The sequence below is a fragment of the Saccopteryx leptura genome, chromosome 3 (assembly GCF_036850995.1).
Source record: "Saccopteryx leptura isolate mSacLep1 chromosome 3, mSacLep1_pri_phased_curated, whole genome shotgun sequence".
NCBI lineage: Eukaryota > Metazoa > Chordata > Mammalia > Chiroptera > Emballonuridae > Saccopteryx > Saccopteryx leptura.
In genome coordinates, this window is record NC_089505.1 from 212,595,996 (window position 1) to 212,740,174 (window position 144,179).

Here is a 144,179-nt window from a genome sequence, read left to right on the forward strand (position 1 = left end):
GCTCTAGAACTTTAGAGGGCCATAAGATATTTTTCAAGACTCAGGTTTATGTGTGTGCCATTTAACCCACTAAAATGGAATTAAATAGTGAAATTTTCTTATATCCATTTAATCCCTGAAATTTAGCACAGTTCTTAGTACAGAGTAAGCACTTAATAGAAGTTGGTGGAAGGAATGAACAAATAAGTGAATTAAGATCAGTTGTTTACGTGGTCTCTCCAAACAAACTATGAGCACAGCAAAAAAAACCCAAAAAAACAAACACACCAAAAAAACCCACGAAACTATGAGCACATCAAATATAAGGAATATGTTTTATTCACGTTTTTGTCTCCAACACCTAGCATAGTATCCAACACAAAATGAATGGTTTCTAAGTAGCTATTTAGTCAGCTATACACAAGAGATAAATACTTGGTTTACTTTAAAAATTCAAAGAAGTAAAAAACCCACTATTTTTATGTTAACTTGTACCAAAAATTGTTGAATAGATTTAGGAATTGGAGTGTAAAACATAGATATTACTACCTTGGGATTGACAAGTCAGATCACCTTAGTCCCCTAGAGTGTTCAAAGCTAACTCGACCCAGTGAATGAGAATCTAGCCTACCTGAAGATCTATACCTTCTAACAATTTGTACCCCCAGGACAACACAGTCGTGGCAGGCTGTAGTCACATCTGCAAGCCTGTTTGGGAAATTCTCATGTGGCCACCGTGGAACATAAAGTCCTTGGGTGGAGACTTCACTTGAAGCACAAATGGGGATGCTGAATGACCAATCTCTGTATCACTACATCTGCTTCAAGAAAGTCACACCAGACTCCCTTCCAAAGTACATCACTTCATTGCACCATCATGGAAGGAATGGAAGAGCAGGATGGGGTGTGCTGGCTGAAGTCACATCTTGGGGAAGCTGGCCAGGTTGGCAATGCCACAAGCGTTGTTCTTATTGCGAGCCATGAGGATATAGCCTTTGTTTCCCCATTTTTCTCCCCAGCTGTGGGATCAACCAAGAAAAATACTCAGTACACTCAGTCTTTATCCATTAAAGCACTAAGTATTATGCTAAGAACTAATGGTATACAAAATGAATAAGACAGTTTTTACCTTTAAAGAGTTTAAAGTCAAGAAATGGATAGAGTAATACTACAGATCTCAAAGGTAGGAGAGATTGTTTCTGATCAAGAGGGTCACAAAAGACATAATGTAAGAGATGGCATTTGAGCTGAGCCTAAAAGCTGGCTAGAGCTGGGACCTGTGGAAATGGGATGCCAGTGGAGGAGTGTGAAATAAGTCACAGGGTCAGGGGGGCATGGAACATGTGTTAATTTCTTATAACTGAGCCTGATCAGGAGGTGGCACAGTGGATAGAGTGTCAGACTGGGAAGCGGAGGACCCAGGTTCGAGACCCCGAGGTCGCCAGCTTGAGCACGAACTCATCTGGTTTGAGCAAAGCTCACCAGCTTGGACCCAAGGTCGCTGGCTCGAGCAAGGGGTCACTTGGTCTGCTGAAGGCCTGAGGTCAAGGCACATATGAGAAAGCAGTCAATGAACAACTAAGGTGTTGCAATGAAAAACTGATGATTGATGCTTCTCATCTCTCTCCATTTCTGTCTGTCCCTATCTATCCCTTTCTCTGACTGTCGCTGTAAAAAAAAAAAAAAGATCTTTTAACTGAAAAATAGGGTGCCTGACGGTGTAATGAGATGTATGTCTGGTAAGATAGATAGAGATCAGGCTAAGTTACTTTTACTGCCAGGCTAAAGACTGGACTCTGTGGCCCATCACTGTGGGGGAGACCTAAAAGTTTCTCACTGGGAGAGTCATATGATCTGAATTCTTTTTTTTTTTCTTTTTTACAGGGACAGAGAGAGAGTCAGAGAGGGATAGATAGGGAAAGACAGACAGGAACAGAGAGAGATGAGAAGCATCAATCATCAGTTTTTTGTTGTGACACCTTAGTTGTTCATTAATTGCTTTCTCATATGTGCCTTGACTGTGGGCCTTCAGCAGACTGAGTAACTAACCCCTTACTCAAGCCAGCAACCTTGGGTCTAAGCTGGTGAGCTTTTTTTGCTCAAGCCAGATGAGCCCGCACTCAAGCTGGCGACCTCGGGGTCTCAAACCCGGATCCTTCCGCATCCCAGTCCGACATTATCCACTGCACCACCGCCTGGTCAGTGATCTGAATATTTTTTAAGAGTAACCTTGAAAACATCAGTCTAGAGCAGGGGTCTCAAACTCAACTCAGCATGTGGGCCGCAAAGCAAGATCACAGCCATTCGGCTGGCCGCACTAGGTCTACAAAAGGCAACTGTTACGCAACATTTTTCTCACTGCAGTTGAAAACAAAAAAAAATCAGTACAACAAGCACAATTGTACATGCAGTTTACTCAGTGTCACAAAACGACCAGAAACTGTAGTTCGCATCACAACTGCTGTTAACTAAGCTAATCTCTAGCTAGGATGCTAGAGAAATGAAAAATACAAGTAGGCCCCTAGGCTTACTTAATTTTATCCAAAATATTTTGAACTTCGTGGATTAGTCTGCGGGCTGCACAAAATTGTTCGGCGGGCCGCATGGGGCCCGTGGGCCGCGAGTTTGAGACCCCTGGTCTAGAGCATAAGAAAGAGGCAAGAGAGGATGAAATTTGTGATGTGGGTTTGGAAATAAAACCTCTAGAAGAGAGGAATGAAGCTATGAGAATGGATAAGATTGCTAAGAAAACAAGTGGAGAAAAACAAGACTAGAGAGAAAGAGAGAAAGAATTGGTCTATATACCTTTCTAAATTGTGTTGAGTTTTTTGTCCTTTCTCCCAAACCGCAAATACTGTTAAATTTTACTTAAGACATGTACCCTCTCCCTGTTCCCTTCTCCATGGCTCCCCAGTGATCCTGGTCATGCCTGAGTATGTCCCTTATTCCTCCTAGCTCTCTTGGATGCACCTGATCAAGAAAGGATATAGTAAGTACTTGGGGCTGGGAGTTGTGGAAGGGAGAACACAGGATGGAAGCTTTGGGAAAGGGTACACCTTCCTAGGAAAGTGCTCAGCTGGACTGTGATATAAAAAGTTGCTTCAAGTTTGAAGCAACTCCCAATCTCACATTCTATCTAGGAGCTCTCCAGGAAGCAGCCCAATTTGGTTCCACCACTGCCCTGGCCTGTGAACTCCACAGAGTTTAGGACTCTTGTTCCTTGGAGCGCACCAAGGACAGAAAATATAACTAGTGTTGTTGCCAGGCTGGTGTTGACCAAAGAGGAAGGGAAAAGTATAATTCTTTAAACCTGTCCCCTCTCAAATGCCACAAGGAAGCCAAGATACCCTGTAGTTTTTATTTGTTCCCAATAATAGAGAAGGAAACACTAATTTTGTTGTTATGCATATCTACTTTCTGAAAAGCATTTTTCTTCACATACTTCAAAATCTTTGGCCAGTTCTTCTGTATGTCTATCCTACATGGATCTAGAAGGGCAAAAAGCTGCACAGGGGGTCTTAAACCTTTACATTTTCCCTACTGCTTACAGACAGACCGATGAGGGGAAACTTCATATGAAATTGTTCACAATGGAGGAAAAATACCTGTCATTCCAAAAGGTCCTGCTGATCTTGGTGCTACTTTCTATTCTGTTGCTCTGTCTTTCTTAGGGGACTGTGAAGTCACTGAAGGCAGACAACCTGCTCACTTGTGACTAAGCACTTTACACATGAGCAGCTGCCCAAACACACACTGAGTACTAGTGTCTGGCCATGAAATGTTCGAATAGCCTCTGATTAGGAAGGTAGAGCTGAAAAGTCCAAGACAACTTTCTCTTGATTTGAGAGAAAGGAGTATTAGGAAGCAGGAGTGTTAAGAGGGTGACTGGCCCTGGCCGGTTGGCTCAGCGGTAGAGCGTCGGCCTAGCGTGCGGAGGACCCGGGTTCGATTCCCGGCCAGGGCACACAGGAGAAGCGCCCATTTGCTTCTCCACCCCTCCGCCGCGCTTTCCTCTCTGTCTCTCTCTTCCCCTCCCGCAGCCAAGGCTCCATTGGAGCAAAGATGGCCCGGGCGCTGGGGATGGCTCCTCGGCCTCTGCCCCAGGCGCTAGAGTGGCTCTGGTCGCAATATGGCGACGCCCAGGATGGGCAGAGCATCGCCCCCTGGTGGGCAGAGCGCCGCCCCATGGTGGGCATGCCGGGTGGATCCCGGTTGGGCGCATGCGGGAGTCTGTCTGACTGTCTCTCCCTGTTTCCAGCTTCAGAAAAAATGAAAAAAAAAAAAAATAAAAAAAATATAAAAAAAAAAAAAAAAAAAAAAAAAAAAAAGAGGGTGACTGACTGACACACATAGTGCTCCCATCATTACCTGTTTTTAATTATCCAGTGCTTCTTTCCCTTCTGGATCCCATATCCCACTGCCAGAACTGCGTGGTTCAGGTTATCACTATTACAATTTTCATCATAATACACACCTAGGAAACAATCAAGCAATGTGAAACTTTCTGCAATCCCAGGAGCATCCTGTGGCCTCTCCAACCCTAGACGACCCTCTGTAGAATCCTGTCCCAGATAGCAGGGCTTACATCAGAAATGCTCTAAGCTGTGGCCAGTTAGTTTCTCTCTGGCAGACTCAGTCTGAATATGGAACCTGAATACTGAAAATGCTAAGTGCTCTCTGAGAAGCTGCTACACCCACATAGAAGAGACAGCTATGCTCTACAGAAACAGCTCCTTACCTTTGCTGTAAAACTGAAAGGAGGTCAGGCTGGCATCAATGGCCACAGCGATGGGTCCCACTCGGGCCACTGCCCTCTTCAGGGCTTTCTCGTTCCCCTCAGGGATCTCTTTGTACCCTCTGCACTTAGCTGCCTTGCCTGTTGGGTTGTACATACAACTTTCATCCTGGAAAAAGACAAGGCTGAACTAGGACTAAGACAAAACAATAGGCAATGAATTGATGGGTGAGAAACTCTACCGGTGTTTATAATGATGTGCCATCAGTGAAGTGACGAGCAGTAACCGTCCCTACCCTAGAGAGGGTCTGTTCTATCCTCACCATTATAGACCACTGTAAAAAAAGAGTATGAACCTGAATACCTTGTACTGTACACAAAAATCAGTTTAGGGTGGTTTTGAAACTGTGAAAACAAACACTGTAAAACTTAAAAAGGAGAGAGAGAAAATATTTTTATTACCTCAGTGTAGAGAAAGATTTCTAAAATAAGATTTTGTTAAAAGCACAAATCATCTTCTGGCCCTACAGTGTATGTGAGCCTGGGAGGGCGGCCATTATTGTTAATATTTAGATAATGTATTCCTATAGATATAGCTTTACAGTTTTGAAGGAGTCATCTGTAGAATAATGAATTGCCAAAAAAGAATACACCACCTTGACTTGGGTAGCCATTATATTCTATAATTGTGGCACTTGACATGATATTCTAAGATTACATGATATGCTGTCTTACTGACTTCTTAAGAATCCTTTGTTCCCCGTCGTATGATCCAAGCCTTTGAGGCCTTCTAGTACCAAAACTGGACAGATCTATAAGTACAATAAAATATCTTGGGAATGGATTTAAAAGGATGTCATGCGATGATATTTTAAAGTCGGAATAACCAGCATTATGGCAGGAATGAACTCCTGTACAATCTGGTGGCTGTCTTATGAGATCTCTTCATTTCCATTCATCCACATGTTCATATGAAAAGATAAGTTCTTTCAGTTTTGGACAATAATTGCTTTTAAAAAGTGTAAATTAGATACAGAGAACAGTTGCCCAAGATTCAGAATGTTAAAAATAGAACGTGTCTTACATGGCTAATTCTCATTTTAATTGATTTATGAAACCAAAATCATTCTACATTCCTCTAAAATGCTGAAGAGGTCATTTGAGAGGGGCAGAAGAACAGAAATTAGAAGTCAGATGCTCCTTCTAGTCCAAAATAGGGTTTCAAATACTATGTAATTTTCATTTAAATTACTCAGTCTCTGAGCTAATAGTTCAACTATCAAAAAACTGGTTAATATTAGTACTGAATAAATGATTCAAGCTTTTCAATGATGAGTGGTCAATTATTCTGATAGTATTTAATTTATTTTTCTGTAATATAGTTAAGTTATATAAGCATTTAAATTGGCTTCCTGGATTAATCAAAATGGAAAGATTATAAGCATAAATCTCTTTTTCTTTTGTCTATGCTGCTGGGGTTTAATTTTTTTTATATTAACTGATGACAAAAAGTTGTCAAAAGGTTACTTGACAGTTTAAAAAAGAGTATTTTGCCAAATTAAAGTTATCTCACTAACTGATCAGATGTATTGAGAATTATAAAACTAATCTGTTAAGCAGCTCTTACTATAATGGGCACAGGATGGTAGCAGCCCTGCAATTCAAACATGGACATAGGACCCAGCAGCTCTGAAAACTGTATGTGGATTAAAGAAAATTTTTTCCAAGTACAACCTCTAATTTCTCTGCCTTACATACTTGGCAGCTAAGAACCTACCACATGGAATAATAATGGGGTGGCATTTATAAAGTAAAGTGCTGTTTTAATGTGGCCAATGTCATGAGGATGTGTTGAAATGACTTTACTTTGTAGGCTGCTGAGTATCCAGTAAAATGGATTTGTTTGGTCATTTACACTAGTGAGCATGTTACTGCAGCAAATATCATTTTAGATGACTAAACATGAATAAATAAAACTCATTGCTATTGGATTTTTTTTTTTTTTTTACAGAGACAGGAGAGAGTCAGAGAGAGGGACAGATAGGGACAGACAGAAACGGAGAGAGATGAGAAGCATCAATCATTAGTTTTTCGTTGCAACACCTTAGTTGTTCACTGATTGCTTTCTCATATGTGCCTTGACCGCGGGCCTTCAGCAGACCAAGTAACCCCATGCTGGAGCCAGTGACCTTGGGTCCAAGCTGGTGAGTTTTTGCTCAAACCAGATGAGCCCGCACTCAAGCTGGTGGTGACCTCGGGGTCTCGAACCTGGGTCTTCCGCATCCCAGTCTGATGCTCTATCCACTGCGCCACCGCCTGGTCAGATGCTATTGGATTTTTTTAAAGGAAGAAACTGCAAAGGAAAAAAACCTAATCATTTAACTACACTAAAATGAAGAACTTTATCTGGATGGAACAATATCAAGGGAGTGAAAAGACAAACATGACCCTACAAAACACAAAGTGTTAGTACCCAGATATCTTTTTTAAATCCTTAAAAATCAGTAAGAAAGAGGAAAATAACCTAATTAAAGTGGGCAAAAAAGATATAAAAATCAATTCACTTAAGAAATGCAAATGGCCACATAAACACATTGATGAAGATGTGAGACTTCCAGTCAAGATGGTGGGATAGGTAAACACTGTGCTCGCCTCCTCTCATGACCACATCAAATTATAACTAAATTACGGAACAATTACCCTTGACAACTACCTGAAGACTAGATGGACAGAACTCCTATAACTAAGGGTATAAAAAAGCCACATCAAGATTGAATGTCAACTGTAACTGAAAAATCATTTTTTAAAAAAGATGTGAATCAGCCTGACCAGGCAGTGACTCAGTGGAGATAGTGCATCAGACTGGGATGCGGTGGACCCAGGTTCAAAAACCCCAAGGTCGCCGACTTGAGTGTGGGCTCATATGGTTTGAGCAAGGGGTCACTCACTCTGTTGTACCCACCCCCCCACCCCCAGTCATGGCACATATGAGAAAGCAATCAATGAACTAAGGTGCTGCAATGAAGACTTGATGCTTCTCATCTCTCTCCCTCCCTGTCTGTCCCTATCTGTCCCTCTCTCTGTCTCTGTCACAATCAATCAATAAATAAAAATAAAAAAGATGTGAATCAATGGGATTTCTTATACACTGAATGTGAGAATATAAGTTTTTCCAAGTACTTTGGTAAAACATTTGACATTACCTATCTAGTAAAGTTGAAGATGCACTTAACCTAAGACTTAAGACAATTCTGTTCCAAGCTATTATATTCTAGTAAAGAATTCTTGCACATGTTTGTAGAAGACATGCCTGGCAATGTCTGCAACAGAAACAGATCTAGTAGATAAATGTTGGCTCTGCTACATAACTAGTAGTATGAATAAGAATTTGAGTAAGCTGTTCTACCTTAGTGCCAATTTCCTCACTTACAAAGTGAGGATACATCTACCTCAGGGCTGTTAAGAGGATTAAACAAGAAAACGCACTAAGCACATGGCTTAGCACACAATAGCTACTATTTTCATTACTAAAACTTGCTCTCCCTTCTTCAAAGGCTTCTGTTGGGAAGGCCCTATATACAGTACTATCTCTCCACCCGTGTATATACAGTGTGTCCGTAAAGTCATGGTGTACTTTTGACCAGTCACAGGAAAGCAAAAAAGACGACAGAAATGTGAAATCTGCACCAAATAAAAGGAAAACCCTCGCAGTTTCTGTAGGATGATGTGGCAGCATGTGCGCATGCGCAGATGACATAACACTGTGTATACAGCGTAGCAGCCCATGGCCATGCCAGTCAAGATGTGGACGGTACAGAGGAAAGTTCAGTGTGTTCTGTGGCTCGCTCGCTAAATTAGAATCCGTGACCAAAGTGCAACATGAATATCAGCGCATTTATAACGAAGCGCCACCGCACAGGAATAACATTACTCGGTGGGATAAGCAGTTGAAGGAAACCAGCAGTTTGGTGGAGAAACCCCGTTCTGGTAGGCCATCAGTCAGTGACGAGTCTGTAGAGGCTATATGGGATTGCTATCTAAGGAGCCCTAAAAAATCTGTGCGTGAGCCAACATCGAACTGCACTGAATAGGTATGAAACTGGGAGAGTTTTCCTTTTATTTGGTGCAGATTTCACATTTCTATCATCTTTTGTTGCTTTCCTGTGACGGGTCAAAAGTGCACCATGACTTTACAGACACACTGTAGAAAGCCCTTCAATCTTCCTTTTAGATAAGGTCTCCTTCATACTGCTAAAAGATCTTATAGGTGGAAGTGACTTGACCTCTAAAATTACAATAAATATATAGCAACTTGTTTCTTTTCTCATTTTATACAAGTTAGCATGTTGCTTAAATCTTTCAAAACCTATACTGAGATCATACAAAACAAAGCCAGATGATTCATGAAATTCAATTTGTAATGGGAATAGAGAAGTTGAAGAGGCTTAAAGAGAACTCAGAGATCTTTGGAGATCTTTGGAATAACTCATCTATTATTTTTCTTCAGGGCAGAGAGGCAGATATCATCTATGGTAGCCTAAATTGTGGGAATTTTCTTGGCCTTCTGTGGATAATTACCCCATCCAGAAAACAAGAAAAGGCAAAAGAAAACATTTCTGGAACTGTTTCTAGCACAAAATATCATGCTGGGACAGGAGGAGCCATGACAGAGTCTCACCTGTCCCACGTACGGGTAGGCATCCTCAGAGTCAATGCCCTGGTTCTTCTGCACGTACTGGAAGGCATTGGTCATGTAGCCCCCTCCACAGCCATCATTCTCAGACACACAATCAACCAGGTTCTGAGGACTCAGATTTAAGAGTTTACCAGTTTTCTTCTTGAGTTGGCCCTCCAGGGCACCCACAGAGCTAAAAGCCCAACAGGAACCACATTGACCCTGAGAGGCATAACAGAAAAACTGTCAGTCATGCTGTTCACACTTTTTGTTTCTTCCCTCTCCCTGCCTGATGAGATTCCATAGATTTTATAATTTTCAGCACACATGTCCCCTTTGCTGTGAAGTCTTCCTATTTCTCTTCATTTAACATTTGTTGCGTCGGCCTAGCGTGCGGAGGACCCGGGTTCGATTCCCGGCCAGGGCACACAGGAGAAGCGCCCATTTGCTTCTCCACCCCTCCGCCGCGCTTTCCTCTCTGTCTCTCTCTTCCCCTCCCGCAGCCGAGGCTCCACTGGAGCAAAGATGGCCCGGGCGCTGGGCATGGCTCTGTGGCCTCTGCCTCAGGCGCTGGAGTGGCTCTGGTCACAACATGGCGACGCCCAGGATGGGCAGAGCATCGCCCCCTGGTGGGCAGAGCGTTGCCCCTGGTGGGCGTGCCGGGTGGATCCCGGTCGGGCACATGCGGGAGTCTGTCTGACTGTCTCTCCCTGTTTCCAGCTTCAGAAAAATGAAAAAAAAAAACAAACAAACATTTGTTGCATAGTCCTGTTGTTCTGTTGCTATTAATAACTTTTGTTACTATTGTTCCATTAGCTGTAGGATAGCAGAGCAGAGTACTGGCTTTGCAACCACTTAAATTTGTGACCTAGAATAAGTTATAATAGATAAATGGCTACTCAGCCACCATCTTTCTTGAGAACAATGCAGGCCTGAAGGAGGAAGGACTTGCCTACTCTGTAATCCAGGTCACATCTCCCCTGTAGCTGGACACTGATAAGAGACAATTGTATTAGGGTGCAGACAATTTTGAAGAATGTGATGCCACTCCCAAATACAAACAGAAGAAGTTATCTTTCAGCAACCTTCACCCAAGGCCCTTGGATGAATCCATATAATACCTATCCCATCCCTCCCTCCGGGAGGGATCCTTTGCTGGTCTCAGCTTCCTGCACCCAGGCATTTTTTAAAAAATTCCTATTGTCTTGTGATGGTAGCTGTTTATTTTTTATTTTTTATTTTTTTTATTTTATTTATTCATTTTTTTTTAGAGAGGAGAGGGAGAGACAGAGAGAGAGAGAGAGAGGAGAGACAGAGAGAGAGAAGGGGGGGAGGAGCTGGAAGCATCAACTCCCATATGTGCCTTGACCAGGCAAGCCCAGGGTTTCAAACTGGCAACCTCAGCATTTCCAGGTCGACGCTTTATCCACTGCGCCACCGCAGGTCAGGCGGTAGCTGTTTATTTTCTTAAGATTTTTATTTATTCATTTTAGAGAGGAGAGACAGACAGAGAAGGGAAAGAGAAGGGGGAGGAGCATGAAACATCAACTCCCATATGTGCCTTGACCAGGTAAGCCCAGAGTTTCGAACCAGAGACCTCAGTGTTCCATGATGATGCCTTATCCATTGCGCCACTACAGGTCAGGCCCACCCAGGTGTTTTTAAAATAAACTTTCTTTTTGGAACACACCGGCCTCATGTTTTTGGTTTGGCCCACGGTTTTTGCCTTTCAAGTTACTAAACCTCTCTGTGCCTCAGTTTCTTTGTGAATTATAGATAATAATAAGTGCTAGTTATTAATAGTGTTTGTTAAGATTGATTGTAGATTTTTCTTTCTTTTTCTTTTCACTTTTTAAGATTGAGGATTTCTTGGAGACACAGGTTATATCTTAATCATGTTGAAGCTCTATTGCCTAGCACATACCTGGTAGGTTCTAGGGAAAAAAAAGTTTGTTGAATGAATATTAAATCAATTGTTCACTTGATCAATACAATCAACACTGTTAAGGTTGCTGATATTCTCATGTTGATAAGAATGTAAGGGCCTGACCTGTGGTGGCGCAGTAGATCAAGCACCGACCTGGAATGCTGAGGTAGGCGGTTCAAAAACCCTGGGCTTGCCTGGTCAAGGCACATATGGGAGTTGATGCTTCCTGCTCCTCCCCCCTTCTCTCTCTCTCCCCTCTAAAATGAATAAAAATAATTTAAAAAAAAGAATGTAAGATAATAAAAACTTTTTTGGAAAGGGCCTAGCAATTTTAATTTTAGGATTTATTTTGCATAAGTATTTGTATGTGGGTACAAAAATATATGCACAGGGTGCTTACAGCATTACTATTTGAAAAAAGGGAAACTCAGAAACAACCTAAATATACAAAAACAGGAGATGAGTTAAATGATAGAATGGGGAGAAGTAACCTTAATTAATCATCCTGCTTCCTATTGCCCTCCTATCTGAAGAACAAAGAGCAAAAGGAAGAAAGAGGTCATGCCAGCTTACACACCCAATCGCAGGAGACAGGAAGGTACCTGATTTTTGACAGAAGTAACATATCCCTTCTTTCGATAATCGATGGAGTCTGGAGCTCTGCCTTCCCAGTCTGGGATATAAAGGGTGTCATTACTGCGGGAATGAGATAGGGGCACTCTGAGTCCAGTCATTTTCTGAACCACCTCTTCACTGGTCTGGGACAAAGAAGAAAGAGATCAGACATAAGCAGAGACTAAGGCAAACAGGGAAGGTAGGTCAGGAGCTGAGGCTTAACTCACCATGTCCCCCAAGTGGTTCATGGCCAGTTCATATGTATGGACACCAAGAGAGGCCTCAAGATTGTGGATGGAAATATGCTTCAGGTTTTTTTCCCAAATTAAACGCCGAGATATTTCATCCACCTAAACAAGAGCATAGTCAGTGCTGGCATAGACTGTGTCCTGTGGGCAGTTACATATGTCATCTTGTGGAGGATTTTAGGAGAAATGATAAAACTTACAATAATAAGGGAGTATACAATCTAATTGGGAAATGACTATGGGATTATTAAGAGCATGCAAAAAATATATAAACATATTCAAATAATAGAATGCAAAAATCTGGAGAAATGTACAGAGAAGTTGCTTGGATTAACAGCATTAATCTGAGTTTTCCCAAAAGAAAAATATTAAGACAGCTATAAGGAAAAGTAAGGACAGGATTTGATGGAGGGTGACTTGAGGAGTAGGAATAAAAATTGTATGTAAACAGTTAGGGAAGCAGGTAGGTTTGCATGGTTGGAGTGGTTAAATTATTTGGATAGAAGGGAGTCTGGAAGCTAGGACTGGAGGTCTCAGGTTTCAGCCCTCCCACAAACTCCTTTCCCTGTCCCCAGGCACCTTGCTGTTATACTGCTTCTTGAAGGTCTTCTTCCACAGCTCCCACTGGGTGTCCAGTATCTCCTCAGGGTACAGAGCAAAGATCACCATGGGCAGCAAAAGCAGAACCTTGAGCCCCCACATCCTGGGCAAGGGGATAATTAGGGAGGAGTAAATTCCTGGAGTCATATTCCCAGACAGGTGGTTCTTAACCTACGGAGTCATATAGACTCCTTTGAAAAGCAAAAAAAAAAAAAAAAAAGCCCTGGCCGGTTGGCTCAGCGGTAGAGCGTCGGCCTGGCATGCGGAGGACCCGGGTCCGATTACCGGCCAGGGCACATAGGAGAAGCGCCCATTTGCTTCTCCACCCCCACCCCCTCCTTCCTTTCTGTCTCTCTTCCCCTCCCACAGCCAAGGCTCCACTGAAGCAAAGATGGCCCGGGCGCTGGGGATGGCTCCTTAGCCTCTGCCCCAGGCGCTAGAGTGGCTCTGGGCACAGCACAGCGATGCCCCCGAGGGGCGGAGCATCGCCCCCTGGTGGGCAGAGCATCGCCCCTGGTGGGCGTGCCAGGTGGATCCGGTCAGGCGCATGCGGGAGTCTGTCTCTCCCCGTTTCCAGCTTCAGAAAAATACAAAAAAAAAAAAAAAAAAAAAAAAAATTGTGACCCTTTATATAACCGCTCTTGCCAGAAAAATGCAGGCATACACAATAATTCTAGGGAGTTAATGAACCTGAACTTAAGAACTTCTTCCTCTGGACTATGAGGCAAAACAAACAAACAAACAACCCCCCCCCCAAAAAAAAACAAAACAAAACAAAACTAGGCTTTATGAAGAAGATAGACAAAGAACTGAATGTGAAGTCTGTATGATAAACCAGTGATAGGAAGCCTTTTGGATAGGGTGCAGGTACATCTGTATTTTGACCTAGGGAGATTCAAACACACACACACACACACACACACACACACACACACACACACACACACACACACACACACACACTTGCATTGACAACCTGAAACAGGATAGAAAAGGCATAATCAATCAGCATGGGTTCAGCAGCTGTCTCCTCCACCACCCCCAGCAGATTTGGAAGAGATAGACAAAGTAAGTAAACCACTCACAAAAATTAGGGAATATTTCATGGCTTCATATTCATTTTTGAAATATCCCCTAATTTTTGTGAGCAGTATAGTTAAGTGCAGGGTGGGATGATGGTGGTTGGAGACTATACAAAGGAGAGATTTTCAACTAACTTTTGCGTCCTGATCCTTTTCCAGGCCTAAATTCTGATATTTTCCCAGACCTTGCCAGGAAAGGACAAGGGAAAAGTTAACTACTTCCTGTTCTCTAACTATGAGAGAATATTTTACTGTCTCCTTGGTCTTATGTACTTCTTCCTCCTTTCTCTTCCTGCTCCCTCCTCAAGCAGGAAACTGTCCTAATCTCAACCAGCTGCTGTGGGCAGGACCATTTTCTTTTTCTAACAACAAAAACCTCTGTGACTGCCTCACAGGACAAAAAACCTCAGACCGAAGTCTGTGAAAAGGTTAGACAGAAAATTAATGTTCTACGATCCTTAAATCCACAACTTTTCAGAAGTTTGCTTTACCTTTAACCCTTGCAGCGGCTTAATTACATGTCCTCCATTTTAAGAACAGTTTAGTTGGTAGCAAGTCATACGGCTTGCATGATTTTTGAATTTAAGTCCATTCCTGTGTAATCTGAGCACACTGATGAATACAGCAGGACATTGAATGTGCTGGGTGCTAAGGGCTGTGAGATGTCTAAGTAGGATGTACTGAGCCACCACCTTCCTGCACCGCTCCATCTCCCACTAGAAGTTAATCCTTTGACTCTTTAAAGTGAGGGGTAGGTAAAGGATTCTTATTCATTGTTTCCACTCACAACCATGTATACATACAAATCACAGAAGGAATCCTAAAGATTTCCTGGCAGATTTTATTCAGCTAGGGAATATGCTAAGAAGCGCCTCCTTGTTTTCATATGCAGCCTACAAAGTTTAGTTTAATCCCCAAGTCACTACATTCCGAAAACTGTAGAATTGGCAGGAATGAAATGCTGAAAGATCTAGGAAATTGAAAATGTTACCTGATGGCGGGCATCTGTTCTCTGGGCTCGTTTCCGCAGGGAAGTGTGGATAATGTGGGCAGATGACTAGGAGTGCTGGATTTATTCCATCAGAGTTGCGGAAGTCAGCTCCAGCTTTTGGCTGGAAAATTTGAATAGGGGAGGGAAGTGGGCATAGAAAGGCTGAAGAGAGGAATTAGGGAGGAGGGAAGGAGGCAGCGAATTTGCAGTTTCTGTATGCATGTGGAGTATGTGAGCCAGAGTGGAAAGTTGCTTTTTATATTTTTGAGAGATGGGAAGGGAGAGATAAGCATCAACTCATAGTTGTGGCACTATAGTTGTTTTTCATTAACTGCTTCTCATACGGCAGTGGGGGGGGGCGGGGGTAGGTGAGCCATGACCCCTTGCTCAAGCCAGAGACCTTTGGGCTCAAGCAAGCAACCATGGAATCACATTGATGATACCATGCTCAAGCCGGTGACCCCACACTCAAGCTGGCAAGCCTGTTCTCAAGCCCCCCAACCTTGGGGTTTAGAACCTGGGACCTCAGCATCCCAGGTCCACACTCTATCCATTGTGCCACCACCAGTCAGGCAGTTGCTTTTATATACATTGTCTTTGAGGGCAAACAAAAATAGACCTCAATACACAATACTCAGGTTAGGGCTTACCTTCTCTTTCGTGGATAGAAGGACAAGTCCTGGTCTCTTCTATTATTATTATTTATAATATTGGGAGTATTATATGTTTTCCTGTTACTTAGCGCTCCAACTTTTAAACTTGTTTTTGAATTTGTCTGACACATCAGAGATAAGGGAATCAACACTAGAGGCTAGAAGAGTATATAAAGAAAGCCACAGGCTTCAAAATTATTTGTTTTATAAGCTTGTTTGCTAACTGTTGTCATTTCTTCCATACAGCGGAATAGCTCTCCCAGCCTAACATAGTTTTGCTGAGGAAGGATATGCCCAGAAAGTCCAGATGAAACTGTTCTAAAAGTAACCTAAAACAGTATTCTTGGTAGTTTATGACAGCACATTAACCAATGCCATAGCACTGACAAACTCACATGAGACTTCTTGGTTGCTGAAACTCTGACGGTAGCATGCCTGATGCACAGTATGTCTCAGTTACTAAAATCCCCAACCCAGGTCCAGTCACATGAGCTTCTCCACACACTTCTCCCACTACCCAGGCATGTGATAGATCATGAGTCTAGTTCAGTCCTTACACCACACTCCCAAACTCCACATTCTTCTAGAAACAGATGTGGGGGGAGAGGAAAAGAGGTTTCTTGGAACAAAAAGGATAAAACAGCCCTAGATTCAGTTTCTGGCTGGCTTATGTAGAGACTCTCAAAAACACAGGTTTATGCCTATATGTTTTAAGACTTGCTAATGAACCTAGAGGGAAACCAGGCCCAGACCTGAATAGTTTAAATGTCCCCATCCCTCACTCCCTTTCTCTCAGAAGAGGGGGATGTAGTGGGGAAAGGAATCCAGATGTGTCCAACTGGTCTTAAGTCCCAATTCTCCCCTGCTCCCAAGGACATGGGCAATCCCCCAACCCCATCCCACCGTCAGATGTCCCTGCTGATTTCACTCAGAATGAGTCAGGATCAGGAGGACAACAAGGAATGCTCAGTGACCAAAGCACTATGATTTCTCGTTTCTGAAATTATAGACACATTATGCTTTATGTTTGTATACTTGGAGCTAAGTCTATAGATTCAACTAGTACGGGTGTTTGTTGTTCCTGAGCTACAAAGGAATAATAAAGCCGCAATCAAGATGACACAACACAAAGTTTACAAAAGGAAAAATACTTTGTTTTAAAATACTTGCTACATGTCATTATTTTTGCCACTGTAAGACTCAGCAGATGCCAGCAGTACAGAAATAGCCAACAAGAAAAAAACAATTAAAAATAAAACCCTGAAGGAAAAGCAGAAAAAAAACCCCAGAGCATCTTCTCCCTTCCCTCCTCTCCCCTCCCCCCTCCCCAAAAGCCCTATAACTATACAATATTATAGTCCTGATCACATTTAAAACAGGCGATTATTAAAAAACAAGGATTTCACTGGAAACTCAACTTTTTGGTTTCTTAAATTGTGATAAATATATATGTGTGTCTGTGTATATATATGTATATGTGTGTGTGTGTGCGTGCATACACACACTCACACACACACACACACACTGTATGTGTGCACATAGAATAAAAAAATAAACTGTCTCCTTTTCCACTCCACTACCTGGCACCAGACTGGAGACAAGAGGGAGGGAAACCCCATAATGACATTCTCTCAGCCTCTCCACGGCATCTGTGTTCCTCAGTCCCCTATGGCTACATTTAAAATTTCGTCTTATTAATTCAGTCTTGCACTTAAGAGACTGGCCTGAGCCAATTAAAAAAAAAAAAGGGCTGCTACACATGACTGTTACCTGAGGAAGGCAGAGAGTGATAGTAGTAACCTATCCCCACATTTATATGGCTATAGTTAATTACTAAGTGACCCTGTCGGGGTGGGAGTCCAGGCCCATCTATCACATGGATTGATTACACTTGCACTATAAAGCAAAACCCAATCTGAAGACTGGAGTGAGAGCAAATTGGAAAAAACTATAGGCCCAGAAGAAACTGAAAACTCACTTTCTTGCCAGATTGGATACTGTAAGAATGAGATGAAAGAGGCTACTTTGTAAGAAGGATTGGCATTTGGTTTAAACTCCACCAGTGAGAGTTATTACTGGGACTGCTAACCCAAGAAGTTGAGTTTCCGTGCAGAAATAACCTCCACAGAGCACACATAGGGAGTTCTGACAGAAAAATGCAGCATTGCCCTTATGGCCAAGTATGGGGTTTCGAAGAGTGTGTGTCCTGCCAGCCCATTTTTGTCACGCTGCAGATTTTCCTTATAAGGCGAGAGCACCAAAAGCAGGAATGACCCAGCTTTTATCACTAAGTGTGTCTGATGAGAGACCAACCATACCAACAGAAGACTTATGTATTTGCTTCCAGTTGCATATTGGCTGGGCAACAATATAAGCGCAGCAAAGACATTTATTTAAATACCCTTTGGCTGCAATACTAAGTGGAAAATACCTGGAAGATTTAACTCCTTAGGACTCTTTGAAAAACACAGAGAAGACAAAGATAAAATCTGTGACACATTTTGCATAACTCCCTAATAGGGAGAAAGAAACAAATACAGAAAACTTGTACACACACACACTCTCTCTCTCTCTCTCTCTCTCTCTCTCTCTCTCTCTCACTTCCTCACTCACATTTTTTCCAAAGGAACTGCTCACAGGCAGTAGGAAGAACATATTCTCATTCCAAAAGCCCATATAAACCTACCATGTTTCATGGTCCTCAAATATGAAGACATTTCTCCTCTCCCCACTTACTCAGAATTTCTTTCCAAAAACAAGCCAAAGTACAAGGCAAATTAGTGGACATCAGGTTCTCTGACTGGCTCTTTGACCCTAGCACAAATCATCTCTGTATAAATTTCTGGTCAGGAAACATAAGGAAAGGCATTTTAAACCTCACCCAGCCTCAATTTTTCAAAGGGTCCCCAAAGCCTTGAGGATTCGCTCCAGCTCGTCTATAAATTATGTCAGAGGCAAGAGGGCAGGGGAGCCAGAAGGGAAAGGAGATACACTGGGGTGAGGGAAGGGAATGGAGAGGAACTTTTTTCTGTTTATAAAAAAGATTTGTTTTCTAAAAACAAATGGTGATTCTTTTCCCCTACCCCTTTATCCTCACCCCAATAGTCCTATTCTGAAAAGGAGGGAAACATAGTTAGATCAGGAAACTCTTCATTGTTGTAGTTGTTGCTCTGGTCTCCCAGCATGGACAGCATCTCCTAATAAGAGAAAAGTAAGTTTGGGTCACACACCTTGATCCCTTACATTTATCAAGCTCCCTTCTCAACATTCCCCTGAACCATCAACCCTGGTCCCTAAGAGTCTAGAGACTCTGCTGTCCTGAGTTCTCTGAATTTTCCTTAGTCCCAGCAACTGACTCCTTTAGATGACAACCATTTTTACTTCTCTATCTATCTTCCCCCTACAGTTCCTATTTCCCTCTTTCCTAGTCCTCAGTATTTTCAAAAGGGGAAAAATTTGCATGCCACATTTCATACAACCTTCTATTGGTATATAATGGAATAGCTCTATCTCTTATCTTCTTTGTTTTCTACCAAAATCTGTTTTGCTTTCTTTCAAACCTTTTTTTCTTGACAGAGACAGAGAGAGTCAGAGAGAGGGACAGACAGACAGGAACAGAGAGAGATGAGAAGCATAAATTCTTCGTTGAAGCTCTTTTCTCTTATGTGCCTTGACTGGGGGGCTACAGCAGAGAAAGGGACCCTTTGCTCAAGCCAACGACCTTGGGCTTCAAGCCAGCAACCCTCGCTCAAACTGGTGAGCCCACACTCAAGTTGGATGAGCCCGTGCTCTAGCCAGCGACATTGAGGTTTCAAACCTGGGTCCTCTGTCCCAGTCCGATGCTGTATCCAATGTGCCATCACCTGGTCAGGCTTTTTGTTTTGTTTTGGTTTTTTTTATTTATTTTTTTACAGAGACAGAGAGAGAGTCAGAGAGAGGGAAAGATAGAGACAGACAGGAACAAAGAGAGATGAGAAGCATCAATCATCAGTTTTTCGTTGCGACACCTTAGTTGTTCATTGATTGCTCTCATATGTGCCTTGACTGTGGGCCTTCAGCAGACCAAGTAACCCCTTGCTCGAGCCAGCGACATTGGGTTCAAGCTGGTGAGCTTTTGCTCAAACCAGATGAGCCGCACTCAAGCTGGTGACCTCAGGGTCTCGAACCTGGGTCCTCCGCATCCTAGTCCAACGCTCTATCCCCTGCGCCACCGCCTGGTCAGACCAGGCTTTTTTTTTTTTTATGTGAGAGGAGGGGAGATAGTGAGTCAGACTTCCCGCATGTGCCCCAACCAGGATCCACCCAGCAACCCCCATTTAGAGTTAATGCTCATGTACCAAGCTATTTTTAGCACATGAGGCTAATGCACTCCAATGGAGCTATCCTCAGTGCCCAGGCCCAACCAGTCAAGCCACTGGCTGAAGGAGAGGAAGAGGGAGATAAGGGGAGAGGAAGGGGAAGAGAAGCAGATGGTCACTTCTCATGTGTGCCCTGACTGGGGATCAAACCCAGGATGTCTGCATGCTAGGCTGATGCTCTATCTACTGAGAAAACTGGCCAGGGCTCAACCTGTTCTTTAAATTAGCTTTTCCCCATTTAGATTTGCAGTACCCTCAGGATGTACGTAAATAGACCTTTATAACTATAATCAGTATGTTTATACCCGAGCTTCTGTGAAATGCAGATGTATTCTCTTTGAATGGGCTAAAATTACTTTCTTTGACAACTTTATATAATGCTACCATCACTATGGTCTGGTTAAAGGCTGTGCATCACACTAACTTCACAATCTTTCCAATTAATGACATGTAATCCCTACTTCTCCCCACTGTGTTCTCCCACACTCTGAATCTACACCTGCTTCCTTCTCTGGCTCTTCTCCCTAACTCTTTCCAGTCTCTGATTTGCTGAAGGCTTTTTGACCCTCTCACCTGGAAGACCTCAGGCTGGCCAGGTTGCTGTGCTGATGGCTGTTGAACATGTTGCTCATTAGAACTTGAACGGTGATGAGGCTGCTGGCCCTGCCACTGTGGCCAGACTCCCACACCCTCTGCTGTCCGTGTCTGGAATTGTCCTGCAGTCTGTCCAGTCTCAGAAGCTAGTGAGGAAAAATAAACTTCAATCTACTAATTTCACTGGAGAGGAAAACCTAGCAAATCTATGTGCAGATCATTAATTTTACCTAGAAACCGTCTGCCCTTCTCTCTGCCAATCAATGTTTCTTCTATTTCAAAACCCAACCCAAATTAAATTTTCTTATCTAGGAAGCTGTTCTAAGAAGCCTTTGCTTATTTTTTATTAAATTGGATTATTATTAAATTCATAGTACTTTACATGCTTTTTGTTATATGTGAAAATGTTTTTCATGTGCATAGATTTTAAATGTCAAATACCTTGCACTTCTCCATCATTTGCTCAGTACACAGCAAACCATTTTAACTACCAAATCCTTATCTTCAGTGCTGTGACTTTTCTTTTACCCATCTTCTGATATGAACTTACCAAAGTTGGATCCACGACTAGAGAGAGCTGAGTAAGCAGCAGTGCCGGATGATGCAGTGGAAGCACCAGGGAGGGGCATGGGGCTAAAGGAGGATGGAGTCTGAAAGTTGCCCACACCAAATTGGGAAGAACGAGTCTTGGCGGTAGCCTGGGTGGCCACCTGCTGAAAGACAGAAGGAACAGAGAACAATAAATGGGCCCTGGCTGGTTGGCTCAATGGTAGAGCATAAGCCCGGTGTGTAGATGTCCTGGGTTCAATTCCCGGTCAGGACACACAGGAGAAGCGTCCATCTGCTTCTCCACCCCTCCCCTCTCACTTCTCTCTCTCTTCCTGTCTTGCAGCCATGGCTAGATTGCAGCAAGTTGGCCCCTGGAGCTGAGGTTATCTCCAAGGCCTCCGCCTCAGGCGCTATGAAGAGCTCAGTTGCTAACCAACAGAGCAACACCCAAGAAGGGCAGAGCATCACCCACTAGTGCACTTGCCAGGTAGATCCTGCTCGGGGCGCATGCGGGAATCTATCTCTCTGACTCCCCTCCTCTCACTGAACAACAAAATAAAGAACAATAAATAGAACATTAATATTATTACACATACCACTCCTATGAGAGCCTCTATCAATCACTGGATTCTTTTGATCTAGCTCAGCACTTATTTCCTACTGTATATTTCTTCCATTAACTCCCAGTCTCACTTGACACTATTTTAGGCAGTTGTGAAAAACTGCAAAAAGTAAAAAATTATAGGATTCATAAAAGTATAGAGTTGTGAGAATAAAATGAAAATGATTTAAATAAAAGTGTTTTATAAATTGCAAGGTTATATAAAAACAGAGGCATTAATAACAATATAGTATATATAGAAAAAACACTGCATCATTTTATTTTTCAATCTGTATCACGTTCATTTGTTCCTAATGTTGTCTTTTTTTTTTCTTTTTAGTAACATTTCCCTCACCATAATAGTAATGTATATGCACTGTGGAATATTTGCAAAGTAAATAAAAAGTTTTTTAAACTATTTGTAATTCTACCAACAAAAATCTATGGTGGAGCCCTGGCTGGGTCAGTGGATAGAGCATCATCCCGCACTCTGAGGTCACAGGTACGATCCCAGTCAGGGCATGTATGAGAAGCAATCAATGAGTGCACAACTAAATGGAACAATTAAGTGGGACAATAACTTGATGCTTCTTTCTCTTTCTCCCTTTCTCCATTCTACCCCCTCTCAAAACAATGTAAAAAATTTTTAAAAAGACCCAGGGTTGATCATTTCTTCCAATTTTTATTTTCCTATGCATTTTTTTATACAATTGAGATCATATTGCATATGACAATTCTGGAGCCAACTTTTGGTTTTGGCTTTTTAAGTTTAAAATATTACTGTTTATATTATTAATATGTAATAATACATAATGTATATTACATATTATGTGTTATATGTAATACATTAATATAAGTATATATTAATATATGAAAGAATATTAGCTTTAGGCTTAACATGTTATATATATATATATACACAAATTAGTATATAAGGTCTTTCCAATACCTGTTTTTGTAAATAGGCATCACTGTGTATAAATTCATAATTAATTTTCTCCTTTGTTCCTGCATTTTGTGGTCCTAACCAAAGTGGAAACCTCTTAGAACTTACTCCAAAACAAATTTGAGCCTGACCAGGCAGTGGCGCAGTGGATAGAGCGTCAGACGGGGACGCAGAGGACCCAGGTTCGAAACCCTAAGGTCGCCAGCTTGAGCGTGGGCTCGTCTAGTTTGCGCAAGGCTCATCAGCTTGGACCCAAGGTCACTGGCTCGAGCAAGGGGTTACTTCGTCTGCTGTAGCCCCCTGGTCAAGGCACATATGAGAAAGCAATCAATGAACAACTAAGGAGCCACAATGAAGAATTGATGCTTTTCATCTCTCTCCCTTCCTATCTATCTCTCCCTCTCTCTAACTTTGTCACACACACAAAAAAAATCTGAAAATCAAATCTATTCAAGATCTTCTATGTAATTCTGATTTAAACTGAGTATGTAAAAATCATAGACTCTGAGATTTTTGGATTATCCATGGTTTTCAATTATCTAGCTGCTCCCAACAAAGATAAAAATTGGACGCTAGGTAGTAGGGGTTGAGGAAAATATGCAATAACTCTACATATGGGAAATAGCCCAATAAAACAAACATAAAATGATCCACAGGGGTCAGATGTGAAACTTTACCTGGGCAGAAAAGCCTGGCCGGGTACTAGTGGTCCACGTTGGGGTTCCTCCCTGGCTGGGGTTAGAGTGGCGGGAAATCTGGGCCAACATCTGCCCTGCAGAAGCTGATGGCTGGATGATAGTCACAGGAGGGGCCAGACCACTATTTCTAGGAGTGAACAAAGAGTTAAAGTGAAGGATTAAAAGGATGGCTTTATCACAGAATCCAGAACTTGCAGGACAATCTAGTGCTATCCTGATTCCCTTGACTTCCTTACAGTTAAGGAAAACTTGGTAACCGAATTTGGAAAACACCACCAGAAAGACTGACAGTCATATACTAATCAGGACACACAGAGATGGAACCTAGAACATGGCAATAAGACAGGTGCAAAGAAACAAGGAAGAAAAGCAGCTTGCCACACCCCAGGCCTTTTAAGGTTCCACTGCTTTGTCTGAAATAACCAGAGAAAGCTAGGGAAGAATAAAACTTGGACTTAGCAACTGAATCCCTCAGTTGCCCTGAAAGCAGCACACACATATGGGGCTCACCTGAAATTCTCTGTTGCCGGCCGGGGGGTAGGAGGGAATGTGTTGCCCTGGGAGAATAGCTGTTGGGTGGCAGGGACAGTGCTGGAGATGCCTTTACTCTGATCTGTGGACCAAAAGGAGTGGGGGGAGGGCCAGTCAAGGGGCTGTAGTTCAGCAAGTTCCTCCTTACTCATGAGGTATTATGATTAAGTGGAATTATGTTGGAAGACTACTGATGGGCAGCAGCAAGCCCATGAGTAAATGATCAAAATGAAAATTTAAATGGATAACGAGGAAGAAACGTACCTGTACTGATGTTGGAATAGATCTCTGAAAACCGTGGATCCCTATCCTGGGCAAAAAGACCATCAGACTTCTCAAGGGGCTTGCTGTGTTCTGGCCCTGTGTTTGTCACAGACTGAACAGAAACCTAGGAATACAATGATAAAAATAACCACGAAAGGTTTAACACGACAATTCAATAACTCTAAAATTCATGTAAAGATACATATACACTCTAACTGGCACTGACATAGACTTCTTAAGGAAATGCTTACCATCCTCCTCAAAGAAGAAACACTGACCTGGGAATGATTGTAGCTCGCCAGTCCATCTCTTCCTGGTACTACATCCAATTCTGTTTGCTGTTGCTGCTGCCTATATGTTAAGGCCAGTGAGGAGAGAAATAAAAAACATATTTTTTAAAAGAATCTGGGAAAAGGCTTTAGAAAACAAACAAACAATAGAAGTGATAGTGACTAGTCCTGGGCTAGTCACTGCTCAGTAAATGATTCTTCTATCATTCTCACCTGGGTGCCAACTGCCCTGAGCCCATCTCCAGGGGTAAATTAGTTGTGGGACCTAGTTGTGGCCTCTGGATTATGTTGGACAGTGAAGGCCGTGGTTCCTGGCTAGAGTTCCTAGGAAAATGGAGAGAGTAGGTAAAACAAAAAAAAGTATCTCCATTTGTACATAAAGCCGTATATATTCACCTGTAGGTGAGGTGATCACTAATAAATTCTTTCAAGTCCAATCCTAAAGGTAATCTATGATCTCAGATTCAACAATTCACACGATAGACAACATGGTACAAAGAGAAACTATGTCTTATGGCACAAGGGTTCATCCTGTTTGGGTTCTATCTCTTCTTAGGTATTCAGTACCTAGTTGTATATGTGCGTGTATATACATATATTGTGTTTTTAAAAGTGTAAGTAGGCCCTGGCCAAGTGGTTCAGTGGATTAAGCATCATCCTGGCACACTGACGTTGCAGGCTAAATCCCCAGTCAGGGCAACACATACAAGAAGCAATCAATAAGTGCACAACTAAACAGAACAGCTAAGTGGAATGAGTTGATGCTTCTCTTTCTTTTTTTTTTTTTTTTTTTTTTTTTCATTTTTCTGAAGCTGGAAACAGGGAGAGACAGTCAGACAGACTCCCGCATGCGCCCGACCGGGATCCACCCGGCATGCCCACCAGGGGCGACGCTCTGCCCACCAGGGGGCGATGCTCTGCCCATCCTGGGCGTCGCCATGTTGCGACCAGAGCCACTCTAGCGCCTGAGGCAGAGGCCACAGAGCCAACCCCAGCGCCTGGGCCATCTTTGCTCCAATGGAGCCTTGGCTGCGGGAGGGGAAGAGAGAGACAGAGAGGAAAGCGCGGCGGAGGGGTGGAGAAGCAAATGGGCGCTTCTCCTGTGTGCCCTGGCCGGGAATCGAACCCGGGTCCTCCGCACGCTAGGCCGACGCTCTACCGCTGAGCCAACCGGCCAGGGCGATGCTTCTCTTTCTTTGTTTCTCCCTCTCCCCTCTCCTTTGGAGCAAAGTTGGCCCAGGCACTGAGGATGGCTCCATGGCCTCCACCTCAAGCACTAGAATGGATCTGGTTGCGACGAACCAACGCCCCAGATGGGCAAAACATCGCCCCCTAGTGGGCTTTCCGGGGTATCCCAGTCGGGTGCATGCAGTAGTCTGTCTCTCTGTCTATCTGCTTCTCACTTCAGAAAAATAAACACACACACACACACAACACATACACACACACACACACACACACATACAAATCCCCAAAAAACAATAGTTGTTCTATTATATAAAGATGTAAAAACAAAAATCTACAATAACCATGACCATATATACCTGAATCTTAAGTTAATAAAAATTTCTAACTCAACCGACTCTTTATATTAATTAGCAGAGAATTAAATTTTACAAGTCCTAAAATTTGAATTGGGACAATACAGACTCATGTTATCACAAGGAACTATTTATTCATACTACTAATTATTTATAAAATCAGATTAAGAGGTAGATTTGCCCCTGGCCAGTTGGCTCAGTGGATAGAGTGTGGGCCCAGCATATAGACATCCTGGGTTTGATCCCTGGTCAGAGCACACATGAGAAGCGACCATCTGCTTCTCTTCCCTTCCCTCTCTCCCTTCTCTCTCTCTTCCCTTCTCACAGTCAATGGCTCAACTGGTCCAAGTGCTGACCTCAGGTCTGAGAATAGCTCAGTTAATTCAAGCATCAGCCCCAGATAGGGGTTGCCAGATAGATCCCAGTTGGAGTGTTTGCAGGAGTCTGTCTCACTATTTCCCGTTCTCTCACTTAAAAAAAAAAAGTGTGTGTCTGACCAGGCGGTGGCACAGTGTATAGAGCGTCAGACTGGGATGCAGAAGGACCCAGGTTCGAGACCCCGGGGTTGCCAGCTTGAGCGTGGGCTCATCTGGTTTGAGCAAAAAGCTCACTAGAATGGACCCAAGGTCACTGGCTTGAGCGGGGGGGTTGGTTACTCAGTCTGCTGAAGGCCTGCGGTCATGGCACATGAGAAAGCAATCAATGAATAACTATGGTGTCGCAACGAAAAACGGATTGATGCTTCTCATCTCTCTCCATTCCTGTCTGTCTGTCCCTATCTATTCCTGTTTCTGACTCTCTCTCTGTCCCTGTAAAAATATAATAAATTTTTTTTTTTTAAAGTGTAGATTCAAAGCCAATTCTACAGACCCATTAAATGGAAAAGAAGTAACTTGATACCCACTAGGATAAGTACAATAAAAATGACAGCTAAAACTGTAATCCTCATACATTGCAGAAATGTAAAATAGTATAGCAGCTTTAGAAAATAGCTGGGCAGTTCCTTAAAAGGTTATTCACAAAAAAACTAGTATACAAATGTTTGTAGCACCATTCTTAATAGCCAAAAAATGGAAACAACTCAATGTCTGTCAACTGATGAATGAATAAAACAAAATATGGTATACCCATACAAAAGAATATTATTTGGCAATAAAAAAATGAAGTACAGATACATGCTATAACATGGATGACCCCTAGAATTTTATACTAAGTGAAAAAAGCTAGTCACAAAGGAACCATATATTGTATGATTCTGTTTATATGAAATGTCTAGCTAAAATAGGCAAATTTACAGAGGCAGAGTAGATTAGTTGTTGTAGAGGGTTTGCGGGGGGGGGGGTGGGGGGTGGGTGACAATGAATATAGGATTTCTTTTTGAGGGAATGAAATTAGGTTGTTTTACAACCCTGTGACATACTTTTAAAAAATGTACACTTTAACTGGTGAACTGTATGGTATGAGAAATCTATCTCAATAAAACTTTTTTTTTTATTAGTGAGAGAGACAGAGACAAACAGATAGGGACAGAAAGACAGGAAGGAGAGAGGAGATGAGAAACATGAATTCTTTGTTGCAGCACCTTAGTGTTCATTGATTGCTTTCTCATATGTGCCTTGACCCGGGGGTTACAGCAGAACGAGTAACCCCTTGCTCAAATCACTGACCTTGGGCTTCAAGCCAGCAAACATGGGGTCATGTCTATGATCCCATGCTCAAGCCAGCGACCCTGTGCTCAAACTGGTGAGTCCTTGCTCAAGCCAGATGAGCCCTCGCTAATGCTGGATGAGCCCACGCTCAATCTGGTGACTGGGTCCTCTGCGTCCCAGTCCGATGCTCTATCCACTGCATCACCACCTTGTTAGGTTCAACAAAACCTCTTTTACAAAGCAGAGAAAGAAAGCTCAAACAGAAAGAAATCACAGAATATAGAGAGGACCAGAAAAAAGAGTAAATGGAACTATGTTCCAACTATGGTCCATTAGCCAATCCAGTCCTTTGCCTGTTTTCGTAAATAAAAGTTTGTTGGAATATAGATATCTTTGTTCACTTTATTTGTCTAAGACTATTTGTATACTATATAATGGCAGAGCTTATTGTTGCAGTAAAAACCATATGCCCCACAAAGCCTTTAAAATATTTACTATCTGGCCTTTTATACAAAAGAGTCTACAGACATCACTAGAGAAAAATCCTGCCAGACTAGAGCAATAAACTGGTGTATAAAACAAAATCTATACTAGAAAGCGTTGAACATAAAATTGAAATACAAACCCTTCACATCTTAGAACCTAGTTTCTAACCTATTGTTGTTAAAATCCTATTTTAGCTGGCTGAACTACCCAAATTGTAAAAAGTTGAGGATACATACTTCACATTGGTGTTGGTACAGATGATATACTCAATTTCATCTGAGTAAGGATTCTGGAAAGTAAAGGAGCTGGTTCTCATCCAGAGCCATTCTCGGTTCTTAGACCGGAACCGGAACATGACAGACAGCACCTGGCCTTTTAATTTCACCACCTGAAAAAGTTTTCATGCTATCAGTGAGACCCACAAAAAAATTATCTTTAGAAAAATTAAAAAAGAAAATGCCCTCTACAACCCTAAGATTCTTGTGTAATTGTCCATAAAGTGTAAGTCTCTTTCAATGTTACTAACAAAACATGAAGTGACCAAGTTATCTGACCTCCCTAGCCAAAGTAAAAAAGAAATAGCAATTATTTCCATGAGAGAAAAGACCATGCTTCCCCACGTCTCTTGAAAAGACTCTTAAAGATAATGCTGATTTAGCTTTACAAGTCTATACTAGGAATTTATGTTTAATGACACTGAATATAGGTTACACGTTGCTCCTTAATGCTAGCTCATCTCCAGACCTGAGAATTTCTGTTCTCACAGCACCCATGGATTGAGGGTTCTATAAATAAAACTAAATTGGCTTTAGTCTTATTTTGCTTTAGTTTTCTAAAGAAACTAATTTTAGATTAGCTTAGTTTCTAGTCTTCTGATACAATAGAAAATAATCTTTTGACTTCCCTCTCTAATGATAAAAAAATAATTAGCAGCTAACATTTATTTTGTAGTTTCTATATGTCAACCACTGAGCTTTGTGCTTTTACTTTTAAGAATATCAACATTTATTTAACATGGTAAGAAAAAGAAATGTGATGTGAACTTTTGCATTTACACAATAGTAAGTATCCTTTAAAAGTTAATGTATTCACTGAATAATATATCTATGTATATATTAAACAATGGACAAAATTACATTTATACACAAACTAAGTACTGGGTATGAAAACCTGCTTAATGCCATACATCTCTATTCCAATGAAGTATAAACCCAGTACTGCAAAATAACTACACTTCAAACTGTTTTTTGTTGTTTTTTTTTAAATAAGTGATAACATTTATGCTTAGGCTGACGAGTGTGGCAGTAATTACTGATATTACAAACACAGAAATAATAATACCAGAAAATAAGACATACTTCACTTAGCAATAATAAAATGGTATGTTTTACATACATGTCTAAAACTTACAAATCAGGTGTAAAACAAAGCACTAAAGTAACCAAAATGGGAGAAAAAAACAACAAGCTTTATTGGAATATTAATTAAATTATTGTACTGAAAAGAAATATAAATCTATCTAGACTTAAGAAACATGAAAATCTGCCTGACCAGGCAGTGGCACAGTGGATAGAGCATCAGACTGGGAAGCGGAGGACCCAGGCTCGAGACCCCGAGATCACCAGTTTGAGTGCGGGCTCATCTGGTTTGAGCAAAAGCTCACCAGCTTGGACCCAAGGTCGCTGGCTCAAGCAAGGGGGTTACTTGGTCTGCTGAAGGCCCGCAGTCAAGGCACATATGCAAAAGCAATCAATGAACAACTAAGGTGTCACAACGAAAAACTAATGATTGATGCTTCTCATCTCTCTCTGTTCCTGTCAGTCCCTATCTATCCCTCTCATTGACTCACTGTCTCTGTAAACAAACAAACAAACAAAAAACCCATGAAAATCTGGAAAGCAACAACTAACTAAGCAGCTGTAGATCACACATTAAAAAGCATCTTTACTGCCTGACCAGGCGGTGGTGCAGTGGATGAGCTTTAAACTGGGACCTGGAGGACCCAGGTTCAAGACGCCGGGGTCACCAGCTTGAGCACAGTCTCATCTGGTTTGAGCAAGCTCACCAGCTTGAGTCCAAGGTTGTGGGCTTTAGCAAGGGGTTACTCGGTCTGCTGGAGCCCCCCACCCTGGTCAAGGCACATATGAGAAAGCAATCAATGAACAACTAAGGTGCCGCAACGAAGAATTAATGCTTCTCTCTCTCTCTTCCAGTCTGTCTGCCTCTATCTGTCCCTTCTTTGTCTCTGTCACAAAAAAAAAAAAAAAAAAAAAAGCATCTTTACTTATGTACTCTAAATTCATAGCAACTGAGGTCAGAATAATAACCTTGAGATTACGGATTGTACATATGGGCCATTAAAGCTGTTTTAAAATAAACATTTTCCGTAAGTGATAAAATGACACTCAATAGCCAAAAGCATTAGAATTTTAAATGTCATGGATTTAAAATATACTATATAGTATCTTCCCACACTGTTGAAGGCTCATGGCCTTAGTGCTGAATGGTTTCCACAGAAGTCAGAACAGTTTCTCTGAGACTACACATACATGAAACATGCTCCTCCTGTGAGCTGCACCTGAGCAGGTGGGACTGGAGACGCTGAGGACTCAGGAGACAGATTTTTACTGCCATTGTCTTATTTACTCTAGAAATTGGGCTATGTGCTTTATTGCATTATCTTATTTAATCTTCCCAAAAACTCTCTGAATTTAAGTACCATTATTTTACCCATTGTATCAGTGAAAATACTATTGAGGCATAAAGAGGAAACTTAGTCTAACAGAAAGTAAGAGCTGCTACCTAATTTACCAAATATTTTCAGGACATAGGCCCTAAAAATTATAATTAAAGAGTCAGCTTAGCCTGACCAGGCGGCTGCGCAGTGGATTGAGCGTTGGACTGGGATGTGGACGACCAAGGTTCGAGACCCTGAGGTTGCCAGCTTGAGCGTGGGCTCATCTGGTTTGAGCAAAAGCTCACCAGCTTGGACCCAAGGTTGCTGGCTTGAACAAGGGGTCACTCGGTCTGCTGAAGGCCCGCGGTCAAGGCACATATGAGAAAGCAATCAATGAACAACTAAGGTGTTGCAATGAAAAACTAATAATTGATGCTTCTCAACTCTCTCCGTTCCTGTCTGTCTGTCCCTTTCTGTCCCCCCTCTCTCTGCTCTCTCTGTCTTTGTAAAAAAAAAAAAAAGATAGAGAGAGAGTCAGCTTAGCTTGGCCTGTGGTGGCGCAGTGAATAGAGCGTCAACCTGGAACCTGAGGTCGGTGGTTTGAAACTCTGGATTTTCCCAGTCAAGGCACATACCATATGCAAATAATGAACAACTGAAGTGAAGCAACAATGAGTTTATACTTCTCACTCCCCTCTGCCATAAAATCAATAAGTAAAATCTTTAAAAAAAAAAAAGGTCAGCTAACAATTAAGATAAACTCTCATTTATCTATATTAAGAACTATAAAAATAAATTTTTCTACTACTATCCCCAGTTCAGTAAAGCCTAGAATATTTTAAATACTTTAAAGGCAGTCCCTTGCATGCAGTTACTTAGATTCAAGACAGTGGGTAACCAAAGCCAAACAAAAATATCTTGGACATTATTCAGTTTCAAAGTACTGGTCCTTTTCTGTTCCATAAAAATGCAGAGTAAGTACTAAAGAACGTAAAACTGTAGTGCCTGCCAGAGTACTCGATTAATTAGTAGTCAATAAGTATATATTTTGGCCCTGTCTGGTTGGCTGAGTGATACAGCATTGGCCCGGTGTGTGGATGTCCCAGGTGTGATTCCCGGTCAGGGCACACAGGAGAAGCAACCATCTGCTTCTCCACCCTTTCCCCTCTCCCCTATCTCTCTCTCCCTTCTCCTCCTGCTGCCATGGTTTGGTTGGAGCAAGATGGCCCCGGGTGCTAAGGATGGCTCCATGGCCTCGCCTCAAGTGTTAAAATAGCTCAGCTGCCGAGCAATGGTGCCAAATGGGCAGAGCATCACCCCATAGGGGGCTTGTCCAGTAGATCCTGGTCATGACACATATGGGGGTCTGTCTCACTCCCTCCCCACTTCTCACTTAAGGAAAAAAAGTAAGTATTTGTGGAATAAATTTGATAATAGTAGATAAAAATATTATTTAGACACAAACCAGGAAAAAAAGTTACCTGTTGGAAGCTGTCTCTTAGAAGCTGCTGGTCTTCAGGATGACAGAATTCTACAATATTCTTGCCTAAGAGTTCCTAAAAGGGAAAAGGAAGAATAAGATCAACACTTTTATGAGCATCTAACTTTCCTGGCCCATTTGCAGGAGACTTGGATTTTATTTCTCTTGTATTTATCCTAGCATTATAGGTAAGTGTGGAGAAAAAAAAAAAGAAACAAAAGATGGAATCTGCTAAGCAACTAGCCTTTAAAGCATTTTTTTAGAACACTGTGTGTTTATTTTAACTGCATTTTTTATAGATTTGAGGTTATAATTTATATATATAATTCAATCATTCTAAGTGTACAATGACCTACAGTAAATTTGCACAGCTGTGCAACATTAGCACAATCCAGTTTTAGAATATGTCTATTGCCCCCAACACTTCCTTGTGGGAGTATATCACTGCTCCCAATGTTCTAGCCAAGCACTAATCTGCCTTCTGCTTCTTTAGTTTTGCCTCTTTTAAAAATTTCATATAAATGAAATCGTACAATATGATGTCTTTTATATCTGGCTTCTTTCATTAACATGCTTTTGAAGTTCATCTATGCCACTGCATGCATCAATAGTATATATTCCTTTTTATTGCTCAGCAGTATTCTAACATGGATATACTACACTTTGAATATCCGTTCACTAGTTAATGGATACTTAAACTGTTTCACTTTTTGGCTATTATGAATAATACAACTATGAATATGAGTGTATAAATCTTTGAGTGAACCAATGTTCCCATTTCTCTTAGGTAACTACCTAGGAGTGGAATTGCTAGGTTGTGGGGTAAGTGTATACGTAACTTTTTAAGAAACTGCCAGAATATTTTCCCAAAATGGCTATACCCTGTTATCTGTCTGCTAACATTGTATTATGGTTCCAGTTTCTCCACATTCTTGCCAATATTTTAAAATTCTTTTTAATTAAATTTAAATTTTTAAATTGAGGTAAGATTGAGAATACTTCCTGATTATAGCTATTCTAGTGGGCATATACTGTATCTCATTGTGGTTTTTATTTGTATTTTCCTAATGATTAATGATGATGAATATCTTTTTATGTGCCATTCATATTTCTTCTTTAATGAGATGTCTATTCAAATCTTGCTTTTACCCTTCCTTTACTGGCTGTCTTAATGAATTGTAACACTTCTTTTCTCAGACATACGATTTGCAAATACTTTCTCCTAGTTTGTGGCTGGTCTTCTTACTTTCTTAATTATGTCCTTTCAAGAAGGAAAATTTTAATTTTTATGAGATCAAATTTATGTTTCTTTTGTGAATCATTATTTTAGTGTCATATAAGAAATCTTAACTCAAGATCCAAAGATTTTCTCCTACTTCTAAAAGTTTTGTAAGTCTATTTTTCTTTCTGCATACATATATCCAATTGTTCCATCACTATTTGCTTCAAAAACTTCCTTTCCCCCACTGAATTCTCCTAGCATTTTTTGTTGAAAATTAGTTGACCATGTGAGAATGGACTCTATTCTGGTCTATTGATCTATGTACCTATCCTTATACTAATACCACACTGAATCAGGAAGCATAAATCCTCCAACTTTGTTCTTGTTTATCAAGACTGCTTTTTACCTTCTTCACACAGCCACAGCTGGAACGTCCTCCTAAGCACTTTAGTTTTAAATGATTACATAATGACTTATTTCTCAATTCAGGTGTAGTTACTTAGTCTGCTGAATGAAAAATCTAAATAAAATCATAACTTGTGGGTTACTATTCAACTAGGTGATTAGATAAATTATGGAAAACTGTCCATAACATTATAACTAATTGAAATTAGCACTTCTGCATCAATAGCTGCATTAATATTATTAACAACAACAAAAAACATATTCATACCTGCTGTTCCCAGCTGGCTTCAGAAGCCATATTTTTTGAAACTGAATGAGAATAACATCAATAAAAAGCTGAGACTATATTTAGCTATTGACAGTTCTGAGCTAGGGGCTGATATGTTTGGCTATCTCTGGAATCAACAAGATTGAACAATCTCAGTAAAGCCAAGAGAAAACAAGGAGCCGAAGTATCAGTGGTAGAACAGTTCCAGCTCCTCACCTGTGGTTGGTACCCCACTGTAGCCACACAGCGGTGATCCACAAAAGTAAAGATTCCCTCAATGTTGTGTCGAGAGATAAACTCTGTTGGCTGACAAACATTACTCATGTCTGTACAGTTGGGAGAACTAGTTACCTGAAAATAAAGAGACAAAATGAGATAACATGACGCAATTGTTTACAGATGTATTTCCCACCAACTCATGGTCCATTACATAGACATGAGGCTCCCAGTTTTAGGAATTTCAAAACTTTCACACTTTATCCAGGAAGAAAAAATGACAATCACAAGCACAGAGAGGGCATAGCCCCACCTCTATACATGTACTCTTTACCAACTTTGTAAAGAAAAACAAAAATTCATTGAATCAAAATTCACCTACCTTCATTTAGCTAGGCTGTGTCCATTATTCAGATTGGAAAATTATACTCCCAAGTATCTATTTTTGTGAAAAGAACTAAAATAATTCTACTTCTCTCGTTAGTCATATAAAGATAAAATGGGAAAGAAATCTCTCTTCTTTTGTTATAGGCAAAAGAAATTAGTTAAAAATAGAACTTCAGCACTGTAAAATTGAACATATGAAAATTAAGGGGAAAAGATCTCCCTCCCTCTCTCATCCTCTTTGGCTTCTGCTAAATCCAAGAGGAGCATCATTAACTATGGTCCTCCAAGTATGTTTTACAGAATTGTTCATCTGTATTCAGAGTATAAAAAAAAAAAAAGAACAAGTCCTGAAGGAGATTTCTTCTCATTAAAAATGGAGGATATAGCCTGACTGGTGGTAGTACAATGGATAGAGCATCAACCCGGTCTTGGGTTCAAAACCCCGAGGTCGCCAGCTTGAGCTCAGAATCATCAACATGATTCCAAGGTCATGTCATTGGCTTGAAGCCTAAGGTCGCTGGTTGAGTAAAGGGTCACCAGCTAGGCTGGAGCCCCCCAGTCAAGGCATGTATGAGAAGCAATCAATGAACAACTAAAGTGACACAACTATGAGTTGATGCTTCACAATCTCTCCCTTCCTCTCTCTCTATCTATATAAAAATCAATCAATAATATATATATATATGTGCGTGCATACACACACACACACACACACACACACACACACATATATATATATAAAGGGAGGATGCAGACATGGAAAATTCATACTTGCCTGCAGTCTGCCAATGGCCACTAGGCAAAACTTGCTTCCTTGGCCAGTCTCTGGGTCATCATCTGGAAGGGAGACACCTTCAGGAAGGTGGTGTTGAAGATTTAACAATGATCTTAAAACTCAAATGTCTTCAAAGTCTAATAGGTAAAAATTTTAAATGCATGTAGGGCCTGACCTATGGTGGTACAGTGGATAGAGCGTTGACCTGGTACACTGAGGTCCCAGGTTTGAAACCCTGAGGTCATTGGCTTGAGCATGGCCTCATCCAGCTTGAGTGCGGGGTTGCTGGCTTGAGCGTGGGCTTAGAGAAATTATCCAATTGTCATTGGCTTGAGTCCAAAGGTTGCTGGCTTGAAGCCCAAGGTAGCTGACTTGAACAAGGGGTCACTGGCTTGGTTTGTGCCTCCTCACCCCCCATCAAGGCATGTATGAGAAGCAATCAATGAACAACTAAAGTGAAGCAACTATGAGTTGATGCTTCTCATCTCTCTCCCTTACTACCTATCTCTATCCCTCATATAAAATAAAGTAAAACAAAATAAAATGCATGTAGGTATGAAGAAGCTAGGCATAAAACAATAAAGAGTGTCAAAAGATAAAAATAAAGGTACTCATAGATACAGGAAAAAAAACTGATGGTCATCAGAGGAAAGGGGATAAGGGGATGAGCAAAAAAGATGGAGGAGATTAAGCGGTTTGATTACTAGTTATAAAATAAATAAGTCACTGGGATATAATGTATAGCATAGGGAATATAGTTAATAATGTTATAATAACTATATATAGTGACAAGGTTACTAAACCTATTATGGTGATTACTTCATAAGGTATATAAATGTCCCACCATTGTGTTTTATACCTGAAACTAATATAATATGTCAACTACACTTTTATTTTTTTCCCTGAAGTGAGAAGCAGGGAAGCAGAGAGATAGATTCCCACATGCACCCGACCAGGATCCACCCAGCAAGCCCATTAGGGGGCGATGCTCTGCCCATCTGGGGCATTGCTCTGTTGCAACCAGAGCCACTCTAGCACCTGAGGCGGAGGCCATGGAGCCATCCTCAGCGTCCAGGCCAACTTTGCTCCAATGGAGCCTTGGCTGCGGGAGGGGAAGAGAGAGAGAGAGAAGGGAAGGAGAAGGTGTGGAGAAGCAGATGGGTGCTTCTCCTGTGTGCCCTGGCTGGGAATTGAACCCATGACTTCCATGTGCTGGGCTGACGCTCTACAACTAAACCAACAGCCCAAGGCCAACTATACTTCAGTTCTTTTTTTTTTTTTTTTTTGTATTTTTCTGAAGCTGGAAATGGGGAGGCAGTCAGACTCCCGCATGCGCCCAACCGGGATCCACCCGGCACGCCCACCAGGGGGCGATGCTCTACCCATCTGGGACGTCGCTCTGTTGTGACCAGAGCCAGACTAGCACCTGAGGCAAAGGCCATGGAGCCATCCCCAGTGCCTGGGCCATCCTTGCTCCAATGAAGCCTTGGCTTCCGGAGGGGAAGAGAGAGACAGAGAGGAAGGAGAGGGGGAGGGGTAGAGAAGCAGATGGGCGCTTCTCCTGTGTGCCCTGGCCGGGAATCGAACCCGGGACTTCTGCACGCCAGGCTGACACTCTACCACTAAGCCAACCAGCCAGGGCCTATACTTCAATTCTTAAAAAAAAGAATTGAAAAAACTTTTTTAAATATTTAAGGAAACAAAGATGCTTGATTAAAAAAATGTTTTTAAAGGTGGTTGGAGGCCCCAGAGAGTTAGCTCAGTCCATTAAGAGCATCGTCCTAAAAACAACAAAGTTGAGGGTACAATCCCCAGTCAAGGCACACACAGGAAGCAACCAAAAAATTAACAACTGAGTGGAACAACAAATGAATGCTTTCCTTCCCTCTTCTCTTCTCTCTCCCTTCCTCTGTATCTCTGAAAACCGATAAAAGTTAAGCCCTGGCTGGATAACTCTGGAGCATTGTCCCAGAGTACAGAGGTTGCCAGTTTGATTATCTGGTCAGGGCACATATAGCAGCCACTTGATGTTTCTGTCTCTCCTCCCTGCTTCTCTCTCAAAAAAGTAAAAATAAATAAAGGATACAGATAAACAACTATATAGAATTTACATATGTGCCAAATACTATTTTAAGTATTTATATATATATAAATTTGTATATTTTATTCAAATTAATTATAATAAACTACAGAATGCAGGTCCCACCCAAAACATTCTAAAAAACTATGCTGGCCAAACCAAACACATATGCTGACAGCCATTTATTCTGTGACAAAGAATAAATGTCTTACCCAACCTGTGACTTTTTTGTGTGTGTGTGACAGAGAGAGGGACAGATAGGGACAGAAAGACAAGGGAGAGAGATGAAAAGCATCAATTCTTCATTGCAGCATCTTAGTTTTTCACTGATTGCTTTCTCATATGTACTTTGACGGGGATGGGGGGTGTTACAGCAGATCTTGGGCTTCATGCCAGCAACCTTTGGGCTGAAGCCAGAGACCACAGGGGTCATGTCTATGATCCCATGCTGAAGCCAGCAATCCCGCACTCAAGCTGGTGAGCCTGTGCTCAAGCTGGACGAGCCTGTACTTAAGCAGGTGACATCAGGGTTTTGAAACTGGGTCCTCTGCGTCCCAGTCTGGTGCTCTATCCGCTGTGCTGCTGACTGGTCAGGCCCAACCTGTGACTTTTAAAGTAAGCAAACAACCAAAAATAAAATTAAAACAAACAACAGTTATTTATGTCCTCTGAAAATGAGAGAACCCAATATTTCAATATTTTATGTAGAAAGGAAAGACATATTTTCTCTCTCCTCTCTGCATAATTATCTTCTTTTTACCAAGAAAAATAGAATTGCTGCCTGGCCTGTGGTGGTGCAGTGATTAAAGCATCAACCTGGAATGCTGAGGTCACTGATTCTAAACCCTGGGCTTGCCCTATCATATAGGAAGGCACATATGACAAGCAACAAGCAAGCAATGAACAACAAAAGTGAATCAACTATGAGCTGATAGTTCTCACTCACTCCCTCTCTTCTCTCTCTGTAAAATCAATAAATAAAATCTTCAAAAAGAAAAACAGAATTGCTTTGAAAGCAATAAAGAAGTATGAAAGACCATGTATACTTCATAAACAGCATATAAACTTATACAGCATATAAAGTAAAATGTTCAAATGCCATGACTACTTAAATTAGTTAATTGTATTTAGCTACCATTTATTGGGTGCCAACAATATACCAGGCACTGGGCAGGCATTTTCCTTACTTTTAACTAATTGGCACAATAACCCTATACTGGATATATTAGCTCCAAATCACAGATGAGAAAATTGAGGTTCTGTGTTTTGTTTTGTTTTTACAAAGGTCAAGCAATTTACCCAAGGTTTTACTGCTAGTAAATAACAATGCCAGAATCAAACCCAGGTTTTTACAAATCCAAAGTTCGATCTCATACCGAAATATACCACCTTGCCTCCCCTTTTAGTTTCTGTCTCCCTATAACACCTACTTCCAAATCATAGCCATCCAACAGGGAAGTAATAAAGTTGCTAAAATTTGGCTATTCTGAAATGTCAATTTAAAAGGCCAGTCCCTACAACAAACCACCCTTCTCATGCTCCCTGTTTGACTTTAAATTCTAGTAAAGCTCATCTGTTTCACATCCTGATTTAAAGGTATGACAATGAATATATTCCTTTTCATTTTTATTTATTGATTTTAGAGAGAGCGAAAGGGAGAGTGAGAGGGATAGGAACACCAAGCTGTTCCTGTATGTGCCTTGACCAGGGATGGAACAAGCAAACTCTGCTTCGGGGCGATGTTCTAACCAAATGAGCTATCCAGCCAGGGTAAGAATATTCCTTTTGTAAGTTACTTCAATGAAGCCATTTCCTTCTTCTCCTTCAGTCTTCCTCCTACTTTAGAAAGCTTTCCCAAATTAACTGTATTCAAGGCCAACTTTTTTTACACACAAATACTTAGAACATAGGTATTCAGGATAATTATAAATTTGCACATTTAAAAACTACCGTATTTCCCCATATATATAAGATGTTCCCATGTATAAGACGCACCTTAATTTTGGGGCCCAAAATTTGAAAAAAAAAAGGTATTACATAAAGTTATTGAACTCAAGTTTTATTCATCATAAAATCCATACAACTCCTCATCACTGTCAAAATTTCCATCCATTAGCTTGTTCTCATCTGTGTCTGATGACGAATCACTGTCTTCATATATTGCCTTGTCCACAGTTCCATCTATGACATTTGAAATGCCACACTTCTTAAATGACTTGATAACAATCTCAATCTTGATTATCCCAGGATCTTTTCACCCAGGTACAACAAGCACAAAGACAACAAGCATGAAAACGTGGAAAATGCAAGTTTAAAAAATCTGCAACCACTGTATACAAGATGCACCCAGTGTTTAGACCCTAAATTTTCAAACAAAAGATGCGTCTTATACATGGGAAATATGGTACATTCTGTGACACAGCCAAGACAGTCATTTTCAAGTCTACGTAATCATCTCATCAACTATAATAAAGTCCATACATGAAGGAATGGAGTCTACTTTTTCTTTCCTATTTTCTTAGTTTATACCAAAATACATTTCACATAGCAGGTACATGGTAAAAATGTGAGCTAAATTTCTTATACGCTGAGGAACTGCTGCACGAAGAGAGAAAACACTCTCCAACATTCCTACCTGCAGGAGGCCAGGCCTTGATATAGCCTGTGCAGTGGACCACCACGAAGTGAGGCTCCCCGTCCTTCATAGAGCCAAGTCCATTCCTGGAAGAATGACAGGTATGAGGAGAAAGCCCTGCCCAGTAATACTTAAAAAGATACGACTGGCTTAGAATCTTTAACTTTAGGTTATTGGGTATTTAAAAAATAGGATAACTATATTTGGATCTTTCCCTTTCAAAAGTAACCATCATATTGTTGACCCTTGCCAAAGTAAAGCAATGTAAAGGTACTACAGTGGGAAGAATGTAGATAAAGTGGTAGGGCATCTTCCTTTAACAGGATAATCAAAAGAAGCTGTAGAAATTCGAGAAAACACTACCAGAAAGAGAGTAACTGGGAAGTGAGGGATGATAAGATAACTGAAGAAGTAATGATCTCTACATGTACCTGGCCATCACTGCTTAGGATCTCACCTGCATCTGTTTCTCACAAAGCTCAGTCTGTTCATGGAAACTGGGTCCACAGAGCTATTGCCACACCTGTTTCAATAAACAGATTAAAAGCAATTAAGCTGCACTAAAAAGAAATTTTCATCTGTTAAAACAGGCTCTGGATACAACCAGACACAAAAAATTGTTAACAATGCTCCCAACAAGAAAGATAAAGAAGTCAGGTTTGGTATTTCTAAAACTTGTAACTGTCTAGAATGTTCTTCAAATACAGAGATTCTCTACATCTGGTAGTATACTTTTTCTGTAAAGGACCAGATAGTAAATACTTTCAGCTTTGTGGGCCATACAATCTGTTGTAACTAGTCAACTCTGCTATTATAGCATGAAAGCAACCATAGACAATATTAAACAAATGGGCACAGCATTCTCCCAATAAAGCTTTATTTGCTGACGCTGTACCGCAACCCAATCTATTTGCTTGCTGCACTTCGTTATTATTAATCGTGTTTCTGTCTTTCTATTAGCCATGTCCACATGTTGGTACACTCTCTCCCATCCTCTCTCTACTTTCCTTCTCTCATTTCTATAAAATAATACATAAAACTTAGAATATGTGCGATGTACTATTCTAAGCATCTTTACATATATTTATTCATCTAATCCTCATAATAACTTTATGAGGCTGATATTAATTTAACTCCCAATATTATATGATAAAACACAAAGTAGTCATTTAATCTGCTCAGGATCTTAAAAGATAGTGGCAAACCCACTAGTCTGGCTCTGAAGCTACTTCAAACCAGAACCACAATTCAATTCTGCAACTTTCCCAGGAAACCTTTCTTAACATCCTACTCATCACTTCTAATAAGCATACTCTCAGTACAAAATAGTCATTTCCATTATACAACCTGAAATTATTTTGTGACTTTTACCTATGTAGGAAGCCACTATCCTTTTCTTAGAGTCCTAAAATGTACAGTATAAAATGTATAAACACAAAATATTGAAAGACGTAAGAAACTTCTACCCCAAAATGGTCAGAATACATTGATGTTATCTCATGTTGTACTGCAAAAAAAATACAGGTTTTGGAGTCCAATTACTATGGATTAAAATAAAATCTTGTATCAGACATTATGTAATCCTCGGAAGTTAATTTGAGTCTGTTTTTTTCTCAGCAAAATAGTAACCATGAATTCTACCCCACAAGACAGTTGTGGAAAATGAGATGACAGACATAATGCACCTAATATAATGTCTGGTACAGGAGGAGTTTAGTAAATGTGAGTTCCCTTATCAGACACTTTACTGTATGTTACAACCCATGTGGGTCTTGAGAGTTAAATTTAATCCAACTAGAATTAAGGGTTCAACTCCTCTGACCAGAAATCAAACCCTTAGCTCTTAAGTTTTTCTATGTCAAATCACAATCTTCAGGTTGACACTTACCTCATGCGGCAAATAAAGGATCTCCTTGAGCCCATACACATCCTCATGGAAGACTGTTGACCTTCCTTTTTCACTGTTCCAGTCTTTAGATCAAGGATACGCCCTGAAGAAGAATTGAAAACAGCCTGGTGGCCCTGGCCGGTTGGCTCAGCAGTAGAGCGTCGGCCTGGCGTGCGGGGGACCCGGGTTCGATTCCCGGCCAGGGCACATAGGAGAAGCGCCCATTTGCTTCTCCACCCCCCCCCCCCCTTCCTCTCTGTCTCTCTCTTCCCCTCCCGCAGCCAAGGCTCCATTGGAGCAAAGATGGCCTAGGCGCTGGGGATGGCTCCTTGGCCTCTGTCCCAGGCGCTGGAGTGGCTCTGGTCACGGCAGAGCGACGCCCCGGAGGGGCAGAGCGTCGCCCCTGGTGGGCGTGCTGGGTGGATCCCGGTCAGGCGCATGCGGGAGTCTGTCTGACTGTCTCTCCCCGTTTCCAGCTTCAGAAAAATACAAAAAAAAAAAAGAAAACAGCCTGGAATGCATTCTCGTAAATGGGGAAGAGGGGAGACACTGAAGACAATGAAAAATAAGGAACCTATTCATGCCCTGCTTATAACAGAACAGTTCAAGGAGTGGATGGATTTTGTTTCCAAACCTAAAATACATCAATTCCCATCAATAAATCTTATTCTTAAGTTCAAAGGTAGCACCTTGTGCAAGAGAAGGTCAGAGTGGGAAATAGGGTTGGCAAGTAAGAAAGTTATATTCTTGGGTCTAATTATTTTTATATGTATGAGTGCACACACAGAAACACACACACAGAGTAAATGTCACTGGTTTAAATACAATTTTATGCCCTGGCCAGGTAGCTCAGTTGGTTACAGTGTCATCCCAACACCAAGGTTGCATGTTTGATCCCTGGTCAAAGCATAAACAAAAATCAACCAAAGAATGCATAAATACAACAAATCAATGTTTTTCTTTCTTTAAAAATAAATAAATAAACAAAAGACAATTTAATAAGCAATAGAAACATGTATCGGTCTCATGCCAACATTTTTCCTTCATCATATATAAACCAATGGCAACTTTTGCAAAAAAGAACAAGAAAAATCAGAGGGGAAACTAAATACCAACATTAACATGACTACAATGGTCTTATTTTAATTACTAGTTTTGATCTGCTTTCACTTTAAAATTCTCTCCAGAGTTGCTTAGAAGCAGATGTGACTTGTTTCCTTTAGCAAAATGCTGGCAAAGGACTAAATAGCATTAAAATGGGAGTAGAGGCAGGGAACCAAAAAAGACAGAAAAATAGTACAAATACAAAAATAAACACATAAATAAACCTGGCCCTGACTGGCTGGCTCAGTGGATAGAGCATTGGCCTAGTGTGTGGACATCCTGGGTGCAATCCCCAGTCAGAGCACATATGAGAAGTGACCATCTACTTTTCTTCCCCTCCCTCTCCCCTTTCTCTCTCTCTTCCTCTCTAGCTGCCAGTGGCTCAACTGGTTAGAGCATCAGCCTCAGGTGCTAAGGATAGCTTGTTCGGTCCAAGCATTGGCTCTAGACGGGAGTTGCTGGGTGGATCCTGGTTGGGTGCACGCAGGAGTCTGTCTCTCTACCTTCCCTCCTCTCACTTAATAAATAAATAAATAAATAAACCTTATACACTGACTGATAAGTCCCCTCTAAAATAAAAATCTATTATCATAGAACCAACTACAAAGCCAACCATAAGGGATTAGTCTGACCAGGAGGTGGCGCAATGGATAGAGCGTCGGACTGGGACATGAAGGACCCAGGTTCGAAACCCCAAGGTCGCGAGCTTGAGCATGGGCTCAACTGGCTTGAGCATGGGGTTGCTAGATTGAGCGCTGGGTCATAGACATGACCCTGTGGTAACTGGCTCGAACCCAAAAGTCGCTGGCATGAACCCAAGGTCACTGGCTTGAGCAAGGGGTCACTCACTCTGTTGTAACCCCTGGTCAAGGCACATATGAGAAAGCAATCAATGAACAACTAAGATGCCATACGAAGAATTGATGCTTCTCATCTCTCTCCCTTCCTGTCTGTCTGTCCATCCCTATCTGTCCCTTTCTCTGTCAAAAATTTAAAAATTTTAAAAAATAATAAAATAAAACAAATCCAAGCATAAGGGATTAGAAAAAGCAGCAGGTAATTACCCATACAAATGAGACAGAAATATGGATAATTTCTTTTAGAATAGAAAAAAAGTTTGTTATAGGTTTGGCTTTTACTGTATTATTTACTCTAATATTAAGATTAAAGTAAACTTTTAATGAGCATTGTAACTAATGAAACAGTTTCTAAGGATGAGCTAGCTACAAAGTATGTGTTCTGCACATGAATATAAAGAAGTGATTATGTTCATTAAAGGAGAAAATTCTTGAAGCCTTGCCAAATTTACATATATATAGTGAAAGAGAGGGAGAAGAAGAGAGACGGAGAGAGGAAGGAGAGGGAGAGACAGAAGGAGAGAGAGGAGAGAGAGAGGGAGAAAGACAAACAGGGACAGACAGACAGGGAGGGAGATGAGAAGCACCAATTCTTTTTTGTGGTACCTTAGTTGTTCAGTGATTACTTTCTCATATGTGCCTTGACCAGGGGGTCTCCAGCCAAGCCAGTAACCCCTTGCTCAAGCCAGAGACCTTGGGCTCAAGCCAGCGACCATGGATGGGGTCATGTCTGTGATCCCACACTCAGGCTGATGAGCTCACACTCAAGCTGGATGAGCCAGCGCTCAAGCCAGTGACCTCACGGTTTCAAATCTGGGTCCTCTGCATCCCAGACTGATGCTCTCTACACTGTGCCATCGCCTGGTCAGGTGAAGCCTTGCCAAATTTAATGAACAAATTTAAGAGCAAAAACACTTCTGTCTCAGAAAATAAAGAGAAAGGACTTTCATTCATTTTTCCATCCATATTATCTCATACCTGTCAAGGCGTTTTCTGAAGTGGAAAGCTGCTCACGCAGCTTGTCTACATCATCTGGGTGCACCTGATCATAGAGTGTGTTACCAAACCATTCAGACTGTGGCTGATTCAAAACAGGAGTCACTGAATCAGAGACATAGACAACCCGGCCTGTCTCACATGAGACAATAAATAGAAAGCCATCTGCTGCCTCCAAGATCAAATGTTTCAGTTCCTGTCCAAGGAAGAGAAAAAAAAGTTAATACTGAACTCTGAAAAAAAAAACAAGTATTATTATTCATGGAGAGAAGTAATACACTTCCACCATAAGTATCTCTCCATAAGCAACTGCAGGCTCCTGTCTGACCCACAGCCACAGCTTTTACCCTAAATGTTATTACCTTCACTGACAAGATGTATTTCTCCAATAGATATTTTCTCAATGTGTCTGTCACTATCCAACCCCATCCTCCTTACCTCAGGACTCAAAACTGGGAATAAATGACTTAACTGCTAACAATAACTGAGTTCTTTATCTGACCCCTCTGGTCTCTTTTTAGGATCTTCCTCTACAAATATGCCTGTTTTCTCTCTCTTGCTCCTCAGATCTATTAACATGATCAAGTTTTCTCAATTCTACCCAAATCGTCCCTCAACTTTGCCCAACTCATCTGTTTTTCAGTGCCAAGATTATGTATCAAGAATAATATTATTCTTATAATATATTCTCTGGCTCTAGTCTCTTATCTTTCGTTTCTCAACCCCACTGCAACCTTCACTCTAAAACACAGCACTCACGTTTTTTTCAGAGGTTACTAATTGCCAAGTCAAATCATCCTAACTGCCCATTCAAAACCCCTTTCCTGGGTCTTTATCATTTTACCTATTCTGCAAAATCTGACGTTAACCATTCTATCCTATAAATTTTATTTTCTCCTAGCTTCTATGACATAGCATTCCAACGCTTGCTTCCTTATTAAGTGTCCCTTCTCTGCTTCAGGTTCCCTTTCCTTTGTTCAAGGCTTAAATTAAACATAGACTTGAATTTAGAATGTTCTATTGTAAGTTACCATAACCTCTCCTTGAGAAATCACATCCACCCCTCCCTGCTATGAAATGATAACCAAATCTATATCTCTAAACTTGCTTTTTCTCTTGAGCTTTAAACAGACCTAAAGTTCTAGTATCTAGAACACTTTCAAACAGGTACTCTATTTGCAACTCAATTTCAACATCTTAAAACATGTATTATTTCCTCTTCCAAAAAAGAGTCCTCTTTGCTCTTCTAGCATTTCTTAACAGTACTGTATCTCCTTTGTCTCTGGCTACATGTCTCAAAATCTATCTAATCTCTCTCATACTCAGTTTTATCTGTTCCATTTTCCAATACCAAGTCATTGTCCTAGTCATCTTATATCAAGACTAATTAAGTGGTCTCCCTGCTTTCACTCTCCAATCCATTCTTAAAATGCTAGCACACCTACTAATACATTTTTTATGGCTCGCCACTGCCTAAAAATTAAAATCTAAATTCTTTTTTTTTTTTTTTTTTTTTTTTTTACAGAGGCAGAGATAGACAGGGACAGACAGACAGGAACAGAGAGAGATGAGAAGCATCAATCATCAGTTTCTCGTTGCGCGTTGCGACTTCTTAGTTGTTCATTGATTGCTTTCTCACATGTGCCTTGACCGTGGGCCTTCAGCAGACCGAGTAACCCCCTGCTGGAGCCAGCGACTTTGGGTCCAAGCTGGTGAGCTCTTTGCTCAAGCCAGATGAGCCCGCGCTCAAGCTGGCGACCTCAGGGTCTCGAACCTGGGTCCTTCCGCATCCCAGTCCGATGCTCTATCCACTGCGCCACCACCTGGTCAGGCAAAATCTAAATTCTTTAACATAATATTATTCCATCATTACCTCTCAGCCTATCTTTCTGTCATCATCTCCCAAGGCATGTTGAAACTACTTGATTTTCTTTGAATATCTCAATCATTCTTACTAGGTTTTGTTTTTGCATTGGTTAAGTTATTCCCAAAATTTACACTATTCCCCTATTCTTTGTTTTCCACATTTGCACTTCTATAGGACTTACTACTGTACCTTGATTATATTATTGTGATTTATTTACATGTGTGTTTCCATTAGTGACAATCTCTTATCATTCTTTATGTTTCTCAGAGCACAAAGCACCTGGTTAGGCCACAAAATGTGCATATCTGGAGTTTGTTGAACGACTACTTTGATGCACATATATATAAAATCTGTACTATCTGTGCTTTCATATAGATCATACTATTTGTAAAATTCTTCTTGCTTTCTTCCAAATCATATTCCTTCCTTCCTTTCAAATCCTTTGAATAAAAGAGTGGCATTAAAGGCTAATTTTTTTCTTCCTCATACTTTCTGGATTTTCCAAAAATTTCTGCAATAACCCTGTACTTTTCTTTTTCTTTTTTTTATTTATTCATTTTAGAGAGGAGAGGGAGAGACAGAGAGAGAGGATAGACAAAAGGGGGAGGAGCTGGAAGCATCAACTCCCGTAAGTGCCTTGACCAGGCAAGCCCAGGGTTTTGAACTGGTGACCTCAGCATTTCCAGTTCGAGGTTTTATCTACTGCGCCACCACAGGTCAAGCAACCCTGTGCTTTTCTTTTCTTTTCTTTTCTTTTTGCATTTTTCTGAAGCTGGAAATGGGGAGGCAGTCAGACAGACTCCCGCATGTGCCCGACCGGGATCCACCTGGCATGCCCACCAGGAGGCGATGCTCCGCCCCTCTGGGGCATCTCTGTTGCATCCACAGCCATTCTAGCACCTGAGGCAGGGGCCACAGAGCCATCCTCAGCACTCAGGCCAACTTTGCTCCAATGGAGCCTCGGCTGCAGGAGGGGAAGAGACAGAGAGGAAGGAGAGGGGGAGGGGTGGAGAAGCAGATGGACGCTTCTCCTGTGTGCTCTGGCCAGAAATCGAACCCAGGACTCCTGCACGCCAGGCTAACTCTCTACCACTGAGCCAACCGGCCAGGGCCCTGTGCTTTTCTTAATCAAAACAGAATATGGCTTCCTTACTCTTAGAAGTCTTTGCTCCCTGGCCAGTTGCTTCAGTGGATAGAGCATTGGCCCAGTGTATGGACATCCTGGGTTTGATTCCCAGTCAGAGCACAAGAGAAGCAACCATCTTCTTCTCTCCCCTTCTCTCTCCCCCTTCTGTTCCTCTTCTCCTCCCACAGCCAGTGTCTTGACTGGTTCAAACATTGGCCCAGGAACTGAGAATGGCTTGGTTGGTCCAAGTACATCAGCCGTAGGCACTAAAAATAGCTTGGTTGACTGGAGCATCGACCCCAGGCAGGGGTTGCTGGGTGGATCCTGGTGAGGACACAAGCAGGAGTTTGCCTATCTCCCCTCCTCTCACTTAAAAAAATAAAAAAAAAAGAAATGCCCTTAAAAATTTTAATTTACATGGGACTAGGTACAGTAGATATATACTGGAGGGATGGCTAAAGTAAATAGAATGACCAGGCCTAAGGGAGGACGGTCAGCAAAGACCTTTTTTTATGCACTCCCGACCAGGATCCACCCAGCAAACCCCCATCTGGGGCTTATGCTCAAATCAACCAAGCTATTTTTAGTGCCTGAAACTAACACTGGGACCAACTGAGCCATCCTCAGCTCCCAGCAGCCTATGCTTGAACCAATCGAGGCACTGGCTATGGGAGAAGAGGGACAGAAGGGCCTCGGAGGTGGGGGAGAGAAGCAAATGGTTGCTTCTCTTGTGTGCCTTGACCAGGAATCAAACCCAGGATGTCCATATGCTGAGCTGACACTCTATGTATTAAGCCAATAGGCCAGGGCCTTTAAGGCATCTTTTTGGTATACATTTTCCTATTGTTTTTCAGTTATGTATATATTCTTCCACTCACACATGCATATTCAGACTGAGTTCACAAAAGTCTGGTAATGTTTTTGCCTTCTCAATTCTTTTCATAATGCATCAAATATAACAGTATTTCACTAAGCATTGACCACCACCTATTAGACTCATTTTATCACTACAACTGGAAGCTGCCTCAGGAATAAGAAATAAATTTCTTTCATCTTCTATAAACCTATGGCCAAGGAAGAGGACTGGTTCCACAGACACAGTCAGCTCTTCACCTGGTGATTCATCTGTTCTTCCTTCCACCTTACAGGCTATATTTATGAGTAAAGTTCTAAAACACTCACAAGCTTGCTAAATAGTTTCCACATGTCTTCTCTACTTCTCACTTTTCCAATGCTAATAAATGGTATATCCAGGGATTAAAATTCACTTTTCCTATGGTCTGAATTTCTCCTTAAGAGCTGAATTCTTGTCCTTTAAACCAGTGGTTTTCAATCTTTTCATACTTGGAGACTGGTGAACATAGGAGATTTATTTCAGGGGCCACTAAGTTAGATGTTACCCTGACCATAAGTGAATTCGACTAAGGTCATTGGGTCTATAATCTAAACACACAGTACGGTGGTTATTCTTTCGTGGACTGGCATGAAATTTCCGTGACCAGACCACTGACCAGCAGTTGAAAACCCCTGTTCTAAACAATCTACAGATTCAGCTCTACTATGACTCCCAGTATTCAGGATTATGGTCACCTACTCCAAAAAGATCAAAACTTTCAACAGATTCTAGATTCTCTCTGAGCTGTCCACCCCAGAGACCTGGTCAGTGAGGAAAGACGGCTTGTAGGAACCATCAGCGGACGTGTTGCCAGTTCCTCGCAAGGACTTCATGTGAGAAACTGCCATGCGTAAGATGGTTAGCTTGTCTGGTTTTCGAGCCAGGGCACTACAGGTGGGCACCATATCTGACAGTTCTGTGATGTAGGCTGTCATCTTGTTCCGTCGCCGTCGTTCAATTTCACTATGATTTTCCCTGTATAGAGAGAAAGAGAGGAGAAGTCCTATCCAAATGGTTACATCTGAACATTTGGAGGCAAGGAGAGTGATATGGATACCAAGTCAGCTGCTAAAGATATGTGGTATTTACATTTAGGGATGCTGAAATCCCAAAAGTTAGAGTAAGCTTGGCCAATCTTCTCATGCAGAGCGAGCTAGAAACAGAAACTAACAAGGTGGACAGAGAGTAAGCAGGTATTAGCAATTCTCCTGGAAATTTCACCTTCTATGTAAGTTACCACTACTTCAGAACAAAAAATGTTTTAAGAAATGACAGTCTTGGCCCTGGCCGGTTGGCTCAGCGGTAGAGCGTCGGCCTAGCATGCGGAGGACCCGGGTTCGATTCCCGGCCAGGGCACACAGGAGAAGCGCCCATTTGCTTCTCTGCCCCTCTGCCGCGCCTTCCTCTCTGTCTCTCTCTTTCCCTCCCGCAGCCAAGGCTCCACTGGAGCAAAGATGGCCCAGGCGCTGGGGATGGCTCTGTGGCCTCTGCCTCAGGTGCTGGAGTGGCTCTGGTCGCAACATGGCGACGCCCAGGATGGGCAGAGCATCGCCCCCTGGTGGGCAGAGTGTAGCCCCTGGTGGGTGTGCCAGGTGGATCCCGGTCGGGCGCATGCGGGAGTCTGTCTGACTGTCTCTCCCTGTTTCCAGCTTCAGAAAAATGCAAAAAAAAAAAAAAATGTTGATTTTAGTCACTTAAGTTCCTGAAAGACAATAATCTCAGCTTGGCTGACTTGTGTTTACTAATTCAGCTATCTACAGGCTGAAAACTAAAAATGACCAATTTTTTCAACACAAAGATGTTGTTGCTCAATAGCTTCTACAAGAATTGATAGTATCAATACCATTGGTCTATAAAGTGTATGTTTTTAAACAACTGGTGAAAATATAAAATATTGTTTGTTAAGCTTCCCTCTTATTCTCAGTACTGGATGACAGAATTAAAAGATTTTGAAGTTTTATTTGTCCTACTAACGCACAAAGTCCTACCTTCTCTATCTTGGTGTGGTGCCAGTGCACCGAGCTCAAGAGATTGTAAGACATCATCTCCTAGAGTCCCTTATGGGGTCCCCAGTTTGGGACTAAGTGAATTGGAGAGTAGGAAAGGAGTAGGGAGGAGGATGAAAAGGCTGGAAACAGACATTTTGTATTCCATCAGGGTAAGTTGCTCACATCTCCAATACTGACATTCTCAAAATCAAAACAGAATGATATCATTTTACTTTTTTTTTTTTTTTTTTTGTATTTTTTCTGAAGCTGGAAAGGGGAGACAGTCAGACAGACTCCCGCATGCGCCGGACCGGGATCCACCCCGCATGCCCACCAGGGGCGACGCTCCGCCCACCAGGGGGCGATGCTCTGCCCCTCCGGGGCGTCGCTCTGCCGCGACCAGAGCCACTCTAGCGCCTGGGGCAGAGGCCAAGGAGCCATCCCCAGCGCCCGGGCCATCCCTGCTCCAATGGAGCCTCGGCTGCAGGAGGGGAAGAGAGAGACAGAGAGGAAGGAGGGGGGAGGGTGGAGAAGCAAATGGGCGCTTCTCCTATGTGCCCTGGCCAGGAATCAAACCCGGGTCCCCCGCACGCCAGGCCAACGCTCTACCGCTGAGCCAACCGGCCAGGGCCTATGATATCATTTTAAAAATAATAATCCAGTACTTTCAAATTGGATTTTTTAAAAGCCCAATAGTTCTTGCTTTCCACACAGATGACTCAGGGTAAGTTCTCACATCTCCAATACTGAGATGAGAACCAAACAACATGCTACATTTCTGCTACCTGGGCAGCTTCACTTTATGTTTTTATTTATTACTATTACTACAGAAAGATTCTATTTGAACAAAAGTTCTTTGTCAAAACAGAAAAAAATAAAACTAATCTAACATAAATCTCCTTTTTATGAGAAGAGCAAACTAAGGTCAGGCAGTTTAATTAAATGACCTTCACACCCAATGAACGCAATGCCAGTGCTCTTTCTCCCACACCAGGCCAAATCAGTTCTCTGAAGGGGAAAGAGTTAGTGGGAGGCATGAGTTAAAATGGCAGAATAAGCTTATGACCCAGCTCAAAGAGGTAATGACAGATAAGAGGGGGGGAAAGTAGTAAAAACAGGTTTTGGGATCAATGAGCTATCTCCTACAGAATTGTCCCAAATCACAGAAAACAGAAAAACAGAGAAAAGGTCTTACCACAGAGATCCTTATATATGTAGTTTCTTAGTTTCTTTGTCTAAGAAACATAAAATTCTACTCTCAAACTTAAAGCACCTATCTTCCTAGTATCTGACAGATAAGTCCAGAAGGCTGATCTTTTAAATAGCCTTATTAAAGCTGCTGAAACTTTTCTGGGAAACCACATAAGATTCAATCACCAAAATAACACCAGTATTGCCGAGACATAGTAATTTAGGCTGTGAGTCTACACAGAAAAATAAGGGTGAGCTTTCTAGAGAGGTGTGAAGTAAAAGCTAAGGCCTAAAGGCCACAAACTAATTGCAAACACAGGCATATTAATTAATCTTCTGATAAAAGTATTTTCCTGCTAAAGCACCAACTGGCACAGTTGTATTGTCTCTAAAAGCTTTTTTGTTCTGTGCAACTTAGTGCTAAGACAAGGAGGAAAAGAGAAAACTAAAAGCAATTTCTTAAATTTCTATGTAAAGTTCCCTCAACTCACCACTCACTTTCTGATGGGGGAAGCCAAAGTTCCCATCACACATAAACTTCTTAAAAATCTTGTCTTCCCTTGCCACAGATATGGAAAAACACAGAGAAAGGGGAAGAAAAGAGCAGAGTAAGAAAAAGGATAGAAAAAGCAGTGTTATCTACTTCATCATGCTAAAAGATACTGTTCTCCTACCTGGCGAGTCTCTCTTTATCCGCAGAGCTCTGCTCATCATCCGACCTAAAAACAGAATTAATGAACTAAGCTAAAATTTAAATAAAAAGAAAGAAAGAAACAAAGAAAGAAACAAAGAAAGAAACAAAGAAAGAAAGAAGAAAAGAGGGAACACCAGGAGGGAGAAAGGACAGGAAAGGAAAGGGAAAAGGAAATACATAGAACAAAATAGATTCAGAGAACAGAGTAAAAATGGAAATATGGACAGGAACCATGCCTGTTAACTCTACAAAGCCATCTGTTAGGATAGACAAAATGTAGGGTAACTTATAAGACAAAGGTCAACACAAAAGGAAAGCTAATAGTATTACAAATTAATATAATCTGAACACAGAAAAGCATTTTGCCAATCAATCTCTACAGAAACCAAGGATATACAGATTGAAATAGAAACAAACAAAGGAATATCATTCTCACACACTGCTCTCAATCTGGGAAAAAAAGTGATATTCACAAATACAATCTCTCTGTAACACACAGGCATGCACACATGTACTCATAGACAGAATAACCAACCAGGTTTTACTGGAAAATTATGTAAGTCAAACTAAGAGCTAGGTTTCTGGTTTCTCCTATCATTGATTTTATCCTGAAGTAGTAAATTTCTGTTCAGTCACTCTACTGCTTCTCTGCAATAAAGCCACACACTACTGGGTCCCCAGTATCAACTCTCCCTCCTCTTGAGGGGTCTACAAAGGGTTACCACTAAGTTTCTCTGGAAAACTGAAATACTGAAAGGATTGGTAGCAACTGAGGAAATACCAAGGTTTTGGTAGGCCAATGTATCAGTCATCATTTACATTTTAAATATATACATAAATAGATAAAGAAGCCTAAAATGTCTAAGGAAAATATGACATATTAATAGGCTATTAAAAATGATAAGCACAATGACTATCAATATATGACAAACTTTCTATAAAACATCCAGCAGGGAAAAAAAAGACCCAAAATAACATATTAACTATGAGAACTTTTATGTATGTGAAAATTTACATATGCTAACAAGCAGAGAAAAGAGAATGGAGTGATATTATGTTGCTTAATTTCATGTTTGTCAGGTTATTATAGTTCCTTAACAAACTACAAATAATTTTGTAAAGCTAAGAAAATGCATACAATTTCAGCCTTTGAAAACTCTCTACTGAATTTCCAAGAAAGATATATGAGGTAAACTAGTTTAAAAAATATTATCTTAGAGGAATAAGTTGTATTGTTTAAAATAAAGTTAAAGTATCTAAAATCCCTGGCTTTGTCTAGGTAGCTCAGTTTATTACAGCATTGTTCCAATATGCCAAGGTTGTGGATTCAACCCCTGGTCAGGGCACATACACGAATCAACCAATGAATGTATAAATGAGTGAAACAACAAATCAATGTTTCTCTCCCTCTCTTTCTTTCTCTCTCCCTTCTTCTTTCTCTCTAAAAATCACTAAATAAAGTCTGGCCAGGTAGCTTAGTTGGTTTGAGTACTGTCCCATTATTGCGGGTTTGATCCCTGGTCAGGACACATACAACAATCAACCAATGAATGCATTAATGGGTGGAACAACAAATTGATGTTTCTCTTTCCCCGCCTCTCTCTCTAAAAAAAAATAATAATTTTTTTTTTAATTTAGAAAAATCAAAATCAATAAATAAAATTTTTTAAAACCAAATATATATATATATATATATATAATTCCTATTACTACTGCGCCGTCCTACTACAATTCCATAATCCCTTATCCACTCTAATATCTCTGAATGAAATACATAAATATATAAATGTTCACTGTAAGGGCAAATAAGACCAAAATAGTTCAGATCAAGTTTTCATAGCTTTTTGGAATTTCAGTCCAGAGACTGCAAACCCATACCACCACTACTATTTGGTGCCTGACTTTCTAATGCAGCTTGAAAAACTGTTTCCCAAATATCTATGATGAACTGCTCATTTTAGAGATGGTTCACATCCTAAAGTGTTCATAAGTATCTACTTTGATAAATTCTTCAAAAACCTCTTAAATTCACTCCTCTCCTATCGCCACTGTCCACACTCTACCTCTGGCCCTCATGATTTTATAGCTGTCTTATTACTTCAACAGCCTCCTAACTGCCTCCCTGACTTGAGTGCTTCTCTTTTGTCAATCCTATATACTACTATAGAAAATTCCTATATGAATTTTTTTTTCTGTATTTTTCTGAAGCTGGAAACGGGGAGAGACAGCCAGAGACTCCCGTATGCGCCTGACTGGGATCCACCCGGCACGCCCACCAGGGGGCGACACTCTGCCCACCAGGGGGCGATGCTCGGCCCCTCCAGGGCGTCGCTCCGCTGCGACCAGAGCCACTCCAGCGCCTGGGGCAGAGGCCGAGGAGCCATCCCCAGCGTCCGGGCCATCTTTGCTCCAGTGGAGCCTCAGCTGCGGGAGGGGAAGAGAGAGACAGAGAGGAAGGAGAGGGGGAGGGGTAGAGAAGCAGACGGGCGCTTCTCCTGTGTGCCCTGGCCGGGAATCGAACCCGGTACTTCTGCACGCCAGGCTGACGCTCTACCACTGAGCCAACTGGCCAGGGCCCCTATATGAATTTTATACAGTAGTATCCCCTCATTCAAAGCCTATCATGGTATCTTACTGCTTCAGAGAAGTTTTAAACTACTTAAACTGATATTTCCTAGCCCTCTATCTACAACAGTGGTCCTCAAAGTATGGTCCCCAGAAACCAGCAGCATTAGTAATAAATAAATACTATGTTCACAGTTAAGCACTAGATTTTGAATTACTCATTTTTCTGAGGTAGCTGTAAACTCAGTTTTTCAAAAAACAATTTACTATTTAATAATATACAGGGTGAACTTTCTAAAAATAAAACCCAATATCTGAGTTGAAAGGGATTTATTGTTGAGCCTGACTAGGTGGTAGCACAGTGAATAGAGCGTCGGCCAAGGATACTGAGGACCCAGGTTTGAAACCCTGAGGTCGCGGCTTAAGCGTGGGCATATTGGGCTTGAGTGCAGGATCACCAGCTTGAGCATGGGAGCATAGACTTGACCCCATGATTGCTGGCTTGAGCCCACAGGTTGCTGGTTTGAGCCCAAGGTCACTTGCTTGAACAAGGGTCCCGGGCTCAGCTGGAGCCTCCAGGTCAAGGAACATATGAAAAAGCTATCAATGAACAACTAAAGTGGCTCAACCATGGAGTTGATGCTTCTCAACTCTCTCTTTCCTGTCTGTCCCTCTCACTCTCATTCTATGTCTAAATAAATAAATAAAGATTTATGGTTTAATAAAAACCAAAGTATTTTTCATCCTGAGAAATAATTTAAACAAATTTATTTCAATCAAAACTCATTTCCACAAAAAAACTGTTTCTGTTAACATTTTTAAAAGAATAAAAACATTTTATTTTGTAGATTTACTTAATATTAAATGCAACCAAGAAATCCACATTGCTTGTGTTCCTGTGGATACCCAGAAAGCACATAGCATAGCTACCTGTCATAAAAGTTTTACAAAACTTTGTATAAAATATACCATTAGTTTGGAGTCATAGTTTGAAACCATGTTACTTGAACATAAATGATCATTATTATAACACTAAGTTCACCAGCTTTCAGAACAGAAAAGAGGCTGGACAGAGGAATTATTTCTCAATGATATCAAATTAAAACTCAGTATGCTTGAATTGCCTGGTCCTACAACACAGACCAAGATGTTATATTACCTGGCAAACCTTTCCTTATCATTAGATATCTGATCATCATCACACCTGAAGGAGAAAAAAAAAAATTAATCCAAAGCATTACACTTGTTATATCCATTTAACTCTGAAATGAAAACTAGAAAGTGTAAAAATATTCAACAGGAAATAAAAAAAGCCAATGGGAAAGCACCATAAATCCACAAATATAAGAGCATCACACAGAACTTTAAAAACCCATTACAAGTTTTCAAGTTTCTGATGTCTCCTTTACCTTTACTTATCAGACACTCAAAAAAAAAAAAAAGATGATCTCATGAGGCACAGTAGACTGTCTTGTTAACACAACTCTACAGTTAGGGACAGTTTAGGGGTTTGTTTTGTTTTGTTTTGTTTTGAATTATAGCAAAAAACACAACATAAAACTTATCATCCTGCCTGACCAGGCGGTGGCGCAGTGGATAGAATGTCGAACTGGGATGCGGAGGACCCAGATTCAAGACCCAGAGGTTGCCAGCTTGAGCATGGGCTCATCTGGTTTGAGCAAAAGCTCACCAGTTTGGACCCAAGGTCGCTGGCTCGAGCAAGGGGTCACTCGGTCTGCTGTAGCCCCACGGTCAAGGCACATATGAGAAAGCAATCAATGAACAACTAAGGAACCGCAATGAAGAATTGATGCTTCTCATCTCTCTCCCTTCCTGTCTGTCTGTCTCTATCTGTCCCTCTGACTCTGTCACAAAAAAACAAAACCAAAAAACTTACCATCTTAATCATTTTTAAGTGTACCATTCAGTAGTGCTAACTATACTAACTCTGTTGTGCAATAGATCTCTAGAACTTTTTCATCTCAAATCTGAAACTAACACTCACTGAACAATATCTTTCCGTTCCAACTCCCCACACCACCACCAACCAGCTCCTGGCAACTATCATTTTACTTTGTTTTTCTGATTTTGATTCGTTTAGATATCTTGTATAAGTAGAATCATACAGCACAGCTGACCCTTGAACAAAGCAGGTTTGAACTGTGTGGGTCCAAATATATACATGGTTATGTGGATCCATGCAGTTGAAGCCTGAGCTGTTAAAGGGTCAACTGTATTTTCGACCCATGGTGGGAATCCACACATGCAGAGGGCTGACATATACTCAAATTTCTAATTGTGCCAGCAATCAGTGCCCCTAACCTGAGTTGTTCAAGGGTCAAATGTATTAGTCTCTTTTTGTCTTATCTTGCTTATTTCACTTAGTATAATGTCCTCAATGTTCATACAAATGACAGGGTTTCCTTCTTTTTTAAGGCTGAATAATAGTCCATTGGGTATATACAGTATACCACATTTTCTTAATCTATTAATCTGTCCATGGGTATATGGTTGCTTCTACCTCTTGGCTATTGTGAAAAATGGGGCAAAGAACATGAGCATACAAATATCTCTCCAAGACCCTGCTTTAAATTCTTCTGAATACATAACCATCAGTGGGGCTGCTGGGTCATATGGTAATTGTTTTAAATTAAAAAAAAAAAATTATTGATTGATTTTAGAGAAAGGTGAGAGAAAAAAAGGAGGGGAAGGAACAGGAAGAATCAACTTGTACTAGCTTCTTCTCATATGCACCTTGACTGGGCAAGCCTGGGGTTTCAAACCAGTGACCTCAGCATGCCAGGTAAATGCGTTATTCTCTTTGCCACCACAAGTCAGGCTGTTTTTAATTTTTTGAGGAACCTCTATATTGTTTTCTGTAGTGATTGCTCCATTTCACATTCCCAACAACAGTGCACAAGAGTTCTAGTTCCTCCACATCCTTGCCAACACTTGTCATTACTATTTTTATGGTGGCCATCCTAATGGGCATGTGGCAATATCTCATTGTAGTTTCAATCCGTATTTCTCCAGTGATTAATGGTATTGAACTTCTTTTCATATTCTGGCCATTTGTGTATCTTCTTTCAAGAAATGTCCATTCAAAAAACTTTGCCTGTTTTTTATTTTTAATTAAAAAAAATTTTTTCTGTTGATTTTAGAGAGAGACAAAGGGAGAGAGAAACACTGATTTGGTTCATTCTTATATGTGCCCTCCCCAGGGATCAAACCCACAACTTCGGAGTATTGGGATGATGCTCTAAGCAACTGAGCTACCCAGCCAGAGCTCACCCATTTTTTAACCATTTATTCTGTTGTTGTTGTTGTTATTGAGTTATAGGAGTTCTTCATAAACAGGATGGGGCAAAAGTAGGTCTACAGTTGTTCATATAGAAAATACATTAATAAATAAAATAATGTAAGAATAAACTGTTTAATATACTCTTAACTATAAACCTACCTTTGCCCCACCCTGTACTATGGGATATTAACTCTTTATTATATATGATTTGCAAATATTTTCTCCCATTTCTGTTTCATTTGATGTGTATAGTTTTTAAGAGATAATTTCAGATTACGATTCAAACAATGCACTTTATTTCTTTGATCAAAGAAACACAACCCATCCATTCATTCCAACAACGTCTACTTAATAAGCTGATAAAACTACTTGCTACTACAGAAACCATAAAAGAGGATAAAAATAATGCCCAAATTGAACACATACTACAGTGTACAAATGATGTGTTGTAGAACTGTGCATCTGAAAACTTAAGAATTTTGTTAACCAGTGTCACCCCAATAAATTCAATAAAAAAAGGAAAAAAAGATTAAAATGTTATTATGAATGATTAAAACTTTCCTCCGCTCATTGCCACATTATAAGCAAAGATCAACTTTGGGCAGAAAGTGCTTCTGGAAGATAGGTAAGTCTCAAAAAATTTGCAGCTAAACTAGTTATAAAATTAAGAGCCAGAATTTTAGTTTCTTCACAGGCTAATAAATGACCTAAGAATTTTCAAACGTTTTGAAAATAACTAGAGAGTGGAAGTGGAATGATGGATAAACATGGAGCTATAGTGGAATTTCAAGTCAAAGAAAAATGGTCTGTTTCTAGGACACAAAATATGCTATAAATCCTAATAAATGCTACAAACTCCTAATGAAAACAAGTAACCTACACTGAATCTCAAGAATGCGTCTTCAGTATCCTTGCTCTTCAAGTGTGCTCAGTGGACCAGAAGCAGCAGTACTACCTAGAAATCTACTAGAATGCAGAACCTTGGGACCTTCCTCAGACTTCTGATCTGATCAAGAACCACAGGTAGCCTGACCAGGCGGTGGCACAGTGGATAGAGCATCGGACTGGGATGCAGAGGACCCAGGTTCGAGACCCCGAGGTCACCAGCTTGAGCGTGGGCTCATCTGGTTTGAGCAAAAAGCCTACCAGATTGAACCCAAGGTCGCTGGGTCCAACAAGGGCTTACTCAGTCTGCTGAAGGCCTGCGGTCAAGGCACATATGAGAAAGCAATCAATGAACAATTAAGGTGTTGCAACGCGCAATGAAAAACTGATGATTGATGCTTCTCATCTCTCTCCATTCCTGTCTGTCTGTCCCTATCTATCCCTCTCTCTGACTTACTCTCTGTCTCTGTAAAAAAAAAAAAAGAACCACAGGTAATCCTGACTGGTGGTGTCATAGTAGACTGAGCATCAGCCCAGGACGCTGAGGTCCCCAGTTCAACACCCCAAGGTCACTGGATTGAGCACAGGATCACTGGGATGATCCCAAGGTCACTGGCTATACCCCAAGATTGCTGGCTTGAACAAGGGTCACTGATTCGGCTTGAGCCCCTCACTCCCAGTCAAAGCACTCATTCAACGACTAAAGTAAAGCAATTGTGAGTTAATACTTCTCATCTCTCTTTTCCCTCTTTCTTTTGCTAAAAGAAAAAAAGTAGAATGTACCAATGAGATTTAATGTTGATTTATAGATAAAATGTACATAAGGCTTTCACTCAATGACCAGGAGAAAATTCCAATTGTTAAAAAACAAAAATGTATTAATGACCAAATTAAAAAAAACCTTTATGAGGCCCTGGCTGATTGGCTCAGTGGTAGAGCGTCGGCCTGGCGTGCAGGAGTCCCGGTTTGATTCCCTGCCAGGGCACACAGGAGAAGCACCCATTTGCTTCTCCACCCCCCCCCCTTCCTCTCTGTCTCTTTCTTCCCCTCCTGTAGCCAAGGCTCCATTGGAGCAAAGTTGCCCCGGGCGCTGAGGATGGCTCCATGGCTTCTGCCTCAGGTGCTAGAATGGCCCTGGTTGCAATAGAGCAACGCCCCAGATGGGCAGAGCATCGCCCCCTGGTGGGCATGCCGAGTGGATCCTGGTCGGGCGCATGCGGGAGTCTGTCTGACTCCCTTCCCGTTTTCAACTTCAGGAAAAAAAAACAAAACAAAACAAAAAAAACTTTATGATAACTCTCTCAAGCATAATGACTTACTTGGTAAGATGAATTGTGAGTCTTTTATTATGGCTGAGGAAAGGACAAATGTAACTTTTTAAATTTGCATATATAGTTGACCCTTGAACAAAGGAGTTAGAAGCACCAACCCCTATGAAGTCAAAATTCTGCATGTAACTTTTTTTCTTTTTGTGACAAAGATAGAGAGAGGGACAGATAGGAACACACACAGATAGGAAAGGAGAGAGATGAGAAGTATCAATTCTTCTTTGCGGCACCTTAGTTGTTCATTGATTGCTTTCTCATGTGCCTTCTCTGGGGGCTACAGCAGAGTAAGTGACTCCTTGCTCAAGCCTGCGACCTTAGGCTCAAGCTGGTGAGCCTTGCTCAAACCAACCAGATGAGCCTGCGCTCAAGTGGGCGATCTCAGGGTTTTAAACCTGGGTCCTCCATGTCCCAGTCCAAGGCTCTATCCACTGTGCCACGGCCTGGTCAGGCTCTGCATGTAACTTTTGACTCCCCAGAAACTTAAGTCATCCCTTGATATCCACGTGAAACTGGTTCCAGGAATCTCCCATGGATACCAAAATCCACACATGCTCAAGTCCCTTACATAAAAGGGCATAGAGCAGGGATCAGGAACCTTTTTGGCTGAGAGAGCCATGAACGCCACATAATTTAAAATGTAATCCCATGAGAGCTATACAACCACCCATGTACGTTAGGCATTATCCAATAAATAAAATTTTTTTTTTTTTTTTGTATTTTTCTGAAGCTGGAAACGGGGAGAGACAGTCAGACAGAATCCCGCATGTGCCCGACCTGGTTCCACCGGGCACGCCCACCAGGGGGCGACGCTCTGCCCACCAGGGGGCGATGCTCTGCCCCTCTGGGGCGTCACTCTGTCGCGACCAGAGCCACTCTAGCGCCTGGGGCAGAGGCCAAGGAGCCATCCCCAGCGCCCGGGCCATCTTGGCTCCAATGGAGCCTTGGCTGCGGGAGGGGAAGAGAGAGACAGAGAGGAAGGGGGGGGTGGAGAAGCAAATGGGCGCTTCTCCTATGTGCCCTGGCCGGGAATCGAACCCGGGTTCCCCACACGCCAGGCCGACGCTCTACCGCTGAGCCAACCGGCCAGGGCCCCAATAAAAATTTGATGCTGTCCCAGAGGACAACTGTGATTGGCTCCAGCCACCCGCAACCATGAACATGAGTGGTAGGAAATGAATGGATTGTAATACATGAGAATGTTTTATATTTTTAACATTATTATTTTTTTATTAAAGATTTGTCTGCGAGCAAGATGCAACCATCAAAAGAGCCACATCTGGCTCGCAAGCCATAGGTTCCCGACCTCTGGCATAGAGCAATGTAACATCAGCCTTTCACATCTGTGGATTCAACACCATGGATGTAAAATTCTGTTTTGATCTATGGTTAGTTGAATCTGCATATGTGAAACCCAGGGATATGGATGGCCAAATCTGTATTTATTGAAAAACATCCACATATAAGTGGACCCACCCAATTTAGGTTTTTTGTTGTTTTTGTTTTTGTTTTGTTTTGGGTTTTTTTGTTTGTTTGATTGTTTGTTTCTGAAGTTGGAAACGGGGAGGCAGTCAGACAGACTCCTGCATGCGTCCCACTGGGATCCACCCGGCATGCCCACCAGGGGCCAATGCTCTGCCCATCTGGGGCCTTGCTCTGTTGCAACCAGAGCCATTCTAGTGCCTGAGGCAGAGGCCATAGAACCACCCTCAGCGCCAGGGGCCAACTTTGCTCCAATAGAGCCCTGGCTGCGGGAGGGGAAGAGAGAGACAGAGAGGAAGGAGAGGGGGAGGGGTGGAGAAGCAGATGGGCGCTTCTCCTGTGTGCCCTCGCTGGGAATCGAACCAAGGACTCCTGCACACCAGGCTGACACTCTACCACTGAGCCTACCAGCCAGGGCTGTTTTGCTTTTTAAGATTATATTTAATCATTTTAGAGAAGAGAGAGAGAAAGAGACAGGGGAGGAGCAGGAAGCATCAACTCCCATATATGCCTCGACCACGCAAGCCCAGGGTTTCAAACCTACAACCTCAGCGTTCCAGGTTGACGCTTTATCCACTGTACCACCACAGGTCAGGCGAAATATATAAACTTTTTTTTTTTGGTTTTACTCATTTTAGAGAGAAGAGAGAGAGAAGGGGGAAGGAGCAGGAAGTATCAACTCCCACATGTGCCTTGACTGGGCAATCACAAGGTTTTAAACCAGTAACCACAACATTACAGGTCGACACTTTATCCACTGTGCCACCACAGTTCAGGCTGAACCCACACAGTTTAAACCTATGTTGTTCAAATGTCAACTGTACTTTGTGACTACCAAATTTTGTAGAAATAAAGGCAATGACTCAAGGCTCGACAGAGTATACCTAATTGATAGGTATAAATAAATAAAACTAGTGGTTACCTCTAACCCAGTGGTCGGCAAACTCATTAGTCAACAGAGCCAAATATCAACAGTACAACGACTGAATTTTCTTTTGAGAGCCAATTTTTTTGTTTTTCTGTATTTTTCTGAAGCCAGAAACGGGGAAAGACAGTCAGACAGACTCCCGCATGCGCCCGACCGGGATCCACCCAGCAAGCCCACCAGGGGGCACGCTCTGCCCACCAGGAGGCGATGCTCTGCCCCTCCGGGGCGTCGCTCTGTTGCGACCAGAGCCACTCTAGCGCCTGGGGCAGAGGCCGAGGAGCCATCCCCAGCGCCCGGGCCATCTTTGCTCCAGTGGAGCCTCAGCTGCGGGAGGGGAAGAGGGAGACAGAGAGGAGGAGAGGGGGAGGGGTGGAGAAGCAGATGGGCGCTTCTCCTGTGTACCCTGGCGGAAATCGAACCCGGGACTTCTGCACGCCAGGCCGACGCTCTACCACTGAGCCAACCGGCCAGGGCGAGAGCCAAATTTTTTAAACTTAAACTATATAGGTAGGTACACTGTTATTAACTTAATTAGGATACTCCTAAGCTGGCCACACTCAAGGGGCCACAGGGCCAAAGAGCTGCATGTGGCTCGCGAGCTGTAGTTTGCCGACCACTGCTCAACCCATTCATTTACACAATACAATTCTATTAACAGTGTCTATCCTGCCTGACCAGGCAGTGGCGCAGTGAATAGAGCGTCGAACTGGGATGCAGACAACCCAGGTTCGAGACCCCAAGGTCACCACCTTGAGCACAGGCTCATCTGGTTTGAGCAAGGCTCACCAGCTTGAGCCCAAGGTTGCTGGCTTGAACAAGGGGTTTTCAGGCTGCTGAAGGCCCACGGTCAAGGCACATATGAGAAATCAATCAATGAACAACTAAGGTGTCGCAACAAAAAACTGATGATTGATGCTTCTCATCTCTCTCCGTTCCTGTCTATCTGTCCCTATCTCTCTCTCTCTCTCTCTCTCTCTGTCTCTGTTTTTAAAAAAAAAGTGTCTATCCCAATTAGAGAAATTCCCAGAACAGTTTGAAGAAGTATCTTTCCCAGAAATTAAAGCATCTTATTGACACTCAAGAGCTGCAGAATTATTTTCTCAAATATTTTGCAAAAAAAGAGGGTTTTTAAAAAATTTTTTAAAAATTCAGTGAGAGGAGGGGAGGCAGAGACAGACTTTCCCCCATGCACCCTGACCGAGATCCACCCAGCAAGCCCACTAGGGAGCAATGCTCTGCCCATTTGAGGCATTGCTCCATTGCTCAGCAACTGAGCTCTTCCTAGGCCTGAGGTAGAGGCCAAGGAGCCATCCTCAGTGCCTGGGACCAACTCGCTCCAATTGAGCCATGGCTGCAGAAGGGTAAAAGAGCAAGAGAGAAGCAAGAAGGTGGAGAGGTGGAGAAGCAGATGTGCACTTCTCCTGTGTGCCCTAACCAGGAATCAAACCCGGGACATCCAGATGCTGGACTGACACTCTACCACTGAGCCAAACAGAAAGGGGGAAAAAAAATTTTTTTTAAGTGAGTGGAGGGGTGATAGTGAGACAGACTCACTAATGCATCCCAACCAGGATCCTCCCAGCAACCCTGTCTGGGGCCAAGTACCAAGCTATTTTTAGCACCAGAGGTTGATGGACTCGGACCAATAAGCTATCCTTAGCACCTGGGGCCAGGCTTGAACCAATCAAGTCACTGGCTGCAGGAGGGGAAGAAGGAGAAAAGGGGGAGAGAGTAGAGGACAAAAGCAGAGGGTCGCATATCCTATGTGCCCTGACCAAGAAACGAACCTAGGACATCAATATGCCAGGCCAATGCTCTAACTACTGAGCCACCAGCTAGAACCCCAATTTTAAAAAAGATTTTACTTATTGATTTTAGAGAAAGGAGAGAGAGAAAGAGAAAGGGAGGGAGGAGTGGGAAACATCAGCTTATAGTACAACGGTTCTCAACCTGTGGGTCGCGACCCCACCAGGGTTATAGTAGCTGCATCTGGTATGTGCCTTGACTGGGAAAGCCCAGGGTTTTGAACCAGCGACCTCACCATTCCTGGTTGGTGCTTTGTCCATTGTGCTACCATATGTCAGGCTCCAAATATTTCTTTATGGTGGCCAAGTCACAATCATTGTTTTCAAGAATATCTGAAGGGTTCACCAACTAGTCAGTAGCTAGCAGTACAAGCCTTAACTTTAAACATTACTTAAAAAGAAAGAAATCTGATCAAGCAGTGGCACAGTGGATACAGCGTTGGCCTGGGATGTTGAGGACCCAGGTTTGAAACCCTAAAGTCACTGGCTTGAGCACGGGCTCATCTGGCTTGAATGTAGGCTCACCAGCTTGAGCGTGGGATCATAAATATGACCTCACGGTCGCTGGCTTGAGCTCAAAAGGTAGCTGGCTTGAAGACCAAGGTCACTGGCTTGAAGCCCAAGGTCGCTGGCTTGAGCAAACAGATCCTCACTCTGCTGCAGCCCCTCAGTCAAGGCACATATGAGAAAGCAAACAATGAACAACTAAGAAGCCGCAACAAAGAATTGATGCTTCTCATCTCTTTCCCTTCCTGTCTATCTCTCTCACAAAAAAAGAAAAAAGACTGACAAAATTTAGTATTATAAAACTAAACAATGGCAAGCAAAGACAAAAACTGAGATTATGAACATATATGTATATTACTTTTTAAAACTCAGTTAATAGCCTGACCAAGCGGTGGCGCAGTGGATAGAGCATTGGACTGGGATGCGGAGGACCCAGGTTTGCGACCCCGAGGTCGCCAGCTTGGGTGCAGGCTCATCTGGTTTGAGCAAAAAGCCCACCAGCTTGAACCCAAAATCGCTGGCTCCAGCAAGGGGTTACTCAGTCTGCTGAAGGCCCGCATATGAGAAAACAAACAATGAACAACTAAGGTGTTGCAATGCGCAATGAAAAACTAATGATTGATGCTTCTCATCTCTCTCCATTCCTGTCTGTCTATCCCTCTCTCTGACTCACTTTCTCTCTCTGTAAAAAAAAAAAAAAAACTCAGTTAATAAAACTAATAAATCAAATTGGGGCACTGACATAATAAAATAACTTTTTAAAGAATATGTCTCCTGCCTGCCAGTGGTGGCGCAGTGGATAGTGTCAACCTGGGATGTGGAGGTCCCAGGTTCAAAACCCTGAGGTCATCAGCTTAAGCACAGAGGCTTATCTGACTTGAGCACAGGCTGACTAGCTTGAGTGCGGGGACACCAGCTTGAACGTAGCATCATCAACATGATCCCATGATTGCTGGCTTGAGCTCAAAGGTCAGCGGGCTTCAAGCAAGGAGTCAATGGCTTGGCTAGGAAACCCCCAGTCAAAGCACATATGAGAAACAATCAATGAACAACTAAAGTGCTGCAACTATGAGTTGATGCTTTTCATCTCTCTCCCTTCTGTCTCTCTCTCTCAAAAAAAAAAAAAAAAGGGGGCCCTGGCCGGTTGGCTCAGCGGTAGAGCGTCGGCCTAGCGTGCGGAGGACCCGGGTTCGATTCCCGGCCAGGGCACACAGGAGAAGCGTCCATTTGCTTCTCCACCCCTCCGCCGCGCTTTCCTCTCTGTCTCTCTCTTCCCCTCCCGCAGCCAAGGCTCCATTGGAGCAAAGATGGCCCGGGCGCTGGGGATGGCTCTGTGGCCTCTGCCTCAGGCACTAGAATGGCTCTGGTCGCAATATGGCGACGCCCAGGATGGGCAGAGCATCGCCCCTGGTGGGCGTGCTGGGTGGATCCCGGTCGGGCGCATGCGGGAGTCTGTCTGACTATCTCTCCCTGTTTCCAGCTTCAGAAAAATGGAAAAAAAAAAAAGGCATTAATTATTTCTCAAATGGTTGCTACTCTGTAATGCAGATACTACCTAGATAATACAGGAGTGGGGAAAAGTAGGTTTACAGATATGAGTCTGCAAAACAAAGGATTTATTCTTGTATTATTTATTTATTAAGTATTATATTATTTATTACTATTATTAACCTTTTGCCCACCCCTGTATTCTCAACTTTGGAAAGAAAAAAAAGCAGGTTGCAGTCAAGGTTATCTTCATTTCTGTGACTCTTATTGCTTTCCTTACTTAAAAACAAAGCCAAGTAATTGGTCTCTGCAAGAATAAATGTTTCCCATCTCTGAAAGAACTCCACTAATATATTGGAAAGTTATTTCAAGTGCTCCGAAAGAGTCACTATTCAAATATACAAATTCCAATTCCTGTTCTGTAGGAGAAGTCAATGGGTATCAGAGGAAGACCCACCAAAGAACCACACTTCCCCGTATCTACTCCCTAGTGTAGACAGGCCCCCTTCCACATTGGGGGAATCTACTCAGATTTAGAAATAGGACTTGCTTTGGCCAATGGAACATCAGCAAATCTCAATACAAAGCAGAGGCTTGATAAGCATTTATGGTACTTATCATAAGTTCTAATAAATCCTACAATCCAAAGGATAAGGACTTACCCTCTGGATTGTAGCCATTACCGTGTAAAGAAACCTGGCCTGGCCTCCTGGCTTCCTTAAGGATAAAAGACCACAAAGAAAGAGATAGCCAGCCATCTCAGCTGAATCTAGTTCCCAGCTGACCAGCCAGCTGAACACAGTCTTATAATGGAGTCTAAAAAAGATGAACAGAATAACTACCCACCTAGTCCACAGAATTCTAAGAAATAAGAAATTATTTTTAAGCCACTCACACAGCAATAGATAACTGACACAGATGGTCCTATAAATTCTCTGCCATCCTCTCAAAGAGGCCCTTCCTCTGCAGCTATTAACAGAATGCTTAAAAATTTTATGCAGTACAATATAATAGGAAAATTTAGTTTTAGGATGAAGCATTCTCCTTAAAAGCATTCACCTAAAGACAAAAATATCAAAAGTCAGAAATAGAAAGATCATGAGTTAATTTTTAATATCAGAAATTTAGAGAAATTTTTTTAAAATCTTACCTCAAAAATTTACTGTTTCCTTCTCCATCATCATCAAAATCCAACCTGAGGAAAGTCAATAACAAGTGTAAGTGTACTGATAATACAGAACATTAAGACATTAAAGATTCTCAATTCACAAGCTACTTGAACACCCACCCAAACGGAAGGAAAGAGGAAGTAGACAGAAGCCAAACTGGACAAAGAAGTCAGACAACCAAAAAAAAGAGTACCTAGCCTGACCCATAGTTGCCCAGTGGACAGAGCATTAACCTGGAAGGCTGTGTGGTCATAGGGCAGAGCACAAACAAGAAGCAACAATGAGCCTGACCAGGCAGTGATGCAGTGGAGAGTGTTGGACTAGGATGCGGAAGGACCCAGGTTTGAGACCCTGAGGTCACCAGCTTCAGCGTGGCCTCATCTGCTTTGAGCAAAAGCTCCCCAGCTTGGACCCAAGGTCACTGGCTTGAGCAAGGGGTCACTCGGTCTGCTGAAGGCCCGCGGTCAAGGCACATATGAGAAGGTAATCAATGAACATCTAAAGTGCCGCAATGAAAAATTGATGATTGATGCTTATCTCTTTCCATTCCTGTTTGTCCCTATCTATCCCTTTCTCTGTCTCTGTAAAAAAAAAAAAAAAAAAAAAAAAAAAAAAGCAACAATGAGTTGATGTTTCCCACACTTCCTCCTCCTTTCTCTCTCCCTTTTTCTCAAATCAATAAATAAAATCTTTAAAAAATAATAAAATAAAAATAAATAATTCCTACTGCAACCTTACATTTTGCCAGGGAAGCAGTCAACTTTTGCCAAAGTTTTACATCAGAGTATAACCTCTACAAGAGTAGTAGGGCTCAACTCAAATAAATAAATATAATATAATATAAATAATTCAGGTCCATTTTTCATTTCTGTTTTTAAATTTTTTGTTGTTCTCTTTATTTGTTTCATTTCTATAATCTACCTTATTTATTTATTTATTTATTTTTGTAGAGAGGGTAGGAGGGTAGAGAGAAAAAGAAAAGGGGAGGGGAATGAGTGGGAAGTTACCAACTCAGAGTAGTTGCTTCTCAGATGTGCCTTGACTGGGCAAGCCCAGATTTTAATGGGGTTTTGAACCAGCAATCTCAACATTCTAGGTTGATGCTTTATCTACTATACCACCACAGGTCAGACTCTGCAGTCTATTCTAAGCTATGTTAGCAGCTTTCTGAAATATCTTTTAAAACAGTAATATTGGCCCTGGCCGGTTGGCTCAGTGGTAGAGCGTCGGCCTGGCGTGTAGGAGTCCCGGGTTTGATTCCCAGCCAGGGCACACAGGAGAAGCACTCATTTGCTTCTCAACCCCTGCCCCTCTCCTTCCTCTCTGTTTCTCTCTTCCCCTCCCGCAGCCAAGGCTCCATTGGAGCAAAGTTGGTCCAGGCGCTGAGGATGGCTCTATGGCCTCTGCCTCAGGTGCTAGAATGGCTCTGGTTACAACAGAGCAACGCCCCAGATGGGCAGAGCATCGCCCCCTGGTGGGCGTGCTGGGTGGATCCCCGTCGGGTGCATGCGGGAGTCTGTCTGACTGCCTCCCCGTTTCCAACTTCAGAAAAATAAAAAAAAATTTTAAAAACCCAGTAATATTACATAAAAGATAGAAGACCTCAGAAAGTTGTTAAATGCTTTTTTCCTTCCTTTTTCTAATCATGTAACATAAGCCAAATTCAAAACATTGCTAGATGAGGTAAAAACAAGAGGCCTGACTTCAAGGGACTCTTTGCATACAAAAATACAAATAACATATAAAACAAGAGAGAATGGGAAAGTGCTGTGTGAGGAACATACTCAATATGCTTTTGTTATTCAATGAAAACAGAGGTGACTTTCATATCAGAGAATTAGGGAAGATTATAGGTAACAAGGTAAAGCAATCTCCCATTAATCTCTGTACTCTGTTAAACTTAAACATTACACACATTACCACCTTAACCCAATGATCTCTTGGCATATATACTACATAGTATGACAACCTGATATTATGGGCCTCCAGATTGGTTACATATATATACAGCATCAATCCTGAAAGTGTTTGTGCCTCTTCTTCCCTGTAGTCCCAGAATGCCTGTCAAAATCTACCCAATAACTACATTTCTAAAAACCTGTCCTAAAGAAATAACTTCAAATAGAGAAAAAAATTATGCACAAAGATATTTATTGTGCATTACATATAACAGCAAAACCTTTAATACAACTTAAATGTCCCAAAATAGGAATGAAGTACAGCCCTTTACGTAACTACTAAAAATTACGTATACATTGCCTGCCTGGTGGTGGCACAATGGACACTGAGGTCCCAGGTTCAAACTCCTGAGATGCTGGTTTGAGCACAGGTTCACCAGCTTGAATGAGGTCACCTGCTTGAGTGGGAGTCACCAACTTGAGCATGGGATCATTGACATGATCCTGTGGGGTCACTGGCTTGAAGCCCAAGGTCGCTGGCTTGAGCCCAAGGTCACTGGCTTAAACAAGCGGTCAATGGCTTGGCTGCAGCGCCCCCTCCATCAAGGAACATATGAGAAGCAATCAGTGAACACTAAAGTGCCACACTACAAGTTAATACTTCTCATCTCTCTCCCTGTCTGTCCCTGTCTTTCTATCGGGGAACAAAAACTTTTAAAAAGACCTACGTATAAAGAATAAAGAAGTCTGACCAGGCGGTGGCACAGTGGATAGAGCATCAGACTGGGAGGCGGAGGAGCCAGCTTCAAAACCCCAAGGTTGCCAACTTGAGCACAGGGTTGCTGGCTTGAGTGTGGGATCATAGACGTGACTCCAAGGTCACTTGCTTGAGCAAGGAGTCACTTGCTTTGCTATAGCCGCCCCCCACATTCCTGGTCAAGGCACATATGAGAAAGCAATCAGTGAACCACTAAGGTGCCACAATGAAGAATTGATGCTTCTCATCTCTCTCCCTTCCTGCCTGTCTGTCCCTATCTGTCCCTCTCTCTGACTCTCTGTCAAAAAAAAATAAAAATTAAAAATAATTACATGAAAAAATTGATGAGTGACCTTGAGTAGTAGGATTATTACTATTTTATTCTTCTAATCTTTCTTTAATAGAATGTGTATTGAGTCTTTTAATATATTTTCCTGATTACCAATACACATTCATTTAAAGACAAAAAACAGCCTGACTTGTGGTGGCACAGTGGATCAAGCATCGACCTGGAAATGCTGAGGTTGCTGGTTCAAAACCCTGGGCTTGCCCAGTCAAGGCACATATGGGAGTTGATGCTTCCTGCTCCTCCCCCCCTTCTCTCTCTATCTTTCTCTCTCTGTCTTTCTTCTCTAAAATGAATGAATAAATAAAAATAATAAAATAAAATAAAGACAAAAAACCAAAATCTCTCATAACCCAGATATTTGATAAGATTTTTTTCAGTGTTTTTGCTATGCATATGTTATACATATTTCTAATGAGTGGTACATATACTGTAACCTCCTCTCCAAATACATTGTGAACATTTTTCTTCTTAAGTGAGGGAGAGGAGAGAGTGAGACAGACTCCTGCATATACCCCAATCAGGATACACCCAGCAACCCCCTGTCTGGGACTGATGCTCCAATCAATCGGGCTATGCTCAGCACCTGAGACCAACGCTCAGACCAACCGAGCTAGCCTCAGAGCCCCAGCTCATGCTCGAACCAATCGGAGCCACTGGTTGTGGGAGGAGAAGAGGGAGAGAAGGGGAAAAGGGAAGGGGAGAGAAGCAGATGGTCACTTCTCTTGTGTGGCCTGTCCAGGAATCGAATGCTGGCTGACGCTCCTTCCACTGAACCACCAACCAGGGCCATGAATATTTTTCTTTACTGATACATATCGTCACTTCTAATAGCTATACAGTATTCCATTTTTAAACATACTATAACTTAACCAAGCCTCTAATTATTTGCTATTATATATAACCATAACACTGTGTTTAAGAGTGGGAACTCTAGCCTGACCAGGCAGTGGTGCAGTGGATAGAGCGTCAGACTGGGATGCGGAGACTCAGGTTCGAGACCCAGAGGTTGCCAGTTTGAGCGCGGGCTCATCTGGCTTGAGCAAAAAGCTCGCCAGCTTGGACCCAAGGTCGCTGGCTCGAGCAAGGGGTTACTCGGTCTGCTGAAGGCCCGCGGTCAAGGCACATATGAGAAAGCAATCAATGAACAACTAAGGTGTCGCAATGAAAAACTAATGATTGATGCTTCTCATCTCTCTCCATTCCTGTCTGTCCCTATCTATCCCTCTCTCTGACTCTCTCTCTGTCTCTGTAAAATAAAACTAACAACAACAACAAAAAAACAAGAGTGGGAACTCTAGGCCTGACCTGTGGTGGTGCAGTGGATAAAGCATGGATCTGAAATACTGAGGTTGCCGGTTTGAATCCCTGCACTGGTCAAGGCACATATGGGAGCTGATGCTTCCTGCTCCTCCCCCTTTTTCTCTCTCTCACTCTCTCTCTTCTCTAAAATGAATAAAAAATAAAAAGTTGATTAAAAAAAAAAAAGAGTGGGGACTCTAGCCTGACCAGGCAGTGGCACAGTGGACAGAGCGTCAACCTGGGATGCAGAGGACCCAGGTTTGAAATCCTAAGGTTGCCAGCTTGAGTGTGGACTCACCAGCTTGAGCGTGGGGTTGCCGGCTTTAGTGTGGGAACATAGATATGACCTCATGGTCACAGGCTTGAAACCTAAAGGTCAATGGTTTGAGCCCAAGGTCACTGGCTTGAGCAAGGGGTCACTGGCTCAGCTGAGTCCCCTGGTCAAGGCATGTATAAGAAAGCAGTACAAACAACTAAAGTGCCACAACTACGACTTGATGCTTCTCATCTCTCTTTCCCTTCCTGTCTGTCTGTCCCTATCTATTCCTCTTTCTCCCACTAAAAAAAAAAAAAAAAAAGGTTTATAGTTTATATCATAGATCTTCCACTAACTTTAAAAGCTTGGGTAAGTTACTTATTCACCCTATGCATCAGTAAGTTATAATGTGTGAAGCCCAGCCCTGGCCAGATGCTCAATGGATAGAATGTAGGTCAGGGCACAAAGGAGAAGCAAACATCTGCTTCTCCTCCCCGACTCCTTCTCTCCGTCTTCCCCTCCTGCAGCCAGTGGCTCAATTAGTTCAAGCACAGCCCCAGGCACTGAGGATAGTTTGGTTAGTTCAAGCATATCAGCCTCAGGCACTAAAAATAGCTTGGTTGATTGGAGCATTGGCCCTTAGATGGGAGTTGTCAGGTGGATCCCAGTTGGGGAGCATGCAGGCATCTGTCTACCTCCCTACCTCTCACTTGGAAAAGAAAAAAGAAAAAAAAAGGGGGAAAAACCCTAGGAATTAGAGTTACTTAAGAGAAGTGTAGTTAAATAACCAGTTTAAGTGAGAGGGTTAAGAATAGCCAAGAGGGTTCAGCAACAAAATCAGGTTGGTTATTAGGGAGACATTTGTGACAATATATACCAAACTCACCCTGGTCGCCGCTTAAAAGGCCTCTGGACAACGGCTCCTCCACCTTGAATCCCAGGCCCAGGGTTTCCAGAGCCAATGGCTGGATCCAGTGATGGTATGTCTGATGTCATTTCTGTTAGTGAAAACCAAAAATACTCATTTTTAAAAGATGGTCTTTATTTATCACCATCGTCAAACTGGCCAGAAGAAAGGCTCAAGCTGTAAATAAAAATCACAGTAGTTTGCTAGAAAACACAAATGCTCATATCCTGATTGCTCTTCTTGAACTCTTAATACTGGTAAAAGATTTCCACATACTTCTGTTCCCCCACTTCAAAGGAGTTTGGCTCTGGCCGGTTAGCTCAGTTGGTCAAGAGTGTTGTTCCTCAACAACAGGTTGCAGATTGCATCCCCGGCCAGGGCACATACAGAATATCACCAAAGAATGCACAACTGAGTGGGGCAACAAATGAATGCTTCCCTTCCCCCACCCCTCTCTCTTCCTTATTCTGTTTCTCTAAAAATCAATAAAAATTAAGCTGTGGCCAGATAACTCGGTTGGAGTGTGAATGTCGCAGGTTCCATTCCCTGGTCGGGGCACATATAGGAGCAACTTAATGTTCCTGTTTCTCTCTCTTTCCCTGCCTCTCTATCTCTCAAAAAAAAAAGTTTGGAAGAGGCAGTACCATGTATATGCATTTGCAGTATATGCATTTGCAGTCTTCACTTAAAAAAAACTTGTAATAGTTACATAACATTTAATCTAAAACACACACACATACTTGTTTATACGTTGCACTCATGCAACAAATATATATAACTTAGCTCCTTTTACTTATTTAAAAAAATACAAAAATAAAAATCACCTAAACACCAATACTTGGAAAATTATATAGAGTAAAACTGTAAGACCCTTGTTATGGCTCCCTTTCCTGCCCCCTTATTCCTCCCCTCTCCTTCCAATTCAGTTTCATCCCATTTCATTCTTGAAAGAATCACTGTCAAGTTCATCTTACCTTATTTTCCCCTCAGATTATATATACCTAACTCTAATCAAAAACAGACACATATTTTATTAACAAAAATGTAATCCTGGTCAGGGCACATACAAGAATCAAAATATGAATGCATAAATAACTTGAACAACAAATCAACATTTCTCTCTCCCTTCCTCTAACATCAATAAATGAATGAAAGTTTTTAAAAAACAGAATCCTGATCTGTAACTTGCTTTTGTCATTTAAATATACATCACCAATACCTATACACACAGTCACAAACATATAAACCTCATTCTTTTTTATGATTTCAATTATATAAACATAGTATGCTATTCTATTTGTAATTATAAATTTTTTATTTTTTTACTATTACACATAATACTCCAAGGACATTTATGTACACAACTTTAAATTCTCTTTTGTTATTTTTAGATAGTTTCCTAGAGATGGAGTCACTGTCCAAGTATAAAAGCTTTTAAAATTTTGATGGATACTGCTAAATTACATTCCAAAAAGGCTGCTACAATTTTTATTCTCACTAACAGAATAAGAGTATCTATTTCCCTCACCAGCACTAGATAGGTATACTTTTTAATTTTACCAAATCTGGCAGATAAAAATAGTACATTATTATATCTTAAACCCATATAATTTTATTTTATTAACCAATCTCACTCCAATAAATTCAAGTTTAAAAAGTATATTTGCCTGGCCCTGGCTGGTTGGCTCAGCAGTAGAGTGTTGGCCCAGCGTGTGGAAGTTCCAAGTTCGATTCCTGGCAAGGGCACACAGAAGAAGCACCCATCTGCTTCTCCACTTTTCCCTCTCTCCTTTCTATCTCTCTCTTCCCCTCCCGCAGCCAAGGCTCCATTGGAGCAAAGTTGGCCCGAGCACTGAGAATGGCACCATGGCCTCTACCTCAGGCGCTAGAATGGCTCAGACTGCAGCAGAGCATAGCCCTCTTAGTGGGCATGCCAGATGGATCACAGTCTGGCGCATGCAGGAGTCTGTCTGTCTGCTTTCCCCAGCCCTTCTCACTTTGGAAAATAAATAAATAAAAGTACATTTGCCTGGCCTATGGTGGTTCAGTGGATTAAAGCGTCAACCTGGAATGTCTAAGTCACTAGTTTGAAACCTGGGCTTGCCCAGCCAAGGCATATATGACAAGGCAGCAATGAACAACTAAAGTGAAGCAACTATGAGTTGATACTTCTCTCCCCTCCCTCTTCTCTCTATAAGGTCAATAAAAAAAATCTTAGAAAAAAAGAAAGTACATTATTTGGCCTGACCAGTGGTGCAGTGGATAAAGTGTCAACCCCAAAACACTGGGGTTACTGGATTCAAGCCCTGAGTTGGTGCTCTGAGAACAGGATCGTCAGAGCAGAGTCACTGGCTTGAGTGGGAGAATTGTCCGCATGATCCCAAAGTTACCCACCTTGAGCCCAAAAGTCGCTAGTGTGAAAAGCCCAAGGTCACTGCCTTCAACAAGGGGCTACTGGTTCAGATCTGGTCAAGGAACATACAAGATGCAATCAATGCACAACTAAAGTAAAAGCAACTATAAGTTGATGCTTTTCACCCTCTTTCTCCCTTCCTATCTCTCACTCTCAAAAAAAAAGTACATTATTTGTTTTCATTTGCATTCTTTTTAAATCCATTAGTCATCTGAAATCAGTAAGTCGATACTTCATAGCTTTAATGTTTTTATGCTGAATATGGACTTTTTCTAATACACTTATAAGACCTAGCCATATATAAAAGATATTGAATCCTATATCTATTACAGGGGTCTCAAACTCGCGGCCCGCGGGCCCCATGCGGCCCGCCGAACAATCTTGTGCGGCCTGCAGACTAATCCACGAAGTTCAAAATATTTTGGATAAAATTAAGTAAGCCTAGGGGCCTACTTGTATTTTTCATTTCTCTAGCATCCTAGCTAGATATTAGCTTAGTTAACAGCAGTTGTGATGAGAACTACAGTTTCTGGTCGTTTTGTGACACTGAGTAAACTGCATGTACGATTGTGCTTGTTGTACTGATTTTTTTTTGTTTTCAACTGCAGTGAGAAAAGTGTTGCGTAACAGTTGCCTTTTGTAGACCTAGTGCGGCCAGCCGAATGGCTGTGATCTTGCTCTGCGGCCCACATGCTGAGTTGAGTTTGAGACCCCTGATCTATTATGTATTACAAATAAGTCTACACCCTGGCCAGTTGGCTCAGCGGTAGAGCGTCGGCCCGGCATGTGGAAGTCCTGGGTTCGATTCCCAGTCACAGCACACAGGAGAAGTGCCCATCTGCTTCTCCACCCTTTCCTCTCTCCTTTCTCTCTATCTCTCTCTTCCTCTCCTGCAGCCAAGACTTCATTGGAGCAAAGTTGGCCCGGGCGCTGAGGATGGCTCCATGGCCTCTGCCTCAGGTGCTAGAATGGCTCTGATTGCAGCAGAGCAACACCTCAAAGGGGCTGAGCATCGCCCCCTGGTGGGCATGCCGGGTGGATCCCAGTCAGGCACATGCGGAGTCTGTCTGCCTGCCTCCCCACTTCGGAAAAAGACACACACACACACACACACACACACAACCCCCCCCCCAAAATAAGTATACAAATTTTGTATGTTTTCCTAAATAATTCCTGGCTTTCTGTCTTGCTTAGGAAAGCTCCTCAACCTCCAGATTATTTCTATCTTTTCTTATACTTTCATTTTTCACATTTAGTTTTTTAATTTTTTTTTCTTCTTTTCCAAGTGAGAGAAGAGATAGAGATAGATTCCTATATGCACCCTGACCGGGATCCACCTGGCAACCCATGCTCTGCCCATTTAGAGCCAATCTCACAACCGAGCTATTTTTAGCACCTGAGGCAGAGGCTCCAGGGTGCCATCCTCAGTGCCTGGGGTTAATGCACTTGAACCAATCAAGCCATGGCTGAGGGAGGGGAACAAAGAGAGAGAAGGGGGAAAGGAAGGAGTGGAGAAGCAGATGGTCCCTTCTCCTGTATGCCCTGACCAGGAATTGAACCCAAGACATCCACATGCTAGGCTGACACTCTATCACTAAGCCAACTGGCCAAAGCTACGTTTAGATTTTTTTTTTTAAGATTTTATTTATTGATTTTAGAGAGAGAGGAGGAATAGGAGAATAAGAAGTATCAGCTCATAGTTGTTTTACTTTAGTTGTTCACTGATTGCTTGTTGTATGTGCCTTCACCAGGTATGCCCAGGGCTTCAAACTGGCAACCTTACCATTCCAGGTCAATGCTTTATCCACTGTACCACCGCAAGCCATGCCACATTTAGATTTCTAATCCATCTGGAATTACTTTATGCCTCCCTAGCATAAAATAGGGCTCTATTTTCTTCCAAATGGATAATTAATCTAATATAATTTTCAGTCCATCATTTCCTCACTTATCTGAAGTGACTCCTTTGTTAAACTTTAACTATTAGGTTACTGATATCTTTCTAGACTTTTTAAATTTACTAATTGATTTTAGCAAGAAAGGAAGGGAGTGACACAGAGAGAGATAGGAACAATCTGTTCCTGTATGTGCCCTGGCCAGGGATCAAACCAGCAACCTCTGTGCTTCAGGGCAATACTCTGTGCTTAGGGATGATGCTCCAACCAACCAAGTTATTCGACCAGGGCACTTTTATTCTATCTTAATATATTTTCCTGCTCCTGTGTCAATACTCAGCACTTTTGATTATAACAGCTTTACAGTACCTTTCTAATTTTATCAAATATGAAAGTCCTGTTCCCCATTAATTTATTTTACAAAATTCTATTAAATGTCATACACATATTTCTTTTCCCTTGGTCCCTAGCTCATCTGCCTTCTCTTCACCTTTCTGAGTATTCTTATGTTTGTTTTATATAAAATATAAGTCTGAACATTATTAGAACTTTTGTTACAGTTACACAGGTCCCTGAGACTAATTTCTTTTCCTGTGTCTTTCCCAATTTTCTTTCTTTTCAGATGGGTAATTTCTAATGTCCTATCCTCCATTTCACTAATTGTTTCCTTTGTCCCTCAATTCTGCTATTGAGCCCATCCACTTACTTCATTATTTTTTAGATCTAAAATTTTTACTTGATTCCTTTATATATTTCCTATTTCTTTGTTGAGACTATTCCTTTAATGAGGCTTTCTATTTTTTCTTAGTTAAGTACTTGTTAAAGCATTTTTATCATGGCTGCTTTTAAATTTTTTTGTCTGATACTTCTAACATCTACGTCATATCATTGTTGGTCTCTCTTGGTTAATTTTTATTTAATTTGAAGTCTTCCCGGTTCCTGGTATAAGTGGTTTTTTTTAATTGACTAGATATTTTTGTGCTAATGCTATGTGATATTGGATCTTATTTAAAACTGTTTTAGCTGGCTTTAACTAATACCACACTGGGGTGAGGGCAGAATTCTAGGTTCTAAATTCATATACTCTTCCCTTAGGTTATAACCAGTGTTCTGAACTCTTCATCTAGTGGATTGCTTCTCTCAATTTTGTTTAGTTCTTTTTCTGGAGTTTTGTTCTGTTCTTTCATTTGGGACATCTGTCTCATTTTGGCAGCCTCACTGTGTTTGTTTCTATGTATTAGGTAGAGCTGCTACGTCTCCCAGCTTTGGTAGAGTGACTAATATAGTAGCTGAACTGTAGGATCCAGTGGCACAGCCTCCTTGTTCACTTGAGCAGGGCACTTCAGATGTTATCATCTCCCCATGGGGGCTGTGTGCACCCTCCTGTTGTAGCTGAGCCTCGATGCTGTTAGCAAACCAATGGAAGGTATTTACCCCCAGTCTGATCAACTGCAAGGACTGGCTGCCAACATTGGGGAGGATTAGCTGTGCAGGGACTATGGAGCAGGACTTACTTCAGCAGGGCTCTGGTGCCCACTAAGTCAATCCCTTGAGTGTGTCACCTGTGGAGGTGGCTGAGTGATGCTTTGACATGGTCTGAAGCGGTCCACCAGTTGCACTGGCTCTGGGGCATCCCAGGAGGTACATGCAACATCAGCTCTCACCTGTGTTCTGCACAGTGCTACCTGTCATGTGCTACAAAGTGATCTTTGGATGGGTGCTACCTTGTGTTGGGGTTGGAAGTGCCCAGGAGAGACCAAGCTGCAAACCAAGACAAACTGCTACCAGAGGCCACTCAGCGAGAGGTACAGGGCTTGCTAAGGCCGGATGCTGCTTGTTTGAGAGATTTTAGAAAGTCTAAAGCAGTGGTAAGTCAACCTGGTCCCTACTGCCCACTAGTAGGCATTCCAGCTTTCATGGTGGGCGGTAGCGGAGCAACCAAAGTATAAGTAAAAAGATAGATTTAACTATAGTAAGTTGTTTTATAAAAATTTATTCTGCCAAACTTAGCAAAAATCCAACATAAAGTACTTGGTAAGTAATTATTATTATATGCTTTAACTTGCTGTAACTCTGCTTTATAAATTTAATAAAGTAAAGTTACTTCCCTACTTTATAAATCACCATTACTGTGGAACCGGTGGGCGGTTAGAAAATTTTACTACTAACAGAGATACAAAAGTGGGCAGTAGGTAGCCAGATCAGGCGGTGGTGCAGTGGATAGAGCGCCGGACTGGGATGTGGAGGACCCAGGTTCAAGACCCCGAGGTCACCAGCTTGAGCGCAGGCTCATCTGGTTTGAGCGCAGGCTCATCTGGCTTGAGCAAAGCTCACCAGCTTGGACCCAAGGTCACTGGCTTGAGCAAGGGGTCACTGGGTCTGCTGTAGCCCCATGGTCAAGGCACATATGAGAAAACAATCAATGAACTAAGGTGTTGCAACGAAAAACTAATGATTGATGCTTCTCATCTTTCTCCGTTCCTGTCTGTCTGTCCCTATCTATCCCTCTCTCTGACTCTCACTCAGTCTGTTAAAAAAAAAAAAAAAAAAAAAGTGGGCGGTAGGTATAAAAAGGTTGACTGCCCCTGGTCTAAAGCATGAGCCAGGACAGGCCATTCACAAGGAAAAGCCACTGGAAACAGCTTGGGTGGGCCAACAAATTAAAGGGGTGTGGTCTCAGGGAATCACCAGGGTGGGGCCCACAATGTTAGTAGGGTTGATGGTTGATGGAGACTCAGATAAGGTGCCTGCCTGCAGGCTCTGTGGGGGAAGGGTTCAGAAAAAGAACATTTGGCCTCTGCCAGCACTTCTGTCTCGCAGAAAGCTGCCTATCCAGCTCTCTCACACTGATGCCAAGCAGTTTAGTTCCTCCCTGTATGGCCCTGGTGCCTTTAGAGCTGTGGCCCTAAATGCTGAAGCTCAGAGCAAGTAAGTCCAAGTAAGTCAGTACATGAGCCCTTAAAGAGGAACTGCCTGGGATTCCAGCAGCCCTCTGCCTCCCTCAGATACAAACCCTGCTGATTTTTACAGCCAGAAATTATGGGGGCTTCTCTTCCTGGCACTGGAACCCTGAGCTGGTAGGCCTGCTATGGGGCTGGACTCCCGCCTCCTCAGGGGGGACCTTCACAACTGAGATATCTAAATCGATTTTTATCTGCCACACATGGGTGTGAGACCAGCCCATTCTTCTCTCAGCCCCTCTGTTGGGCAGATAAAATGTATTATGCTCACTTTGTTAAAGATGACTCTGCCCACGTGGAGGCCGTCGCCCAGGTGATATTAATGTGTGTTGGGGGCAGGCTGTGGGCAGGCCGGATCGTTATAGCCTGGGGCTTGGTTTTGGGAATAAGCCTTTCCCACCCTTTTTGATGTAGGGTGGTACAATCCAATCATGCCCCAGAGAAGTGACTTTGTATTAGAGACTTCCCTATTTTGTATATTGGATTAAAGGTTTTGAATCTACACTATAAAGTGGGGGCAGAACGGGGGGTCTCGTTCCTGAGATTATCATTAGAAGAGAGAGCAGAGCAGAGAGCAGAGGGAGGCCACGTGGAGGAGGCCAGGAGAAGCAGCCAAGATGGCAGACTGTTGAGTGAGAAGCCAGTTTGTGCAGAGTTTGTGCAGAGAGAAGGAAGGAGATGGGGTACAGAGGTGAATAAGTCTGGTGAGCTAGAAACCTTTGATTCTAGGAAACTCGGATAAGTCAGTAGCTTTGTGAGCACTGAATGTGAGTGGGTTTTGGAGCCCAGTGTGTGTTTTTACTTGCCCGCCGGGTGCAAGCTAGGATTAAAGGTGATGGCCCACCAGTTCTTGGCTCCGTTGTTTCTTTACCGACTGTCCGAATCCAATGCGAACCTGCATGGGCCGGGCAGCCGTGATGGTAGCCCTGGCTTCTGGCTTTACACCCTCCTACCAGTCTCGATGTGATTTCTTATATCCTTAGCGGTAGGACTTCTGTTCCTCTATAGCTAACCGTATACATAGTGGTGAAAGACAATGTTTTCTCTCTAAGATTGGAAACTAGGCAAGAATGTTAATTCCCATTACTTATACAAAATACTATGGTAAGTTCTAGCCAGTACAAAAATAGTATGAAAAGGAACTAAAAGGCATATAGACCAAAAGAAAAGAAATAAAACTCCCCACTTGCAGACAATATGAGTATCTTTGTAGAAAATCCTAAGGAATCTACCAAAAAAAAAATCCTAGAATAATTCAGCCAAGTTGCAAGATACAAGATAAATATACAAAAATCAATTGTTTTATATATGCAATTACTGCTCTGACATCAAAATTAAAATACAAAACAATTTATAATCATTAAAAAATATATATATTTAATATATGGATGAAAAAGGGAAAGCCTACATAGTGGCCTTATAAACTCAGAAACCTGAATAACAACATAGGATAGTCTGAAATTAAAAGTTTCTAACTAAAAGCAGTTCATGGTGGGTAATCATGTCCTAGGGAAGTATTTTTCTCCAACAAAGGTCAATGCTTACCTTAATCTAGCCTGTCTGTTGTCTTTTGCACCTACAATATTGCACCTGATAACATGAAGGTAATCTTCTTTCCTGCCCCCCCAAGGTAAGTGTCCCACCAAAGCAGGAACCCACAAATCCCCTCATTGTTATTGTTATCATGTTAATTAACTATGAACTAACTTATTCCTGCCTATATAAAAGAAGTTTCAGTATTTTATCCAATCCCAGAGATTCTCCCCCACTTTGCTTTCTCCCACCTCCCTAATCTATCACCAATCCAAACAATTTCATGTAAGCCCCTTACATCTCTGTATAAAATAAGTGGTAAAACCACCATTTTCTGGAGCACTTTCTCAATCCAGTGAGACTTTACTTGCCAGAGACTGTCAACAGTTTGGCTCAAATAAACTCATAAAAAATTCTTATAGGTTTGAAAATTTCTTATGTTGACAAGTATAAATCTAACAAACATGCACAGGATTTGTGTGCTAAAAACTAAACAACACTCTTGAAAGAAATAAAAGATCTAAATAAATAGAGACATACCATGTTATTGGATTGGAAACATTTACTCAGCATAGTAAAGATGTCAATTCCCCTCAAATTGATATAACATGTTTAACACAATTTCTATCAAAATTCTACCATGATGCTTTTGTACATATAAACAAGATTATTCAAAAATTATATATGGAGAGGGACATAAGATAATGAAAAATGATTTGACTTTGAGTGATGGGCACAAAACGTAATCAACAGTTCATAGAAATGAACTATAGAAATGTTTACCTTAAACCTATATATGCTCATTAATTTCACCACATTAAATTTAATTTCTAAATACAAAATAAATAAAAACTATAAACAAAAAACTTATGTGGAAAAGTAAAGGAGCTATAACAGCTAAAATAATTTTGACCAAAAAAGTGAAAGGAATGTCTACCCAATTTCAAGACTGTATATATACAGTAATCAAGACTGTGGTCTTGCCTGACCAGGTGGTGGCGCAGTGGATAGAGCGTCAAACTGGGATGTGGGAGGACCCAGGTTTGAGACCCCGAGGTCGCCAGCTTGAGCGCGGGCTCATCTGGTTTGAGCAAAAAGCTCACCAGCTTGGACCCAAGGTTGCTGGCTCGAGCAAGGGGTTACTCGGTCTGCTGAAGGTCCGCGGTCAAGGCATATATGAGAAAGCGATCAATGAAAAACTAAAGTGTTGCAAGGCACAACGAAAAACTAATGATTGATGCTTCTCATCTCTCCATTCCTGTCTGTCTGTCCCTGTCTATCCCTCTCTCTGAAAAAAAAAAGTAATTAAAAAAAAAAAAAAAGACTGCGGTCTTGGCAGAGGGATTGACACACAGATCACTGGAACTGAGAAACAGACCACCACAAACATACCCAAATGATTTTTGACAAAAGTACAAAAGTAATTCAATGGAGGAATAGCATTCTCAATAAAAGGTACTAGAGCAACAGGAAATCTGTAGGCAAAATAATGAACTCAACCTAAACTTCACCCCTTAAGCATAAAGCAATCAAAATGAATCATGGAATTAAATGTAAATGTAAACCTATGTAACTTTTAGGAAAAAACATAGAAGAAAATTTTCAGGATATAGCACTAGGCAAAGAGTTCTTACACTTGACACCGAAACCATTGTGACAAAGGACTTGTACCTAGAATATAAAAAGGAACTAAAACAGTAAAAAAAAAAAAAAAAAAAGCAATGCCTGACCAGGCAGTGGTACAGTAGACAGAGTGTCAGACTAGGTTGCAGAAGACTCAGGTTCCAGTCCCTGAGGTCATGGGCACAGACTCACCAACTAGAGCACAGACTCACCAGCTTGAGTGCAGGGCCGCTGGTTTGAGCATGGAATCATAGACTTGACCCCATGGTCGCTGGCTTGAGCCTAAAGGTCACTGGTTTCAGCCCAAGGTAGCTGGCTTGAGCAAGGGATCACTCCGCTGGAGCCGCCCCCCACTCTTTGTCAAGGCACATATGAGAAAGAAATCAATGAACTAAGGTGTCACAACAAAGAACTGATGCTTCTTATCTCTCTCCCTTCCAGCCTATCTGTTCCTATCTGTCCCTGTCTCTGTCTCTGTCTCTGTCCCTGTCTCTCTCACTCAAAAAAAAAAAAAAAAAAAAAAAAAAAGCAGTGTAAAGAGACATGCATCAAAGAATATTTATAAATGATATATAAACATATGAAAAGATGTGCAACATCAATAGCCATGAGAAAAATGCAAATTAAAATACATGTGATACACTACATACCTATCAAAATGGCTAAAATTAATAAAATAAAAATACCAAATGCTGGGAATGATTCAGAAAAAGTAGATCACTGATATATTGTTGGTGAGAATATAATACAGCCACTCTGGAAAATATATAGTTGAATTTCTTTAAACATGTAACTGACATATGACCCAAACAAATGTTTATACACAAAAATTCAATAATTATAGTGGGTTGAAATAGTGTAAAAATGCATGTCCAGATAGAATCCCAGAATGTGACCTCAGAAATAGGGTCTCTGAAGATATACTTAAGATTAAGATCATAAGGATTAAGGTGGGCTCTAAATAATAAATTGCTATCTTTATAAGAGCAAGGAGAGAGACATCTGGATACAGAGACATGAAGATTAAGTGATGTTTCTACCAGGTAGAAAAGAGAGTGCAATTCTCCCTTAGAGCCTCCAAAAGGAAACCTGTCAACATCATCATTTCAGATTTAGAGTCTCCAGAACTGTGAAAGAATAAAGTTCTGTTCTTTTAAGCCTTCCACTTTGTGGTAATTTGTAATAGCAGGCCAGGGAAATGAATATAATCATGATGTAGACTCTTTTAATATCCTCTGGATTTGCCTTACTAATATTAGCTCCTTCTAAATGGAGGAGTAACTTAATGTGATGTAAGGGTAGTATATAGTTAAGGTTATTCCTAGTGTACTGAACTCAAATTTTATTAAAATCACAACTTGACAGAAATTACAGAAAAACATATTTTAGTCAGTCAACAGTCTCCCAGATTTACAGAAAAGCCACTACTTCTAAATATAACTACCTTTCCTGAAATAGGAGAGATAATATAAAACTGAGTCATAGAAAACTTACGACTGAGGAAAATAGGAGTGATAATAAAATAATAAATAAAATGTTCAAAAATATATGTTGGTCATAGTAATTCATCATATTGGTAATCTGTCTAAAATATAAACCACTTTGGATATGGTTTTTGTTTTATCTATTATTCCTAAAATCTACCTCTAAATTATATTTACAATGAACTTCACATAACCACAAAACACAAAACCTCTTTTATGCATGTCTTTTATTATAACCCAAACATTTATAATTGCTTTTAATACTGGATAAAGAAGAGTACTCAAAAACCACCATTAAAAGGATCACAAAGCCAAGTAATCAAAATAGTATGGTACTGGCATAAAGACCGATATATAGATCAATGGAATACAGAGCCCAGAAATAAACCCTCACACATATGGTCAAAAGATTTTCAACAAGGATGCCAAGACTATTAAATGGGAAAGGACAGTCTTTTCAACAAATGGTGCTAGGAAAACTGGATATCCTTATGCAAAAGATCGAAATTGAAGCCTTCCTTACCTTATATCATACACAAAAATTAACTCAAAATAAATCAAAGACCTAAATGTAGAGCTAAAACTATAAAACTCTTAGGAGGAAAATATAAGGGAAAAGCTTTATGACACTGGATTTAGAAATTTTCTGGATATATCAAAAGCACCAAAAGTAAAAAAATAGATAAACTGGATGTCATCAAAATTAGAAACTTTGTGCACAAAAAAACACTATTAATAGAGTAAAAAGGCAAGCCAGAAAATGGGAGAAAATATTTGTGAATCATTTATTTCACATAGGGTTAATATCCAAACTATATAAAGAACTTAACAACAAAAACACAACCTCATTTAAAAATGGCTAAATAGTTCCGGGTTTCGGCACCAAACAAACAAACAAAAAGGCAAAGAACTTTAACAAACATTTTTACAAAGAAAATAAACAGCCAATAGGCACGTGAAAAGATGCTCAACCTCTCTAATGTTTAGGAAATGCAAATCAAAACTACAATCAGTTATCGGCCTCATTCCCATCAGGATGGCCACCATTAAAAAAAAAAAAAAAAGGACGTAAAAGAAGAAAAACAGTAAGTGTTCATGAGGACTTGGAGGAATTGGAACTCTTATACACTGTTGGTGGGAAGGTAAAATGGTACGGCCATTATGGAAAACAATAGGATGATTCCTCAAAAACTTAAAACAGAATTATTTTGTGACCCAGCAATTCTAATTCCAGGTAAATATACTCAAAGGAAGTGAAAGCAGGGTCTCAAAGAGACACATGTACATTTTCACAGCAGCATTATTCACAAGTTAAGAGGTGGAAGCACCCAAGTCCCCACTGAGATGAATGTATAAAAAAGTGCGGCATACAACCAGTGGAATACTGTTCTATTCAGCCTTTAAGCAGGAAATTCTGCAATATGCTACAATATGAATTAACCTAGAAAATATTATGCTAAGTTAAATAAGCTGGTCGCAAATGGACAAATACTGTATGATTCCACATATACAAGGTACCTAATTGTGAAATCTCTGAGAGAGTATAGAATGTAGATTGCAAGGGGCTGGAGGAATTAAGGAACACGAGTTGTTTAATGGGTACAGAGTTTTGGTTTTGCAAGACGAAAAAGGTCCTGGAGATGGGTGGTGCACAACAATGTGACTATACTAATGTCAATCAACTGTATACTTAAAAATGTTTGAAATGTCAAATTTAGTGTTATGTGTATTGTGTCACAAAAAAATGTTTTATTTTTTTATTTTTGTATTTTTCTGAAGCTGGAAACGGGGTGAGACAGTCAGACAGACTCCCGCATGCGCCCGACCGGGATCCACCTGGCACGCCCACCAGGGGGCGACGCTCTGCCCACCAGGGGGCGATGCTCTGCCCCTCCGGGGCGTCGCTCTGTTGTGACCAGAGCCACTCTAGCGCCTGGGGCAGAGGCCAAGGAGCCATCCCCAGCACCCGGGCTATCTTTGCTCCAATGGAGCCTCGGCTGCGGGAGGGGAAGAGAGAGACAGAGGAAGGAGAGGGGGAGGGGTGGAGAAGCAGATGGGCGCTTCTCCTGTGTGCCCTGGCCGGGAATCGAACCCGGGACTTCTGCATGCCAGGCCGACGCTCTACCACTGAGCCAACCGGCCAAGGCCAAATGTTTTAATATATTAAGTTTTTGAAGTGAATCTATATCATTAAATTAGAAATTAATCCACATTGATAGTGAAAAAATAAGCTACTGAAAAGTATACATAGTTAAATCCTTTTTAGAGTTATATGCATAACAAAAGTCTGGAATAATTTATTTACTATTTATTGCATGCCTACTATATGACAGGCACTGTTGCAGGACAAAGATAAAGCAATAAATAAAACAGACAACTATCTTAACCCTTATGAGTTTTATACATTACTGGGAGAGAGAGATAAACAAGAGAAATAAAATATAAATTGGGTTGATAATATGAAACTGACCTAGGTAAAAATGATTAATAATTGATAATTTCATACAATTAAATCTAATATTTTATTTGATAAAAAATGAACTAGGGGAAATTAAATCAGAAGTGTATCAAGGTTTACAGGTAGGAGGGTAGCAATTTTAGATAGGGAAGATCTCACTGAAAAGTAACACTTAAATACAGGAGGGATCAAAATGAGGTTAAGGAAATAAACCATGAAGGTATTTGAAAGAAATGTATTCTAGAAAGAGAGCAAAGGCCAGGATGATAGCATGCCTGTTCAGTTCTGAAAATAGTATAGATAATATCCCGGCTGGAATGAAGTGAGCAAATGCTATACAATAAACCATTAACAGTGGTTATCCCTGGGATAGCATTTAGAGAATTTTACATTTCATTTTGTTTATAACCTGAAATTGCATGGTCCCAATTTTTAAAAAAGAAAATGTATGTGTTCCTGCACACATTGAAAATCTGAGAAAATGGAGATTAAACTCTAAAATTAGATAAATCTGGATTCCCAATCCTAGGGTTATACCACTTAGCACTTGTATGAATTTAGGTAAATTACTTAATCTCTCTGGGTTTATTACAAACAGTACCTACCTTTGCATAGATTACCATATTTCCCCATGTATAAGATGCTCCCATGTATAAAACACATCTTAATTTTGGGGCCCAAAATTTGAAAAAAAGGTATTACATAAAGGTTATTGAACTCAAGTTTTATTCATCATAAAATTCACACAACTCCTTATCACAGTCAAAAACTCCCATCCATTAGCTTGTCCTCATCTGTGTCTGATGACGAATCTGTCTTCATATATTGCCTCATTCTCGTTCCATCTATGACATGTGAAATGCCACACTTCTTAAATGACTTGATAATAATCTCAATCTTGATATTATCCCAGGATCTTTTCACCCAGGTACAAACTTTATAGTTGATTTTTTCACTCTTCCTGCCAATGTCAATTTGTCCCCAGAAGACTTCATCCATTGGTTCCATTCATCTCTCATGGCAGCTTTAAAAGGTTTGTTAATGCTGACATCAAGTGGTTGAAGCTGGGATATCAAGCCTTCAGGTATGATGGCAAGTTTTGTTTTCTGCTCTGCAGCAATCTTCTTTGTGTTTTTTGTTATGTGTGCCCTGAACTGATCAAGCATCAATAGGGCAGGTTTGCCTGCGTAAGAGCCCACCTGGTCTCCTTCTCCAAATTTCCTCAAACCGGATCTTCATCCATCTTGATCCATCCAACCTTTGTCATGAACGTGGACAATCACTCCTTGAGGAATGTCTTCTTTCAGCATTCTTTTGCATTTGAAAATCACCATAGGAGGCAGCTTGGTTGCATCAGCACAAGCTAGAACAACTGTATACAGTGGTTCCTTGAGATACGAACAGACCAACATACGAATTTTTTAAGATATGAGCTGCAACTCGGTCCGTATTTTTGTTCAAGATCCAAGTGAAATTCTGAGATATGAGTCGTGATTCAGGAAGCTGCCGCTAGTTGGCGCACAGGTCTAGTATCAGCAGTTTGATATAGGAGTTGACTGACTGACGAGCTCAGTTACAGAATGAATTAAATTCGTATCTCAAGGTACCACTGTAATGGCTTTTTTCATGTCCCCTTATCTTCATAGTTATAGTTCTCACCCCCTTCTTCTCAACAGTTCTGTTACTTGGGACATCAAATTGAACGGGAACTTTGTCCATATTTGCAATCTGTCCCAATTCAAACTGATGTGCTTTCCAACATTTAATGACAAAACGATGAAATTCAAGGACCTTCTGCTCATAGCTTTCAGGCATCTTTTGGACAATTCTGGTGCGTGTACGCATGCTTAGTCCATTCTGTTTCATAACCTGAAGCACCAGTTGTGTCCTCGTTTGAAATCAGTAACTTCTTTTTCATTAGCAATTCTTCTTGCCTCATGCTGAACCATCTTTGTGGACAGAGGAATTCTAATTGCCCTTTGCTCTTCAATCCGTCTCTTCAATTCCCTCTCTAAATCAGGCCATTTTGCTGACTTGCCTCTCATGGCCTTCTTCTGCCATGGTGTTTTCAGTAGGGTTTCTTCTTCCCGTAGCCAGTCTCAGATTGATCTCAGTTGGAGGAGGACCAAACTTACATTTAGCAGAATGATTTTCATTCACTTTTTCAAGCTGGATCACTTTTAACTTGAATTCAGCACTGTACAAAAATCTTTTCTGAGCCATTTCTGGACAGAACGTGGCAAAACATAACCTACTGTAATATACCGGTAACAAGTACAAAACAATGAGCGCAAACACAAGTGCGAAAAAGCAGGAAACACAAGTAAAAAACACTCTACAACCACTGTATAAGACGCACCCAGTTTTTAGACCCCAAAATTTTGGAAAATGGGTGTCTTATACATGGGGAAATACAGTGAATTAGATACTGCATGTGAAAAGTGCTTAGCATATTGCCTGATATACTTACTGTAAGACTCCCTAAATAGTTGTTTTATAAAGACATATCAAACACCAAAATGGCTATTCCATGGTCGGCAAACCACGGCTCGCGAGCCACATGCGGCTCTTTGGTCCGTTGAGTGTGGCCTGCTTAGTAGTACTCTAAGTTAATAACAATGTATCTACCTATATAGTTTAAGTTTAAAAAATTTGGCTCTCAAAAGAAATTTCAATCACTGTGCTGTTGATATTTGGCTCTGCTGACTGAGTTTGCCGACAACTGGAACTGATTTTGCCATTATTTTTTAAAATTTTTTTAAATTTATTCATTTTCAAAGAGAGAATATAGAGAAAGAGAGAGAAGAGGGGGAGGAGCAGGAAGCATCAATTTCCGTATGTACCTTGACCAAGGAAGCCCACGGTTTCAAACCAGTGATCTCAGCATTCCAGGTTAACGCTTTATCCACTGTGCCACTGCAGGTCAGGCTCTATCATTAATTTTTTTAAAAATTCTAGTTATTGATATTTCAGACAGGGAAGAGAGAGAAAGAAAATGGTGGGGAGAGGAAAGGAAAACATCAGCTCATAATTGCTTTTTGCATGTGTCTTAACTGGGCAAGCCTAGGGTTTTGAACGGCCACCACAGCATTCCAGGTTAACACTTTATCCACCATGCCACCACAGGTCAGGTGACACTATTACTTTTTAATTACAAAAGTAAAATATTAAAATATAATAGGGATAGACAGAAAATCAAATGTAGAAGTCTCTCAAAATATTCAAGCAATACAGAAGCTAACAACCAAACGTGGTAGTGCAGCGGATAGAACTGACCTAGAATACTGAGGTCGCAGGTCCAAAACCCTGGGCTAGCCCAGTCAAGGCACATAAGACAAGCAACCAACGAACAGCTAGAGTGAAACAACTACTTCTAGCCCTGGCCGGTTGGCTCAGCGGTAGAGCGTCGGCCTGGCGTGCGGGGGACCCGGGTTTGATTCCCGGCCAGGGCACACAGGAGAAGCGCCCATTTGCTTCTCCACCCCTCCGCCGCGCCCTCCTCTGTCTCTCTCTTCCCCTCCCGCAGCCAAGGCTCCATTGGAGCAAAGATGGCCCGGGCACTGGGGATGGTTCCTTGGCCTCTGCCCCAGGCGCTAGAGTGGCTCTGGGCACAGCATAGCGATGCCCCCAAGGGGCGGAGCATCGCCCCCTGGTGGGCAGAGCATCGCCCCTGGTGGGCGTGCCAGGTGGATCCCGGTCGGGCGCATGCGGGAGTCTGTCTGACTGTCTCTCCCCGTTTCCAGCTTCAGAAAAATAAATTTATTAAAAAAAAAAAAAAGAAGAAACAACTACTTCTCATTCTGCCCCCTTTCTGTAAAATCAATAAATAAAATCTTTAAAAACAAAAGTAAAACCCTCCACATACATACCCCAATCTTACTTTCCCCCATGGGTACCTGCTGTAGACATTTTGATATGAATCTTTTCCATCCTTTTTTTTGTATAATACAGTGTATCCGTAAAGTCATGGTGCACTTTTGACCAGTCACAGTAAAGCAACAAAAGACGACAGAGATGTGAAATCTGCACCAAATAAAAGGAAAACTCTCCCAGTTTCATACCAATTCAGTGCAGTTCGATGTGGGCTCACGCACAGATTTTTTAGGGCTCCTTAGGTAGCTATCCCGTATAACCTCTACAGACTCGTCACTGACTGATGGCCTACCAGAACGGGGTTTCTCCACCAAACTGCCGGTTTCCTTCAACTGCTTATCCCACTGAGTAATGTTATTCCTGTGTAGTGGCGCTTTAAACACACCAATATTCACATTGCACTTTGGTCACGGATTCAAATTTAGAGAGCCACAGAACACACTGAACTTTCCTCTGTACCGTCCACATCTCGACTGGCATAGCCATGGGCTGCTCTGATGTATACATGGTGTTATGTCATCATCTGCGCATGCACACATACTCCACATCATCCTACAGAAACTGGGAGGGTTTTCCTTTTATTTGGTGCAGATTTCACATTTCTATCATCTTTTGTTGCTTTCCTGTGACCCGTCAAAAGTGCACCATGACTTTACGGACACGCTATATTATAGGATTTTTGGTAATTTTTATATAGAAAAAGAATGAAATTGTATTATAGTTATTCTGAACATTTTATTTTTTTCCATGTAACAACATATCTTAGTCAATAACTAGAGTTGGCTCACTCTTTTTAATAGCTATATATACCGCTCATAAAAATTATGGGATATTTCAAAATAAATATGAAATGATAAAAAAAGCATTTGATATTTTTTAATTAAACAAGAGCATCAGAAAAGCAAACGATAAGTCAAAGAAAGTTGTTTTATTATGCAAATGAGATGATGAGATGCAAAACCAACTTTTACTTCATTGGTGAAATGCATTATACAAAAGACTGAAAGTACTGGAGTGTCTGCACATTCCCTGATCCCCTAATTTTTGTGAGCAGTGTAGTACAGCATAGTACAAACACAAATACAGGGGTAGGCAAAAAGTAGGTGTACAGTTGTGGGTACATGAAACAGTTTACTCTTGTGTTATTTTTATATTGTTTTTCATATGAATAACTGTAAACCTACTCCCCCCCACTAATGAAAATCAAACTATCATTACCATAAACAATGTTTCAATGAATATCCTTGTGTGTCCTTTATTCATAGGTGCCAGTAGTATTTCCATACTAACAAAATGCTGAATGACTGGCTGAGTCTAAGGGAGCACATTTAAAATTCTGCCCATTACCCTCCAAGAAGGTTATACCAATTAAGAGCCTCACCGATATCAAATTATCCATACCTACACCAGTACTGGGCTTTGACAATCATTTTTGTTATTGCTATTAACTTTTTTTTTTTTTTTGTATTTTTCTGAAGCTGGAAACGGGGAGAGACAGTCAGACGGACTCCCGCATGCACCAGACCGGGATCCACCCAGCCCGCCCACCAGGGGCGACACTCTGCCCACCAGGGGGCGATGCTCTGTCCCTCCGGGGCGTCGCTCTGCCGCGACCAGAGCCACTCTAGCACCTGGGGCAGAGGCCAAGGAGCCATCCCCAGCGCCCGGGCCATCTTTGCTCCAATGGAGCCTTGGCTGCGGGAGGGGAAGAAGAGACAGAGAGGAAGGGGGGGGGTGGAGAAGCAAATGGGCGCTTCTCCTATGTGCCCTGGCCGGGAATCGAACCCGGGTCCCCCGCACACCAGGCCGACGCTCTACCACTGAGCCAACCGGCCAGGGCGCTATTAACTTTTTTCACCCTATAAATTTTAAATCATTTTATATATAACTTTCCTAAGAAAAAGCAATATTTTCCCATAAAGAAGAAGTTCATTCTTTCAGTAATAGGCTTACATAAAAAATAATAATTTTAGAGAAAGAAATGACTCTTTGTTACAGTAATGTTACAGTAATGAAATATATAGAAATATAGAAAAATATGAAAGATATATAGAAATAAGATATAATATTAAAAGCCATTAAGGCAAGTGAATAAGGAAGGCTAACCGTCTGGATAGGAATTAATCTCATGTATACAGATATGATAGGCAGACTCTGCCTTTCGCTCAGGGTCCAGTTAGTGTGTGTGTAAAGTTATATATAGATACAAAGTGGTCTGATGTGATAACTCTGTAGGTTAACATAAACAAGAAGCTTCCCTAGAACACCTTAAGAGTGGCTTGATGTGACATTTTGGTAGATTAACATAAAAAGGGCTCCCAGCTGGCAGAGGCAGATTAAGGTTGGTTGAGGCCCCCAGCACAGAAGAAAATATTGGGCCCCTTAAAAAAAAGAGACAGGGAAAATAAAAATAAATGTTAATCATATTTTTAAATAAATAACAAATATTATGTACTATTAATGTTAAAATTACACATATGAAACCGAACTTGGTGTCATCAGAAAAAAGTGTAGCCTGACTAGGCGGTGGTGCAGCAGGGGTCCCCAAACTTTTTACACAGGGGGCAAGTTCACTGTCCCTCAGACCGTTGGAGGGCCGCCACATACAGTGCTCCTCTCACTGACCACCAATGAAAGAAGTGCCCCTTCCGAAAGTGCGGCGGGGGGCCGGATAAATGGCCTCAGGGACCGTGTGTGTCCCGCAGCTGTAGTTTGGGGACGCCTGGGATAGAGCAGCAGACTAGGACGCAGAGGACCCAGGTTTGAAACCCCAAAGTTGCCAGCTTGAGCACAGGCTCATCTGGTTTGAGCACAGCTCACCAGCTTGAAGCCCAAGATCACTGGCTTGAGCAAGGGGTCACTGAGTCTGCTGTAGCCCCCTGGTCAAGGCACATATGAAAAAGCAATTACTGAACAACTAAGATGCTGCAACAAAGAATTGATGCCTCTCATCTCTCTCCCTTCCTGCCTATCTGTCCCTTTCTCTGTCTCTGTCACAAAAAAAAAAGTTGGGGTTTTGCGAGGTCCTTCACCAGTCAGAGCCCAGGGCACGCGGCCAGTGCACCCGCCATTAAATCCACCTCTGCCTGCTAGGAACTCCCAAAAAGGTGGTTTGATGTGATAATCCTGTAGGTTGACACCTGTTAGGTATAGGCCAGAAAAGGTACTAAAGCTAAGGGGGCCCCTCTGCTGCAGTAGTCGCCCAGACTCCAATGTTGAACGTGGTCTGTCTCCACGCTGCTCTGACCAAGGACAACCAAGAGGTGCACACTGACAGGGCCTACAAGCTGCACCTAGGCACACCAAAAGGATTTGATAGTAATAAACTGCCTGTGTGATTCTTGCAAATAACTTGTGTGTTAGTCGTGTCTTTCCTCCAGTGACAATTGGTCTCAGTACTGGTAAGTAGAATCCTCATAGCTGCCTCAAGAGTAGTCTCGAAGAGGCTGCCAGCCCTGCTGTTAAGTAGGAGTGTCCCACTGCATGGGGAAGTCAAATCGGGACACCTGATCAACGTAGAGCTTGGGCTCTACAGGAACAACCTGACATAGTTTAAATTAAGGTCTGGCATAGTCCCAAGCACAGAGAAGTTCCTCAACAGGAAGGAAAAACCAAAGGAAGTAAGGCAGGCAGGCAATTAATTAATCAGTCAGGAAATTTCAAAAAAGTAGGTCAAGTGGGGACTCAAAAAAAGAAAAGGAGGTATTCCACATAGACAAAAAGACATCAGCAAATCCTAAAGGGAGGTGTGAAAATAACTGTAAAGAGCTGTAAGGAAACATATAAGTGCATAGAGGCCCTGGCCGGTTGGCTCACTGGTAGAGCATTGGCCCAGCATGTGGAAGTCCCGGGGTTCAATTCCGGGTCAGGGCACACAGGAGAAGCATCTATCTGCTTCCCCATCCCTCCCCCTTCTCACTTCTCTCCCCCCACTCCCCGCCTCCTGCAGCCATGGCTCAATGGGGCAAGTTGGCCCCAAGCACTGAAAATGGCTCCACGGCTTCCACCTCAGGTGCTAAAAAAAAATGGCTCTGGTTGCAAGAGAGCAAGAGCCCCAGATGGGAAGAGCATTGCCCCCTAGTAGGCTTGCTGGGTGGATCCCAGTGGGGGTGCATGCAGATAATAATAAATAATAAGAGCATAGAGTCTATGACCTGAGAGAAAAAAGTAAGATGTTAAGTGTTAACCAACTGTGAGAAAGCTCTGAATGCCAAGATATAATTTTAGATCTGATTCAACAACTGAAAAATGAAATATACCATTAAGTCAGAGTGACAAGAAAAAAATGTAAATTAAAAAATTAAAGTTGGGGGTGAGAGAGAGCCTTTGCCTCCACTGCCTCTCCTACCCCTCCCACTCTCCCCTTAAACCCTCCGCCTTTTAAAAGCAAATCGTTTTCACTGAGACATTGGACACTACAGGTATCTGTCTCGGGCCACAAAAGACCTCTCAAGCCTTCTTTGTGTCCTGGCTTCCTTCTTTCCCTATCCTGTGTTTTTTTTCTAATAGGTATTTAGGACTTTTATAATCTCAGTTACCCATATCATAAATTTTAAGAACTTTAATCGAAGATGCTGTTTGTAAACACTTTTTTTTTCTTTTTCTTTTTTTGACAGAGAGTGAGTCAGAGAGAGGGACAGCCAGGAAGGGAGAGAGATGAGAAACATCAATTATTCATTTTGGCTCTTTAGTTGTTCATTGATTGCTTTCTCATATGTCCCTTGACCATGGGGCTACAGCAGACTGAGTAACCACTTGCTCAAGCCAGAGACCTTGGGTCAAAGCTGGTGAGCTATGATCAAACCAGATGAACCCATGCTCAAGCTGGCGACCTCAGGGTCTCGAACCTGGGTCCTCCACATCCAATCTGACGCTCTATCCACTGCGCCACCGCCTGGTCAGGCTCATAGACACTTCAAACCCAATGAAAGCCTGACCTGTGGTGGCACAGTGGATAAAACGTCGACCTAAAACACTGAGGTTGCCAGTTCAAAAACCTGGGCTTGCCCAGTCAAGGCACATATGGGAGTTGATGCTTCCTGCTCCTCCCCCCTTCTTTCTCTCTGTCCTCTCTCTCTCAAAATGAATTAAAAAGTGTTAAAACAAACAAACAAAAAAAACCACAAAACAAAACCCAGCTATCCCAACAAATGCTTGAGTGTTATCTTAAGAAAACAATGCTGGCAGTCCTGGCAGGCTGGCTTAGTGGTTATAGAATGCCAGCCCAGTGTGCAGACATCCCAGGTTTGATCCCCAGTCAGGGGACACATGAGAAGCAACCTTCTCTGCTTCTCTTCCCTCCTTCTCACCCTCTCTCTCTTCCCCCTCTCATAGCCACTGGCTTCCATGGTTCTGGCACTGGCCCTGAGAGCTGAGGACAGCTCAGCTGGTACTAAGCATCAGCCCCAGACACGGGTTGCCAGTGGATTCTGGTCCAGTCAATCCTGGTCGGGGCACATGTGGGAGTCTGTCTCACCCTCTCTCATTAAAAAAATATGCTGGTCATCACAACTTCAGCATCTCCTGTTTTTTTGACTCCCTGCTGATCTTGAAGTCTCCTGGCTTTTCCCTACTCTCTCTCACTCCCTTGCTGTTCTGTATAGTGAATGATTTGATGAGAAAAATTATTGCTGCCTACACTCCACTCTCCTCCCCTGCATTACATACGACTTTCAAGTTTTATTATTGCAATAAAAGTGCTTTAAAAAATTAATCTGGCAAATTTAAAGTTTGAAGTAATAGAAGCAGTGGGACAAATTAGACTAATAAAAATGAGGTAATAAAGGCCTAAATTAACATGATAGCAGGATGAAAAGATAAGGAACCTCTAAAATTGTAAGCTATGCAATTTCAAAATAAAGATAGTGGGGTAAATGTATATACATCTACTTTTACTTTCTGCCCCCCGCAAAAATACATAAAGGAGAAAAACAATTTTATACAAGATGTAAAACCACATAAATGGCAAAAATGGGAGGAAGAACAGAATAAATTTTTGGAAATTAGGAACATTGCCTTGGTAGACCCACAAGAACTGAATCCCAAACCAGCAAGGAAAAAAGCATAAAAACCAACCCCAATTTAAATGTTGGAATCCCCCAAAGTCTCAAGAACCGGTGATTGATTGGGGAGGGCAAGCGGATGAATGAAAGCCAAAATTAAAAGGACTGGTACAACATTTTGTTAAAGCAGCAGGTAGATACCCAGATCCTCTCCCTGGTTCCATTTAACAGAGAAACTGCCCCTCCTCCATCCTGTCAAAAGATTGATCTGGAGAATGGAAACCAGAAGTCTTCTAGCCTGGAGAACACCAGGCAAAGTTGAAAGTGAGAGTCCAAACTGGAAACCTGCAAAGTGTGCAAAATGGATGCTTGAGTTTTCTTCTATGGTGCTGCCTCCCTCTTTTCTATACTGTTTCTTCTTTTATCGTTTATTCTCTCCTACTGGTGAAGCACATCCTCTAGTGAGCTCCTGATATAGTATAAGGGAGGTACTGGATGTATAAGAATATCTTTCTTCACTAATTAGTAGTTTGCCTAGATATGGAATTCTATTTATTATTATTATTATTATCTAATGATTTTAGAGAGAGGAAGGGAGACAGACATAAACATCAATCTGTTCCTGTATGTACCCTGACTGGGATCAAACCTGCAGCCTCAGTGCATTGGGACAATACTCTAACCAACCAAACTATTCAGCCAGGGTTAGATATGGAATTCTAAGTTGGAATTTATTTTCCCTCAGAATTTTAAAGTATTGCTTCATTGTCTTCTACTTTCCTGGGTGCTCACTGAGAAGCAAAATAAAGATGTTCCTAATTCTTTCCAATTTTTTCTCTCTGAAGCTTATTAGGATGCTCTTTGTATCCAATGTTGCAATTTCATGATAATGTGCCTTAATGTGGGTGTGTTTTCATTCACTGGTCTGGCCCCTTCCATTTGAAAACATGTATCTTTCACTTCAGGGACATTTTATTTAAACAAAAACCAAGTTTGGTAAAAGATATAAAAATGGTTGTCACTGGAAAGAAGGACCTGAGAGAAGGGAGTAGTCATCCCTCGCCATATCGCAGTTCACTTTTTGCGGTCTCACTGTATTGCAGATTTCTAAATTGTATGTATCTAATTTTGTATTGAGGATTTTTTTTGCTATATCACAGGATTTTGTGATACACTGTACAAGTATTTTTATATATTTATTATTTTAATTATTGTGGTAAAATAAGCATTTTATAGCCTAAAATATTGTAATGCTCTTCTTGACTGTGCAGTACATTCAACTCATCATCACCACCTTCATTGTCATCACTACTGCACAGCTAATTCATCATCTTCATCATTCAACTTGTAGTATATTCACTAGTGAATACCCATATAGAATTTTATATGTTAAAATTACATAGGTTTAAGAGTAAAGAAAGTGTTTAAGAGCATAGGAAGTGTTTATAAGTGTGGAAAAGATTAGTAACAGTGTGGGAAAGGTTTATAAGAGTCTAGGGAGGGTTTATAAAGCCTTAAAATATATATAAGTAAAAAAATAAATGTAAGGTCGCTACTTCGCGGATTTTTGCCTATTGCAGGGGGTTCTGGAACCTAGTCCCTGCCATAGACAAGGGACCACCAGGACTGCTGTTTTTGTAACAAATACAAAACTAAGTTGTTAAATATTACATAAATAACTATGATTAAAATAACTTTAAACATATCTATTTTAAATATCTACTTTATATGGCTTAAAATGTTTTATGTTTTGGCCCTGGCCGGTTGGCTCAGTGGTAGAGCGTCGGCCTCGCGTGCAGGAGTCCTGGGTTCGATTCCCGGCCAGGGCACACAGGAGAAGCGCCCATCTGCTTCTCCACCCCTCCCCCTCTCCTTCCTCTCTGTCTCTCTCTTCCCCTCCTGCAGCCGAGGCTCCATTGGAGCAAAGATGGCCCGGGCGCTGAGGATGGCTCTGTGGCCTCTGCCTCAGGCGCTAGAATGACTCTGGATGCAACAGAGCAACGCCCCAGAGGGGCAGAGCATCGCCCCCTGGTGGGCATGCTGGGTGGATCCCAGTCGGGCACATGTGGGAGTCTATCTGACTGCCTCCCCATTTCCAGCTTCAGAAAAATGCAAAAAAAAAGTTTTATGTTTTAATATCTTTATGTTTAAAAATACTTTTCTAGCCTGACCTGTGGTGGCGCAGTGGATAAAGGGTCAACCTGGAAACGCTGAGGTTGCTGGTTCAAAACCCTGGGCTTGCCTGGTCAAGGCATATATGGGAGTTGATGCTTCCTGCTCCTCCCCCTTCTCTCTCTCTCCCTTCTCTATAATGAATAAAAAAAAAAATCTTAAAAAAAAAAAATAGCCTGACCTGTGGTGGCACAGTGGATAAAAGCGTCGACCTGGAACACTGAGGTCGCTGGTTCAAATCCCTAGGCTTGCCCGGTCAAGGCACATATGGGAGTTGAAGCTTCCTGCTCCTCCCCCCCTTTCCCTCGCTCTCTCTCCCCTCTAAAATGAATAAATAAATAAAAATAATTAAAAAAACCACCACAACAAAAAAATCTAATCTTAAAATAAATAAATAAATAAATAAATAAAATTTAAATAAATAAATAAATAAAACTTTTCTAGCCTGACCTGTGATGGCACAGTGGATAAAGCCATCAACCTGGAATGCTGAGGTAACCCATCAGAAACCTTGAGCTTGCCCAGTCAACGCATTTATGAGAAGCAACTACCGCCAAGTACATGCTTCCTGTTCCTTCCCCATCCTTCCCTTTCTCTCTCTCCTCTTTCTAAAATCAATAAAATCTTATAAAAAACAGTTTCTATGCAAAAAAGATGTGATAACCAGATAAATACATTAAAGAATACAAAACTGTAATCATCACAAAAGATATAGAAAAATTAAAGAGCAAAACAAATCTGAAGGAAATACTGGTGAGCACATAAGAAAAATAGTATGTTAAAGATTATTCAACTAGAGACTTCTTTTAAATAGATGAAAATACAAGAAAGTTTAGTTCGAATTTTACTAGTTTTGAAATTAAATACCCCCAAGATGTCATGGCCTAAGTAAAATAATTTTTAAAAGGGTTTCATTTCCTTGATTGAGTGTTGCAATTTAGTTTTTGAAGATCAACTACTATGGAAATTCCTATTGTTGCTACCTTAGAAAATAGGCATCCATGTCAAAGAACCACAAAAACTTTCACAGAAAGACCATAAAACATGTTAGTCTCATCTGTTCGACTGAGTAGAGGGATTGGGCTGGAATGCAAAAAACTGAGCTGCGAGACCACTATTCCAAAACAAGAAAACTAGAGTTCCAAGAAAGCAGAAGTATTTACTTTTTAATTTCTAAGAAAACAGAGAAGATTCAGGTTGCTACAAAAAGTGGCATAAAAAGTAGCATAAAAATTACATAGATTAAGGTTCTTTTTCAAAAATGATAAGTATTTCAATTGCTAAATTAGTACAACATAAACACTTTTTAAAAATAATTGTCCAATAAAATATAATAAAAAGGTATCTTGACATCTTAATTTTATACTGCATAAATCCCCTTTTTCCTATATCTGCAAAAAGGTAAGTAAAAGCAATGGGTAAGAATTTTGTTAATTTACGTTTTTTTTGTTTTGTTTTGTTTTTGTATTTTTCTGAAGCTGGAACCGGGGAGAGACAGTCAGACAGACTCCCGCATGCGCCCGACCGGGATCCATCCAGCACGCCCCACCAGGGGGCGATGCTCTGCCCCTCCGGGGCGTCGCTCTGTTGCGACCAGAGCCACTCTAGCGCCTGGGGCAGAGGCCAAGGAGCCATCCCCAGCGCGGGGGCCATCTTTGCTCCAATGGAGCCTCGATGCGGGAGGGGAAGAGAGAGACAGAGAAGAAGGAGAGGGGGAGGGGTGGAGAAGCAGATGGGCGCTTCTCCTGTGTGCCCCTGGCCGGGAATCAAACCCGGAACTTCTGCATGCCAGACCGAGGCTCTACCACTGAGCCAACCGTCCAGGGCTAATTTATGTTTTTAAAACTATAATTTATGTAAATGAAAATTATATGAAAAGGAAAATTTTTCCTAAATGTCAATCTTACAAATCTAAACAGTATTTCCTCCTTTGCCTTCTACCACATTCTCCATCCACAATAAATGGTACCTAATAGCACAAAAGAGATCTAGACCAATGGAAATACCAGAATCAAGGGAGGAAAACCTATACTCCTACAAAGTCATTCACATCTTTGGTTTGAACTGGAAATCAAATTCCTACTCTCTTACCTACCAGCACCTTAGTCAATGCATTACAAATCACATATGCAATTTTCAAAATGTTCCTCAAAATTGTTAGTATTCTAGAGATACTAAAGACATAACCTAAGACTTCATGGACCATCTACCCATCCATTCCCATTTGCCAGTGATAAGTAGAATTAGCATACACACACAAAAAAAGAATATAAAGAATTATCAATTCATGAAGGAAAAAAGCCATCATCAAATTAGAACTATTAGTACAGCATAACTCTTAGAGTAGGGTATAAATGGATTCTTACTCTTTCTTTTGATCCAGCACCATGTTAAAACAGTGAAAATGTAAAGGAATGAGGTCCTCTGCAAGACACTAAAGGGCCACCAACAGCCCCTAAATCATATTCTAAATACAATTAAAACGATCAAGATTGTTATTAACGCCAAGGATTAACCTACAATAAATGAAGCTTAGAGAGAATAGTTACATAATTATTACAAAAATCCTTTGCATATATATGTAAAGACAGAACTAACATGAAACTTAACCACTAGCAAAAAAAAAAAAAGAGTAGAAAAAAACTCAAAGAAATAGGTATGGTGTCGCTAGTTCCTAAAATGGCTCTAAGGAAAAAAGGTTTGACCATGCAACAAAGAATTCTGACCTGAAAAACATTTACTTTTTCTTTTCATTGAGCACAGTACATTTCCACCGTGTGTCCCTCCATTCATGGTAATTTCCCAAAATGAAACAGGCAACTAATAGTACACAATGCATCTATAATATTTTTGATATAAAGAAGCAAAAGATGAAATGAAGAAAAAAAATACATTTTCTAATTTAACTATAATGTGCTGAACATGGGACCACTAATTTGGAAGAGTTGGAAAAATCAAAAAAGAAACCTAAAATTTGCAGAATTGGATTGACAAAGGATAATAAACAAAATCAGCTGTTTTATAGCAAGGTTTCTGCACAAATATATGGTATTTTCTGCTTACAGATTTAAGCTGATACTAATCAGCTAATGAAAATGTGGTCAAGTGATTGTCATTCTGGTTATTGTTTAAAACAAACCAAAACAAAACAAATCAACCCCACCCACACTGCTAGGAAGAAAACTTGACAGATGCTCTAAACTTGTTTACCCAGGCCATCCCTTAATAACAGAAATGCTCTACAACTTGACTAGGTTTATAAAAGTATTTTGTAACGTGTTATCAGTTTAAAATTTTGTTTATTTACTCCCCAGTTAAGAGATAGGTTATTTTACTACAAGGCCATAATAAAAGCATTTTTCCAATTTGATTTCCATCACTCAGTACTTCCTGCAATGGAATTTTAGCCATTATTTTTATCTCTTCTTCCTCTAAAAAAAAAAAAAAAAAGAAACTTAAAAGACTTAAAAATATGATACTGACATATGACAAATTAACTTCTTTAAATAGTTCTGTTCCTAGAAATGTGGTAGGAAAAACAGTAAATTTCAGTGATTCAACTGTAATAGCAAAATCTGGAATCAATTGAATAAAAAAAAACTAAACCAACAAGCAGAACAGCAGCAAACAATAACCTGAATGTTACTGACCTTAGAACACGAAAATAAATCCAATTTAAACTGCAACGTGGAAACAGTACTGAGTCCCTTCCACCACTGTATTTTCAAGAAATTCAGCCCCATTTTCTTTTTTAAAAGTCTACTAAAGATAAAGATAAGGATTTTTAACAAGAAATTTTATTTTGCAAGAAAATGGTCAAAGTCAGCAAGACAAACTAGGATTCCTAAAATGAAATACTTCCTCTGGGTAAATATACTGCTCACAAAAATTAGGGGATATTTCAAAACGAACATGTAGTGATACAAAAAAAGCATTTGATTTTTTTTATTAAACAAAAACATCAGAAAAGCAAATGACAAAAGTTCAATTATAGAAATGAGATGCAAAAGCAACTTTTATTTCACTGGTGAAAATGCATTATACAAAAGGCTGAAAGTACTGTAGTATGTGCACGGTCCCTGACCCCCTAATTTTTGTGAGCAGTGTAACTGTAATAGAGGAAAGAGGACTGGGACTAGGAATTTGAAGGCCTGATCTGTCTAGACCTGCCGCGCTACACCTCTCTCCATCTCTTCGACACGACTGGCTAGATTCTTTTTTTAAATGTCCAAGCCCCCCCCCCCTTTTGAAGATTATTGATGGATAAATGACATGGAACTGAACTTTTCTTTAAAAATGGGAAATGCCTCGACCCACACCTACATTTAAACGTGGGGTTCTGGATGCTGCTGTCGGGAAGACCTGCCCTGACCTCAATCATTTTACAAACCACCGCCCTCAGCAGCTCAACACACTAAGAGGCACCTCTTAATTCATAAACGCAAATCTCAAAGAATAGCCTGGGGGGAGGGTACAACCTAGAGAAACTAAGAATATATTCAAAGAGTGTTTAATTTAAATTAATGTCTAAATGATTCAACTTTTGGGAGTACCACCTCATAAAAACAGCAACGTGATCCAGTGTTCATAAGTCCAAACTGTAAACCGAACCACCCTGCCCAGAGTTAGTCGGCGTCAAGCACCCCAGTGGCTAGCGGGTTGAAACAGGACCATATCGAACACCAGAACGCCACCAGAACTCGGGGCACAGAACCCCCCAACTCCCGCCCGCAGCCTCCCTTTCCACCTCGAGTCTCCCCAGGTCCCCCGGTAGGGCCCCTCTCCCAGGTCAATCCCCTCCGCTGCACCCCCTCCTCCTCAGCTCCAACTACCCCTCAGTCCCGGGTCCACCCCAGGTGCCAACCCCTTCAACTTCTTCTCCCATAGAACCTCAGTCGTCCGTCTCCTCACCGGGGTTAGCAGTGGTTGCCGCCATAGCCGTAGGTGCCACCGCAGTCCCACCTCCCCCCCCCCCCCAGTGGGAGGAGCCGCCGCCACCGAACCGGGGGGGAGCAGGAAGGCAGAGCCACTGCCCAGACTCGGCGCCCTACCGCCGCCACCACTACCGCAGAATCCAAGATGGCGGCCGCAACAACCTCTCCCGTCCTTAAACCACCACGGCGGGGAAGCCCCGCCCACTAGGGGTGTCACGCCCAAGACCAGCCTCCTCGGGGAAACTAACCAATGGAAACGCCAACTCGACCCAGCCACTGAGCGGGCGGGTCCAGTGGAGGAGGGAGGGCAAGGGAGAAGTCAGCTGTCTCTCTAATCCCACCTCCTGGCGTTAGAGGTCAGGAATGAGCGACGTCAGTGAAAAACAATTTTAGTAAAAAGCTTCGTTTGGTGATGGATGGGTTCCCTCTGTTGACCACTCGGCAGACGATTTTTTTTGTGAAACCCTCTTTAGGTGTTCTAATGCTTAAACTTCACATGGTGATTTTTAATACTTTCTGTATAGTTTTTCCTCTTTTAAGACCTTTGTCCGTGGCAAAAAAAAGTTCGATAACTAATTTTTTAATGTCTGCTATAGAACTGGTAGTGCCAGAGGATCTAGGCGCTTACGGTCTAATAAGAGCGACACTGATGATCAACACTGGAGGCAAGAATGTATTTTGATTCAATAGGATAACTTCCTTTGGTCAAAAGTAGGGATATAATGACGGGTTTTTAGTAGGGAAGTGTTAAAATGAGGACTGCATAGATTTATTTTCCAATAATAGGAAGCATTGAGCGCTACAGGACAGACACAGTTTAAAATTGCTTTATATGTATGTACCTATTTAATCTTCACAACAAAACTGTGGAGGTATTATTTATATATATATATGTATTATTTCCATTTTGCAGATAAGGAAAGGGAAGGAAGCAAAGAGGTTAAGCAAGAGACACCTAGCTAGGAAGTCATTGTGTGGGAGGCAAACCAATGGAGTGTGACTCTAGGAACATGTTACCCTATCCCCTTGTTTTAGCAATACAAAGTAGTACCTTCTGTTAAGCCTAATCCAGAGGGACCCGAAACATTGAAGACAGGAACAAAGTCCCTCCATTACACATCAAAGCTTCCGTGGATTACACATCAAAGCTTTATTGTCTAGCTTGGCCAAGAGGCAGCAACTCCTACAGAGGTCTGAGGGAGAGCGCGCCGGCCCTTTGTTCTACTTAGTTTTTATAGTTTTGTAAGTGGGAAGTACAGAAGCAAAAATTGTAATTAGGAGCCCCTTACCACTATTGGTTATAGTCATACTAGAAAGCCCGGCGGTCATACGAAATGACCGCTGTTCTAGATATTATAAATTGTAATTAAAATGATTTGTGCAAAGGTGTCTGCTAATTCAAACTGAATTACCCAGGGCAGGTGGCGAGGACGCCCCTTTGCTTACTGCCCCACGGGGTTTCCCCCTTCTACTTGCTTAATTGCTTAAAGTAGAGTGCAATGAAGAAAACCATTGGCAGTATATTTCTTAAGAGCCACTGCTAGCTCAATAAATAAAGGTGATTTAAATAATAAAATGTTAATTCACATGTCAAAGATCTCTTTGTACACAACATTTCTTGTGTAGATCTTTCCATCATTTTTAAGCTCGCCTTGCAGAGGACCATCAATTATTTTTAATTTTGCGTCCGTTCTTTCATGAACTCTTGAACAGGCAACATAAAGTTGACCGTGTCCAAATGCAGGCTCAGGTAAAAAAATGCCAACACGCTTAAGCGTTTGTCCCTGAGACTTATTGATGGTCATAGCAAAGGCAAGTTTTACAGGAAATTGTCTACGTCTCAATTGAAACGGCAACCCTGTTTGAGATGGAGCCAAATCAATTCTTGGAATGACATGTATTTCACCTTTAGAGGAGCCAGTCAAAGACTTAGCTATTATGACATTATTTTTCAATTGGAGAACCTCTAGTCTTGTACCATTGCAAAGACCCCTTCTGGTGTTAAGATTTCTTAACAGCATAATAATTGCTACAATCTTTAACCTCAATTTGTGAGGTGGCATGCCAGAAGGCGGGACTATTTGAATGCCGTGGCAACTTCACCCCATTGGCTAGTACAGTTATGCAAGCAACCAATAAGCTATCGGCGACAAACAGACACTTAAGCCGCATATAATAAAGATGTCCTTTAACATGTTAGGACCACGTTCAATTTGCAAGCCATACATTATTCTGGAGAAAACAAAATTTACAAATCAACACAATGGCAGAAAGATGTCTTTTTACATCTTTATTAAAAGGCATTCCTATATTATCTAGTGTTTATCTGCTATCTCTCTGTCCAGAGTCACACGTGTTAACCACACGCATTTACATAGGAGAGGTAGTTTCTGTGGTGACAAATGCCCGCAAATGGTCCATTGCTATAAGAAAAGGTTTATTTTGGCTTTTCTCTCCCTGTACCTGGCTAGCCATTCACCCCTTTCCCCACAGACATGGTGGAATGTCTAGGAATCCATGTTTTCCTCCCCTTTGCATTTACAATACAATGCCAAGGGCCATCCTGGTCATGCCAATCACACAGTACAGAAACTATTACTTACAATTTCTCTGCACACCTTAACCCAAATTAATAAAATGTTCTTCAAGCCTCCCAAAATATTAATGTTAATTCTGTAGCTTTTGGTACTTTACAACACCTGCAGGTGAGGTGGTGCAGTGGCTCCTCACCTTCTCAAATTGTTTAATGTAAATTTAATTAGAATTTTAACAGAAATCCCATTATACTATTGAGTATCTTTGCATTCTTATAGGTTGTATGTGTATTACAAAGACTACATTGATTCATTTCTCTCATTTGTTAACAGTACAGTTTATCTCAGCAGAAGTATTTTAACCTAATCTGTATATATATTTAATTTTATTGATTGGAGAGAGAGACAGGAAGGTAAAGAAAAAGGGAGGAGGGAGATGAGAAGCATTAACTTGTAGTTGCTTCACTTTAGTTGTTTATTGATTGCTTCTCATACATGCCTTGACCTGGGGTTTCAAGCCAAGCCAGTGACCCCTTGTTCAAGCTAGTGACCGTGGGCTTCAAGCCAATGACATTGGGATAATGTCGGTGATCCCATGCTCAAGCTGACGACAGTCCACTCAAGCCAATGCAAGGACACTGGGCACTCAAGCTGGACACCTTGAGATTTTAAACCAGAGACTTCAGTGTTCTAGGTCCATGCTCTATGCACTGTGCCATCACTGGTCTAGCTATTATTCTTTACATTTGTTAAAAATAAAATTTTTGCCCTGGCCTGTTGGCTCAGTAGTAGAACATCAGCCCAGTGTGTAGAAGTCCTGGGTTCAATTCCCAGTCAGGGCACACAGGAGAAGAGACCATCTGCTTCTCTACCCCTCCCTCTTCTCTCTCTCTCTCTCTGTTTCTTTCCCTCCCCCAGCCATAGCTTGAAGGAGCAAGTTGGTCCCAGGCGCTGAAGTTGGCTCCATGGCATGGCCTGAAATGGTTTGGTTCCAAGCAACAGAGCAACAATGAAGCAGGGGCCCTGGATGGGCAGAGCATCCCCCATAGGGGGCTTGCTGGGTGGATCCCAGTGGGGGTGCATGTGGGAGTCTGTTGCTCTGCCTCCCTGCTTCTAGAAAATTAAATGAATAAATAAATAAAAATAAAAGAAATTTTGTTGTGCTATATTTCCAATTCAATAGAAAGAGTAAAATCATCTGCTCAGAAGTTCATTGAAGCATAAGAAGTTGGGGGGGGAGGTAACATGTACTTCAATTCAAAGTTATGTAGTAAAGTTAGCTAGCTATTAAGCAAGACTGCAGTGCAAATATAGAATGTGAATTACTATGTGCCTTTAAGTGTGGTATGTTCATCAAAGCAGCAAAAAATAAAATGTAAATAGGAAGTACAACTATAAACACTTGAAAGTTGAATCTTATTTGGCCAGCAATCCTTTTTTCTCTTAACCTTTACACCTTGACTGTTAGGAAATTTTGTCACATAGTTACTTGGAAAGCCATTCAGCTTTCAAGTCATTTTTGAACCACATAAAATGTATAACATCACTGCCAAGTAAAATATATTCTTCAAGAATAAATGCAAAATAATGTTTTCCAATGTGAAGTGGATGAATCTGTGGGTTTTAAAAAATCCAAAAACAGACCCTGGCCAGTTGGGTCCGTGGTAGGGTGTCAGCCCAGCATGTAGATGTCCCGGGTTCAATTCCCAGTCAGGGCATACAAGAGAAGCGACCATCTGCTTCTCCCCCCACACCTCCTTCTCTGTCTCTCTCTTCTCCTCCTCTCCTGCAGCCATGGCTCGATTAGAGTGAGTTGGCCCCAGGCACTGAAGATGATTCCATGGCTTCTGCCTCAGGCACTAAAAAATGGCTCCCATTGCAACGGAGCAAGGGCCCCAGATGGGCAAAGCATCGCCCCCTAGTGGGATTTCTGGGTAGATGCCAGTCAGGGTGCATGCGAGGGTCAGTCTCTGCCTCCTTCCTCTCACTAAAAAAAATAATGCAAAACATCCCTCATCTAAAAAACTGGTGAAAGTCATTTTGTTTCAAAGATGCTTGTACAACTAGCTACAAAATTAATAAATGTTTTGCTTTGAGGAAGTATAACAAGGTCCTGGCCAGTTACCTCAGTGGATAAAGCATAGGTCCAGTGTGCAAACATCCTAAATTCGATCCCTGGTCAGAGCACAAATGAGAAGCAAACAATTGCTTCCCTTCCCTCTTCAGCTCCCACAGTCAGTGGCTTGATTGGTTTGAGCATCAGCCCCGTCTCTCTATCTCCTCTCCTCTCACTTAAAAAAAAGAGAGAGAGAGAAAGTATAACAAGCTATTAGCAAAAACCCCTAATTAAATAGCACAACAAACTATAATAGTATACAATATGAAAAGGCAATATCAACCCTGTACTTGCTAACAGATGTATTTACCTTACAAATAAACACCACTGATGTACACACTATGAAGCATTTCAGAGCATTTATGCAGTGTATAAGGGAAAATGCCCAGAAACTTCCTATTTAGTTTATCATTTCTAAATTCAGCCCTGGCCGGTTGGCTCAGTGGACAGAGCATCAGCCTGGCATACGGATATCCCAGGTTCAAAACCTGGTCAGGGCACAAATGAGAAGCAACTATCTGCTTCTCTTTTGCTCCCTTTCCTTCTTTGCTCTCTTCCCCTCTCGCAGCCAGTGGCTCAATTGATTTTTTTTTCAATTGATTTGAGCATTGGCTCCAGATGGGGTTGCCGGGTGGATCCCGGTTGGGGCATATGCGGGATCTGTCTCACTATCTCCTCTCCTCTCACAAAAAAATAAAATTAAAAAGTAAAATCAAAAATTAGAATTAATAAAATAAATAAAAATTCAAGTTACAAGCCTGCCCAGTGACACAGTGAATAGAACATTGTCTCCAAGCACCAAGGACACCTGCTTGATCCTGAGACCACTGGCTAGATCGTGGGGTCGCAGTCTCAATCCCAAGGGCATTAGCTTGATCCCAAGGGTGTTGGCTCAATCCAAAGGGTGCCGGCTGGATCCCAGATCAGGGCACATATGAGAAGCAATCATTGGTTGCACAACTAAGTGGAGTAACTAGTTGTTTCTCTCTTTCTCTCTCAAATCAGTGAAAAAATTAAAAATAAATAAAAATTCAAGTTATGAAAAGACACATTATTCCTACAATAAATAAAATGTCAGTCCACTTTCTCTTTTATTCAGAGAACAGTTGATCTTGATTCAACATAAAACAAAATACAATGCTCACAAAAATTAGAGAATATTTCAAAATAAATATGAAGCGATAAAAAAAGCATTTGATTTTTTTTATTAAACAAGAACATCAGAAAAGCAAACCAAACAAGTCAAAGATCAATTATGCAAATGAGATGCAAACTCAATTATCATGATTGAGTAAGTGACATTGGTGAGGGTGAACTGAGTGAAAGTGTTAATCACTGACTGTTCAGAAGGGTGTATGGTCACCCAAGACTGCCAAAACACACTGACAGCGATGGGGCAGGACAGGATCAGACTGTCCAGCAGTTCTTGTGGGATCCTCTGCCACTCTTGCTCCACGGCAACCTCCAGCTCAAGAAGTGTTGTGGGAGGCACTGGACGGTTTGCCAGACGTCTTCCCAGTGCATCCCAAGCATGTTCAATGGGATTCAGGTCTGGAGAATGTGAAGACCAGTTCATGCATTTGATTCCTGCCTCCTGAAACATGTTGTTGATGAGATGCATACGGTGGGGACTTGCAATATTATCATCCATGTAAAGAAAGTTGTTTCCAACTGCTCCAGCATAGGGTTCTACTATAGGGTGCAGGGCCTTATCTCGATATCTGACAGCAGTCAAAGATCCGTTTCTGATGATGTGGAAGTTGGTACAACCACCAATGCTGATGCCAGCCCGCACCATGATTCCACCACCACCAAAGGAGTCCCTTTCTCACATGAAACGTGTATTCTCCCGTGTTCCTCATTCACACCAGATCAGGACACAGTGATTGTCAGGCTGCAGACTGAACCGTAACTTATCAGAGAAGAAGACAGTTGACCACTCATCATGGGTCCAATGACGATGCTCATCAGCCCACCTTCTGTGGGTTGTACGATGTTCATCAGATAACGGAATGCATACCAATGGTCACCAGGCATGCAGTCCAACACAATGGAGTTGATTTCGTATGCTCTGGGTGCATATCTATCATCTAGCAGCAGCAAGAAACTGTCCCCGTAGTTCTGTTGCATTGCTGCGCCTGTTTCTTCTTGCCAATAAAGTCAAGTAGCGGTCATCTCTTGCTACTGTGGCAGATGGGTGACCCTGCCATCGTCTTCTTCATACTGTGCCAGTCTCTTGAAAGTGATTTCACAGTCTGCTAATCACGCTTTGAGATGTTCCAGGTGCTGTTGTCACTGTCGTCTATGTTTAACCAGCTTCAGGATGTCCTATGGCTCTCCAGGCTTCACATTCAGGCAAATTGCATTGCAAGGGTTGGGAAATTGCAGGCTATGCACGTTCAAGATCAAAGAATGTGCATATACTCCAGTACTTTCAGCCTTTGGTATAGTGCATTTTCACCAATGAAATAAAAGTTGGTTTGCCTGACATGGTGGCGCAGTGGATCAAGCGTTGACCTGGAAAGCTGAGGTCACCGGTTCAAAACCCTGGGCTTGCCTGGTCAAGGCACATATGGGAGCTGATGCTTCCTGCTTCCCCCCCCTTCTCTATTTCTCTCTCTCTGTCTCTCTTCTCTAAAATTAATAAATAAATAAATATAATTTTTTAAAAAGAAATAAAAGTTGGTTTCCCATCTCATTTGCATGATCGAACAACTTTCTTTGGGTGCATATCCATCGTCTTTTCATTTGTTTTTCTGATGTTCTTGTTTAATAAAAAAAAAATCAAATGCGCCTGACCAGGCGGTGGCACAGTGGATAGAGCGTAGGACTGGGATGCGGAGGACCCAGGTTTGAGACCCCTAGGCCGCCAGCTTGAGCGCAGGCTCATCTGGTTTGACCAAAGCTCACCAGCTTTGACCCAAGGTCGCTGGCTCAAGGGGTTACTCGGTCTGCTGAAGGCCCACAGTCAAGGCACATGTGAGAGAGCAACCAATGAACAACTAAGGTGTTGCAACACGCAACGAAAAACTAATGATTGATGCTTCCCATCTCTCCGTTCCTGTCTATCTGTCCCTATCTATCCCTCTCTCTGACTCTGTCTCTGTCTCTGTAAAAAAAAAAAAAAAAAAAAAAAAAAAAAAAAGGTCTGACCTGTGGTGGCGCAGTGGATAAAGCGTCAACCTGGAAATACTGAGGTCGCTGGTTCGAAACCCTAGGCTTGCCTGGTCAAGGCACATATGGTAGTTGATGCTTCCAGCTCCTCCCCTCCTTCTCTCTCTCTGTTTCTCCTCTCTCTCTCTCTCTCTCTCTGTCTCTCCCTCTCCTCTCTAAAATGAATAAATAAATAAAAAATTAAAAAAATCAAATGCTTCTCTTTTTTTATCATTTCATATTCATTTTGAAATATCCCCGAATTTTTGTGAGCAGTTAGTACAAACTATAAATATAGTAAAATAGCAACCAGTAAGCATAATCTTTGAGAAGAAATAAGCAAATGTAAGAAGACTACTGAAGCCAGTAAAGGGAAAGGTGCTTTACAAGTTTTTTAATAGGGCTGGAGTAAAAATCCTTTCTTTTCTATAAAGATAATATTTTTAAAATTGTTTTTTAAGCAGTCTTGATCAATTGGCTTATCTAAACAATATATTTATTATTCTTAGTAACCTGAACCTGAACTGATTACTAATTTTTTTTAATTTTTTTTTTTTTTTTTTTTTTTTTGCATTTTTCTGAAGCTGGAAACAGGGAGAGACAGTCAGACAGACTCCCGCATGCGCCCGACCGGGATCCACCCGGCACGCCCACCAGGGGCGACGCTCTGCCCACCAGGGGGCGATGCTCTGCCCATCCTGGGGGTCGCCATGTTGCGACCAGAGCCACTCTAGCGCCTGAGGCAGAGGCCAAGGAGCCATCCCCAGCGCCCGGGCCATCTTTGCTCCAATGGAGCCTCGGCTGCGGGAGGGGAAGAGAGAGACAGAGAGGAAGGCGCGGCGGAGGGGTGGAGAAGCAAATGGGCGCTTCTCCTGTGTGCCCTGGCCGGGAATCGAACCCGGGTCCTCCGCACGCTAGGCCGACGCTCTACCGCTGAGCCAACCGGCCAGGGCGATTACTAATTTTTAATCTCTTTTTTTTTTTTTTTTTTGAGAGAGAGGCAGGGAGAGACAAACAGACAGGAATATTGAGCTGCTTGAACAGGCAACCTCTGAGCTTCTGGACAATGCTCCAACTAACCAAGCAATCCAGCTAGGGTTTAATTTTCTTTTTTTCTAAGTGAGAGAAGGGGAGATAGACTGTCACATGCACCCTGACTGGGATTCTCCCAGCAGCCCCCATCTGGGGCCAATGCTCAGACCAACCAAGCTATCCTCAGTGCCAATGCTCAAACCAATGGAGCCACTGGCTGCAAGAGGGAAAGAGAGAGAAAAGAGAAGAGGGAAGGGATGAGAAGCAGATGGTCATTTCTCAGGTCTGCTCTGACTGAGGATCGAACCCAAGACATCCACACACTCAGCCAACACTCTATCAGTTGGACAAACCAGCCAGGGCCAAGTAACTATTTATTGTTCTCTCCCTTTCCTTTCCCTGTTAAATTTATATATATATATATATATATTTAACATGCCAGATGGATCCCAGTCTAGGGATGCTAGGGCTACTGCACGACTAGGGCTCATGCAGTAGTATTTCTGACTGCCTCCCTGCTTCTCACTTCGGAAAAATACAAAAAAAAAAATTATATATATATATATATATATATTTGTGTGTGTGAGAGAGAGAGAGAGTTAATGAGGCAAACTCCCACATGCACCCTGACCAGGATTCATCCAGCAACCCCATCCACGACCAATGCTCAAGTACCAAACTAGCCTGACCTGTGGTGGCGCAGTGGATAAAGCTTCAACCTGGAAACACTGAGGTTGCCGGTTCAAAACCCTGGCTTGCCTGGTCAAGGCACATATGGGAGTTGATGCTTCCTGCTCCTCCCCCTTCTCTCTCTCTCTCTCTCTCTCTCTCTCTCTATCTCTCCCCCTCCTCTCTAAAATGAATAAATAAAAAAATTAAAAAAAAAAAAAAAAAAGTACCAAACTATTTTTAGTGTCAGAGGCTAATGCGCTCCAACAGAGTTATCCTCAGTAAGGGGAGGGGGGGTCATGCTCAAACTAATTGAGTCACTGGCTGCAGGAGGAGAAGAGGAAGAGAAGGGGGAGAGGTAGGGGGGAGAAGCAGATGGATGCTTCTTCTGTGTGCCTTGACCAGGAATTGAACCCAAAATGTCCATATGCTGAGCCAATGCTCCGTCCACTAAGCCACCAGCCAGGGCCAACAAATAAAATATTTTTAAAAAATTAAGTGTATGTGGCCCTAACCGGTTCTCCACCCTTCCCCCTCTCCTTTCTCTCTGTCTCTCTCTTCCCCTCCCACAGCAAGGGCTCCATTGGAGCAAAATTGGCCCAGGTGCTAAGGATGGCTCTATGGCTTCCATCTCAGGCGCTAGAAGGGCCCCCTTACACAAGGGAGCAACACCTCAGATGGGCAGAACATTGTCCCCTGGTGGACATGCCAGATGGATCCCAGTCTAGGGATGCTAGGGCTACTGCATGACTAGGGCTCATGCAGTAGTCTTTCTGACTGCCTCCCTGCTTCTCACTTCGGAAAAATTAAAAAAAAAAAATTAGGTGTATCTGGCCTGACCAGGAGGTGGCGCAGTGGATAGAGTGTTTGACTGGGACACAGAGGACCCAGATTCAAAACCCCAAGGTCGCCAGCTTGAGCACGGGCTCATCTGGTTTGAGCAAAGCTCATCAACTTGAGCCCAAGGTCGCTGGCTTGAGCAAAGGGTCACTCGCTCTGCTGTAGCCCCCCCCCATCAAGGCACATATGAGAAAGCAATCAATGAACAACTAAGATGCCGCAACAAAGAATTAATGCTTCTCATTTCTCTTCCTTTCTGTCTGTCTGTCCCTATCTGTCCCTCTCTCTGTCTCTCTGTCACAAAAAAAATTAAGTGTATGTATATGTATTAAAGTATATGTATATATACATATAAGTGTATGTATTAAAATGGAAAGATGCTGAGACATATAATTAAATGAAAAAAGCATAAAATAAGTATTATTTTATAAATAATAGTTATGATAAATATAGATATTAAAGCTGGAGAAATCCACCAAACTGGTAAGTGTTTCTCTGGAGAATGGAATTAATAGATAATTTCTACCTGTTGGTATGCATTTCTGTACTGTTTGAATGTGATATGACTTTATATTACATTTATAATTATAAAAAACAAAAGATATAACTTTTTTTAGTGAGAGGAAGGGAAATAGTGAAACAGACTCCTGAATGTGTCCCAACTTGGATCCACCCAGGAACTCTCACCCTGTCTGGAGCTGATACTTGAATCAACCAAGCTGTTTTTAGTGCCTGAGGCCAACCAATCAAGCCACTGGCTACGGGAGGGGAAGAGGGAGAGAAAAGGGTGAGGGTGGGGGAGAGAAGCAGATGGTTGCTTCTCCTGTATGCCTTGATGGGGAATCAAACCCAGGACGTCCATATGCTGGGTCAACACTCTATCCACTAAGCCAACTGGCCAGGGCTATAATTTTGTTTTAAGGTCCATCACTAAATAAAAGCAGCTGTTATAATGAACCCAATGCCTGGTTTGATTTAGGCTTTAGTTGTTCCTATACTGGAAAGAAACCATACTACTCTTACCTTCCCTCAACTTTTCCACACAATTTTATATGATCAACAGCAAGAGAAATTTGGAAACTGAAAATATTTTTACTTTACTGTATTTATTGTTATTTCAGAAAATAAAAGTTTGAGGGATGAGACTATACCTTATTCTCTATTCTGTCTCCAGCATCAAGTACAGTGATTGACACATAGTAGACATTCAGTAAATATTTATGAAATATAGCAGAACTTTCAGGAGTGTTACTTTTCTTTTTTTTTTTTTTTTTCTGAAGCTGGAAACAGGGAGAGACAGTCAGACAGACTCCCGCATGCGCCCGACCGGGATCCACCCGGCACGCCCACCAGGGGCGACGCTCTGCCCACCAGGGGGCGATGCTCTGCCCATCCTGGGCATCGCCATGTTGCGACCAGAGCCACTCTAGCGCCTGAGGCAGAGGCCACAGAGCCATCCCCAGTGCCCGGGCCATCTTTGCTCCAATGGAGCCTTGGCTGCAGGAGGGGAAGAGAGAGACTGAGAGGAAAGCGCGGCGGAGGGGTGGAGAAGCAAATGGGCGCTTCTCCTGTGTGCCCTGGCCGGGAATCGAACCCAGGTCCTCCGCACGCTAGGCTGACGCTCTACCGCTGAGCCAACCGGCCAGGGCAGGAGTGTTACTTTTCTAAGATGTGATACAAATATTGATCGATTTATGACCTATGCAACTTACGACCATTCGACTTTACGACCACAATCCCTAGCCACAACTGCTCCGCGTCTGGCAGTGCAGACGACGGTGCGGACCAGCTTCCGGCAGCACTACCATCTCCGCGTGCACCATTTCAACTGTTATCCCAGACTCAGTACAGCAATTTGTGTTTTGTGTCTTGGCTATTTTTCATCAAACCCCTCCCAAGATGTCTACCAAGAGGAAATTGTCTTTGCAAATATTAAACCAGTTGTACTGGTAATGCAGTATTTTACTTAAACCTGATGAATGTAAAAATAAGAAACAAAATGGTGTAGAGATGATACAAACGGCATAAAATGAACAAAGAAAATTATGATATATAACAATAATGAAAGAAAATTATGATGAAATATGACTTAAAGATTTTTATAACATCATTTCACAGTACTGTACATATAGCCTACTAGCCTACTCAACTTATAACCAAATCATGTTACGACCGGTCTGTCGGAACCAATCATGGTCATAAGTCGAGCACTAGCTGTATTTTGAAATTTTTAATTACTTAAAAAAAAATTCTGAGTAGATGCACATGGTACTATATAAACTACCCAATATCTCACCTTGAAGCCCTGTAGTGCAGTGGTAGTCAGCCTGGTCCCTACCACCCACTAGTGGGCGTTCCAGCTTTCATGGTGGGTGGTAGTGGAGCAACCAGAGTATAAATAAAAAGATAGATTTAACTATAGTAAGTTGTTTTATAAAGATTTATTCTGCCAAACTTAGCGAAAATCCGACATAACGTACTTGGTAAGTAATTATTATTATATGCTTTAACTTGCTGTAACTCTGCTTTATAAATTTTATAAAGTAGTCCTGATCTGTGGTGGTGCAGTGGATCAAGCATCGACCTGGAACTCTGAGGTCACCAGTTCAAAACCCTGGCTTCCTGATCAAAGCACATATGGGAGTTGATGCTTCCTGCTCCTCCTCCCCTCCTCTCTCTCTCTCTCTCTCTCTCTCTCTCTCTCTCTTCTCTAAAAATGAATAAATAAATAAAAATAATTTTTAAAAATTTTATAAAGTAAAGTTACTTCCCTACTTTATAAATCACCATTACTGTGGAACCGGTGGGCGGTTAGAAAATTTTACTACTAACAGAGATACAAAAGTGGGCGGTAGGTATAAAAAGGTTGACTACCCCTGCTGTAGTGTGTCCCTCCAGAAATATTCTGTATATTTATGAGCACATGCATACACACACACACACACACACACATCATGTAGAAGTTTATTAATGAATCAATAAAACCTTAGGGGAAACAGTAGTAAATTAATATAAAATCTGAAACTAAGCGAAATCACTTTGACTTTTTATTTTCTTTCTTTCTTACATTTTTTTTTTAGAGAGAGGCAAGCAGAAAGAGAGAGACAGGAGCATCGAGTGCAATTGTATGTGCCAGGGAATTGAACCAGCAACCTTTGTGCTCTGGACTACGCTCCAGAGTTATCTTGCCAGGGTTTGACTTCTATTTATTTTTAGAGAGACAGAGAGGAGAAACAAGAGAGGGGCGAGGGGGAAGGGAAGCATTTGTTATTTCATTCAGTCATGCATTTTTTGGTTCCTTTCCATGTGTTCCCTGACCGGGGATCTAACCCACAACCTTGTTGTTTCTGAACAACACTTTTAACTGACTAAGCTAACCGTTTTGATTTTTCTGATCCAACTGTCCTAAGTAAATTATTTTGGAGGAAAAGGAGATATTTTAGACCTTCACTGATTTTGTTGACAAGTAGTTCTCAAACTTGAGAATACATCGCAGTCAACTGGAAGAATTGGTTAAGATACTGATGCCAACATGTCCAAAGTTTCTGCTTCATTAAGGTGGGAATGGGATACAAGAATTTGCATTTCTAACAATTTTCCAGGTGATGCTGCCAATCCAGAGAACCACTGCATATCAAAAAATGGCTACTGGCCCTGGCCAGTTGGCTCAGCGGTAGAGCGTCGGCCTGGCGTGCGGGGGACCTGGGTTCCATTCCCGGCCAGGGCACATAGGAGAAGCGCCCGTTTGCTTCTCCACCCCCCCTCCTTCCTCTCTGTCTCTCTCTTCCCCTCCCGCAGCCAAGGCTCCATTGGAGCAAAAATGGCCCGGGCGCTGGGGATGGCTCCTTGGCCTCTGCCCCAGGCGCTAGAGTGGCTCTGGTCTCGGCAGAGCGACGCCCGGGAGGGGCAGAGCATCACCCCTGGTGGGCGTGCCGGGTGGATCCCGGTTGGGCGCATGCGGGAGTCTGTCTGACTGTCTCTCCCCGTTTCCAGCTTCAGAAAAAAAAAAAAAAAAAAAAAAAAAAAAAAAAAGGCTACTAACCTATCTTCTACCACCCATGTGAACCTACTTTAAAGGTATCACTAGAGCTATTAACCTTGGCTGCCCCAAGCCCTGGCAGAGTTGTGGAAATATTCTTCTACTTATCTAGGTTCCAATTTAATCTATGGGATAATTTTCTCACTCACTGTGGGAGTGTCTGAACTTGATCCTGTTTTAGTTGAACTATTCATGAAGTGTCAGTGTGGGAGTGAGGAATAGAAAGAGCTACCAAACACTCCTTCTGTAAGAGGGGGTAGATGAAGAGAGGCTGCCAAAAGATGTACTTGAGTACAAGACTGCTCTGCCAACAGCCAGCCTTGAATGTCATTCTCTCAAAAGGTAAATAATTATCCATTTTGCCTTCCTGGTGAAGTTTTTACTGGAATAATTGCAACAATTCTAGGCTTAATAGCACATTTCTATAAGCTTGGAAAATGCTAGGGAAATACATGAGGAAATTAAAGGACATTTGTTTTTCCTAGGGTTTTTTATTTGTTTGTTTGTTTGTGTTTGAAAAGTAAAACTTTCATCTGAGAGGGAATGCCTTAGGCATCGTCAAGTGGCAGGTGCAGGGTTCAGGGTAGAGGGCGCTTCTGTTTGTCCTGCTAGCTAATGGATGTCTTTGGTTTGGGAATTATTATTTTTTGTTTGTTTGTTTTGTATTTTTCTGAAGTGAGAAGCGGGGAGACAGTCAGACAGACTCCCACATGCACCTTACTGGGGTCCACCCGGCATGACCACCAGGGGGCAATGCTCTGCCCACCTGGGGCGTTGGTCCACTGCAATTGGAGCGATTCTACCACCTGAGGAGGAGGCCATTGGGCCATCCTCAGCACCCAGGCCAACTTTGCTCCAATGGAGCCTTGGCTACTGGAGAGGAAGAGAGAAACAGAGAGGAAGGAGAGGGGTGGAGAAGCAGATGGGCACTTCTCCTGTGTGCCTTGGCCTGGAATCGAACCTGGGACTCCTGCACGCCAGGCCAACACTCTACCACTGCCCACCAGCCAGGGCTGCAGTTTTAAAATTATAGTAAGAAAGCTTCATGATTGTATTTCTTCATCATCACTTCTCCTTTCAAACTAAAATTATAGCCAGGAGAGAAAGCTGGGTCTTTTTAAAAGTTGTTTTGTTTTGTTCAAGAAACATAACATGTGGGGGCAGTAAGAAAAGGGTAAAGGGAAGAATAAATGGTAAGGGAAGGAGACTTGACTTGGTGTGGTGAACACACAATACACAATACAATATACAGATGATGTATATAGAATTGTATCCCTGGCCTGATAGCTTGGTTGGGTAGAGCTTCATCCTGAAGCACAGAGGTTGCTGGTTCAATATCTAGTCAGAGCACATACAGAAACAGATCTATTTTTCTGTGTGTTTCTCTCTCTCCCTTCCTCTCTTATTAAAATCAATAAATTAAAATAAAAGAAAAAAAGAATTGTACACCTGAAACCTATATAATTTTATTAACCAATGTCACCCCAATAAATTCAACTTAAAAAAAGAAACATGGGCCCTGGCCGGTTGGCTCAGTGGTAGAGCATCGGCCTGGCGTGCAGAAGTCCCAGGTTCGATTCCCGGCCAGGGCACACAGGAGAAGCGCCCATCTGCTTCTCCACCCCTCCCCTTCTCCTTCCTCTCTGTCTCTCTCTTTCCCTCTCGCAGCCGAGGCTCCATTGGAGCAAAGATGGCCCGGGCGCTGGGGATGGCTCTTTGGCCTCTGCCCCAGGCGCTAGAGTGGCTCTGGTCACAACAGAGCGACGCCCAGGAGGGGCAGAGCATCGCCCCCTGGCGGGCAGAGCGTCGCCCCCTGGTGGGCGTGCCGGGTGGATCCCAGTCGGGCGCATGCGGGAGTCTGTCAGACTGTCTCTCCCCGTTTCCAGCTTCAGAAAAATACAAAAAAAAAAAAAAAAAGAAACATAAGATACTACAGATGGGGGAAAGTGATTTGGGAAGAAAACACAAGGAAAGGAAGAGGTGATCAATCTTTCTGGGAAGTGTTATATAAAAGAGGAACTGACTTTGCTGCTGTAACGCCAGTATCCACAGTCACGATCACAGCCGCCCGGCCCATGCAGGTTCGCATTGAATTCGGACAGAGGGTAATGAAACAATGGAGCCACGAACTGGGGTGCCATCATTTTTAGTCCTAGCTTGCACCTGGCGGGCAAGTAAAAACACACTCTGGGCTCCAAAACCCACTCATTCAGTGCTCACAAAGCTGCTGTCTTATCCGAGTTTCCTAGAATCAAAGGTTTCTAGCTCACTAGCCTCATTCTCCTTTGTTCCCCATCTCCTTCTCTCTACACAAACTCTACACTTACTGACTTCTCTATCAGCACTCCACCATCTTGGCTGCTTCTCCTGGCCTCCTCCACATGGCCTTTCTCTGCTCTCCTCTCTAATGCTAATCTCAGGAACTGAGAGAGCAAGCTCCCTTTCTGCCCCTCTTTATAGTGCAGAAATCAAAACCTTCAATCCAATATACAAACAAGGAAGTATCTGATACAAAGTCACTTATCCAAGGCATAATGGGATTCCTCATGAGAGTGCACCACCCCTCATCAAAAAGGGTGGGAAAGGCTTAGTCCTAAAACCAAGACCCAGGCTACAAGGATGCTGCCTGCTCACAGCCCACCCCCAACACACATTAATAGAATCACGCCCATCCCAAGCAATCACCTGGGTGACAGGCTTCCATGTGGGCAGCGCCATCTTTAACAAAGTGAGCATAATATATTTTATCTGCCCAACAGCTGCAGATTTGTAAATGCTATTATTCTGTTTCCTACTTTAGCAGGATCAAATTTTTTTTTTTTTTGTATTTTTCTGAAGCTGGAAACAGGGAGAGACAGTCAGACAGACTCCCGCATGCGCCCGACCGGGATCCACCCGAACACCCACCAGGGGCAATGCTCTGCCCACCAGGGGGCGATGCTCTGCCCCTCCGGGGCGTCGCTCTGCCGAGACCAGAGCCACTCTAGCGCCTGGGGCAGAGGCCAAGGAGCCATCCCCAGCGCCCGGGCCATTTTTGCTCCAATGGAGCCTTGGCTGCGGGAGGGGAAGAGAGAGACAGAGAGGAAGGGGGGGGGTGGAGAAGCAAATGGGCGCTTCTCCTGTGTGCCCTGGCCGGGAATGGAACCCGGGTCCACCGCACGCCAGGCCGCGCTCTACCGCTGAGCCAACCGGCCAGGGCCAGCAGGACCAAATTTTACCTAAACCAATAGACTGATGTCCAAGTTGCTCTTCCCTACTTTAGTTCTGAGCAGGGCTGCTATTCATCTCAAACAAAATCTTCAGAGCTACTTTAAAAATTCTAGGAGAGGACTTCTGTTTGAAAAACAAATTTCGCATCTATTATTTTATCTGTCCTTTGTATCTATGAAGGAAAGCTATTTTGCCTAAGAAATCTCAGAAAAAAAGAAAATATTCAAGATTCCTATAATTTGTTGTGACTTTTCTCCCATTCTAAAGTAAAAGTTTGTATATAGTTTTGCATTCAAATTCTTGCATTTTTTTTTCTTAAAGAGAGCCTCTCAACTTGTATAAATTTTAGGCCATATAAAACGGGGACCTGATCCCTACACACAAAAATAAGAGCCAAGAACATACACGGCAACTTTGGAATTAAGACAACATCAGCCTTTTTCTTTCCTTTTCTTCTTTCAATAAGAATATATTTAAGGGCCCTGGCCGGTTGGCTCAGCGGTAGAGCGTCGGCCTGGCGTGCGGGGGACCCGGGTTCCATTCCCGGCCAGGGCACATAGGAGAAGCGCCCATTTGCTTCTCCACCCCCACCCCCTCCTTCCTCTCTGTCTCTCTCTTCCCCTCCCGCAGCCAAGGCTCCATTGGAGCAAGAATGGCCCGGGCGCTGGGGATGGCTCCTTGGCCTCTGCGCCAGGTGCTAGAGTCGCTCTGGTCTCGGCAGAGTGACGCCCCAGAGGGGCAGAGCATCGCTCCCCTGGTGGGCAGAGCTTCGCCCCTGGTGGGCATGCCGGATGGATCCCGGTCGGGCGCATGCGGGAGTCCGTCTGACTGTCTCTCCCCGTTTCCAGCTTCAGAAAAATACAAAAAAAGAAAAAAAAAGAAAAAAGAAAACAAGAAAAAGAATATATTTAAGGCCCTAGACGGTTGGCTCAGTAGTAGAGCGTCGGCCTGGCATGCGGAGGTCCCGGGTTCGATTCCCGGCCAGGGCACACAGGAGAAGCGCCCATCTGCTTCTCCACCCCTCCCCCTCTCCTTCCTCTCTGTCTCTCTCTTCCCCTCCCGCAGCTGAGGCTCCATTGGAGCAAAGATGGCCCGGGCGCTGGGGATGGCTCCTTGGCCTCTGCCCCAACGCTAGAGTGGCTCTGGTCGCAACAGAGCGATGCCCCGGAGGGGCAGAGCGTCGCCCCCTGGTGGACGTGCCGGGTGGATCCCGGTTGGGCGCATGCGGGAGTCTGTCTGACTGTCTCTCCCCGTTTCCAGCTTAAAAAAAAAAAAAAAAAAAAGAATATATTTAATTTTTTGAGGGGGAGAGAGGAAAGATATTAGCCTAACAGGAACAAAATAAGCTTATTAGAATTTAGCCTGACCAGGCGGTGGCGCAGTGGATACAGCGTCAAACTGGGATGCCAAGGACCTAGCTTCGAGACCTCAAGGTCGCCAGCTTGAGCGCGGTCTCATCTGGTTTGAGCAAAAGCTCACCAGCTTGGACCCAAGGTTGCTGGTTCGAGCAAGGGGTTACTCGGTCTGCTGTAGCCTCACGGTCAAGGCACATATGAGAAAGCAATCAGTGAATAACTAAGGTGTTGTAATGTGCAACAAAAAACTAATAATTGATGCTTCTCATCTCTCTCTTCCTGTCTGTCTGTCCCTGTCTATCCCTCTCTCTGACTCTCTCTCTTTCTCTGTAAAAATAAATAAATAAATAAATAAATAAATAAATAAATAATTTAGAATTTGGCTGCTTGACCTTTGGTGGCACAGTGGATAAAGTGTCAACCTGGAATACTGGAGTCACTGTTTCAAAACTCCTAGCTTTCTGGCACATATGGGAGTTGATGCTTCCAGCTCCCCCCTCCTTGTCTCTCTCTAAAAATTAATAAATAAAATAAAACAAATGTTGTTGTGAGTTGGGGGTGCAGAGAGAGAAAGCAGCAGATAAAATATTTGTGAACTAGTAAAGGACCACCACTCACTCAGGCAAATGGCGCCAAGTTCGTGCTGTGTCCTATTTTTATTCACAAGATTTCAAAATGCTTGTTTACTCAGAAACTAGCATAGCATTAAGCATAACCTTTACTTAAAGATACATGAAATACATTTGCATGATAGCTTAATAACAATACAATATTAAAAAGCATTAACTGCTATTGCTTTTATGGTTTCCACAACATTCCTTTCTTTTATTTCAAGGAACAGCATTGAAGGGAACAGGAAAATCTTATGAGAATGTTTTACTGAGAAGAAAGTCTAGCAACCACTTTCGGTCACATAGACTTGTTTTAGTGACTTGCCTTCAAATTATAAAACAATTTTCTTGGCAAAACATTCTTTTTTTGTTGGCTGTGTTCCTATTCAAGGTCATGTAATGGATTATTCCACTATATTTTCCCTTTTTTGTTTATGCTGAATGTTATGAAGCACTAGAGAAAACACAGTCTTTTGTCATTCATTCCTTATTTCTTTTGCTTTGATTTGTCAACAGACTATATATAAAAGAAAATATAGAACCTGACCAGGTGGTGGCGCAGTGGATAGAGCGTCGGACTGGGATGCAGAAGGGCCCAGGTTCGAGAGCCTGAGGTCGCCAGCTTGAGCGCAGGCTATCTGGTTTGACCAAAATCTCACCAGCTTGGACCCAAGGTTGCTGGCTTGAGCAAGGGGTTACTCGGTCTGCTGAAGGCCCACAGTCAAGGCACATATGAGAAAGCAATCAATGAACAACTAAGGTGTCGCAACACGCAACAAAAAACTAATGGTTGATGCTTCTCATCTCTCCGTTCCTGTCTTTCCCTATCTCTCTCTCTTACTCTCTCTCTGTCTCTGTAAAGAAATAAATTTTAAAAAAAGAAAACAGAATTAATACTATTATAAAAAGTCCCACAGTGGAGCCTGACCAGGCGGTGGCACAGTGGAGAGAGTGTCAGACTGGGATGCAGAAGACCCAGGGTCGAAACCCCGAGGTCGCCAGCTTGATCGCGGGCTCATCTGGTTTGAGCAAAAAGCTTACCAGCTTGAGCCCAAGGTCGCTGGCTCGAGCAAGGGGTTACACGGTCCGCTGAAGGCCCGCAGTCAAGGCACGTATGAGAAAGCAATCAGTGAACAATTAAGGTGTTGCAACGCGCAACGAAAAATTAATGAATGATGCTTCTCACATCTCCATTTCTGTCTGTCTGTCCCTGTCTATCCCTCTCTCTGACTCTGTAAAAATAAATAAATAAATAAATAAATAAATAAATAAAAAAGTCCCACAGTGGATTCCCAAAATTTTTTAATATGTTCAATAGGATTTAATTGTGATAAATTATCCATTAATTCCTTCAATATAAGTTGACCTGTTAGAATTTCTAATTTTTTCAAAAGCTTCATGAATATCTTTGTAATTTAATGATTTCTTTAGTTATATTATGATTTAGCAAATGGTTTTTAACATTTTTCTAAGGAAATAACTGATTTTAAGAAATAGAGGTAACACAAAAAGTAGTTACATTCTAATTACATTTTAGCTTAACTTCTCTTTGTAGGTTAACAATTTGATTTCTTAATCATAGTCTGCTCTAAATTATTATTATTATTATTATTATTTTTTTTTTTGTATTTTTCTGAAACTGGAAACGGGGAGAGACAGTCAGACAGACTACCGCATGTGCCCGACCAGGATCCACTCAGCACGCCCACCAGGGGCGAAGCTCTGCCCACCAGGGGGCGATGCTCTGCCCCTCCGGGGCGTCGCTCTGCCGAGACCAGAGCCACTCTAGCGCCTGGGGCAGAGGCCAAGGAGCCATCCCCAGTGCCCGGGCCATCTTTGCTCCAATGGAGCCTTGGCTGCGGGAGGGGAAGAGAGAGACAGAGAGGAAGGAGGGGGTGGGGGTGGAGAAGCAAATGGGCACTTCTCCTATGTGCCCTGGCCGGGAATGGAACCCGGGTCCCCCGCACGCCAGGCCGACGCTCTACCGCTGAGCCAACCGGCCAGGACCTGCTCTAAATTATTAATTTTAGCATTAATGTTACTATCTATATGTTATTGAGAAGTCCACAGATGTTCAGAATCTTCATGCCATTTTTGCACTATGTCCACAGTCTATATTTTTATGTAATGCAACTCCAGATACAGCAGCCGCAGTGGTTACAGCTATTAGTCCCATAATAATGGTGATGATCAGTCCAACCAGTCTCTTGGTTCACTTCAAGGACTTAACAAGATGTTGTAACAGCATCATGGAAGGGGAACCCTGCCACATCTGATGCGTCTGTACTGGAATCCAGACTCCTGTTTGGGTTCTTAAAATGTAAAGACTGACTATTTTCATTAAAAAGAACAGAAGAGTTAATATATGTACAAAAAGCACACTTATTACAAGTTATTAAATAATTTTCAGCTGTCTATTTGGCTTTACTTATAATAAATATATAAGGCAATTTAATACAAGCATATGAAATGTTTCATTTTTCTTAAAGATTAACATAGTATGATTAGAAGGATAATTTTTCTAGATTTTTCTTTTTTACGTTGACACATCTTTAAGAGCCGTGGTTACTTTTCATAAATGATATTGTATAGGACTAAATTTTATATGTGGGGAGCTCGAGGTGACATTCCTCTTCTATGTCATATGATAGTATGATTACTTTGACCAGTAGTTTTAATTAAACCATTGTTTTATGCTACCTTAAATCAGCATTCTGACCTTTTATTTGGGCAGAATTATGAGGGCTTTAATCTATGACATTTCATGTACAGATGTATTACTTCTAAATTCATATTTTTGAAACAAACTTTTTTTCCCCTTTACTGTTATTTTTGACAATAGAGAGCCAAGCTTGAGCTTTTATTTTTAAGCAATGTGGCTCATGTACTATACATATAGGTAATTCCTTAACTCCTGTTGTATAATTTTCTAATTTCATGCCTTCTTCCGAAGGTGCTAAGGGACTTCTATCATTAAAAGGTCCTTGAAGCCAATTAGAGTTATTAATAAAAATAGGAAAGGAACTATTTTCTTAATAAATAGCTATAATTAATGGAGGATTAGGGACATATGTCTAATAACTAAAATTTTCAGCTGTACTTACCAGAATTGTCACCAAAGCAATTAGTGCTAAAAACAGGTTAGTAGCACCTGACCAGGTGGTGGCGCAGTGGATAGAGCATTGGACTGCGATGCAGAGGACCCGGGTTCAAGACCCCGAGGTCACCAGCTTGAGTGCAGGCTCATCTGGTTTGACCAAAAGCTCACCAGCTTGGACCCAAGGTCACTGGCTTGAGCAAGGGGTTACTCAGTCTGCTGAAGGCCCACAATCAAGGCACATATGAGAAAGCAATCAATGAACAACTAAGGTGTTGCAACGTGCAATGAAAAACTAATGATTGATGCTTCTCATCTCTCTCTGTTCCTGTCTGTCCCTGTCTATCTCTCTCTCTGACTCACTCTCTGTCTCTGTAAAAAAATAAATAAATAAATAAATAAATAAAAAAGAAAAAAACAGGTTAGTAGCATTTTCTTCTTTTCTAGTAGCTTGTAGCATTATTTTTATTATTAAAGGTCAGCTTTTTAAGTTGACCCTAACTTGGTATTTCAGCCTTTTCAAGACCAAGCAGCAGCACCTTTAAGGTTCTTCTTTCGAAATTTATTTCTTCTATCTCAGCAATGGGGGGATATAGAAAGAATCTATTGTTCTTATTCATGTTGTTAGTTTAATTCTGCAAGCAGAAATTTAAAGGACTTTACCGGATTCTGCAATGACACAAGTAAACCCTCATCCCCCATGTTGTACTACACTAGGTACCTATTGATCCAACTCATTTTTATAATGCACAGGTTGATTAATTTAAGAACTGTTATTTTTTGTCCAATGTCTGTTTGCAGCAAATTATTTTCTCCTGTATTTAAGAAATTTAAAGTAAATAAAGCTCTGTGTAACATAAGTCTATGAGATAATCTTCCTTCTCTCTCCTTTTTGTTTAAGTAACATATTTTTCAGAGTGCAATTACTGCATTCAATAATCGCTTGTCCTTGTGGATTATATGGAATTCTAGTAGTATGTTTAATATTCTAAAATGCTAAGAATTGTTGAAATTTAGCAGATGTATAGGTAGGACTATTGTTAGTTTTAATTGCTTTAGGAATGCCTATAACATTAAAAGCTTCAATAAGATGTTGAATGACACAATCAGCCTTTTCTCTAGGCAAAGATGTGGCCTATCGAAAGGAAAAATAAATATTAATAAAACCGTACATAAGATAGTTATTTTTAAAGAAGAAATATGAGTAATATTTACTTGTTACAGGTTATTACTGTGTTGTCCTCTAGGATTCATTCCTCTCGGTAATGGAGAAGCATTTATAATACTATACTGAGGACAGTTTCTAACAATATTCTGAGCTTCTTGCCTGGTTATTTTAAATTTTTGTATTAAACTTTTTCAATTTGTATGAGTCTTTGTATGAAACTTAGTAGCTATTTTTATTGATCCCATGAGTAATTGATTAACTTTATTATTTGTAGTAGACATAGGTTCTGGTAAAGCTGTATGAGAATGAATGTGAGTTATATAGACAGGTGAATTTCATTTTTACAATAAAAGTTGTAACTCTTGAAAAAATTTTTGTAATTTAGAACTATCATTTGAAATATAAACAGTTTCTATAAGTTTAACTATATGTTCTACATATTGTGAATCAGTAACAATGTTAATAGGACAAGATGTTTCCATTTTATCTTCAGCTATAATTAAACTATACTGATTTCAGGTTTCAGAAGCATTTTTAAGGATGACTGAAAGTTCAGCATTATTTTCACAAGCTATTAATATGTCATATATATTATGAATTATTAAAGATTGAGGATATTTTTGAAGAATTTTTTTAAAAGGTTGATTTATATAATGCTGATACAGTGTCGGTTTATTGAACATTGTTTATGGAAGTAATATAAACTTAGTAAGAATAGTTAGTTCACACCTGACCTGTGGTGGCGCAGTGGATAAAGCGTTGACCTGGAAATGCTGAGGTTGCCGGTTCAAAACCCTGGGCTTGCCTGGTCAAGGCACATATGAGAGTTGATGCCTCCAGCTCCTCCCCACCTTCTCTCTCTGTCTCTCTCTCCCTCTCTGTCTCTCTCTCTCTCCTCTCTAAAATGAATAAATTAAAAAAAAAATAGTCCTGCTTATTGTTATAGACATGACAGCTAGCATTATTAGAAATAGAGTCAAAGATGTTTTTAACGTTTTAGTCTTAATTAAAACATTTTTTGCCTCCTGGGTACGCTTATTTAATTGTCAAATCTCCCTTTTTTTATTTCCAACTTATGCCAAAGTTTTAATCTTCTGGAAGGTATTTATTGGTCTCTTGTATTTGTGGAGATAAGAGCAAATCCTCACTCCTATATTTTGCCTACATTGCTGTTGTCAATTAGCAAACTGTCCATTTAAAAAGTTTAACTTGTGTAATATTAACAAAAGGGTTAGCATTAGCATTCCGATTAGCTTGAATACAAGCCTGATTCTTCTACTAAGTCATAAATTGTAACTTTTTTGCTTTTGAAAGAACAGTCTGAGCTAACATTTCTAAATCTTTTGAGATAAAACATTCAGAGTCCATGAAGGAGGATAGCAGTTCCTACGTATAAGGACAGTTAGTTCTATACTGGGAGCAAGCCGTTTTTAACTCTTTAAGAACTTTGACAGAAATTTGGCCATAATGAGTATAAAAAAACTCCTTGTAAGAAAGTTTAGACTGTAATTTAAAAAGTTGCTCTTTTCATTATTTATAAGATAAATGTTTTTCTTTATTAGAGGCCAAATGACCCTTGTTATTTTCCTATTGTAAAAAAAAAATCTTAGAGCTTTGTTAGGGACTTTGCCTAAGCCTTGCAACTTAGTGACTACTGCCTAAGTGGGTTAAAAAGAAAACTAATGTTGCTTAGTAATAAGAGATGCATCAGCTTTTTTTTTAAAGCTTTTTTTTTTTTTTGTATTTTTGTATTTTTCTGAAGCTGGAAATGTGGAGAGACAGTCAGACAGACTCCCGCACGCGCCCGACCGGGATCCACCTGGCACGCCCACCAGGGGCGAAGCTCTGCCCACCAGGGCATCGCTCTGCCGCGACCAGAGCCACTCTAGCGCCTGGGGCAGAGGCCAAGGAGCCATCCCCAGCGCCCGGGCCATCTTTGCTCCAATGGAGCCTTGGCTGCGGGAAGGGAAGAGAGAGACAGAGAGGAAGGAGGGGGTGGGGGTGAAGAAGCAAATGGGCGCTTCTCCTATGTGCCCTGGCCGGGAATCAAACCTGGGTCCCCCGCACGCCAGGCCGATGCTCTACCGCTGAGCCAACCGGCCAGGGCCTGCATCAGCTTTTATATCTGAAAATCTTTTGTATAGTTAAGTCTATTATAGGGCATCAGAGGAACTAAATTCCCGCTTTCCTCAGTGTCTCCTTTTTCAGGATGTGGCCTTACAAGCAGCCAACTGCATGAAGTAGCTTGAGATAAATTCTTAAAATGACTTAATTTTACTTAATTTCTTAGTTTTATAGATTTGAGAATATTTTACACACAAATAAGACAATTTTCAATACAGAATCACAAGTATAACATATAACTTTAATTAATCCTAATATTTGAATTCTTATTTGATTTCAAACTTTGAATACACCTTACAATGTATTAACTAAATTAGCAAGTCTTAAGGATGCATATTCTATTCAATTTCAATTTAAATGAGCGCTCCTTATAATTTCTAATTTTAAAGCAAAAAATATATCGATGAAACTATTTTTTTTAATATAAAAGCCGGCATTTTTATTTATTTATTTATTTATTTTTATTTTATTATTATTTTTTTTTGTATTTTTCTGAAGCTGGAAACGGGGAGAGACAGTCAGACAGACTCCCGCATGCGCCCAACCGGGATCCACCCGGCACGCCCACGAGGGGGCGATGCTCTGCCCCCCAGGGGGCGATGCTCTGCCCCTCTGGGGTGTCGCTCTGTTGCGACCAGAGCCACTCCAGCGCCTGGGGCAGAGGCCAAGGAGCCATCCCCAGTGCCCGGGCCATCTTTGCTCCAATGGAGCCTCGGCTGCCTGCGGGAGGGGAAGAGAGAGACAGAGAGGAAGGAGAGGGGGAGGGGTGGAGAAGCAGATGGGCGCTTCTCCTGTGTGCCCTGGCCGGGTATCGAACCCGGGACCTCTGCACGCCAGGCCGACGCTCTACCACTGAGCCAACCGGCCAGGGCCTTAAAAGCTGGCATTTTTTATTTTTGCATGTAAATACTTAATTTAGGCCTTAAAAATCACATTTTAGACAACATCAAAGAAAAACTAAACAGAAATTAAAATCAGACAAACCAAGAGAAACCCGGGATTTCAGAGCACAGTCAGAATAGAAGGATGCCTGCCTGATTTTTTTAAATTTATTTATTTTTACAGGGACAGAGAGAGAGATAGACAGGGACAGACAGAAATGGAGAGAGACGAGAAGCATCAATCATCAGTTTTTCATTGCAACATCTTAGTTGTTCATTGATTGCTTTCTCATATGTGCCTTGACCGCGGGCCTCCAACAGACGAAGTAACCCCTTGCTCGAGCCAGCAACCTTGGGTCCAAGCTGGTGAGCTTTTTGCTCAAGCCAGATGAACCCGTACTCAAGCTGGAAACCTCGGGGTCTCGAACCTGGGTCTTCTGCATCCCAGTCCGATGCTCTATCCACTGCGCCACCACCAGGTCAGGTGCCTGCCTGATTTTAATCAGGGCATTTTCTGACAGAGGGACTGACAATGGATGAAACTAAACAAAATTTCCCCAAGAAAATTCTCTTGGCAGCTGCTGGGATATTTTCTATAGTTAGATCCAACACACATCCCCTGCCTCAGTTTCCAGGCAAAGAATAAGAAAGAAACAAAATGATAGCTTAGAGGATTGTAGCTAAAACACCAAAGAAAATAAATATTTATTTATTTTTTTATTATTACAAAGACTAGAGAATTCTGGCCCTGGCCGGTTGGCTCAACGGTAGAGCGTCGGCCTGGCGTGCGGGGGACCCGGGTTCGATTTCTGTCCAGGGCACATAGGAGAAGCACCCATTTGCTTCTCCAACCCCCCCTCCTTCCTCTCTGTCTCTCTCTTCCCCTCCCGCAGCCAAGGCTCCATTGGAGCAAAGATGGCCTGGGCGCTGGGGATGGCTCCTTAGCTTCTGCCCCAGGCACTAGAGTGGCTCTGGTCACGGCAGAGCGACGCCCCAGAGGGGCAGAGCATCGCCCCCTGGTGGGTAGAGCGTCGCCCCTGGTGGGCGTGCCGGGTGGATCCCGGTCGGGCTCATGCGGGAGTCTGTCTGACTGTCTCTCCCCGTTTCCAGCTTCAGAAAAAATACAAAAAAAAAAAACAAAAAAAAAAAACAAAGACTAGAGAATTCTAAAGGGCTTCATGATTCTTCTATATGTCCTAATTCTGAGTTTCTACCAACTGATGTAAAGCTGCAAGCTTTTCTTCCTTGTCTCCAACTCCAGTGATTTGCATCTAGGCTTTAATACAAGCAGCTCTGCCTGACCAGGCGGTGGCGCAGCGGATAGAGCGTTGGACTGGGATGCGGAAGACCGAGGTTCGAGACCCCGAGGTCACCAGCTTGAGCGCGGGCTCATCTGGTTTGAGCAAAAAGCCCACCAGCATGAACCGAAGGTCGCTGGCTCCAGCAAGGGGTTACTCGGTCTGCTGAAGGCCTGCGGTCGGGGCACATGTGAAAGGGCAATCAATGAACAACTAAGGTGTTGCAACGTGCAATGAAAAACTAATGATTGATGCTTCTCATCTCTCTCCGTTCCTGTCTGTCTGTCCCTGTCTTTCCATCTCTCTGACTCACTCTCTGTCTCTGTGTAAAAAAAAAAAAAAGACAAGCAGCTCTAATCTGAGCTGTAACAGCATCAGTATAACCAGTTTGTTGTCCCACAGCTGCATAAGCACCAACGCTGATGAGCATTTCAAAAGTAGCTCCCAGGGGATTATTTCTGGTGCTTATGCAAGATATTTGAAGAACCTCCTCTCTCCACCAAAATTTGAATTGTGAATATTGTCCCAGTTCCAAAGGTTCCAAAACCATACTAGCAAGTAAATCCCAATCCAAAGAAATCATTAAATGATTATTACTATAGGAAGGGATAAGGCCTTGAACATGTGAGAACTGAGGTCTATACGTAGCAACAGATTGTTTGACTAGGTTTATTAAAGTAAATTCAATTTGGTCGAATTGAACATTATACCCTCTTCCAGGACATTGAGCATTAGGAGGGAAAGGCTGTCGAATAATTGGAAGAATAGATGCAGGAAAATTACTAGAATTAGATTCTAAATCATCATGAAGCACAAGCACCTGTTTTATTTCAGAGATTTCAGGAAATTGAAAAATCCTTTTCCTGCCAGTACCAATTAATTCTTGGCCTTGAATTGGAAAAGCTGACATGTATTTTGCTTTTGAACAGTATAAGCAGTATACTGATTTCCAATCTCCTGTTGTTCCAGTGTAAATTGTAATTTATTTAATAAATATTTTAGACAGGCAACATCATCTATAGGGGCTTCCTCATTTTTGGGAAAAGAGAGATGAAAGTCTGTGGAAGGCTGAATTTCATTAAGATTATCAGTAACCTCAGAAGCAGAGACAGTATTGTTTAAATCAGAGGTCAGGAACCATGGCTCACGAGCCAGATGTGGCTCTTTTGATGGCTGCACCTGGCTCACAGACAAATCTTTAATTAAAAAAATAATAACATTAAAAATATAAAACATTCTCATGTATTACAATCCATTCATTTCCTACCGCTCATGTTCATGGTTGCGGATGGCTGGAGCCAATCACAGCTGTCCTCCGGGACAATACCAAATTTTTATTGGATAATGCGTAATGTACATGGGTCATTGTATGGCTCTCACAGAATTACATTTTAAAATGTGTGGTGTTCATGGCTCTCTCAGCCAAAAAGTTTCCCGACCCCAGGTCTAAATCATCATTCTGCTCATTCTGTGCTGAATCAAGTCCTTCAGGCTCATTATAAATAACCTCACTCAAGTCATTAACAGAATCTCCAGCTGATTGCAAAGGACCAATGGCTGTAGCAATAAGATTATAAGCAGCCCACATTTCAGCATCAAGCGGATCTCCCTGCTAATGAGCACAGTGTAAAGATTTCCCTACTTGTTGCCAAACATTCAAATTCAATTGATTACGATGTTCAGGAGTATATCAATAACAAAGTTTCTGAATAGCATTTAGAAGATGTAACAAAACCTTGTCTTTTATCTGAATTCCAGATCCCTTTAAAGGGGATTTTTAAAACTTGTACCTAGTCATCTAATAATAAATGGGAATTCCCCATGACTTTGCTAGTTATTCCAGAAAGTTTCACGTACACACCACATCCAACTTACCCTTTCAGTTATGCCCATTTCTAATCTCTTCTTAAGGCCCCACGATAGGCACCAAATGTTGTTGTGAGTTGAGGGCGCAGAGAGAGAGAGCAGCAGAAGTAATTATCATGAACTAGCAAAGGACCACCGCTCGTTCAGGCAAATGGTGCTAAGTTCACGCTGTGTCCTATTTTTATTCACAAGATTTCAAAAAGCTTGTTTACTTAGACGTTGGCATAGCATCAAGCATAACCTTTACTTAAAGATACATGGCAGCCCTGGCTGGTTGGCTCAGTGGTAGAGCATCGGCCTGGCGTGCAGAAGTCCTGGGTTCGATTCCCGGCCAGGGCACACAGGAGAAGCGCCCATCTGCTTCTCCACTCCTCCCCCTCTCCTTCCTCTCTGTCTCTCTCTTCCCCTCCTGCAGTGAGGCTCCATTGGAGCAAAGATGGCCCGGGCGCTGGGGATGGCTCCTTGGCCTCTGCCCCAGGCACTAGAGTGGCTCTGGTCACGGCAGAGCGACGCCCCGGAGGGGCAGAGCACTGCCCTCTGGTGGGCAGAGCGTGGCCCCCTGGTGGGCGTGCCGGGTGGATCCCGGTCGGGCGCATGCGGGAGTCTGTCTGAGTGTCTCTCCCCGTTTCCAGCTTCAGAAAAAAAAAAAAAAAAAGATACATGGAATACATCTGCATGATAGCTTAATAAAAATACAATATTAAAAGGCATTAACTGCTATTGCTTCTATGGTTTCCACAACAATTTCTTTCTTTTATCTCAAGGAATAGCCTTGAAGGGAACAGTAAAATCTGATGAGAATGTTTTACTGAGAAGAGAGTCCAGCAACTGCTTTCAGTCACATAGACTTGTTTCAGTGACTCGCCTTCAAATCACAAAACAATTCTCTTGGCAAAACATTCTTTTCTTGTTGGCTGTGTTTCCATCCAAGATCATGCAATGGGTTATTCCACTACAAATAAAAATTGGAAGCTATGGGTGAGAAGTTTGAATAAGTAAACTGGAAACCTTTGATTCAATGCTCAGGAATTCAGATTTTAATTAGGTAAGGAGTAGGAGAGTCAAAGATGACTTGATGTTTTCCAATTTCCAGATTAGGTTTTCTAGCTCACTGTAGCATTTGAGGCTGTTGGCGAACCCCTCCTTGAAACACTCTCATCTCCCGCCTGTCCAGGCAGTGGCGTAGTGGATAGAGCGCCGGACTGAGATGCAGAGAACCCAGGTTCGAGACCCCGAGGTCGCCAGCTTAAGTACGGGCTCATCTGGTTTGAGCAAAGCTCACCAGCTTGGACCCAAGGTCTCTGGCTCAAGCAAGGGTTTACTCGGTCTGCTGAAGGCCCACAGTCAAGGCACATATGAGAAAGCAATCAATGAACAACTAAGGTGTCGCAACACGCAACGAAAAACTAATGATTGATGCTTCTCATCTCTCTGTTCCTGTCTGTCTGTCCCTGTCTATCCCTCTCTCTGACTCTCTGTCTCTGTAAAATAAATAAATAAATAAATAAATAAATAAATAAATAAATAAAAATTCATTTCTATTAAAAAAAAGAAATACTCTCATCTCCTCAATTTCATCATTCTATACTCTTCAGGTTGTCCTACTTCTAACTATTCCATCTGTGTTTCTTTGAACTCTTTCCTCCACCATAAGTGCAGACATTCCATTTCTACTTCTCCTTTGGCCATTGTAAAGCCAGAAGCCACGGCCAGGGCCACTATCACAGCAGCCTTCTGGCCCATGCAGGTTCGCATTGGATTCGGACAGTCGGTAAAGAAACAAAGGAGCCAAAAACTGGTGGGCTGTCATCTTTAATTCTAGCTTGTACCCGGCGGGCAAGTAAAAACACACTGGGCTCCAAAACTCACTCACATTCAGTGCTCACAAAGCCACTTACTTATCCGAGTTTCCTAGAATCAAAGGTTTCTAGCTCACCAGACTTATTCTCCTCAGTTCCCCATCTCCTTCCTTATCCCAGATACAAACTCTGCCAAACTGGCATCTCACTCAGCACTCCGCCATCTTGGCTGCTTCTCCTGGCCACATGGCCTCTTTCTGCTCTCTGCTCTGCTCCCTCTGCTCTCTCATGCTAATCATCCCAGGAACCAAGAGGGCAAGCTCCTGCTCCGTCCCCACTTTATAGTGTAGAAATCCAAACCCTTAATCCAATATACAAAACAGGGAAGTCTCTAATACAAAGTCACTTCTCTGAGGCATGATTGGATTGTACCGCCCCACATCAAAACGGGTGGGAAAGGCTTAATCCCAAAACCAAGCCCCAGGCTACAAGGATTCTACCTGCCCACAGAGACACACATTAATATCACCTGGGCAATGGCCTCCTCATGGGCAGCGCTGTCTTTAACAAAGTGAGCATAATATATTTTATCTGCCCAACAGCCGTCTCACCTACTCCCTACAATTTCAACCGTTCTGTCCTTGGGTGACACTTAGCTCTAAAGACCTTGCTCTTCTTTACTCCTAAACTTCAGTCCCACATTACTGCCTTCTGAGCATGCCATGCCATCAAATTCAACCTACCCCCAAATAAACTCATCCTTGTCCCTTAAAATATCTGGTATTCTTAAAATAAATGTCTCTGAATTTTTCTTTCAGCCATCCAAATATAAGCCCCAGAGCTTTATTGCTTCCTTCTTTCTCTCACTATATATCCATTTAATTTATAAATCTTATCAAATCCTCTTTCACAGTCTCACATGCATTTCTTCCTTTTTGTTACATGCTATTATCCTAGTTTATATTTGTTGGTCAAATAAGTTTGTAAATATAATGTATATGTTTGCTCGCTTATAGTTTGCATTGGGTATGGGAGACAGTCTATAAGCTGGCAAAGTCCTTATAGCCTAAAGCTTAGTTTTAAGACTAAGCCTTTCCCACCCTTTTAATACTAAGATCTTTTCAACATCCTTCTAATACTAAGATCTTCTCAAAACTAAGCTTTCCCCACACCCTTGACTGCATGATGGGGTGTAATATACTCTTATGAGGAATCCCATTTATGCCTCAGATAAGTTGCTTTGTATCAGAGACTTCCTTATTTGTATATTGGTTTAAAGGCTTTAATTTTCTACACTATAATATTAAGCAGACCAGGAGCTCTCTCTCTCTCTCTCTCTTTCTCTCTCTCTATTCCTGCCATCAGCATTGCAGAGGCCTCCCTGATCCCTTGCCCTCCATGAAAAAGCAGGTTTTCTGCTTTTCCCTTGGCTTTTCTTGTGGCTTGCCTGTCTTGGTGAGCCACCAATAAGCAGAATGACCCACCATCCTCTGACTCCGCCATTTCTTTACCCTCTGCCCGAATTCAGTGAGAACCTGCATGTGAATGGCCATGGTGGCGGCCTCTGGCCATTCAACATTCTTGTTACTTCTTTATGAGACTGCTACAACTCCTCATTGTTTTTCAACCTGTAGTGTTTGTTATTTCCTGCTTCCAATACATACTGTTATCAGTTGTCAACCTAAAGTATGGCTATGAATGAGAAAGTCAACACTCAGAGCATACATTCCAATTAGAGTCACTGGAATTTACAGTACGATTCAGCCCCTGCTCTCAAGGCATTTATCTGTTCAAAATCCTTTAGTGGTTCCCCTAGGCCTGAAAGAATAAAATTCAAACTTGCAATAAAAATGAAAGGCAGAAACCAGGGGGCTGAACCAACAACATGAGGCTAGTGTGTTCCAAAAGGTAAGTTTATTTTAAAAACACATGGGTGAAAAAATAAAAATAAAAACACATGGGTGCAGGCAGGCAGAGACCAGCAAAGGGTGTCAACTCTGAGGGAGGGATGGGGCAGGGGTTATATAGATTTGTCAAAGGGCCTTGGGCAAAGGCCATTGCATGATAACTTCTTCTGTTTGTGGTTGAGAGTGACATTACATTTCTCAAAATTGTCTGTACCCTAATCCAATGGTCCCTTCACAGCATCCAGCTACAAGGAAGGTCTGAGCCAGATTACAGAGTAGACAAGTCCTTCTTCCTCCTTCAGGCCTGCATTGTTCTTAAGAAAGGTGGTGGCTGAGTAGTCATTTTATCTATCATTCCCATCTAGTTTTAGTATTAAAAGATAAAGAACTTTGTTCTATTAAGACTGCTTCAAGCTGAGAAGGGGTGTCGTGGACACCTAAGAGAGAAAGCCTATACTTGCTGGGTATTAGTTGGTATCTGTAAAGCCAGAAGTCAAGGCCAGGGCCACCATCAGAGCAGCCTTCTGGCCCATGCAGGTTTGCATTGGATTCGGACAGTCGGTAAAGAAACAACGGAGCCACAAACTGGTGGGCCATAGTCTTTAATTCTAGCTTGCACTGGCGGGCAAGTAAAAACACACACTGGGCTCCAAAACCCACTCACATTCAGTGCTCACAAAGCCACTGACTTATCCGAGTTTCCTAGAATCAAAGGTTTCTAACTCACCAGACTTATTCACCTCTGTTCCCCATCTCCTTCCTTCTCCAGCGTCAAACTGCACAAACTGGCCTCTCACTCAATACTCCGCCATCTTGGCTGCTTCTCCTGGCCACATGGCCTCTTTCTGCTCTCTGCTCTGCTCCCTCTGCTCTCTCATGCTAATCATCCCAGGAACCAAGAGAGCAAGCTCTCATTCTGCCCCCATTTTATAGTGTAGATTCCAAACCTTTAATCCAATATACAAAATAGGGAAGTCTCTAATACAAAGACACTTCTCTGAGGCATGATTGGATTGTACCGCCCCACATCAAAACGGGTGGGAAAGGCTTAATCCCAAAACCAAGCCCCAGGCTACAAGGATTCTACCTGCCCACAGAGATACACATTAATATCACCTGGGCGACGGCCTCCTCGTGGGCAGCGCCATCTTTAACAAAGTGAGCATAATATATTTTATCTGCCCAACAGTATCTGTGTAAGGTCTGGAGGAGAAATAATTGCCAACAGTCTTATTGGTGAGAGTCTGAATTCGATTCTGTATGAAGCACATGAAAATCCTGAAAAGACACGGCCAAGGAGAAGTATTAATAGGAGGGTTACTAGTGGGCCTATGAAGGGTAATATGTTGTGGACCATAAATGGTAAAAAGCCTTTGTAGACTTGAGGCTCAGCAAAAGGCTAAGTTGTCCCCCCTTCACCTCCATATTGGCTATGAAGCTGAGTATTTGCACCCACTTCACTTGCTTCCTTGACTTGCTGGAAGCAATATACATGCCCTTCCTCTGACTCTTAGTTTGTTTTCAGATGTTGGTAGATTTCACTAATGTATCCTGTTTATACCTTGGGAGAATTCCTGTTTTAAGCCTTGGATGTGTAACTTTGTATCAAGGACTTCCTTGATTTGCATATAGCTACATAATAAAGCAAACTGGGGCTATGGAGCACTGGGATATTGCCATCAGCATTTGAAGAGTCCTCCTGGTCCCATTTTTTTTTTTTTTTAATAATTTTATTTATTTATTTATTTTTTTAGAAAGGGGAGAGAGAGAGAAGAGAGAGAGAAGAGGGGAGGAGCAGGAAGCATCAACTCCCATATGTGCCTTGACCAGGCAAGCCCAGGGTTTCGAACCGGCGACCTCAGCATTTCCAGGTCGACGCTTTATCCACTGCGCCACCACAGGTCAGGCCCATTTTTTCTTAATAAGTGTGTTTCCTTAATTCCACACCGTTATTAGGAGCCGTGCTGGTCCATGGCAGTAATAACCAGGTTAATTTTTTTTATTTAATTAATTGTGTTTACATAGGTTCTAGGGTCACCTAGAATGTATCCCCTCCCCCCATATTTCCCTCAACATCTCCCTTGCCCCCGCTCCCTACAGCACACTTCCCCCTTCCCTTCAGGTTTATCTCATTCTATCATCCCCTTTCCCTCTGTCCTCTGTTGTGGACCGTAAATGGCAAAAAGCCATTGTTAGATTCGAGGCTTAGCAAAAGGCTAAGTTCTCCCCCCTCCACCTCCATATTGGCTATGATGCTGAGTATTTGCACTTACTCCACTTGCTTCCTTGGGTTGCTGGAAGCAATTTACATGCCCTTCCTCTGACTCTTTGTTTGTTTTCAGATGTTGGTAGATTTCACTAATGTATCCTGTTTATGCCTTGGGGGAATTTCCTGTCTTAGCCTTGGCTGTGTAACTTTGTGTCAAGGACTTCCTTCATTTACATATGGCTATATAATAAAGCAAACTGGGGCTATGGGGCACTCGGATACTGCCATTGACATTTTGAAGAGTCCTCTCGGTCCCATCATTTTTTTGATAAGTGTGTTTCCTTAATTCCTCACCATTATTAGGAGCTGCACAGGTCTGCAGCAGTCCTCTTTTCCTCTGGTCCCTTTGATTCCTCCTCTGTCTCAATTCTGTTTCTCAGTTCTCATTATTCCTTGGATTCCTCAAATGAGTGAGGTCATATGATATTTTTCTTTCTCTGCCTGGCTTATTTCAGTTAACATAATAGTTTCCAGGTCCATCCACATTGTTGCAAAAGGTAATATTTCCTACTTTTTCATAGCCCCATAATATTCCACTGTATGTATGTACCACAGCTTTTTAATCCACTCATCCACTGACGGACACTTGGGCTGTTTCAAGATCTTCGCTATTGTGAACAATGCTGCCATAAACATGGGGGTGCATTTCTTTTTTTCAATCTAACCAGGTTAATTTTGGCAAAGCCTCCTGTATAGCTGAACAGATGAAGCCCTCAAAACCCTCTTGGCTGAAAGCTCTGAGCCAGGCCACATTTTCCAAGATCCTTGGGGTTCTTTCTTCTACCTGTTCTTGGAGTTAAAATAAAACAGCACAAGGTGTTAGCAATCATACAGACTCCCCCTTCTTTGGCTCAGAGATAGTCTAAGGCTATTCAATTGTCCATCACCATGCAGGTGAGAGAGTCAAGATAGCATGTAAGAAGCTTGAAGTTTTCTCCTGTGTAAGGCCAGTAGCCATGGCCACCATCACAGCCGCCTGACCCACGCAGGTTCGCATTAGATTCGGACAGACGGTAATGGAACAATGGAGCCAAAAACTGGTGGGCCATCAGCTTTAATCCTAGCTTGCACCAGGCGGGCAAGCAATACACACAGTGGGAAGACATTTCCCTTTCCATTCAAGGCTCCCAAACCACTGACTCACCCAAGTATTCCTAGAATCAAAGGTTTCTAGCTCACCAGCCTTACTCACCTCTGTTCCCTGTTGCATCCACCGGGTACGAGAACAAATGTCGGAGACTTTCAGGGGATTAGATCTTGCTTTATTGGCCAAGTTTAACCTGCGCAGGGGCGAACTCTCAAGGCGTCTGGAGACACCGTACCCACAAAGGGCTGCAAACGAGAGTCGCGCCTGGCGCTTACAACTAGGTCCTTATATATCCTAAATGAGCAAGCATTATACAGAAGCAGATGTGGCAGTTCGCTATTCGCTAGGGGGGTCATGCGCAACATAGCGACAGGGGAAGGGTTTAGCTAAGTGGCGAATTTCAAACATAAACTTCTGATAAGGGTCTCTAACCAATAGAATGCAGGATGTTTGCCCAGCTTTGTGCTGATCTCTTTGTTCTCGGCCTCACAGGGACCCTATCAGCACTTTCCTGTTCCTGCTCCTCCAAGAGTTAGACTCTGGCAGCCACAGCACACCTCTCCGAACCTAACATTCCCCCATCTCTTTTGGGCATAAATCAAACCCTTGATTCTTCATCATTGGGAAGAATGGTATAAGGTTGGGACAGAACCATTAACTTCATTACCTCTATTCTTTCTTTAAAATAACTGAGTAGCTTGTTGAACAAAATGGGCCTTAAGGACAAGAGGCATAGGAAACCAGTACATGGACCTAGTAAAGGGAGAAGGTAAGGCAGAACACCATTGAGGCTACTCCATAAGGGGCTTTCAAAAAGCTCTCTTCTTCTTTTTACTAGATCTTCTTGTAGCCTTTTGATTTTGTCTCGGACTATACCAGATTTGTTGGCATAGAAGCAGCAACGTTCCTGTAGAGCCAAACAGATGCTTCCCTGCTCTGCTGTAAGTAAGTCTAGACCCCTCCTATTCTGCAGGACTACTTCTGCAAGCGAATCTAATTGATCTTGAATATCTTGAATTGTACTAGATATGGCTTGAATGTCATCTATTAGCTGGTTAGAAAGCTTAGCATAGGAATGAACAGCAACCCCTAGTCCGGCAGTACCAGTAGCTATGGCCCGGTAATACCTAGGCCTACCAACAGTGGGATGAGTGTAACAGCTCTCTTAGAGCATCCTGCGATATAGTCCAAAGTGGGGACGGGAACAGGCTCTTCCCCGGGTAGAATGTCTATGTCTGGTAGTAGAGTGGCTAGCACATAGACCCTGGTCCAATTGGTGGGCAAATAGGAGAAAGTTAGGTTACCTCCACATAGCAATACCTGCCCCCTGTTAGGGCAGAAGGGAGAGCTGAAATTAATGAATTTGCTACAATTAGCAAAATCTGCAAACCCAACGTCTATATCAAAGCTGTTATTTTGTGGGTGACTTGAGATGCAAGAGGTATTAAGGAAGTCATGGGCTGAACTCTAAAAGGAATGCTAGCACTGCAATTTGGGTGTGTAGTAAGCAAAGACTCATTGAATGCTGCTGGTAAAGCAATTGGCACGGGGGTGCCTAGGGTCATACAGAGCCAGCAGTCAATAGCTAGGGCAGGATTTGTGGCATTTAGTGCCCGATGGGTAGCTAGGAGTATATCAGAGGATTGAGTGTCTAAGTCGACACCTCGTGCCTTTGGCAAAGCCAAAGGATGATAACAAATTTTTGGGTACATAAGGTTAATGATTTGTTCAATTCTTTCTTGTACTATAGATTCCCTGATAGTATCTTGGGGTCCTCCACCATCCGAAATATGTAGAGAGGGTACCTTGGACCAACATATGGACTTTCCGGGCTCCCCTCTGCATGAGGCCTGCATTGGACCATGTGATCCTATTTCCGGGCTCACGCCAGCTCGGGTTCTCTGAAGGATGGCAGTGAAATAGGTATAATTACCACTAGTGCATTCCTGAAAACTTTCATAACAAGAGGAGTGCATTTGATCCTGAAAGTTAGTGCACTCAGCAGGACAGGGTCCTGGCTTGCCTAAAACAGTGGGAATTATGCGAGGTTTGTCCCAGCAGACCCACTTCTGTGTGAGACCTCTCCCTATACT

The 144,179-nt window shown here is 42.0% G+C and overlaps 2 protein-coding genes and 1 non-coding gene across 10 annotated transcripts; 1 reads left to right on the top strand and 2 right to left on the bottom strand.

The window, feature by feature from the left end:
- Positions 1 to 300: 300 nt before the first annotated feature.
- Positions 301 to 16,531, bottom strand: CTSK (cathepsin K). Of its 2 annotated transcripts, none has more exons than XM_066377439.1 (8): positions 14,853 to 16,531; positions 12,759 to 12,882; positions 12,159 to 12,281; positions 11,919 to 12,074; positions 9,393 to 9,611; positions 4,718 to 4,883; positions 4,348 to 4,453; positions 301 to 998 (listed from the first exon to the last, which is right to left on the bottom strand). In XM_066377439.1, the coding sequence occupies exons 1-8, from the start codon at positions 14,864 to 14,866 to the stop codon at positions 899 to 901; spliced, it is 1,008 nt and encodes a 335-aa protein (XP_066233536.1). In that variant the 5' UTR covers positions 14,867 to 16,531; the 3' UTR covers positions 301 to 898. The 2 variants fall into 2 exon arrangements, with proteins under 2 accessions (XP_066233536.1, XP_066233535.1); XM_066377438.1 differs by having other exon boundaries at positions 12,759 to 12,970.
- A 1,857-nt stretch (positions 16,532 to 18,388) lies between these two features.
- ARNT (aryl hydrocarbon receptor nuclear translocator) lies at positions 18,389 to 105,200 on the bottom strand. Of its 7 annotated transcripts, none has more exons than XM_066377427.1 (23): positions 105,009 to 105,200; positions 76,079 to 76,149; positions 73,664 to 73,775; positions 68,200 to 68,244; positions 56,488 to 56,532; positions 52,744 to 52,788; positions 49,652 to 49,865; positions 44,985 to 45,198; positions 42,046 to 42,148; positions 40,615 to 40,680; positions 40,158 to 40,243; positions 35,443 to 35,519; positions 34,281 to 34,415; positions 32,171 to 32,245; positions 28,249 to 28,400; positions 24,550 to 24,660; positions 24,325 to 24,397; positions 24,047 to 24,170; positions 23,762 to 23,864; positions 23,231 to 23,378; positions 21,008 to 21,170; positions 20,437 to 20,603; positions 18,389 to 18,702 (listed from the first exon to the last, which is right to left on the bottom strand). In XM_066377427.1, exons 3-23 carry the CDS (start codon positions 73,771 to 73,773, stop codon positions 18,613 to 18,615), a joined length of 2,346 nt encoding a protein of 781 aa, XP_066233524.1. In that variant the 5' UTR covers positions 73,774 to 73,775; positions 76,079 to 76,149; positions 105,009 to 105,200; the 3' UTR covers positions 18,389 to 18,612. The 7 variants fall into 7 exon arrangements, with proteins under 7 accessions (XP_066233524.1, XP_066233523.1, XP_066233520.1 ...); XM_066377426.1 differs by lacking the exon at positions 76,079 to 76,149 and adding an exon at positions 84,321 to 84,463 and having other exon boundaries at positions 35,443 to 35,504; XM_066377423.1 differs by lacking the exon at positions 76,079 to 76,149 and adding an exon at positions 84,321 to 84,463 and having other exon boundaries at positions 21,008 to 21,167.
- TRNAA-CGC (transfer RNA alanine (anticodon CGC)) lies at positions 99,679 to 99,754 on the top strand. The gene has a single exon. It is a non-coding gene; the product is annotated as a tRNA-Ala (tRNA).
- Positions 105,201 to 144,179: the final 38,979 nt, after the last annotated feature.

Excerpts from the sequence above, each read along its gene's own strand:
- CTSK (XM_066377438.1), bottom strand. The coding sequence starts at position 12,926 with ATGACTCCAGGAATTTACTCCTCCCTAATTATCCCCTTGCCCAGGATG. Across the intron at positions 12,282-12,758 it reads AGAAGCAGTATAACAGCAAG|GTGGATGAAATATCTCGGCG; the intron begins GTGCCTGGGGAC and ends GCTCTTGTTTAG. Across the intron at positions 999-4,347 it reads CACTGGATAATTAAAAACAG|CTGGGGAGAAAAATGGGGAA; the intron begins GTAATGATGGGA and ends TTGATCCCACAG.
- ARNT (XM_066377422.1), bottom strand. The coding sequence starts at position 84,360 with ATGATTCCATGCTCAAACCAGCGGCCCTGCACTCAAGCTG. Across the intron at positions 45,199-49,651 it reads CGTCTTTCCTCACTGACCAG|GAACTGAAACATTTGATCTT; the intron begins GTCTCTGGGGTG and ends TTCCTTGGACAG. Across the intron at positions 40,244-40,614 it reads TTTGTGAGAAACAGATGCAG|GAATGGACTTGGCTCTATGA; the intron begins GTGAGATCCTAA and ends TCATTCTTCCAG.